Raw genomic sequence first — 144,179 nt, forward strand, 5'->3', positions numbered from 1 at the left:
GCTCCACTTTAGGCTTCAGTTTGGGAATTATGATTATGTTAGAACATTATACTCATCTGTTGGAGTAACAGAGTTTAGAATTTGTCTTTTTACCTGAGTATATCTTTTTTGTATGTATAAATTGTGTGTGTATGTATGTGTGTTAGTGTGTGTTTTTGTGTATGTGTGTGTATGTGTGTGCCATGGCTTGTGAGTGGAGTCAGAAGACAACTTTGTAGAGTTGGTCCTCTCATTTTACCTCTATGGGGGTTCTTAGTATCACACACAGGTCATCAGGTTTGTGTATCAAGTGATTTTACCTGAAAACCATCATGGCAGCCTTAGGATCTGTTTTCAAATGACAGAAAAAAGGCTCAGTCACTTGGGAGGATTTCTCATGACTCTACAAAGACATGGATATTTGTTGTTTTCTGCTGGTTGTTTGATTGTATTTCCAAGTTACCCATGATAAACTACTCTAAAAATTCTTTAAGGAAAGCAAAGATCACCCAGAACGTAGAGTATGAAAGAAATATTTTACTTCAGCCACTGTGCTATTTGCTTCTTGTGCCTACCTGGGTCTTTCTGCAGAACAGTGCCCTGAGGACAGATGATCCTGCACTTGCAAGTCCCCCAGGAGGCAGTCAGACCTGTTGTCGCCCTTCCTGTAGTCTGCAGATGATGCCCAGGTCTGTGACCGTGGATGCAGAGAGGCCATGAAGCCTCAGGAGAAGGGGATAAAACTTTTAATGGATCTGGGATTTAGTGGCCACCCACCTTCACCATATCACAATCAATATTCTCCCCACAGCCTGAAAGCCTAGAGCTCCCAGTGTGGTCTTAGCCTGAGGTCCTTGATCAAGGACAGTCTCTCAGATAAAAGCCCCCTTCACTGCGAGCCATTGCCCCATGTGGGGCTGTCCTGTCACTGGCTGTCTGGCCCCCAGCAGGCATGTGGCTGTGTACTCTCCTTCCTGTTCTCTTTGGCTGTCTCTCTGGGTCTGCCTTTTCTGCACCAAGATCCTGGCTGTTGCCGAGGCAGAGACCTCGCTTTGACCGTCCTGGAGATGTAATAGTGGGGGGCAGCTTCTCCATCTTTTACTTTTCTATTGGTAACTTGTCTGACTTTACTGCCCCACCATCTGGACTTGTGGCTTCAGGGTAAGTGCTGGATGTGGGATAGAAATCTCTGAATCTGAAGGAGCTTTACAAGCTTGTTTGTACCCTTGGATAAGGGTTGATTCTCAGAATCCCAGCTAGATGGCCACCACTTTTCTCTGTGTATACTTTCAGTACCTCTGTTTTTCTCCTTTTATATCACCTCTGTGTGTCTGTCTTTCTTGTTTGTACCAGACTGAAGTATAGGCTGGTCATGTACTCGCTGTAATGTATGTGCTCCACCGGCCAGGGGGCATTTCTTGATTCTTTTGTATATCCTTGGTTCCTAAAGTGGTGTCTAGGTAGGTGTGGTTGTTGAGTGCGTTAATGTGTAAATAATAGATTTTCCATTATTTAACAGCCTCTCTGATTCCTCTGCACTATATTCCTTTTGCTTGTTATTTTTTCTAAGCCTCCTAAGCCTCTAATTCACTAGGTAGTCAAAGATGACCTTGAATTTCTGATCCCCCTGCCTCTACCTTCTGAGTGCTGAGATGATTGGATCATATCACCAACTAAGTTCCTTAGGTGCTGGAAATAAAACTTATGACCTGAGCCATCCACAGTCCCACTTTAGGATATTTTAGTCCCAGCTTTTCCAAGACACTGTTGTATGCAGTAGTGTTCAAAACAAGCATTTGGGATATTATTTGGTTTTTAAATGTTTGTATTTAGCTTTATTGCTTTTTCATTGCTGCAATGACTGAGCATAGGGTGTATGGCTGAACTCCTGCCTCAGGAAGCTGAGGCAGGAGCATTATTAGTTACAGGCAAGACTGTGTTATGTAATGAGACCTGAGTCATAAAGAGTTGGTAAGAGAGGTTTCTAAACTAAGTACCACCATTTTTTGTTTCTTCTTTTCATTTTTATTAAGACATTTTCTATTTACTTTACCTACCAACCACAGATTCCCATCTCTTCCCTCTTCCCATCCAGTAGCCTTCCCTCCCAAGCCACCGCTCCCATTCCCATTTTTTTCCAAATGAAGTTCTCCCATGGGGAGTCTGCAGAGCCTGGCACACTCAGCTGAGGCAGCTCCAAGCCTCTCCCAGCTGCACCAAGACTGTGCAAGGTGTCACACCCTAGGCCCTGGGCTCCAAAAAGCCTGCCCATGCACCAGGGAGCAGATCCTGATACCTCTGCCTATGGTGGTTCCATGGATATTAGCCCACAGTTCATGGGTTTCCAATAGTGTGGCTGGTCATCTCTGAACATTTTTCCATCATGATCTTGACGTCCCCTGCCCACAGAATCCCTCCTCTCTGTATATTATTGGATTCCTGAGCTCAGCCTGGTGCCTGGCCGTGGATCTCTGCATCTGCTTCCATCAGTCACTGGATAAAGTTAGGGTATTCACTAGACCGGTCACCAGAGTAGACCAGACCAGGTACCCTCTCAGTCATTGCTAGTAGTCCAAGGTGGGGTCATCCTTGTGGATTCCTGAGAGCTTCCCCGGCACTCTGCCTCTTCCTATTCCCATGATGTCTTCATTTATCATGATATCTCTTTCCTTGCTCTCCCAATCTGTGCCTGTTCCAGCTCGATCCACCCATTTCCTTATGTTGTCAACCCCCATTCTTTACCCTCCATTATCACCCCCCACTCCCAGTTTGCTCATGTAGATTTCATCTATTTCTCTTTCTCTGGGATGTCTTTCTTAGGGTCCCTCCATGTTAGCTAGCTTCTCTGGAGCTGTGGGATGTAGTTTGGTTATCCTTTGTCTTACATCTAGTATCCACTTATGAGTGAGTATATACTATATTTGTATTTATGAATCTGGGTTACCTCACTCAGGATGATATTTTCTAGTTCCATCCATTTGCCAGCAAATTTCATGATATCATTGTTTTTTACTGCTGAGTAGTACTCCATTGTGTATATGTACCACATTTTCTTTATGCATTCTTCAGTTGAGGGACATCTAGGTTGTTTCTAGGTTATTGCTATTACAAATAATGCTGATATGAACATAGTTGAACATGTGTCCTTGTGGTAAGATTGAGCATTCCTTGGGTATATGCCCAAGAGTGGTATAGCTAGTTCTTGAAGAAGACTTATTCTCAATTTTCTGAGAAACTGCCATACTGATTTCCAAAGTGGCTGTTCAAGTTTTCATTCCCACCAACAACAGAGGGTTATTCCCCTTGCTCCACATCCTCTCCAACATAAGCTGTCTTCAGTGTTTTTGATCTTAGCCATTTTGACAGGTGTATGATGGTATCTCAGAGTTGTTTTGATTTGCATTTCCCTGATGACTAAGGATGCTGAGCAATTCCTTAAATGTCTTTCAGCCATTTGAGATTCTTCTGTTGAGAATTCTCTGTTAAGCTGTGTAGCCCCTTTTTTTTAATTGGAATGTTCAGTATTTTGAAGTCTAGCTTTTTGAGTTCTTCATATATTTTGGAGATCAGCCCTTTGTCAGATGTGGGGTTGGTAAAGATCTTTTCCCATTCTGTAGGCTGTTGTTTTCTCTTATTTACCATGTCCTTTGCTCTACAAATGCTTCTCAGTTTCAGGAGGTCCCATTTGTTAATTGTTTCTCTCAGTGTCTGTGCTACTGTTGTTATAGTTAGGAAGTGGTCTCCTGTGCCTATGCATTCAAGACTACTTCCTATTTTCTCTTCTATCAAGTTCAGTGTAATTGGATTTATGTTGAGGTCTTTGATCCACTTGCATGGCTACAGATACGGATCTGTTTACAATCTTCTGTATATTGACATTCAGTTATGCCAGCACCATTTGTTGAAGATGCTTTCTTTTTCCATGGTACAGTTTTGGCCTCTTTGTCGAAAATCATATATTCATAGGTGTGTACATTAATGTCAGGGTCTTCAGTTCGATTCCATTGTTCTACATCTTGGTATTTATGCCAGCACCAAGCTGTTTTTATTACTATAGCTCTATAGTAGAGCTTGAGGTCAGGGATGGTGATGCCTCCAGAGGTTGCTTTATTATACAGGATTCTTTTAGCTATCCTAGGTTTTTTGTTTTTCCATAGAAAGTTAAGTATTGTTCTTTCCAAGTCTGTGAAGAATTGTGTTGGGATTTTGATGGGGATTGCATTGAATCTGTAGATTGCTTTTGGTAAGATTGCCATTTTTACTATGTTAATCCTACCTATCCATGAGCATGGGAGATATTTCCATTTTCTGATATCTTCTTTGATTTCTTTCTTCAGAGACTTAAAATTCTTATCATACAGGTCTTTTCCTTGCTTAGTTAGAGTTACCCGAAGATATTTTATATGATTTGTGGCTATTACAAAGGGTGATGTTTCATTGGTTTCTTTCTCAGCCCATTTATCATTTGTATATAGGAGGGCTACTGATTTTTTTGAATTAATCTTGTATCCTGGTAACTTACTGAAGGAGTTTATCTGCTGTAGGAGTTCCCTGGTAGAATTTTTGGGGTCACTAATGTATACTATCATATCGTCTGCAAATAGTGAAAGTTTGACTTTTTCCTTTCCAATTTGTATCCCCTTGATCTCCTTTTGTTGTCTTATTGCTCTAGCTAGAACTTCAATTACTGTATTGAGTAAGTATGGGAAGAGTGGACTGCCTTGTCTTGTTCCTGATTTTAGTGGAATTGCTTTGAGTTTCTCTCCATTTAAGTTGGTTGTTGCTGTTGGCTTGCTGTAAATTGCCTTTATTATGTTTAGGTATGTTTCTTTCATTCCTGATCTCTCTAGAACCTTTGCAATGAAGGGGTATTGGATTTTATTGAAGGCTTTTTCAGCATCTAATGAGACGATCATGTGGTTTTTTTTCTTTCAGTTTGTTTATATGTGTATTTCATTGACAGACTTTCGTATGTTGAACCAAATTTGCATCTGTGGGATGAAGCCTACTTGATCATGGTGGATAATTTTTTTCATGTGTTCTTGGTGTCTGTTTGCCAATATTTTATTGAGTAATTTTCTATCCGTGTTCATGAGGTAGATTGGTCTGTAATTCTCTTTCTTTGTTGCATCTTTGTTTGGCTTGTGAAGCAAAATAACTGTAGCCTCATAAAAGGAGTTTGGTAAAGTTCCTTCTGTTTCTATTATGTGGAACAATTTAAAGAACATTGGTATTAACACTTCTTTGAAGATCTGGTTTAATTCTGTGTTGAAACCATCTGGTCCTGGGCATTTTTTCTTTGAGAGTCTTTTAATGACTGTTTCTATTTCCTTAGGGGTTATTGGTCTATTTAAATAGTTTGTATGGTCTTGATTTAACTTTGTTATGTGGTACCTATCTAGAAAAATGTCCATTTTTTTTCAGATTTTTTCAATTTTGTGGAGTACAGGTTTTTGAAGCACCACCTTATGATTCTCTGGATTTCCTCATTGTCTGTTGCTATGTCTCCCTTTTCATTTCTGATTTTGTTAATTTGAATGCTTTCTCTCTGCTTTTTGGTTAGTTTGGATAATGTCTTGTCTATCTTGTTGATTTTCGTAAAGAACCAACTTTCATTGATTCTTTGTATTGTTCTCTTTATTTCTATTTTATTGATTTCAGCCCTTAATTAGATTATTTCCTTCCTTTCTTTCTCCTGTGTGAGTTTGCTTCTTTTTATTCTAGAGCTTTCAGGTGTACTGTTAAGTCACTAGTGTGAGATTTCCCCAACTTCTTTATGTGGACATTTAGTGCTATGAATTTTCCTCTTAGCACTGCTTTCATGGTTTCCCATAACTTTGGGTATGTTGTACATTCATTTTCATTGAATTTTAGGAAATCTTTAATTTCTTTATTTATTTGTCCTTGACACATTGGTGATTCAATTGGTCATTATTCAGTTTCCATGAGATTGTAGGCTTTCTGTAATTTTTGTTGTTTTTGAAATTTAACTTTATTACATGGTGGTCCGATAAGATACAGGAGGTTATTCCAATTTTTTTGTATCTGTTGGGATTTGCTTTGTGACTAAGCATATGGTCAGTTTTAGAGAAGGTTCCATGGGGTGCTGAGAAGAAGGTATATTCTTTCGTGTTTGGGTGAAATATTCTGTAGGTATCTATTAAGTCCATTTGAGTCATAATGTCTGTTAGTTCTCTTATTTCTCTTTAAGTTTCTGCCTGGTAGACCTGTTTATTGGTGAGAGTGGGGTATTGAAGTCTCCCACTATTAGTGTATGAGGTTTGATGGGCAATTTTTGCTTTTGTAATGTTTCTTTTCACATGTGGGTGTCCTTTTATTTGGGGCATAAATATTCAGAATTGAGACTTCATTTTGTCAGATTTTCCCTGTGATAAATATGTAATGTCCTTCCTGATCTCTTTCGATTGATTTTAGTTTGAAATCTATTTTATTAGATATTAGAATAGCTACACCAGCTTGCTTCTTAAATCCATTTGATTGGAAAGTCTTTTCCCAGCCTTTTATTCTGAAGTAGTGTCTGTCTTTGAAGTTGAGGTATGTTTTTTTTTATGCAGCAGAAGGATGGATCTTGTTTTCATATCCATTCTGTTAGCCTGTGTCTTTTTATAGATGAGTTGAGACCATTGATGTTAATGGATATTAATGACCAGTTATTGTGAATTCCTGTTATTCTTTGGTGGTAGTTTTGTGTGTTTCCCTTCTCTGGTATTTGTTGGTGTGCGACTATCTATTGCCTGTGTTTTCATGGGTGTATCTAACTTCCTTATGTTGGATTTTTCTTTCTAGTGCTTTCTTTAGGGCTGGATTTGTGGAAAGATATTGTTTAAATGTGGTTTTATCATGGAATATTTTGTTTACTCAGTCTATGTTGATTGACAGTTTTGCTGGGTATAATAGTTGGCATCCATGGTCTCTTAGTGTCTGTATATTGTCTGTTCAGGACCTTCTGGCTTTTAGATTCGCCGTGGAGAAATCAGGTGTTATTCTTATGGGTCTGCCTTTATATGCATGTTACTTGGCCTTTTTTCCTTTGAAGCTCTTAATATTTTTCTTTATTCTGTATGTTTAGTGGTTTGATTATTATGTGGCGAGGGGACTTTTTTTTGGATCCAGTCTATTTGTTGTTCTGTAAGCTTCGTGTATCTTTATAGGCATTTCCTTCTTTAGGTTGGGAAAGTTTTCTTCTATGATTTTATTGAATATATTTTTCTGTGCCATTGAGTTGGTATTCTTCTCCTTCTTTTATTCCTATTATTCTTAGGTTTGGTCTTTTCATGGTGTCCCAAATTTCCTGGACATTTTGGGTCACAACTTTGTTGGCTTTAGTGTTTTCTTTGACTGATGAATTTATTTCCTCTATTGTACCTTCATGCCAGAGATTCTCTCTTCCATCTCTTACATTCTGTTGGTTATGCTTGCATCTATAGTTCCTGTTCATTTACCCAAATTTTCCACTTCCATCATTTCCTCAGTTTCTTTCTTATTTATTGTCTCGATTTCATTTTTTCAAATCTTGAACTATTTCTCTCACCTGTTCAATTGCTTTCTCTTGGCTTTCTTTAAGGGATTTACTGATTTCTTCCAATTTTTTGTTTGACTTTTCCTCTATTTCTTTAAGGGAATTTTTCATTTCCTCTTTAAACATCTCTATCATCTTCTTAAAGTTCTTTTTAAGGTCAACTTCTTCTGTTTTTTCTGTGTTGGGATGTTCAGGTCTTGCTGATGTAGGTTCTGATAGAGCAATATTGGTTTTTATGTTGTTGACTATATTTTTACACTGGCATGTACCCATCTCTTTCTCCACTTGGTCTAAGCAGTGTCTGTGTCTGAGGAAGCTTCTCTTGGTCTGATTAATACCCTTGGTCCAGTGGGAGCTCTTGGTCTAGTCGGTGCTGATGGATTCTTTGTCTCAGGGAGCAGCTGTTAGTCAGATTGGCGATTGTGGGCTCTGTCTTAGGGAGTAGCTGCAATCTCTTAGTCCAGTCTGGTGCTGGCAGGCTCTATTTACCATCATTTTATAATCAGCTACAAATGCAAAAGATTTTCACTACTGATTTTTCACATTTATTATCATTTATATTACTTTCTTTGAGACAATATCCTACTTTGTGCTCTGACTAGTCTGGAACTCCTTGTGTAGTTCATACTAGCCCTGAAACTCAGGATTACAAGCGTGGGCCAACACAGTGGCCACAATGGCTTATCCTTGAGGTTTTATTGTTTTTTGTTTTTTGAGAGAAGGTCTTACTGTGTAGATGATGCTAGCCTAGAACTCACTATCTTCCTGCCTCCATAAGCTGATTTCTGGAATCACAAATGTGTGCCACTATACCTGGATCCCATGTTGTTTTTTAAGAAAATGCGTAGTAATTGTATGTGTATATTGGGTACAAAGATGTATTTTAATGAACATTTACAATATAGAATATTTCATTAACTCACCAACAGACCCACCACATTGCATACTTATGTTTTGGTGATGTGAACATTTAAAATCCAACCTTGGAATTGGAGACTGGAGAATTTGTAAGTGAAGCTCTTAGGTTCTGGGGAAATTTCTGTGTTGGTGACTTGTCTGCTGTGCAAGCCTGAAGACCTGAGTTTGGATTCCCAGCACCCATGTGAAAGCCCAGCGTGTTGAGCCTCTGTAACCCTGGTTAGGAACAGTGAGACAGGCAGATATCAAAGGTCACTGGCTGGCCAGTCTTACTGAATGGATGAGGTCCAGGCTCAGTGGTATAACCTGTCTCGAAAAATAAGGTGAAGAGGGGCCCTTGAGATGCCTTATGGGGTAAAGTGCTTGGCATGCAAGCTTTACAGATGACCTAAAAGCCCGCTCTGAAACCCACGTAAATGAGAAAGGAGAGAATTGACTCAAAAGGTGTTTCCTGACCTCCATACGTTGTAGCATGTTTTGGTCTGCTGACACATCATATACACACATGAACACAGAATAATGTTTTTTAAAGGTGGAGAAGCAATTGTGAAAGATATCCTGCCATCCCATTAGCCTTTTCCCACTTGGGGATATACCCATGCACACACATACTAACTCTGATACACACACACACACACACACACACACACACACACACACACACACCTACCCACCCATGCTTGAAGACAATGCTAGAAGTCTTCTGTCTTATACATGCATGCATATACATATACAGAAGATGATTGGGGTCATTTTTGGCTAAATAGTGAGTGTGAGTTCAGACTGGGTGGTGTGGAGACTCTGCATCAAAACAATAAACATCTACTCTCAACATTAGCATTTAGAAAAAATACACCATCAGCTGGATGTGGCAGCATTTTCTTTAATCCCAGCACTCAAGATTCAGAGACAGGTGGATCTCAGTGATGTCCAGGCCAGCCAGGGTTATACAGAGTCTTTTTGTCTGAACAGCTCCATATTCGTGTATGCACATATATAACCCCCTCTTCTCCTTTCAACACGTCCATGTGTCTCTACCTGTCAGTTCATGGCCTTTTATTTTTTAATTATTTTGTTGCATAAATATGCAAACAAATATATCAATACATCAATGTGACCTGTTGAGTTAGTTTAGTGTTCCTTGTACATATATGTTTTGAAATTTCATTGCATCTTTCTTTGTTGCTTTCATATGTTTATAATGTGCATTTTGTTTAATTCTCACCCCTAGCCTTTCTTACCTTCCTTTCACACCTGCCCTTCCTTCCTCCTCTATACAGGTCCTTTACCCACATTCATGGCTTTTTGTTTCATTGGCCATTGATCTTTTTTTCTTATTTTTTATTTTTTTCCAGGAAAGATTTCTCTGTGTAGCCCTAGCTATTCAAGAACTCACTTTGTAGACCTGGCTGGTCTTGAACCCACAAAGATTCACCTGCCTCAGGCTTCTCAGTTCTGGGATTAAAGGTGTGTGCTACCACCACCAGGCTGTGACCAGGGCTATCTGTGTGTTTGCAGGTTTGGAACTGTCCTTGGAGTTTGTGGGTTCACCTATTGGGTACATGACTGAAGACAATGAGTGTCTTCTTCACACAATATATTAGTTGACAATAGTTCAGCAGGAAAGAGTAGGGCCACAAGGAATTTTCCAGTGCATGATTGGCTGCTGACAGGCTCACAGGTCTGAAATGTCTGAGTCATGTCCTAATGACAATATTTCACATCTCTTCTCCCTGTATTCTGGGTTTTGGGTTCAGTACTTCTGAAATAGATGTTAGTTACTAAAAATTGTAACCAGCCATACAATGCAATAGATTTTTACTTTGTTTTCATGACACAGAGTTTCTTTATGTACGTTTGGTAGCTGAGTCTGGGTATGTAATCCATGCTAGTCTCTAACTCAGGAAGATCCACCTGCCTCTGTCTCCTGAGTGCTGGGATTAAACAAGTGTCCTACCACGCCAGATTATATAATACATCTTCACTTATCCCTCCTGTCTTCTTAAACTGTCCCCTCTGATTATTGTCTCCACATTCCCTCTGACTCCCCTTTATGCATTCTGACCTGTGCTCCTCTGCACGTCTGTGTGCAAGTATTTGTGGAGATGTAGGTTTTACATGTATCCCTTGAGTCACTGTGTTTATTCTTGTTCCATTTACCCCATCATGAGTGATGAATGTGGGCTTCTCTTTCCCTCAGCGTTTCCAACTGGGGCTACCGGGTGGCCCAGAGTTTCGTCTTTGCCATCGAGGAGATTAATAGGAATGCTCACTTGTTGCCCAATGTGACCCTGGGCTTCTCTATTCGAAACTCTGGGGACACAGTGCATGGAGCCCTCCATGAGACAATGAGCTTTCTCACGAGGCAGCAGGAGCCCATCCCCAACTACACATGCCAGCATGGCTCTCCTCAGGCTGCCTTGGTTGGGGACACGAGGTCATCCCTGTCTGTGTCCATGGCCAGACTTCTGGGACTGTACAAGTTTCCCCAGGTGAGTTGCTGAAAGTCTCCTTCCTTCCTGAATATAGTGCAATCCCTTACTGATGATAGTGAAAATGATGGTGTTGGTCACAGTAGCGAGCAGCTCTACTGTGCAATCCCTTACTGATGATAGTGAAAATGATGGTGATGGTCACAGTAGTGAGCAGCTCTACTGTGCAATCCCTTACTGATGATAGTGAAAATGATGGTGATGGTCACAGTAGTGAGCAGCTCTACTGTGCAATCCCTTACTGATGATAGTGAAAACGATGGTGATGGTCACAGTAGTGAGCAGCTCCACTGTGCAATCCCTTACTGATGATAGTGAAAATGATGGTGATGGTCACAGTAGTGAGCAGCTCTACTGTGCAATCCCTTACTGATGATAGTGAAAATGATGGTGATGGTCACAGTAGTGAGCAGCTCTACTTTGGAGCCAGGTTTTTTGCAAATATTCTCTATGTCCAAAATGGTTCTCCTACAAGTGTACATATGTTGGAGAGAGCTATCCTCCCTCTCATTGATGAGGAAACTTAGACAATCTTTTTAAAAAATATTTTTAACGATTTACTTTTTATTTATTTATTTATTTATATTTTAATTTTATAATTTGATTTAATTTTACATATAAGCCATGGATTCCCCCGTCCTCCCTATTTCCACCCCCACCCTTCCTCCCAGGCTATCCCCCATTCCCATCTCCTCCAGGGCAAGGACTCCCCTGGGGATTCAGCTCAACCTGGTAGATTCAGTCCAGGCAGGTCCAGTTCCATCCTCCCAGGCTGAGCAAAATGTCCCTGCATAGGACCCAGGTTCCAAACAGCCAGCTCATGCACTAAGGACAGGTCCCAATCCCACTGCCTGGGGGCCTCCCAAACAGTTCAAGCTAATCAACTGTCTCATCCAGAGGGCCTGATCCAGTTGGGGGCTCCTCAGCTATTGGTTCATAGTTCATGTGTTTCCACTAGTTTGGCTATTTGTCTCTCCTCTTTCTGGCCGATTGGACTCCTGGAGCTCTAAGAAATGGGCTATAGAGCTAAAGGATTTACTTATTTTTATTTTTTATGTATGTGTGTTTTGGTTTTATGTATACATATGTATTACATGTGTGCCTAGAGCCCATAGAAATCTGAAGAGGGCATTGGATTTCTTATAACACCATTAAAGAACTAACCATTTGATCAGGTCAGAACCCTCAGGATTCGATCACTTCCCACAGCCCATTGGCTGGGAACTATGTCCCCAACATGTGAACCTTCTGGTAACATTGCAGATTCAAAGAATAATAGTCACTTCAGGGGCTGGGCTGTGGCTCTGTTGCTAGAGCACTTGCCTAGCACACACAAGGCCCTGGTTCTAAACTCTAGTGTTCTTGTAGTATAGCAGTCAGAAGGTGGAAACAGGAGGATCCAGTGTGCCATGTTATCCTTAGCTATATAGTGAGATTGAGGCTAGCCTTGGCTAGTTGAGACCCCTTCTAAACATATATGTGTGTGTGTGTGTGTGTATACATATACATGCACATGTATACATACATACACAAATGTATATATATATTCATGCTTTACATTAACATAAGTATTGTATGAAGATTCTGATTTAAATCCATTTGCTTTTCACTATGAAGTCTCTAAATTCGAGTAAATTCCAGTCTCTTTGAATGTCTCACATTTGTTAATTTTTCTTTTTTGTAAGATGGGCTTTCCCCTGTCCCTTGAAACTGAATGGTGTAATCTGCAGAATTGTATCCAAGGTCTTAGCTATCACCACTTTAGTGTATATTCTCACTGAAGTGCTTCTGAACTTGAGGTTTCTGTAAAGTTTGTAATTTTGTGTCTTGAGACACAGAGTCTTATCCTGAAGACCTAGGTGGCTTAGAACTCACTATGTAGACCAGGCTGGCCTTGAAATTGCAGATACATTCTCATGCCTCAGCCTCCCAAATGTTACATTACAGGTGTGTTTCACCATGCCCTGCTGTAAGGCAAGATTATTTTTTTGAAATTATGGCATAATCAATGTATTATGGCATAATCAATGTTTGTGTATGTGTTTCCATGAGTATATGGTTCTCTCTCTCTCTGTCTCTCTTTTTCTCTCTCTACATCTATGTGCATGCATGTGTGTGTGTGTGTGTGTGTGTGTGTGTGTGTGTGTGTGTGTTTGTGTGCAAGTGTATGAAGCTCTGCATAATTGTGGAGGCCATTAGAGGCCATCTGGTGGCCTACTTCATCAGTCTCTACCTATCACTTTGAGGCAGAATCTCTTCCTTAACCTAGGGCTCATATTTCCTTGGCTAAGGTGGAAGCAAGTAAGTTCCATCCAGTGTCCTATGTGCATCCTTCTTGGAGCTGAGGTTACAGCCATGAAAGGGACACCAAACTTGTTATGTGGGTACTGGGATCTGAGCTCCTATCCTTATGATTTTGCAGACAGTGCTTTTAACCACTGAGGCATATCTCCATCCCATCTCATTTAGGGATATTTTAATGATCAGAAACCTCATTTCTTACTCTGAGTATGATGACATACACAACAGAAAGCTTCATTTATGTCATTGGTGGTGTGTGTGTGTGTGTGTGTGTGTGTGTGTGTGTGTGTTGAGACACGAATTCTCCATGTGACCCAGGCAGCCTTGTTCCTTTTTTTGTGATTCCTAAGTGCTGTGAAATATCATGAATGGAGCAGAAACTTGATATATTGAACTTACCTTAAGAACTTCTAGTTTTTGAACTTGTTGGGCTGCCTGATAAGATTTAGTTTAATTTGAATTTCAGGAAATGGAGAGATGTTTCAGAGGTTAAGAGTACTCACTGACTGCTCTTCTAGTGGATCCAAATTCAATTCCCAGCATCCACATGGGGACTCACAGTCATCTGTAGCTCCATTTCCAGCAATGGGACTCCTTCTGTCCTCCAAGGGCACCAGACACACATGTGGTGCACATTCATACATACAATCAAAACATTCATGTATGAAAAAGAGTAAATATTTGAATATCAATGAAACAATGAATTATTTATAGTCAAACACATTATCAATATTTCCATTAAACTATAATTTGTCATTAGTTAAAAATGTGTGTATAATTGGATATGTTTATAAAAATGATCATTGTTTGTAATCAAACTTAACTGGACATCTTCTATTTTATTGGGCAGCCTAGCAGGACCACCTGCATGAGATTGAGTCAGCCTTATCACTGAATATGAACCAACAAGATGCTAGGGCTTCTGTGTTAAGACAATAAAACTTTTACAGATCTTGTAGTGGCAGGAGAAGGGTTTGCACTCACACCCTGAGGCTGAGACCCACATTCTGAGCCCCTCAAACACAGACACAGATTCCCCACTTGTCACATCTCCAAGAACTCTCTCTTTTGAAAACATGGTACCATCTCTTCCTTGACAACGTGTCAAACCAAACTCCTGTTTGTCTGAAAACTGGAAAAATCTCACAATGGTGGTCTGATACGAGCCGATTGTTATTCTTGTAGGTTGGTTCCTACCAGGAACTGACTGTTTCATACCAGGGAGAGTGAGATGGCTGATGGGGTAAAGCTGCTAGCCAAGCATGATGACGTGAGATTCAGCCTCTGTGATCGACATGGTGGAAGAAGAGACCCAGTTCCCACAATTTGTCTTCTGACCTCTATACATGTACTATCCCACCACACACCACACCACACACACAGACACACACACACAGACACACACACACGGACACACACACACAGACACACACACACACACACACACACGAAATTTCAAAAGAAGAATATAACAGTTGGTTGCAAAGCAGAGAGTCAGACCAATCCAAGCCGAGGTGCAAGAATGAAATATTAGGGGGCAGGTGAAGGACAGATGCTGAGAGCAGAGGAGGTAAAGCTATGATTCTGGGCTTCATTGTAGAAGCCACAGGGCTGTGTCAAGGATGATCAGCCAGTGAGGGGCACACAGCTGCTTATAGAACTAGCACAATTCTCAAATCAGGATGCTCAAGTCCTTCCCTGAAAATTATTTATGTTTTAAAATTTAATACACATTCATGTGTATGTATATGTCTGTGTGAATCTATGCTACAGATGCAAGAGGAAGCCAGAAGAGGGTATCAGATTTCCTGGAGCTGAGTTACAGGACAATGTGAGCCCTTTGATGTGGGTGCTAGGAAATGAACTTGGGTATTCTCCAAGAACAATAAGGGCTCTTAACTGCAGAAGCATGTGTCCATCCTCTTCCTTCCCCCATTTAAACCAGACAATCAGCCCATGCTTAAGTCCAGATCTCATCCATTTTGCTATCACCTTGCTCTTCCTTGACAGGTCAGTTACTCATCCTCACTACCCAGCCTCAGTGACAAGATCCAGTTCCCATCTTTCATGCGTACTGTGACTAGTGACCTCACATCCTCCCTTGCAGTGACTCAGCTGATAATTCACTTTCAGTGGTCCTGGGTGATCATTCTGGCCTATGATGATGACTTTGGGCAGCAGGCCAGCTCTCTGGCCACTCAGGAGCTGAGCACAGCTGGTGTGTGCATTGAGGTCATCCTCCATGTTCCTTCCCATGAGTCCCTGGGGAAGATTAAAGAGATTGTCCAGAATATGCAAAAATCTACAGCCAGGGTTGTTCTGGTTTTCCTAAGCAGTTCTAATTTCCAGCTCATCCTGTATGGCTTACTGGATGTCCATGTCTCAGGCCAGGTCTGGGTCAGCAAGAACATTCTTCACATGGTGCTCACCATCACCATTCCAGGCATTTCCCAGGTATTGCACAGCACATTTGGCCTTCGGTATCACAGCAGCAGGGCAACTGGCTTCCCTGAGTTCCTTGCTCACCTGCGGCCCAGCCAGACCCCAGAAGACATGTTCATAAAGAAGTTTTGGGAGTTCACCTTTGATTGTACATGGCCTCACCAGAGCAGCACAATGACAGAGGGTGTCCAGTTGTGCTCAGGGAATGAGAGTCTGAAAAACAAGCAACATCCTTTCCCAGAAGTGAGTAAAATTGATGCTGCTTACACAGCTGTCTACAGCATTGCTCATGCCCTGCAAGACATGATAACCCATGGGCACCAGCATGGGACAGTTACAGACTCTCAGGACTTCCAGCCCTGGCAGGTGAGAGAGGCATGTGTAGAGTGGGTGATTCAGGGATGGTTCAGGAAAAGGACATTGGTTCCAACTAGGGTATAGAGGTGAAGCTGACTATGCTTCAGCAAGGATGCCTCATACTTGCAACTGAGAGGCATCTTAGAAGGAACAGTGGACAAAGATTCCATGCTATGTGTGTAATCTCAGATGAGTCAAGTCCCTGTGGCTTGTCTAACTTAGCAAATACAGGATGCCTAGTAAAAATATTTCACATAACAGTAAATAGATTTTTTAGTGTCAAAAATTTAAGCTTTGGTAAATAGTGGATGACTTTTAGCATAGGCATGCTGCAAAATCAGAATTTCAAACAGATATCTAATGCTATTTATTTATTTTTTATTTTTTGATATAAGGTACATGTATGTGGACCCATGTGTGTGGGCATGGAGACACATGTGGTGGGGAGCACACTCATGTGTACAATATATGGGAAGGCCTAGGATGATGAGGAATCATCTTTCAATCATCTTCTATCTTGCTTTGGGGCAGGGTCTTTCACTCAAACCCAGAACTTGTTGATGTGTCGAGTCTTGCTAGCCACCTTGGTCTGGGCATCTCCTGTCTCCACCTTCTGAGGATGTTAAGTAGAGATTGGCTGCCACATCCACCTGACATTTACGTGCATTCTGGAGATTTGAAGGCTGATCCTCAAGTGTTTATGACTAGTTTTTTAATCATGGAGCCATCTCCTAAGCCCTTATTAATTTTTCTATTTTAGGAATATTGATAATTTCATACATTTATCTATATATTTTAGCCATTTTGCACTGAGTCTTTATCTGTCTTTAAATTTGTCTGAAGTCTGTCTGTCTATCCATCCGTCATCCATCCATCCATCCATCCATATATCTATCAATCTATATATCTGTTTATCTTTTCCAAGGCACTCAGGTTAGCAAAGGTCACGATGTGTAAGAGGACCCCTGGATGATATGTTGCTCACTGATGAGGTAAACAGTGAGAACCGTGGCCAAGGAGGGGGTATGGTTTCATTACCGAAACTCAGATGACCTGAGTTTCCTCTATGTGCCTGGTGAAGATCCATATGGTTGTAAACCAGAAGGAGAGTGATAGTTGTTGGCATTTTGGCTGTGGGTGACAGATTAAAATTTACAGGAAGCCAGGCTTGGAAGACCATGACAGGCATGGGCTTCCAACCCTGGCCTCCTAGCACACAGGATATTGAGGCCAAAATGGACTACAAAGCAAGATCCTGCCACAAAATTAAAATATGTGTGTTTTGAACTGTCTGTGTGTACTCTATGATGAAGATATAAAGTAAGTTGAGTGAGGAGCTGGTGAAGGAAAGTGAAAGGCTAGAAACATTCTCTTGGTATGAAAATATGTGAGTTCCAGACAAGTGGATGAGAAGTCTCACCAAGGGTAGAAGTGATTGCATTGCAGATGGCAGGGACAGCATGTGTCAAGACCCTAAAATGGAGCAAATAGAAGAGCATCATGGGTGGGACTGATGAATATTGGGAGACTGTTGGGAGTGAATGGGTGGTCTAGGTGAGCTGCAGCCAGTCCGTGGAAGTCCTGCTAGGATTTGGAATCTACTGAGTGTGATGGGAAGACTGAGGACAGTAGTGCACAGCCAAATGAGACCCTGGAACAGGAACCACATTGTCATGTTTTGGGGTTTAATTTTAAGGCTGTTGAGGTGGCTCATTGGGTAAAGGCACTTGTCTCCAAGCTTAAGTTGGATTCTGAGTCCCCCATGGCAGCAGGAGAGAACATTCCTGAGAGTTGTTCTCTGGATTACACAATATGAGTGAAACACACACACACACACACACACACACACACACACACACACACACACCCCACTAGGTTTAAAATTTTTCTTGATTAAATATTATGTATTATTATTTTATTAAAGCTAAAACATATTTGTGAGTCCCTGAAAATATGACAGGTCCGTGATCTTCCCCATGCCCAATGGGACCAGTCCATGGTTGAAGTGACTCCATACCATTGCAGAGGTGAATGGTATGTGCTCTTTTGGACAAGACTCCAGATCTGCCCTGGCTGGTGTACAATGTCTCCCTTCTGTTTTCAGCTGCTTCAAGCCCTCAGGAAGGTGCACTTCAAGACTCCTGATGGAAATGAAATTATATTTGATGCTAATGGAGATTTGGTGACAAAATTTGACATTCTCCAAGGGCAGAAGACCCCTGAGGGTGTATTTCACTTGGTCCATGTAGGCATGATAGACCCTCAAGTCTCTTTGGGGAACAAAATGAAGTTCCACTTGATGGAGGATCTTCATGTGAGTTGCCTGAATGCAGAGATGACTCTTGTCCGAGTGTGTTAAAATCACAGGGAAATTCCAAGTCCAGGATTCCTCATCTCCACTTGTACATGAAGTAGATGTAGCCCTAGATTGGACCAGTCAGGGATAACTGGCTATGCTGTTTACCTCATAAGAGATCTTTCTCTGCATGATATTGATTTACAAACAAAAATGAAAATATAAAAGCTGGTATTGGGAGATGGCTCAGTGGTTAAAGTATTTTGTATGCAAGTACAGGAACCAGACTTTGGATCTCCAGAACACTTGTACACGATGAGTGGGCAGTGTGGCCCACCTGTAATTTCCGTCTTGGAAGGTGGAGAAAAGGAGATGCACAAAGCAAACTGGCTAGTAAGACTAGCCATATCAGTGAAGTCTGGGTTTTACTTTGAGCTTCTGCCTTAATGAACATAGTGGAAAAACAGTCGAGGATGATTCCCAACTTTAGCCTTGGGCCTCCACATGTACTTGTCCATTCAAGAACATGAATCCACATGGATGTACAATTGCATATACAAATATTTACACCACATACACATATAAAAATAAGGTTGGGGAGAACATAAAAGACGTACAAAATAGAATGAGTATCTGCAGCTGGTGCTCCTTTGGAAGTATTTTTAGTGTCTGTGTTCAGGACCTGCTCTGAGAAGGGGAAGATAGTGATACATTAATTTAAACATCTTCCCATTGTCCATCTGGGACATGGGCTCAACAGACACTCAGTGTACTTGTTGTGTTAATATTTTTTCACCCACTATGACAAATACCTGAGACACAGTTTGAAGTGAGGAAAAGTTTTAATTGCCTACTGGTTTGAGAGTTTCAAGTTCAGATGTATCCATTGCTTTGCGTGTGTGTGCTTGAGGCAGTATGTCTTGCATGGCAACAGGCTTGTGTGGTGGAAGAGGTTGCTCCTTTCATGGGGCACAGGTAGGGAAGGTGGGGAGCCAGATAGATTAGAGAGGTAAACAAGTTACATCTTACCAGTGCATAGCCCCAGTGTCCCACTAATCCTAACTAGGTCCCATGTTCTATTTCCAATATGTACAATAATTAGTCAAATTATAAATCCACAGAGGATTTATTCCATTGATTATTTCAGAGGCATTGTCTTACTTAGGGTTTCTATTGCTGTGAGGAGACATCATGACCACAGTATCTCTTATAAAACAAAAGCATTTAATGAGGAGGCTTACATTTTTCCAGGTTTACTTGGTCCATTATCATCCTTATGGGACATGGTGGCATGCAGGCAGAACTGGTGCTCGAGAAGGAGCCAAGAGTCCTACATCTTGACCTGTAGGCAACAGGAAGTTAACTGGGTCACTGGGTGTGACTTGAGCACAGATGAGACCTTGAAGTCCATCTCTAGTGTCACACTTCCTCCAACAAGGCCACACCTACTCCAACAATGCCACATCTCCTAATAGTGCCACTTCCAATGAGCTTATAGAGGCCTATTATGTTCAGACCACCAAGTTTCACTCCTTACCCCTCTATGCTTGTAAAATTATCATAATGCAAGTGCATTGAGTCCAATTTCCAAAATTCTCACTGTCTATCATAGTTGAAACAATGTTTAAATGTCCAAAGTTCAAAGTCTCTTTTGAGATTCATGCATTCTCTTAACTATAATCCCCTATAAAATCAAAGTAAAAAAAAAAAACAGATCATACTCTTCCAACATATAATGGCACAAGATGAACATTATTGCTCCAAATGAATAAAAGGGAGCATAGTGTGGAAATAGTGGACCAAAGCAGGACAGATTACCAGGTGGGAAAACTCTAAACTCTGCATATTTATGTCAGTTGTTAATACGTTCCTCAAACTCCAACTCCTTTCATCTATGTTAACTGCAACACACTTCTCTCTTTTGGGCTGGTTCCACTCCCTGTTAGTAGCTCTCCCCAGCATGTGTTCCACGACTCTAGCATTTCCAACATCTTGGGGACTTCAAGGCAATTTAGGCTTCATCTTCAAAGCTTCAAGCAATGACCTCTTTAGGACTCCATTCAGGGACTCTCTGGACACATGCCTTGCCTCAGCAGCTTTCCATAGTCTCAGAGGCAATTTCCATAACACTTTTCTTCTAGCCTAAGAGCCAGAACCATGTAGCCAAACTGCCAAGTTCTGTTGCTTACTGGGACTGGAACATGGCCCTCTCATTCAATTTCATCTTTATCGCTTTCTGTTTTTGATGTTTTCCTTCACTGCCTAAGCTTGGTGTCCTGAACCTGGATCTGTAGACTAGGCTGACTTCAAAGTCAGAGATACACCTGCATCTGCCTTCTGAACTCTGGGACTAAAGGTGTGCACCACACACATGACTTTAAGCTTTTCTTTAATTCCTTTTCACAAGTTGGAAATTGAGTTGAGAGGGATCTTGCCCTGTGGTCACCAATCCCCTTATTCCATTTATTAATCTGTTTATCACCTTGAACACAGGACTTAGCTCTATTCCAGTTCCTGGTGTTCCTTTTGTCCTCAAACTTTACATTTTGTATTTTTCCTTGCTCTGTTTGTTGCTTTTCTTTATAAATCTTTCTTAGAGTTAACACTAACAACCACACGACACAGTCTATATTCGGCTATATTGAAATTTCTTGTGCCAACGGAATTAATCCAAAACTCTTCACTTTAGCCTCAGGCAGACTCTTTGGACAAGAGCAAAAAGCAATCACACTCTTCAACTAATTACCAAAAGAACAATCTCTAGGCCACACATTAGTATTCTTCTCTTCTGAAACTTCTTGAGCAATGCCCACTGTTCATTTAATCACACTTAGCACCTCGGTCTCTATGATCCTACTAGAATGGGCCAGTAAGCACCACTTAAAACTTTCTACTGCTTTTCTAATCGACTTTCCCATGGTCCATATTTATTCAAACAATAACATGATCAGGCCTATCACTTTAATACCCCAGTCCCAGCAATCAATTTCTGTCTTAGGCTTTCTATTGCTGTGAAAAGACATCATGACCATGACATCTCTTATAAAGGAAAAACATTTAATTTGGGTGGCTTATGTTTTCAGAGGTTTAATCCATTACCATCTTGGTGCAGCATGGTGGCTTGCAGGCAGACATGATGCTGGACAAGGAGCTGAAAGTCCTACATCTTGGCCTACAGGCAACAGGAAGTGAACTGGGTCACTGGGCATGGTCTAGCATATAGAATACCCCAAAGCCCACCCCCATAATGACACACTTCCTCCAACAAGGCCACACCTAATCCAAAAAGCCACATCTTCTGATAGTGCCACTCCCTATGAGTTTATGGGGGCCAATTACATTCAAACTACCACAGGCATCAAGATCCAATCATTCTTTAAATACCCACTGCCACATAACCAGTGGTCCAACACAGGAGACTTTGGGAAACATTTGAGGTTCAAGCCCTGACACTTACTATCACAATCAGAAGTAGTGTTGAGATAGTTATGTCTGTGTGTGGAGTCTGGTGCATAGAAATGCTTCAGCTGCCTAATACCAGTGTACATAGAGTTCTCTCCTCTACAACTTGATCTAATGGTGTTCTGGTGGCATCTCCAGTCCATGGTGGCCTTAAGGCTTTCCACATGAGAATGAGATTCCCTTTCTTAGATTTTTCAAGCATGAAGACACATGCTGTGTGTTCCAAAGACTTCTTTGAAGAACCTTTCAATGGCCTTGATCATGGGAGGGTTTTCTGCTGTCTTCTGTTGTGGCAGTGATGTCAGCATGTCACACTTCCATCTTAACAATCCTTGCCTGGAGGTAGAGCTCCGCTAAGAAAAACTGAGTCATCCTTGGCAGGTGTGAGGTAAAGGAGAGGATGATTAAGTGTGGTGTGAAAATGTGTGTGTGTGTGTGTGTGTGTGTGTGTGTGTGTGTGTGTGTGTGTGTGTTTCTGTCTGTATGTGTTGAGGGAGTCAGTACTTAAATTTTTCTTTTATTGAAGCTAGATGACATTTTATTATTAGGGTTTAAGTGAAAAATAGCAGTGCAGTCAAACTGTAAATCTTAACAGCTTCACATGGGAGATGGACAAAAGTAAGAGAGACCATCATGTGTTCTGAGTTAGACTTGGAGTGCATCAAGCAGCCCCAAAGGCTGTGGAGAGCTTCAGAGAAAGAAATTGAAAGCCATGAGCATCAAGGAAATCATGTCCAGGCTGTGGACTTTTGTAATGGCTGCCAATACTTAAAATCCTTTTCAAAGATTTTTTTGCATATATGGAATTTCCCCTGCATCTATTTTTGTGCACTGTTGTGTGTGCCTGGTGTCTGCTCAGGCCATAAGAGGACACTGGATCCTCTAGAACTGGAGTTACAGTGTGAGCTGCTATATGGGGGCTTGTAATCAAACCCTGCTCTTCTGGAACCACTGAGCCTTCTCTCCTGTCCCAATACGTTTAATTGTTGATATAGAATTCCCAGAGGGACTGGAAAGACAACGTATCAAACTGTTTAGCTGTATTTTTGAATCCCTAAGTCAAGTAAGTCAGATGTAGTCATTCCAACACAACATTCAAAGATACCTCTCTAGTCTGGTATCTGATGGGATAGATGTGTTTTTTCTGAAAGGCATTTATCTCATCTAGAGTTATGTGAGGAAACTGTTCTGTTCTGGTTCTCAGGCTGAGGTCAAGCTTCTGTATTCCTGGAGAGTCCTTGGTGAAACTGTGCTCACTGTTTCTAGGTGCCCAGCTCTGTCTGCAGTGAAAGCTGCCTTCCAGGGTTCAGCCAAGTGCCCAGGCTAGGAGCCCCCCACTGCTGTTTTGATTGCAGTCCCTGCCCCGAGGGACAGTTTGCAGACCAAAGAGGTAAGGGCATGTGGAGCTGGATTCTGAGGGTCAAGAGGGCACTGTGAGCCTCCTGTATTTGTCCATTGTCTTTGTTACTGTTCTACTGCTGTGAAGAGACACCATGACCAAGGCAGCTTCTAAAAGAAAAACATTTAACTGGGCCTTATTTAGAGTATCAAAGGTAAGTCCATGACAATCATGGTAGGAAGCATGGCATGAAGCAGGCAGGCATGGCACTTCAGCAGCAGCTGAGATCTTACCTTTTGATCTACAGGTACCAGGCTGGCAGAGAGGTGGAGAGTGTGCCTAGTGTGGGAATTTGAACTTTCAAAGACCACCCTCAATGACACCCTTCATCCAACAATGCTACAACTCCCAATCCATCCCAACAGTCCACCAACTATGAACCAAGCATTCAAATAAATGAGACTGTGGGTTATTTACAGTCAAATCACCACATCCATCCACTGAAATATTGCAGTCTTTGCTTTTCTGTGGACACCAGCCAGAACCCTAGTCTTACAGCTGTTCTTAGTTAAATGCTTTGTTGAGACAGACAAGTGCACTAACCATAACTGGGGTGTAGAATGAATACTCCCCTAGCAAACACTGCACATCCTTGGCCTCCAATCAAGAATCAGCTACTTCCAGAAGCTTCTAGTAGTCACGTAACAGAACCCTGGCTTTTGCTCACACCGATGAATTTCACTTGCTTTTTAAACCTCTTGTAAGTGGAAACGAATGGTAAATATTCTTTTGTGATTTTCTTCCTCCTATATATTAGTGGGGTTCATTCCAGAGGTTGAATGGCAGCAGACCACCACATCCCATACTGTTTGAGCTGCAGAACTTATTCCTTCACCATTCTGAAAGCAGGAAATGCAAAGCAAAGTTATCATCAGGGTTGGTGTGTGTGTGACCTCACTCTTGCCCTGACACAGTTATCCCCTCACTGTGTGCTCTCATTTCATCGTGGTGTGTGTGTGTGTGTGTGTGTGTGTGTGTGTGTGTGTGTGTGTGTGTTGTATCCTCTTTTTTTTTATGTGTGGGTTGATTTTGAGACACTGTCTCACCCACAGCCATGGCTGGCTTGTCACTCCTCATGTTGACCAGTCTGTCCCCAAACTGATAGAAATCTACCTGCCTCTGCCCCTCAAGTACTGAGATTGAAGTCATTCCAGACACGCCTAGCCCCAATTCCCTCTTCTTAACAGGATAGCAGCCTTGTTGGAATTAGGGACTAATTCTAACCTGGGGACACCATTTAAACTTTATTACATCATCTCCAGTTTACTTATGGCAAAGTATGTCCCATTTTGAGGTGCTTAGAGACAGGACTTGAAGAAATGAATTTTGGGGGCACAGCTCAGTGTTAAACCTTTTTAATTTGACCAGTTACTGATACTATTGGAAAGAAATGAACCATTAAAAACTCACAGAGGAGACAGGTTGTACTGGCACATCCCTATAATCTCAGCACTCAGGAGACAGAGACAGGAGGAACTTTGGTGATTTTGGTCTGCCAGTATAGTAAACTCAGTGATGTCCAGGTTCAGTGAGAGATCCTGTCTTAAAACCTAAGGTAAAAAGGGGGCTGAGGAGGTGCCTCAACAGTTAGGAACACCCACATGGTGGCTCACAATCCCATGTACCTCCAGTTTCAGGGGAACTGATGGCAAATTCTGAGTTCTGCAGGCACCAGGCATGCACATGATTTCCATACATAGGTATAGACAAAAGAGTCAACAAGTAAAATAAAATAAGGAATTACAAACAATGAGCTTCAGAGTCTGGTGAAATGGTTCATCAGTTAAAGTATTCACTGTCAACCCTGACAGTGTAAGTTCAGTTCCTGGGACCCACATGGAGGAAGGTGAGCTCCAAATTCCCGACAGTTGTACTGACCTCCACTTGCACACCTTGGCATGTCTGAGCCCATGCAAACATGCACACAAACAATAAACAAATAAGTTAGATTAGAAAAATAAGGAAGGGGAAGTGGTTGAGCAATAACATCTGATAATAATGTCTGATCTTGACAAGTGTGTGCATCCACTTACATACATTTGTGCACACCCAAACCTGCACATACACAAACTCACACAAATTAGTATAGTGGTGCAGGCCTGTAATCATAGCACTTGAGAGGATGTGGAAGAAGGCTTAGGAGTTGAAGGTCATCCTCTGCTACTCAACAAGTTCAAGGCCAGCCTGAGTTACATGAGACACTGTTTGAAGACAGAATCAAGACTCCTTACATAAAACAGATACAAACTGTGCAGGTTTTTCTTTGTGTCTCTGCCTCTAATATCAGCCATTCCAGGCCTGGTCACCAGGAATAATTCATAAATACATGACTTGATGGAAAGGCTGTAAGAGCAGTTAGTGCTTGGGACGCCTTCCTTCAGAGCTGGTGTATTTCATATAGTGTTGCAGAAATGGTGTCTGTCACTTTGCACAGCTTTGGCGCAGGTAGGAGGGCCTTACACCTGCCTCAACAGAATGTGCCAGGCTCTGCTGACTTCCCTTGGGAGACCTTGCCTAGCAGGAGGTGGTCTTAGGTCGTGGGTTGGGGAGGGGGTTGGGGGTAGGAGGAGGGAGGACAGGGGAATCTGTGACTGATATGTAGGATGAATGAAAAATTTCTTAATTAAAAAAATAAATAATAAAAAAACACCTTCAAAAAATGAAAAGAAATGGTGTCTGTGTGTCTCCCATAGACATGAAGAGCTGTCTTCTGTGCCCCAAGGAGCAGTACTCGAGCCACACGAGAGACCGCTGCCTGCCCAGGACAGAGATCTTCCTGGCCTTTGAGGAACCTCTGGGCTTCATGCTGGCTTTGGTGGCACTCTTCCTGGCTGGTCTGGCTGTCCTGGTTCTGGGAGTGTTCCTGAAGCACAGAGACAGCCCTGTGGTCAGGGCGAACAACAGAAGTCTCAGCTACTTACTCCTGCTCTCTCTTTGCCTCTGTGCCCTGTGTGCCTTGCTGTTCCTTGGGCGACCCAGTGTCTTGACATGTCTCCTCCGTCAGACCACCTTTGCTGTGGTGTTCACGGTGGCTGTGTCTTCTGTTCTGGCCAAGACTCTCACAGTGGTCCTGGCCTTCAGGGTCACCAGGCCAGGGGACAGGATCCGGGTATGCCTGAGCCCTGGGGCTTCCACCTCAGTGGTCCTTGTTGCTTCCTTCATGCAGGTTGTTCTTTGTGGGGTCTGGCTGGCCACCTCCCCACCATTTCCAGACAGGGATATGGTCTCAGAGCCCCAGCACATTGTCATCCAGTGCCAGGAGAGTTCTGGCACCATCTTCTTCTGTGTGCTGGGCTACTTGGGTTTCCTGGCAGTGGGTACCTTCTCTGTGGCTTTTCTGGCCAGGGGCCTGCCAGATGTCTTCAATGAGACTAAGTTCCTGACCTTCAGCATGCTGCTCTTCTGCAGTGTCTGGACAGCCTTCCTGCCCCTGTACCACAGTGCCCGGGGCAAGTCCACTGTGGCTGTAGAGATCTTCTCCATCCTGGCCTCCACTGCTGGCCTTCTGGGTGGCATCTTCCTCCCCAAGTGCTACATCATCTTGCTGAAACCAGAGAGGAACACTGCTGCCTGGCTAAGGCAAGGCCACCAGGCACAACAGGATAGGCAGAGTGAGATGCTCCAGAGAAGATGTGTCCCCAGATCCACACCACAAACTTTTATTACCTGTTTCTCGGGGAAGTCACCAGGACCAGCCATGTGATTTTGTCTCACTTTTTTTGTGTGGTTCAAAGGTATTTAAAATATAGATCAAGATTAAAGTGAGATACTTTCAACAAAACACTCTTGACTATTGGGTTGACAGTGGCCACATAGATGGTTATTTTCTATTCTGTCTCTATGTATTGCTAAAATTTATCACAATTAAGACAGTTAGAAAGGACATCTGGCAAGATGGCTCTGTGGGTACAACCTTGGTTTGATTCCCAGGACCCAGATGTTGGATGGAGAAAACTGACACCACTAGTTGTTGTGTGACCTCTGCTCTCCAACTGTAGCACCCCCTATAGGTGTACACAGTAAATATAAATGCAAAATTGTCACAAGGGCGATGAATTGATGACAGTGTCAAGGGTTGCTAAGGATGTGAGGAATTGACAGGCAGACCATTTATCTCTTTTGTTTTGTTTTGTTTTGAGAGAAACAGTACTGGGGATTGAACCTTTCACTGACAGTTCTTTCACAGACCTACTTTGTGATTCAGCAACCCTATTCATATATATATATATATATATATATATGTATATATATATACATATATATCTGAAAAATGAAAACATGTCTTCTAGGACTGTAAATGAATCTTCAGAGATTCATTGTTTTTGTACTAAAAGTTCAAACAATATAAATGTTACAGTTAATGAATATTTGGTATGGTTTACTCATCCCTAGGATATTATTTGGTAATAAGAAATAAACATAAAAAGAAATAGAATACCATTTAATATCTATTTAAACACTGAGAATATTACATTGTGTTAAAGGATCCAGACAATGAATATAATATATTTTAATATTCCTTTTTATTAAATATCCTGAAGAATTAAATCCATAGAAACATATATCTGTCTAGTGGTTTCTTGAGGTTTGTTGAGGGTAAATTGGAGGTGATGAGTATAAAATATGTAGTATTTCTAGGGTCTACGGAAGATCTAAAATTTGTTTGGTGGGGTTCTAGAGGTAGCTCCATGGTTTAGAGCACTCACTCCTCCTCCGGAAGCCTCAGTTTGGTTGCCCGGACTCACTTCAGGCCCTCACAGCCACCTGTAATTCCAGCTCCAGGGGATCCAACACCCTGGTCTCTGTGTGCACCTGCACTCATGTGCACCACATGCTTAATGAAAGAATGACTTGGTAATGGTTGTAAGTCTCCAGAATATGCTAATGACCACTAAATTGTCATCTCCTTTTATTTATTTATTTGGGACAGGCTCTTTCCACATCAACCAGGCTGGCTTCAAACTTGTAGCAATCCTGCTTCAGCGTCCTGAATGTGCTCCCACACCTGGTAGGTCGCATAATGTAAATGGATGAATTGTACACTATGTCAATTTTGTCTCAATAAAGCTCTTATTAAAAAAGAATTATCCATCAATTACAGAGTGTTAACTTCCCATATATTTATTATTTCTAAGAAAAAAAATCAAACGATTGAAAATAGAAGTTAAATAACTATAGGTTGAAATATCAATGAACTGGGGGTATTGCTGTTTTATTTTATTTACTTCTTTTTAATTGTATATATTTATTGATTGACAGGTTGGTGTACATGTGTCTGTCCATGTTTTTGGACACGCAAGTCCCAAAACACTATGTGGAGGTGAGAGGGTAAGTTTCAGAAGTTAGTTCTCTCTTCCAACCAGTGGAGACCTTGAGATTTCATGAATGTCGTCAGTCTGCCTTTACTTGCTAAGGAGCTGAGCCATTGTTTTGGCTCTATTTTTGACTTCAATATGGGGATTATGGTCATTTTAAAAAATTATACTTATCTGTTGAAATAACGTTGTTTGGAATTTATCTTCTTTCTTGAATGTATCTATTGTTTGTATTGTGTGTGTGTGTGTGTGTGTGTGTGTGTGTGTGTGTGTGTGTGTGTGTGATGGCTTCCATGTGGAGTGAGAAGACAACTTTGTAGAGTTGGTCCTCTCCTTCTACCTCTATGTGGGTTCTTGGGACCACACACAAATCATCAAGCTTTTTATCCAGTCAATTTACCTGAAAACCATCTTCTGCATTCTTTGTTTGTCTGATCCTTAGAGGTGGGGCTTGTGTTCTCCCATCCATATATTGTTATTTTGTTCAGTTCTATATTTGTACCCAAGCTCACCTTCCTGTCCACCCAGGGTTCATGTCAGTACCTTGGCCCTTTTATACCTCCTGGTAGGCTTCCCTCAAATAGCCTTCCCTCCTTAGTTCTTCTGCACATGTTGGGAGATTTTCCAGCTAAGGTAGAAGATTTCATTTCATTTGCTCCCTCCACATGCCTCACTCTAGACCAGTCAGCAGTGCTTCTCCTCCTCATGCAGTGACACAGGCAGTGCCCTGTTCTCTCTCAAGTTCCAGAGGACATCAAGATCCACTGCCTTGTCCCCAATTCCAGAAGAATGAGGTTTCACCACACAAGCTTTTCTCTTTGGGGTTCCCTCTTCTAATTAACTACTCAGCCAATTGTTACAGGATCACCATAGAGCTGGGGTCCAAGGACCATTAAGTATATACCCAGGTGGTAAGGAACAGTAACAGTTAAAAGGTATTTACACCCCCAGACCCAAAAGTGTCTGTGCTCTGCAAAAACAGATTTTAGTATAATAATCTATTACTGTTAAATGCGCTCAGTAATTGATCACCTGTGTCTCCTGGATACTAAACTAATAAAGGAAACAGGTGCCTTAAAATAATCTGTCTCCGATAAAGCTTATCTCAGGTAAAAATGAAAAGCATGTTCCAAATCTCTCTCTCTCCTCTCTCTCTCTCTCTCTCTCTCTCTCTCTCTCTCTCTCTCTCTCTCTCTCTCTCTCAATAATCAATGTAAGCAGAGTACTAAAACATTACAATAATATGGTCACCAGCTCAAGATTTTAAATTTCCCATGGCTGCTTAATATGTTAAAATTTTTTTCTGAGCTCCAGAAAATCCACCTGGATAGGTCAGCGAGTTCCAGAACCAGCTTAAATCCATCTGGGCAGGTCGGATCTGCTTCAGATAGTTGCAACCCAAACGTTCCTGGTCTCAGGACTCCCTCTCTCACCCTGGGGACCTCCCAAAAGGAAATAATAATAATAATAATTCTTTTTTTCTGAGCTTTTTCTGTTACACCAGCATCTGTCAGACACAAGCAGCCAGAGTCCCAGGCCAAGAGGGATGATGGACAGGTCAGAGGCAGCAGACAATAGCCCATCATTTCAGGATGCTCATCATCCCAGGATGTCTGTCTATTTCAGAAACCCCCTTCCCTACCCCCCAAGAGTCAACTAACGCCCACCAAGTCAGCTGGAAGCAGTTTTTCAGGAGAAATGACGCCCCTATTACTGTTCATCCGCTTTTTATCTAATAAGCAAAATGTTTAGAATATTAGGATTCTGTTCTCTCCTCCAGCTGCATGACTGAACTCGTGCAGTTCAGTAGCTAAGTAACGGGTCTTAGGTCTTACATCATTTGTGCACTGTGTGATTACATAATGCATGTGGTATGGTCACGCAATCTGTGCATGTGTGGTGTAGCTCCATAAGCCCACATGTGCATGTACAGGGAAATCCTTAAAAAGCCTGTCCCAGACTCCTCCCCCCTCTTCAACTCTCTCCTCCCCGCTACTCTCTCTCTCCTACACATGTCTTTTATAGGCCTGGTCACTCTCTTCTGTTACCTCCCCCAATAAAGCTCTGATACTGGGTTTTGTTGTGCCTCGTGAACAGCACCACATTTAAAACCAACAGGGAGGCTTACTCCTTTTTTGCCTTCCCTTTGAGTGCCAATATTACCCTTACCAGCCCAATATTACACTTCCAAGACCTTCTTTAAATGACCTTCCATCTGATTTGGAACTGTCTCTGAGTTATGCCTTGCTCATAGCTCATTGAGGTCCAGAATTCTAAGTGACCCCCTGAATTCTCTTCTCTATAGCAACTAACTAATTCATTAAACACACACACACAATGTCACCACTTCCCCACCTAAACTTTTCAGTGCTTCCCTCAAACTCACAACAAAGAAGCTGGACTTCTTGGCTATGGATGCAGTTCAGTTGATATAGTGCTTGCCTAGCATGACCAAAGTCTTGGGTTGTATTCTCAACATTGCATAAAACTCATCATGCCTGTAATCTCTGCACTCTTGAGGGGCAGGCAGGAGGGTTAGAAGCTCAGGTTATTTCCTCTTCCTGCCAATCTTGGACACTCTCTAATCTTACAATTTTAAGCCAGTTATCTTATAACTTGCTTTTTAGCTTTCCCATAGTCTTCCCTCTTAACACAGAGAACCATTCTAAGCATCTTTCATTGGTTAGTGTGTTTTCTGGAGCCACCATTGCTTCTCTGTGATTCCTAACTTCATGTTGCTAGTGCACGCCTAAACCACCTTTACTTACATTTCTTCAATGTGGTCTTGCCCTCCATATATGCAGCTTCACATGCCATAAACAGGTCTAACTTGGCAGAGGTTTCTCGGGCTGTTTACTGTTCTATCCTCAATGGCTGCTCAATGAATGCTGACTCAGGGAAACACCACAGAGTAATTTGATGATTTAGACTCCCATAAGGTTTTGCCACCTTGAAAGAGAGTGTTGAGACAATCCTTGATGTTCTTCATAGGCAAGTGGGACTTCATAGGTAGGGGACACTCAGAATTAGGTTCTTCATCTAAAAAATTAGGTATAATAACAATCACCTTCTCAATCTTTTCAAGATTGAAGGAAATGCTTCCTAGAGATCATTCACAGTCACCAACCTCTGACTTCCAAAGTGGCTACCTTGAAATGCAGTCTTACTGAGAGGCAGACTGAGCTTCCTAGCCGCCCAATCTATTCAAGCTGTTAGGTTCCTAGAGGTGGCAAGTGAGAGAACCACCCACCCTTCTCGGCCTAGGAAAGACGCAGAACCTAAAAGTCTGGGTGCTGCAGAAGCCGGACTTTGGATGGGGGCTGCTCGGAAAATGGCTTCGGCTGACTTCCGGTAGAAGCACGAAGCGCGCCTCCTTGAAACTACAACTCCCAGTAGTCCTCGCGTTGCTCCCTGGTTGACTCCGGGGGGTGCGGCCGCCATTGTCCGCTGCCGACATAAGGCCTTCTTCTGGACCGCAGGGGTGCAGATGTCGTTGTCGCCGAGAGACTGGCGGGTCTTCGGAACGGTCACAGAGAAGCGGCGCCTGCGGTCAGGGCTGGCTCACCGCCGGGGTGCGTCGGGAGTCTTCTCTTTTCTCGCCGACTCGGTGCCCCCGTTGCCCTCGACCCTCCGGCTCCGGGGTCTGGGTGCCGGGTTTCTTCAGGCTGGGAAAGGCCGGCCCGGGTGAGCCGAGTAAGCCAGGCCTGGAACGTTGTCTCCGTGCAGGACGGAAGCCAGCCGCCCCGTGCAGCAGCAGCCCCGAGCCCGCTAAGCCGCCCCGCAGGGTCGGGGCCGGTGGCTGCGAGCCAGGTAAGGCGGGCAGCTCGCTGGAGCGACCCGGTTGCGGAGGCCAGGAAACGAGATAGCGGCCAGCAAGCTCTTATTCCTTCGCTTCCAAGCTAAGATGAATGAACGCGTCAAACCTGACTTGGGAACGGCCCGGGTTCTTTTAAACTTGAAGTGACACGGAGGTGTGTGTGGTGTGCGTGTGCGTGTGCGTGCAAGGTTCTTGCAACTTGCTTGCGCTCAGTTTTGGCTCAAATCCTGGGGTATCCGAGAGTCTCTGTGAGCGTGGAACTGGTTACTACCAAGTATCTCTCGGAGAGGTTCCGAGTCTCACACAAAGACCCGGCATCTGTGCATTTGTAGTCTGCCTCTGGACTTTTGTCTCTGACGCGACTCCAGGAGAGAGAGATAGGCATGAGTCTGAAAAGTCTTGCAGGTGGTTTTTGTTGTTGGCTTTAATATTTGCATAACGATCACACTTTATCCTAAAGTGTGGGGTTCAGTGGATTTGTTGTATATACGGTGTGCAGCTGTAACCCCCCGCCCCCATTCCAGAACTTTTAATTACCCTCTCCCCTGCCCCCCAGAACCTCCTGGCACACATTTAGGAATTACTCCGTTTCTCTCTTCCTCCAGCTTTAGGTCATTAATGTATGAGCATTGTATGCAGGTTTTACAGCATTTTTTTTTTTTTTTTGGTTACATCAACAGAAGAGTTCTATCTAAGTGGAATGGCTCTCTTGGTAATGGAGTGATGTACACATTTTCACCCTTAACCAGAATTGGTCAACTCCCCCTCACAATCCCGCCCTATGGAATTCATTTCGCTCCAGTTTTGTTCTTTTTGTTTTTCTTGTGTGTGTCTGTGTTGACTGTGAGGTTGGTGTTGGGTCTCCATCTTGGCTTTTCATACAGGGTCTCTTACTGACCTTTCTGATTCCACTCTATTGACTGGTCAGAAATCCCCAGAGATCCTCCCGTCTCTGCTTTCCCAGTGCTGGTATTACTTGCTCTCCACTCACTGCACCAGGCACATATATTTAACATGTGTAACACAGATCCTCTTGCTTATGGCAAGCTCATCTCTATAACTCTACTCTGTTATGTTTGAAATGTAAATTACATTTGTAAAAAATCATGCTTCTCAGAGGTCTTTTGTTAGCTTTGTGGGTGGGTTCTCTTTGTTCTCATTGGCTCTTGTGTGAGAAAGGACCAATTTTGTCTTTTTTTTCCACTTTGTCTCTAGGTTGGTAATTTCAGTGCTGGGCAGGACCCTGGTTGATTAATCCTCAGGGATGGCAGCCATCAACCCATGGCCCTCCTGGGGTGAGTCCATATCTTGATTTTTCTGTATTTTCCTTACAAGAGATTTCTTGTCACTGTAGGTCAGGGCTGAGAGGGGACTGCTGGCTTTGGGAGATAATAGAAGGTCCAGTTGTCTCAGTACAGAATTAGAACTGATTAGTGGTTAAGGGGACGTTTATTCATAAAAGACAACACAAATATTGTATATTTGAGAGTCTGCTCCTGAAAAGGGCCTCTATAAGATATTCCAGTAATTTATGGGACTCTTTAGATGACTGTCATACAATACATGCAGTCAAAATTTTTTTTTAACTTCTACTGTGTTTTTCACCTTTAGTATTGTATTTCACTTATATAACATTGATCTGTTTTTTTTTTAATTTATATTTTTATTACATATACAGTGTTCTGCCTGCATATATACCTGCATGCCAGAAGAGAGCACCAGAACTCATTATAAATGGTTGTGAGCTCTCATGGTGGTTGATGGAAATTGAACTCAAGACCCATGGAAGAGCAGCCAGTGCTCATAACTGCTGAGCCATCTCTCTAGCCCCATTGATTTTTTTTTAAAACAATGTTAATAGTGCTATGTGATTGTTTTATCTTTAAGATTTCACATAGCTATCTAGGCAGTATCCTATGTACATAAAAAGCTGATAATGTTGCATCTTATCAGATACTTGTTGAGCCATTTAAAGGGTTCTGTTTTTAATTGCCTTGTTAAATCATATTCCATAGGTAGGTCTATTTCCTGTACAAATCCAGGTTGTGTTGGATTTGTCATATGCCCTTGTGTTATGGAATAATCTTTTTTTTACATTGTGAAGCTGTCTTTTCCAAGGCGCCTTCTGATTTGTTTAATGAAAGAGCTGACTGGTGGGTAGCTAGACATAGGTATAAAGCGGACAGCCAGACAGTAGACCCTGGGAGGAAGAAGGGCGGAGTCTCGGGAGTCAGAAGAGATACCATAAGATGCAGAGCATGTAGAATGAGAGGTATGTACATGAGGTAAATGAGCCTTGTAGCAGCGCATAGATTGATAGAAATGGATTAATTTAAGTTATAAGAGCTAGCTAAAAAACGAGCCTAAGCTATTGGCTGAGCATTTATAATTAATAATACGTCTCTGAATGGTTATTTGGGAGCAGCTGCCGAGACACAGAGAAACTCTACCTATACCCTTGGACTCTGTATAGGACTCTGTCATGTTCCTTTTTTCTTTTGTTACCTTTAGTCACTGGGCTTTAGTCACAGTCATAACCTGATCCTTCTCTGCAGGTACCCTCATGGACCAGTCTTGGGGGATGGCAGCTGCTGACTCTGCTATTTCCTGGGGTGAGTCACCAACTTGTACCCTGAACTGTGTTGTCTTCTGTGTTCTTTAGAACAGGAGCTTGTAGTCTATCTCTCACTCTACAGAAGAATAAAGAGGGATCAGAAAACTGTAGGGGTAAAGTGATGATGACATCTCTAGGACAGATAACATGAGAATTAGTGTCTAGACACTTAGGGCTCAGACCCAGAAAGGCTGTGAAAAGTGCTTCTCAGGGATGGTGCCGCATAGCATAGGTCAGTGAGGAGTCATATGTTGTCACCTTCTCTGAGTCCCATTTCCTTCATCTAAGTAGCTTTCTTCCTTACCTGGGATGGTAGGAACAAAGGCAGGGCGTAGCCTTCCTCATTTCCATAGGGTACATGAACTTCTGACAGGAAGAAGTGCCTCTATGACTTCTTTTTTCTTTCCTAGCTCTGTGCCCTCAGGATCCAGCATGGTACATAGAAGGAAGCCCTGAGGACGAGGGAAGAAGGGCGGCTGGACTCCTAGCAGCCCAAGTCCAGGTGAGATGGCACTTCTGCTTTTTCTTGAAAGGTCACTGCATTCCCAAAGGATAAGTGTCCAGGCTTTCCTCAGCCACCTTCGTTGATGTGGTTCTTAATGTACAGCAGCAAGAGCATAGGTCGAGGATGCAGTCAGTTAGCAGTTTGAGGTAGGGGAATCCAGTCAGTTCTCTATGATACAGAGCTTTGCTGTTGCTCTGCCTGTCCACAGAGCTGAGGTACAAACTATGTCATCATTGGTTTGGGAGAGATGAATGATAGCCATTTTGACTGGCAGCCCCTATTCCTTTACCCCCTGTTCTTAACTCATGTACTCAGAACCAGATTCAGGCTGATATTGTGTAGTATACTCCGTGCTTGCTGTGAGAACAAGAACAGATGTGAGCCTTTACCCTGAGGACCTAACAGGCTACTTTCCAAGGTGGTTCACTCAGGTAATGACACTTCACAGCTCCCTTGGGGCTACACATGCTCTGTAGGATACAAGAAGCCCAAGACATGGAGGGAAACCCTAAGCCCTCTTGCAGCTCAGTCCACTGATGTCTTGGGAGATGAGACAGAGTCTGCAGAGAGGTCAGAAGGAGTACAGGATTGTGGAGGCGAAGGTTATCTTGAATACATCAAGAGGTAAAAGGAAGGCATCAGATGGGTGCATCCTGATAAGCAGGGGTCTGGCCTGCCTGTTGCTCCACAGGTGTGCTTGAGAGCCGGGGTGTACTGTATGACTGGTGTCTGCATGCAGACTGATTTTAGGTAGGAGAGGCTAGAAAGAACCCAGGTGGGCTTGCATGCCTGCTGCAGAGCTAGGAGCCTCAGAATTGTTGGCCGCAGGAGGCACTGTGATCCAGAATGTGGCTGGAAAGGTGTATGGAGTGGAGAGGCCATGAGAGGCAGGCTGCTGTCAGAGAGCTGCAAGGGAGTCCAACAGGGGCTTGGGGACTATGAGAGCACCTAGGCAGCTCCTCGGAGAGAGGACAGGAGGACAGTAGTGTTGTGTGTCAATAGTGCCACTGCTTGACCTTCTTGCCTAGGCCCTTCATCAGAAGCAGCCACTTGTCTTTTTTTTTTTTTTTTCTTTTAAAAAATATAATAACTATTGAGACCTCTACATACTAGAAAGTTGTATAGTTCACTGGTTTTTAATATAGTCACAGAATGGTGCTTCCAACCTCTAATTCTGGAGCATGTTTATCACCCCAGGAAGAAATCTTTTATCTATTAGTAGTCACTCTCTTTCTCCCTACTTCCAGTCCTGGCAACCACTAATCAGTTTTCCAACTCTGGACTTGCCTCTTCTGGGTATTTAATTTAAATGGAATCATAACATACGACATTTTGAATCTGTTTCTTTCACTTGGCATATTTTAAGAGTTATTAACTTAAAAAGCCTTTAAAAATTACATTTATTTATTTTTGTATGTGTGTGGGTATACCCATAGAGGTGTGCTTGAGGGTCTGAGGACAACTTTGAAGAGTTGATTGTCTCTTTCCATCACATGGGTCCCAAAGATTGAATTTAGGTTGTCAGGTTGGGTACCAAGTGCCTTTACTCACGGAGCCATCTTACCAACATCTCCCCCTCTTAAAAGATTTATTTATTAATAAAAAAGTTTTTTTATTTATGTGTATGGTTGTATGTCTGTACACTCTGGTCCATTGGTAGAGGAGCCATTGCTCTTAATTACTGAGCTATCTCCTCAGCCTCTTAAAAAATATTTTGAGAGAGAGAGAGAGAGAGAGAGAGTGTGTGTGTGTGTGTGTGTGTGTGTGTGTGTGTGTGTGTGTGTGTGTATACCCAGGTACCAAAGGATGCCAGTAGAGGGTGTTGAGTCCTTTGTAGCTGGAGTTAAAGGCATCTGTGAGTTTTTGTGAGTTGCCTGATATGGATGCTGGGATTGGAACTTCGGTCTTTATGATAGAACAACAAGTGTATTTAAATGCTAAAGTGTGTTTAAATACTAAGCGTCTTGCCAGCCTCCATGCGTGAGTTCATATTTTAGAATGTCCTAGAGTTTCTTTTCATGGTTCAGGCACAGTTATTTTTTCTTGTTTTCAGTTTCTTAAATCTTGATTTATTTTTTAAAACTTAGTCAAATTTGCACTTATTCTGTTTACTCCCTGCTATGAAAGGTAGGAAAAAGTAGTTTGAATATTTAGGTCTTTTACTTGTAAGTTAAAATAATGAAGCAATGAAGCAAGCCAAGGTGAGATCCTAAGATTTAAATATTTGAAAGTAACATCTCTATTTAACTTTATGCCTTCCCTCAAATTAAAAAGAAAATAATAAAACCTCCTACAGTTTCAAAGCTAACAGGTGAGCTGCAGTGAACATGTGCTGTCACCACATGGCAGTACCGCTGTCCCCAAGAAGCAGAAGGGCCTGGATGGAGTGATGCAGGGTGATGGTTATCTGGCATCAGAACTTTGGGGGCCAAGGCTCACTGCTGTCACAATGTGAACACCATTTTCAGATCCTATAACAAAATCACCAGCAGTGAAGATAGGCTAAGATAGATGGGTCCCGAGTAAGTGTCAGGGGAACAGAGTTAGCTAGAATCAAATGCTACGAAGAAGCCTGAATAATCACTCTGCTGTACTCAATGGTTCTTATGTGAGAGTTTCTGAAAATGACTAGTTATTGCTGAGAAAAATAAAACAATTAAAATAACAATACCTTGTAATGTCTGAAGAGTTGTGATTTCTGAGAACATGCTTCTGACCCCCTTCCCAGGTCATTGCTTTGGAATTCTCCCTGTTGGAAACTTGGACTTGAATTTTGATTGTTTTTGTTTTTGAGATCAGGTCTCACTGTGTAGTCCTGGTTAGCCTGGAGCTTGCTATGTAGAACAGACTGACCTTGAACTCAGAGAGATCCCCTGCCTCCCAAGTGCTGGGATTATAGGCATACATACCTATCATTCTGGCCAGCTATGACTTTTTAATTAAGCAAGATCTTGAGGAACGCAGTGGACCTGCTGTCCCCATATGGCTCTTTCCAGGTTAAATAATTACTGAAATAAAGCATTCACCTGGTGAAAATATCAAAAGCTGCCATCTCTCAGCTGAATTCATTCTTGGAAATACATCAGTAAAATTTCATCCAGCATGACCCTAGATCCTGTTCTTTCAAGGAATAGGGGAAATAATATTAGTGAAATATCCCAGTTTGCTTGAAAATTTCCAGCAAATAGGAAGTGCTCTCTGTACTGGTCCACTGAGAATTTCTGCATGACAAATATGCTTGGCAAACACGAGTGGTGTGTACTAATCATTCATGTGTGAAGGTTGACTTTTTTTTTTCTGCAAAGAGCTTGTGTTAAAATGCTAATAATAGCCAGGGATGGTAGTGCATGCCTATAATCACAGCACTTTGGAGGCAGGAGAACTATGAGTTTGAGGCCCTGTCTTAAAAAAAGTGGTTGGGGCTGGAGACCTGGCTCCATTCTTAAGAGCACTTACTGCTCTTCAGAGTACCCGAGTTTGATTCCCAGCCTCAATAATAGGTGGTTCACATCTACATGTGAGCTGGGTGGTGGTGGCGCACGCCTTTAATCCCAGTACTCGGGAGGCAGAGGCAGGCGTATTTCTGTTAGTTCGAGGCCAGCCTGGTCTACAAAGTGAGTTCCAGCAAAGGCACAAAACTATACAGAGAAACCCTATCTCGAAAAACCAAAAAAAAAAAAAAAAAACAAAACCAAAAAAACACATCTACATGTGACTTCAGCTCCAGAGCATCTCTGGATTTGGCTGGCACTGGCACACAGTGGCATATATTCACACAGGCACACATGCATAAATAAAAATAAATATTAGTCCCTAAACAACAACAACAAACAAACACGACTGGCTGGTGAGATGGTTCAGCAGGTAGAGTGCTTGCCATCCAACAATCCTTGGTGGATGGAGAGAGCTGACTCCATAAATGTACCGTGGCATATGTCCCATATCATACACACACAATAATAATAAATTAAAAATGTAAAATAGCCCCAAACAAAATAGAAAGTATTAATATTGAAAGGCCATTTGGGAGGCCTTATGAATGCCACAGGTTCCATGAAGGAGCAAACGAGTTCAGATTATTAGCAGCCTTTCTAGGAAGAAAGCTAAGACCTAGCTTATCAGCCTTAGGCCCATGGTTTAAATGTGTGGTGAGTATGTAAACACCCTAGGAAGTGTTTTAGAATGCCTGGGTAGAGGCACATGTTACATACAAAGTAGTATATGCAAGAATGTTTGTAAGAATTTGAGTTAGACATCTCTGCAAGTCTTTCCACCATATGGAAAATATAAGCTGGGCCTGTGAGCATTACCTGTGTTCAGCAGTCTCACCCTAGTGCCTCAGGTAACACTGAACCCTGCTTCCTCCCTGCTCTTGGTGGTGAGGGCTTCACTGGAAACTGGTACCTACTGCGTAGTATCACTTTCAGCTTCTGTGTTTTTCATTTGCAGTTCTAGACTAAAAATGTTTGTCTGCTTACCTATCCCTGAGGTTGGGCCTCCTGTGGTTTTGTGACCCCCTACATGGTATATTCACCAGGAGGGCTCACTGTCTTTACAGACCTAGTTTGATATTTCTTTTTTAATTCTGGATTTTTTTTTTTTTTTGACAAGCTCTGCAATTACAGAAAAGAGTAATTCAAACACCATCTCTGAACGAACAGCTCTGTAGCCGGGTGTGGTAGCACATGCCACAAATAATGTGACTAGAGAGGCAGAGACAGACAGATCTCTTATGAGTTCAAGGCCAGTCTGGTTTGTATATTGAGCTCCAGGTCAACCAGGGATTTACAGAGAGACCTTGTCTCAAGGAACAAATGAAAAAACAGAACCAGAACAAAAACCCTTCCCCAACAAAACCCAGTAGTTGTTTTACTATATTGGCTTTATTTTCACTCTTTACATAGTCTACAATCTGTCAGAGCAACTGAACATGGATGGATTCCTTGTATACACAGAGTTCATTTTTATATGTAGAAAATATAGGCAATACAACCTATAATCCTACAAGTAGCTTTGAAAGATTTTTTTTTACATCTTATTTTATGTGTGTGGGTGTTCTATCTGCATGCTTGTCTGTGTACCATGTGCATACAATGCCTGTGGAGGCCAGAAGAGGGCAGTGGATCCCCTAAGATGAGTGACAGCTGGTTGTGAGCTGCCATGTGGATGCTGGGGATTGAAACCAGGTCCTATGTAACAGCAACCAGTGCTATTAACCCCTGAGCCTTCCCTTCAGCCCTACATGTAGTTTTGAAAAAGCCTACTTGGATAAATTTTGAGGTCTGTTCTCATTGGTAGACATAAACAGGTCAGGTTTTTTTTTTTTTTTTTTTTCTGTACTGTCAGGTAATACCCTTCAGCAAATTGCAGCCTAATTGTTTTAGGGATGGGCTTCTAAGCCCCCCACATCTGTCATCCTTGCCATTTTAGCCAAAACTACCAATGTTTCTGTTATTTCACTTTGTGTACACATGTGACTGCTTGCTTATGTGTGACCCTAGAAGTAGAATTTTACTGGGTCTTGGGATTTAGGGTCTATTTTTCTGATGCTGGTGTCTGCCACCATGATGGTCCCCAAATGCTGAAGCCACTACTCAACTCCATTCTGGAAGAGAAATATCCATTTTCTTGAATCTTTGGTAACACTTAACGTCAAATCTCTCTCTCTCTCTCTCTCTTTTTGATTATTGTGAGGCCAAAAAGGTGCATTACATTACTTTAGTTTGGATGTATTTGATTGTTAGTGAGGCTGGTATTTTTGACTTCAAATTTTTTTTTTTTTTTTTTTTTGAGCTGAAGATCGAACCCAGGGCCTTGCGCTTGCTAGGCAAGTGCTCTACCACTGAGCTAACCCCCCAACCCCCGAGGCTGGTATTTTTTAGCAGGTATTTTCTTCCCTTTAACCTCATCCTCCCTAACTCATAGATTTCTAGCAACCACCCTTTTCACATGCATCTGGGTCTTGAATATATACATATATATGATAATATACGTTACCTTCTATTTGTCTTGGTATCTTACCAGTTAAAATGATTACTGATGTTTTGTCAAATGTATGTCTTTGTTTATGGCTGATGGCTTTTCCATCTTTTAAGATACTCCGTATTCTTTTTAAAAGTAGTTCTAATCAACTGTCTCACTTATCCAGAGGGCCTGATCCAGTTCCATGGGGGCTTCTTAGCTATTGGTTCACAGTTCATGTGTTTCCACTAGTTTGGCTATTTGTCCCTGTGCTTTTTCCAATCATGGTCTCAATATTTCTTGCTCATATAATCTGTCCTCTCTCTTGCCGATTGGACTCCTGGAGCTCCACCTGGGGTTTGGCCGTGGATCTCTGCATCTGCTTCCATCAGTCACTGGATGAGAGTTCTATCATGACAGTTAGGGTGTTTGGGCCATCTGATCACCAGAGTAGATCAGCTTGGGCTTTCTCTCGACCATTGCCAGTAGTCTATTGTGGAGGTATCTTTGTGGATTTCTGGGGACCTCTCTAGCACTCTGCTTCTTCCTATTCCCATGGGGTCTTCAATTATCATGGAATCTCTTTCCTTGTTCTCTTACTCTGTTCCTGATCCAGCTGGGACCTCCCGCTTCCCTAAGCTCTCTTTCCCCTGACCCTTGCCCTCCATTACCCCCCTTCACCTCCAGTTTGCTCATGTAGCTCTCATCCATTTCTTGTCATTGGGTGATCCCTGTATCTTTCTTTGGGTCCTCTTTACTAGGTAACCTCCCTGGAGTTGTCAGTTGCAGTCTGGTTATCCTTTGCTTTACATCTATTATCCACTTAATGAGTGAGTACATACCATGTTTGTCTTTCTGAGTCTGGGTTACCTCACTCAGGGTGATTTTGTTTCTGGTTCTATCCATTTGCCTGCAAACCTCATGATGTCATTGTTTTTCTCTGCTGAGTAGTACTCCATTGTGTATATGTACCACATTTTATTTATCCATTCTTTAGTTGAAGGGCATCTAGGTTGTTTCCAGGTTCTGGCTATTACAAATAATGCTGCTATAAACATAGTTGAGCATGTGTCCTTGTGGTATGATTGAGCATTCCTTGGGTATATGCCCAAGAGTGGTATAGCTGGGTGTTGGAGGAGATTGATTCCCAATTTTCTAAGAAAGCGCCATATTGATTTCCAAAGTGGCTGTACAAGTTTGTATTCCCACTAACAGTGTAGGAGTGTTCCCCTTGTTCCACATCCTCTCCAACATAAGCTGTCATCAGTGTTTTTGATCTTAGCCATTCTGATAGGTGTAAGATGGTATCTCAGAGTCGTTTTGATTTGCATTTCCCTGAAGATTAAGGATGTTGAGCAATTCCTTAAATGTCTTTCAGCCATTTGAGCTTCTTCTGTTGAGAATTCTCTGTTTAGCTCTATAGCCCATTTTTAAATTGGACTGTTGGGCATTTGATGTCTAATTTCTTGAGTTCTTTATATATTTTGGATATCAGCCCTCTGTCAGATGTGGGGTTGGTGAAGATCTTTTCCTATTCTGTAGGCTGTCGTTTTGTCTTGTTGACCATGTCCTTTGCCCTACGTGAGACAGTTGATTAGCTTGAACTATTTAGGAGGCCCCGAGGCAGTGGGATTGGGACCTGTCCTTAGTGCATGAACTGGTTTTTTGGAACCTAGGGCCTATGCTGAGACATTTTGCTTAGCCTTGGTATAGGGAGGAGGGGACTGGACCTGCCTCAACTAAATCTACCAGGCTGAACTGAATCCCCAGGGGAGACCTTGCCTTCGGGGAGGTGGAAATGGGGGGTGGATTGGGGGGGGGAGGCTTGGGGGTGGGAGGACAGGGGAATCCATGGCTGATATGCAAAATTAATTATAAAATAAAATTTAAAAGTAGTTCTAGCACCAGGTGGTGGTGGAACACGTCTTTAATCCCAGCACTCAGGAGGCAGAGCCAGGCGGATCTCTGAGTTTGAGGCTAGCCTGGTCTACAGAGTGAGATCCAGGAGAGACACCAAAATGACACAGAGAAACCCTGTCTTGAAAAACAAAAACAAAACAAAACAAAACAAAAAGTAGTTCTATCCTTTATATTCTTTCTGGAGTCTTCTGCTGGATATTGGGTTTCCTAGATAAACTGCTGTCTGATTTTCTTCCTATGGGTCATATTCTTTGTAGAGTTGGGAGCCCAGGAATCTCTTTCCACCACCACAGAACTCTTTGTATCCACTCATTTCTGTCCTGTCTCTTTTTCACAGTCTTTGAATCCTTTTTTTTCTAAAAAAGTCTGTCCTGAAGCTTCCTGTTCTGTTTTGTATTATAACCGCTCCAGTCTGAGAGCCTGAGAAGAGGCCTTACAGTTATTTGAAAGCTGGCTCAATCTGTTGTCTGGATTTCTGTCCCCTTGTCCACCCTGTTGTCTCTACCTGTATGGCAGATGTTCCTACCTTCTATCTATTGTCACCAAGAAAGGTCTGTGGGACTTCTTGAGAGTCTTGCTGGGCTACTGCCCCATAGTTTTGCCTCCTGATTGCTGCTTCCTGCTTTCCTGCCAGTTTCACTGGTTCCATGGGCCTGTGGGCTAGAATCAGTTACTTAGTTCTGCCTTCAGTTTCCTTAGTGCAAAGTGACAGGCTTTCCCACCTTCTTTGCCAGACTGAAGATGTTTCCGCTCATTAGTCAGTCTGACAACCTCCCACACTCTTAAGCCTAGGGGGCCTGTGGAAATTTTGCTCAGGTGTCTAAGTGCATTGCTGCTGGTAGCACTACTCACGGGGTAGAGTGGCTGGTCAAGCTGTCCTGAGCATAATAAGCCTTTGCTCCATCTGTTCCCAGACTGATTTCTCCTGTCTTTGCTTGTAGCCAGTTTACTTTGGTTCCGCGGAATCTCTCCCACCTGCGTCCTGTAGCTGCTTGGTCCCACACACAGGCTTATAGTATTTTTAAACTATGGCCATGGCAGGCTTCTTGCTAGCTAGCTCTTATATCTTAAATTAACCCCCTTTCTATAAATCTATACTTTGCCATGTGGATTGTAGCTTACTGGTATCTTTACATCTTGCTTCTCTTGTTGGCAGCTAAGCAGCATCTCCTTGCCTCTCCTTTTTCTTCCTATCTGTTTTGATTTCACGCCTGCCTCTAAGCTGCCTTGCCATAGGCTGAACAGCTTTATTTATCAACCAGTCAGAGCAACACATATTCACACCATACAGAAAGACATCCACAGCACTTCCCTCTTTTCTTTTTAATCAAAAAGGAAGGTATTAACTTTAACATAGTAAAATTACATATAATATAACACTTATCAAGCAAGAATTACAGTTACAATATTTAGTCTATTTGTATTTGACAAAATTAAAGAAAATATTCTATCATCTGTCTTATATTTGTGGGTCCAAGGTTTCATATCTAACTTATCTCTTATCATAACCAAGGAAAACAATAATTGAAACTTTATTCTTCAACTACATCAAAGACCTCAGAAGGATATAGTATTACTTAAATAAACAGGAAGAACATTGTAAGAAACTTCCAAAAATCTAGAATGACAGAGACAGCTGTCTGTCTGGATAGTCATTCAAAGTTTCTCTGCAATGTTGGGGCATCCATATTCAGCCTACAGGCCTAGAGTCTCTCAGTCACTTTTTCTGTGTCCTGTAGACTCTATGGCAGTCTCCTCTGTGAAGCAGGAACCTGAAGGACCATTTTGCCTTGCAAAGTTCAGTGGTCACCTTCCTATGGGTCCTGCATGTTCAGTTGATACAACATTTTGTCAAGCAGTCCAGGCAAGAACAGTTTCTTGTCCAAATGATTATTTTTGCCAAGAAGAAGATAAATTCCATATGTAGTGTCTTTGATGCCCATCTTTCTCTTGGAAGTAAATTGGTGCGGCCAGGAGCAGATGTGTCTCATTGTCCAGAAAGTCTTAAGTGGGCTGCCATTTTGTTCTGTTGATGGTGTTCTTTGTCTTACAGAAGCTTTTCAGTTTGGTGGAGTCCCAGATATTAATTGTTGATCTTACTGCCTGTGCCACCAGTGTTCTGTACAGGAAGAAGTCTCCTGTGCCAATTCATTCAAGGCTATTCCCCACTTTCTTTTCTATCAGGTTCAGTGTATCTGGACTTATGTTGAAGTCTTTGATCCACTTGTACTTGAATTTTGTGCAGGGTGATAGATATGGATCTATTTGCATTCTTTTACATGCCATCCAGTTAGACCAGCATCATTTGTTGAAGAGGCTTTCTTTCTTCTGTTGTATATTTCTGGCTTATTTGTCAATGATCAGATGTCCATAGGTGTGTGGTTTACATCTGGGTCTTTGGTTCAATTCTATTGATTAGTGTATCTTTTTATGTCAATACCATGTGTTTCTTATTACTATAGCTCTGTAGTAGAACTTGAAATTAGGGATGGTGATACCTCTGGAAGTACAGCAAGTGCTGTTAATCACTCAGCCCTTTCTTCAGCCCTCTAATTAAAACAAACAAATGAACAAAAAACAACAAAAGATCTTTAAGTAGAAAAATAGAACATAAACTGAGGATTACCTTTCTGTTGTTGCTGCAGCAGGTTAATATACGCTTAGGTGCTTAGAACAATTTTATTCCCTTGTTTTGAACTCAGAAGTCTACAACGGGCCTACATAGTTGGAAGTACTACCATAAATAAGCCTGTAACCTTGGCACTAGGGGAGGTGGAGGCAAGAAGATCAAGAATTGAAGACCAGCATCAGTTACCTACTGAGTTCAAGGATTGAGTTTGAGGCTAGCCTGAGCTACATAAGATCCTGTTTGAAAAAGACTAAAAACAAACTCTGCAAACCAAACAAGACATCACCACCACCAAGTGTCCGGGATGCAGGGCTGTGATCTTTATGGAGGCTCCAGGAGAGATTTTTTCCCCCTGCATTCTTTGACTTGAACCCTTCCTTTCTTGGACAGTAAAGGCAGTACTGGGAATTTAGCCTAGAGCTTTGTGCGTGTTAGGCAAGCACTCCATCACCAAGTAGCATCTTTACCCTTCTCCTTTCTTAAAACCAATCTTTCCCACTTCTGCTTCCATCATTACATTTTGCTTCCTACCTCTTCCTTCTTCACATGTATGACCTTCTGATTACAATGGATCCACCCAGACAGTACAGGTTACTCTTGTCTCAGCATCTTTACCTTAGTTACATATGTAAGTCTGTCTGTTGTTAGGGTAACAGATTTTGAGGGCTAGGATGTGGACATCCTTCTGCTTTTTTTTTTTTTTTCATCCTTCTCCTATTCTGCCTTCCTTATACACTCATGTTCATCACCTTCAGCAACATCTGGCTTTCAGTTTCTGCCTTCAACTTGTTCTAACATAGCCTTTTTGTTAAGCTGTAACATTTAAAAAGCAAATCTCAGAATTGTGTGATATACCTGTATTTCTAGGTATTTGTTTTAGGATATAATTAACAGTACCTTTATCTCACAACACACCTAGCAAATGTTACCTAATGCTCAGTTTACATTCTATTTTTTTTTCTCACTGGTCTCCACCTTACCATAGTTTTATAGTTGGTAAAATCAGGGTCAAAACAAGGCACTCATGTTGCTTATAGTTTTTATCTGAAGAAACTGGATTTCCCTGGCTTCTTATTTTGCCTGATTTTGCTTTCATGACGTCAGTTAAGTGTCATCTCATCTCTTCAGTCCCAGGTAGAGGCCTAAGTAGATTCATTTGGCATTTTTAAGAAGAATACTTCTTGAGTGCTATTTAGTCCCCCGTGTGTGTGTGTGTGTGTGTGTGTGTGTGTGTGTGTGTAAAGAGCTTTTGGGAATTGATTCTTTGCCTCCACCCCATGGGTCATAGGAACAAGCTTGTAGACTTAGTGGTAAAAACCTTTACTTGCTGAGTCATTTCACCAACATTGTGTTTGTTTGTTATTGGTTTTTAAATAAAAATTACTTCATTGTAATGACCTCACAAAAACATCACACAATATTTAAATAAGCACTCACCCAGTCCCAAACTCTCTGTATTCTAATGAATAGTTAGAATAGCTATCCTGAAGCAGTAGAGCTTTGCTAAGGGTAAAAGGTGCCTTATTTTTGAGATAGGTTCTCTCACTGTCTGGGGCTTGCTGATAGGTTAGGCTAGCTGGCCAATTAGCTCCAGGGATCTGTCTATCTCTGAATCCCCAGTGCTAGGTGTTGTCACACTGATATCCTTGTTACACATCTCTCAGTTTTCCATCATGTGTGACTCGGTGGTTATTGATAGCTGTCACCAATGGCCACTGTTTTATTAACAGGGTTTGTGAAATCCTCTAATGATTTAATTTGTTTATGTCTAATTATTAGAAATTCTTCTGTTCACTTTTGAACATATTTAAAGGGGTAGGAGGTGAATTCGTGGGAACCTACAGGGTTGACAGTTGCTAGGGTGTGGGTGTTGACTTTGTTAATTATGTTGAAGCTATTTTGGAAGACACTCCTCCACCCTGCTGGAGACCAGCTTTGGTGGGTTCAGGTCCCAAAGAGAAGATGTGGAGTCAGCAAGGGTTGGGGGTGAGGGTGGATATAGACACAATCTGGGGGTGAATTGGGATGACTGCCCAAGTGTTTATTGAAAAAAGGTTATACTCCTTTTATACTCAGTAGTTTAGCCATAGGCAAGACTGAAAGCAGACTCAATGATTCATGGATAGAAAGTGGCCATTAACTTCATTACAGCATTTTTCCTGAGACAAAAGCAATAAGTTCAGCAAGTATCTAAATGCCTGTTATTCCCAAAGGTTCAGTAACTCCACTAGGACCCCTCTTACATCAGTGGAAGGGCCGCAAGTTTTTCCTGCCAGAGATAAGAAGAATGACTGCTTTTAGCAAGCAGGAACTTTTCTCAAGCCACCGAGGGAATGGAGGCCTTTATCCAAATGCGTGACCTTGGAAAAAGGACTTCTGGGGACCGGCCACTCAACTACAATTTAAGAGCAATTTTCATCCCTCAAGGGATATGATGGAGCGTGAACACTGCGTTGTTCCCTAGTTGCCTTCCATGTGTCTTAGTGTTATTCTATGGGCCTATTCTCCCCATACACTCCCCAAAGGGAAGGCCCTGATGTCTTACTCTTTTCCCATTATAATGTACCATTCTGATTTTTCTATGCTTACTAACTTCTGATGAAAAAACAAAAGGTTTCTTTATTCAAGCCAAGCCCAGGCAGGGACTTTGTCCAACACCCCAAGCCCTTACAGTGAGTGAAGGAGGAAGCTCTGAGCACTCATTACAAGGAGTTTATACAGGAAAAGTTTACATGCAGTGGGGTGCATATCTCAGGATTGGATGAGGGGCTTAGGGGTGAGGTAGTTCTTTGAAGTTACTGGCTGAACTGTAAGTGTGAAATTACTAATCGCTGACAGGATGCAGGGTATCTATAGAGACATAAATTTTTACTCCGCATGTCCTGTTTTGCTGAGTCCAGGATATAGACATTTAAGTTTATTGTTCCAGTCCTGTTTTCACATGAGTCCAATCTCTCTGATCAGCTGGGTTTGTTACTCCCCATGTCCTGTTTTGCTGAGTCCAGGATATAGACATTTAGGTTTATTGTTCCAGCCCTATTTTCACATGAGTTTAATCTCCAGTCAGCTCTAAATTACTGGTTAGCTTTTAGATTCATTTATAGATCAGCAGATACCTTCAGATGGGGGCTGACTCTCAAGAGGGCTACTGATTTTACCTTTCAGGGTCAGGTGTGTCCAGTTAGTAAATCTCCAATTTTCCCGTTCCTGGTCTAATCAGGGGGCACAGTTGGGATATCTGGGTACAGAGTCATCACACTCTGTGGTTTCATGGTGGTGGGGAATTTTTTTCCAAATAATTATTTTCTTTAAGGAGACTGCCATTGTATACTTTTTTATCCTTCAAAGCCCACACAAAATTTCCCAAAGGAAAAGGCATAAGGGAACTCTCATAACACATAATGAGAATCATTAAAACTGAAAGTTAAAAGATGCTAGAGAGTTGTGGTCTGCAATGCCGAAATGCTGGAATTTTGTCACACAGCAATGCTCACCATGTGGTCCACACCAGCACTCCACAGGGCTTAGGTTGTATGAGACAGGCAAGGCTGGAAGCCCTAGGGTGGTAAGCATGGCCTCTCAGCTTGTCCCCGTTATGACTATGTTAAAGTTCATTGTGCTTAGATTTTTACACTTCTCTGTCAATTTGTAGAAACAACAGGATCTTTGAAGGAAACAGATCTGGAAAGATCAGCAGCAAGAAAAGTAGAGAAATTAACGTCACCAAGGTTGGGGAGGGTTTCTGAGAAGGAGGTATGGTACGTTCAGTACTTTTAGGTGCTTCCTGTTGGAAAGGTGGAGGCAGAAATCCACATTCAGGCTTATCAGTCTCAGAGTAGCAGGGATCTTGGTGAGAGCTTGCTGAAAAGAAGATTTGTCAGTGTATGTTCACCATCCTTAGATTGTCAGTATAGATCAGCAGCAGTCATGGGCTACAGTAAGACTGAATGTGTCAGGGTGTCTGCAGGAGTTGAGTTTTGAGGTTATAAGGAAGTCTGCACCAGAATCAGACGAGAGTTGGGTTTTGAGGGATAAGGCCATCTTTGCAACAGAATCAAGTTTTTGTGTTAAGACAGTCATCTTATGAAGGTAGAATAAATGCACTTCTGTTGGTTGGAGTAAAAAAAAAAAAGTCAATATATTGAAGAATAGGCAGCAAGGGCTAGCTTAGATTAGAGGTTTATAAGATTAGGGTCAGGGTTTTTTTTTTTTTTTTTGTTTTTTGAGACAGGGCTTTTCTGTGTAGTTTTGGTGCCTGTCCTGGATCTTGCTCTGTAGAACTCACAGAGATCCCCCTGCCTCTGCTTTCTGAGTGTTGGGATTAAAGTGAGTCATCACATCTTAGAATCTTGATAACATCTAGTAAGTCCTTTATATCTTGTCTCTTCTCCTCAAAGGCTGTCAGCCTCATTCCGTCCCTAGAAAATTTGGAAAGGTTTGCCCTAGGCTGAGAAGGATCATATATGCTCTTTTAGGAACCAGTGACTTTCAAGGATGTGGCTGTGGCCTTCACCCAAGAAGAATGGGGGCAGCTAGACATTGTTCAGAGGACTCTGTACCGTGATGTGATGCTGGAGACCTATGGACACCTACTCTCTGTGGGTAAGTCAGAAACTACTCAAATAAATACAGCTATTTCCTCTGCAATGTCTTCAGCTATAATGTGAAAGTAGTATGTTGTGTCTCTAAAGGGCTGATCTTGAACTTTAAGATTCAGAGATAAAATTCCTAATACTTATGAAATACAAAGGGAGAAGGATATGCATATTCCACTTAAGTGAGCAGTCACAGAGGAAGAGGGAAGGGGAGATTTCTTTGGCAACTCCAAAGCTTTGTCACCAAAATTACATGTCTTTCCTCCATCTGTAGGGAATCAGATTGCTAAGCCTGAAGTCATCTCCCTGTTGGAACAAGGAGAAGAGCCATGGTCAGTAGAGCAAGCATATCCTCAAAGTACTTGTCCAGGTGAGGTGAAGCCTGGGCATTGAATGAGGAACTTTTCTTGAAGTTTTGCTTTTTGATAAATGGGCTAAGGGTAGAGGAGTTCTCTTCTAATACTTCCAGAATCTCCTCTAGGGAGCTTTCTTTCTACTTCTTTTTTTTCCTTCTTCCTCTTCCTTCTCCTTCCTTTTTCCTTTTCCTTTCTATCTTCTCTTCCTTCTACTTTCCTTCTCTTCCCTCCCCTCCCCTTCTCTTCTGTCCCCTCCCCTTCTCTCCCCTCCTCTCCTTTCCCTTCCGTCCCCTCCCCTCCCCTCCCCTCCCCTCTCCTTTCCTCCCCTCCCTTGATTGAGAGTAGAGCCTCTCTCATAAGGTTGCAGTTCTGTGCTGAATTTCCCTCCCTTTCTGTCTGCTTTGTGCTTGGTGTTCATATTTGCTATACTTTCTCTAAGATAAGTTTTCATTTATTTACCTACTTAAAAATTTGCTTTTTCAGTTTCCAAATTGTAGTCTATGGCTTCAAACACTTAGAAAAACAACAAATAAACAAAAATAATTTTTGAATATTAGCCAGTGTATTCATATGATTAAAAAAGTCAAAGCTACATTAAAATGTATAAGTTGAAATTTTATGTATACTACTGTTCTTTACCTACATTAACTATTATTTCCCAATACAGATAATCTTTTACTCTTTTTTTCCTCTTTTACCAAGTTTTTGTTGTTGTTATTGTCTTAGTGGTTATGCTGAGGATTACAATTAACATCTCTATAATAATCTTACCTGGATTAATGCTACTTTAATCTTGTTAATATTAAAAAAATTCTGCTTTTGTATAGCTTGGCTTCTTACATATTTATGCATTTTATGTTATCAGCACACATTTGTAATTAATGATGTTTTTTTATTTTCAATTGTTAGAATTCTTAAAATTTTTAATTGTATTTATTTGTGTGGGGGTGGGGTGGGGTGGGAGTAGGTGAGTACCCATGTGGAGGTCAGAAGATGATTTGCTGAATCAGTGTTTTCCTTCTGTCATACGAATGTTTCAGGTTGTCAGGTTTGGTAGCAGGTATCACTGAGTATCACTGAGCCATCTTTCTAGTGCTGTTTTATCTTTAAAATCAGATAAAGAGATGTTATAAAGAAAAAATGTAATTTTGCTGGGTGTGGTGTCACACGCCTTTAATTCCGAGCACTTGGGAGGCAGAGGCAGGTGGATGTCTGTGAGTTTGAGGGAACCTGCTCTACATAGTGAGTTTCAGGATAGCCAGGACTACATAGGGGGGACCTCTGTCTCCATAAAACAGGAAAAAAGGAAAAAAAAATGTGATTTTGCTGTTGTGTTACTATGTAATTTCATTATTAGTGTTCTTTAAGGTATTTCTGATTTTTTTTCCATGTCAGACTAAGGAGCTTCTTTTAGCATTTCTTTTTTTAAAATTATTTTTATTTTTAATTTTGTGCATGTGTGTTTGCATGTATGCACAAGTGAGTCCAGGTGCCCAGAGTTATAGGTGGTTTATCTGACTTGGGTGCTAGAAACTGAACTTGGGTCATCTGCAAGAGCAGTATATTTTCTAAACTGATGAACCATCCCTTCCGCTCCTGTTAGCATTTCTTTCCTGCTTGCTTAAAAATATTTTCATTTTTTACGGGTATGTGTGTGTGCCTCATATATATGCATTGCAAAACTCCATAGAGGTCAGAAGAAGGTATTTCATTCCCTGGAACTGTAGTTATAGATGGTTGTGAGCTAGGAATTGAACCTGGGTCTTCTGCAAGAGTAAGTGCTCTCACCTGTGAACCACCAGCTTCTGTTAGCATTTCTTGTGGGGCAGGTTTGTTAGCAACAAATTCCAAGGTTTTATCTGGGAATCATTTGATAATTTTAATGGGTATAAAGTTCATGGTTGACTGAATTTCTCATTTTAGCTTCCATAGTTTCTAAAGAGTAATAAGTTGTAATATTATTGAAGATTGCCTGTATGAAGAGTTTCTTGTCTTTTGTTGCCTCCTGTGGATTCTTTTTTTGGATTTTGACAGTTTAATTAATTATGTATATTCATGTGACCTAAGTTGTCATGCTATTTTTAATTAATTAATTTATTTTACATCCAGTCACAGTTTTCTCTCTCTCCTCTCCTCTAAGTCCCTCCCTCCTCTATCTCCCCCCCCCCCCCATCTACTCCTTTGTTTCTGTTCAGGAAAGGGTAGGTCTGCCATGACTATCAAGAAAACATGGTATATCAAGTTGCAGTAAGACTAAGCACCTCCCCATGTATTAAGGCTGGGCAAGGTGGTCCAGTATGAGAAGCAGGGTCCCAAAAGCCAGTAAAAGAGTCCAACACAGAGTGCCTAAATCAGTTCCACACAGGCTCTGTGGTTGTCAGTTCAGTCTCTGTGAGCCCCTGTGAGCCCAGGTTAGTTGATTCTGTGAGTTTTCTTGTGGTGTCCTTGATCCCTCTGGCTCCTACAATCCTTTCTTCCCCTCTTCTGCAGGATTTCCTGAGCTCTGCCTAATGTTGGTCTGTGGGTCTGCATCTCTTTCCATAAGTTGCTGGATGAAGCCTGTCTAATGACAGTTGGAATAAGCACCAATCCATGTGTATAGCAGAACAATGTTAGGCATCATTATATTGACATTTTTCCCCCTCCAGTCATGCTTGGTTCTACCCAATTCTCTTGGTCATCTAGTCTGTGGATCCTGGTGCTCCAAGCAGTGTCAGGGGTGGGTTTACTCTCTGGGCATCATTTTTAGGCTAGACTGATCATTAGTTGGCCACTCTTTCAATCTTTATACCACCCTTACCCCTGCACATTCGATAGTCAGGACAGACTGTAGATTGAAGGTTTTATAGCTGGGTTGGTTTCCCACTCCCTCCTCCTGATGTCTTGCCTGGTCATAGAAGATGGCCAGTGGGCTATGTATGTGTTATTGCTAGGAGCCTTAGTTGTAGTCATCCTTGTAGATTCCTGTGAGATTCCCTTGTACCAGGTTTTTACTTGACCCTGAAATGCACCCCCTCTTTCAGTACTCTTCCCTCCTTCCCAACCTGATTGCTCATGTTTCCATCCTCACCTGTCCATAGTCCACTCAAAATCTCTTCTGTTTCCCCTTCCCAGGGAGATCCAGGCACCTCCCCTCCCACAAGCCCTCCTTGTTATCTAGTCTCTGAGTCTGTGGATTGTAGCATAGTTATCCTTTATTTTACAGCTATATCCACTTATGAGTGAGTACATACCATGCTTGTCTTTCTAGGTTTGGGTTACTTCATTCAGGATGATTTATTTTTGAGTTCCATCCATTTTCCCTTCAAATTTCCTGGTGTCCTTGTTTTTAACATCTGAATAGTACGCCATTGTGTAATTGTACCACATGTTCTTTATTCATTCCTCAGTTGAAGGACATCTAGGTTATCCAGCTATTACAATAAAGCTACTATGAACATAGTTGAGCAAATGTCCTTGTGGTATGATTGAGCATCCTTTGGGTATATACCCAAGAGTGGTATAGCTGGATCTTGTGATAGATTGATCCCGTTTTTTTAAAAACTGCCACAATGATTTCCAAAGTGGCTGTATAAGTTTGCATTCCAACCAGCAATGGAGGAGTGTTCCCCTTACTCCACATCCTTTACAGCGTGAGCTGTCATTGTGTTTTTGATCTTAGCCATTCTGACAGGTGTAAGATGGAATTTCAGAGTCATTTTGATCTGCATTTCCCTGATAGCCAAGGATGTTGAACATCTCCTTAAGTGTTTGTCAACCATTTGAGATTCTTCTGTTGAGAATTCCCTATTTAGATCTGTACCCTATTTTTTAATTGGATTATTTGGTTTGTTGATGTCTAGTTTGTTGAGTTCTTTATGTATTTTTGGAAATTAGCCCTCTGTCAAATGTGGAGTTGGTGAAGATATTTTCCCATTCTGTAAACTGCTGCTTTGTCCTATTGATGGTGTTCTTCGCCTTACAGAAACTCCAGTTTCATGAGGTTCCATTGATTAAATGTTGATCTTAGTGTCTGCACTATTGGTGTCCTGTTCAGGAAGTTGTCTCTGAGATGGCTCAGCCATTAAAGGCTAGGCTCACAACCAAAAAAATTGTCACTATTAAAGCCTCTATGAGCATGTTGTTACTCAGTTTTTCCTTTCTATTATTCTGGATATTATATTGTTGGTTGCACTGGTATGTTCTACCTCAGTTTTCTGCCAGAATTGTTAGGATATGTGTTTCCCCTATTTGGCAAATTAAAGACAAGAACCCCAGCCAGATAAGACAATGGTTTTTCTGGGTTGCTGACTTCTAGAACTGTAAGATAATAAATCTGTGTTATGTATCTCACTAAGTATGTGATAACTTATTATAATAGTAGTACAAAATTAATACAGATTCTCTTCATTATTGGATTGATAACCCAGCCATGATGACACATTGCTGATCTCATGTGTCACACACACACACACACACACACACACACACACACACACACACAATTTGGCAGGCATTTTGCTGGATTCAGAAACTGACATTCAGTCATCACAAAAGTCTGCTTAGGATTAGTGGTAGAGCTAGCATTTAAATACAGATGTTCAAACTTCAACTCACTGTGTTGTTTTTCTAGTCCATTTCTTTTGTCACTGCTCTAAAAATGATTCTCTAGTGGTCACAGGAATTACTTCTCTAGGGGAATCTTTAAACTGTGATAAGATTTCCCTTTGAGCTGCTAAGTCTTATGTGTTTAAATCTTGACTGGACTTTGGAGCAACAATTATTGTCATAGTAGTTTATTATAAATAACATCCTGGCTTGAAATTGTTTGTTGATACTTTACTTTCTCATAACCTTCTACCAATACCAAGATGGGAAGCAGGAAGACATTATAATACAGAAGTAAATTATAACTATTTAATGTTTTAAATATTACTTGCCAAAGACCTCCTGCATGCTTATTTATTAAGCCCTTCCTTCCTTCCTTCCTTCCTTCCTTCCTTCCTTCCTTCCTTCCTTCCTTCCTTCCATGTTCTTTTGTCAGGGGTATCCAGGGCTGCCATTGATTCACTAGGATGGCTTATAGGATTTGAAACTCACTACTTTTAGGGTTATGGTTTATTACAGTAAAAGAATAGAAAGCAATATGATAGAGTCCAGAGGAAGCCAAATATAAGTTCCTGCTGATATTTTCACAATGGAGTTATATATTTCTAGCAGGAAATTGTGATGATCTGTAAAATTGTCTACTAGGAACCATGTCTATTAGGACATGGTTGAGCTTAAGCCAGTGTTCTTACTGGAGGTTAATCATGTAGGCAGTAGTACTATATGACTGAGATTCCCCAGACTTCAGATCCCTAGAGAGAAATCACATCTTCACTAGAAATCACATTAGTTACAAGCTACCTAGAGAAATTGGTAAAGTTTATTTCAAGGCCCTGAGCATGAAAAGGTATAATAACATTTACAATATTCATATTATCAATTCTCAGGAGATGGCTAAGGCTGAGCCAGGAAGCAAGCCAGTTTGGTAATGTGCATGGCTTGAGTAGCTCAGCCCTTCATAGTTAATTTTTTCCTGTAAATGTTCCTTTTCATGTAAAAGTACTCAGTGATTTTAGTAGTGTTATTATATACTTTGTTTTGTAGTTATCAATTTTTTACTTTTGACTGTTCTCTTATGAAATTTTCTGGCTTACATGTCTGTACTTGAAAATGAAATATACTCTAGCCTTTTCTATAGTATGAATAATGAATTTCACCAGTGAATCTTGAGGCCTTTATGCACTCACAGCTCCCCTGCTTCTGTTTCAGAGTGGATGAAAAATGTTGAAAGCAAAGCACTGGTTCCAGCACAGAGTGTTTTCGAGGAAGAACAATCCAATGGAATGACATTACAAAGATATATATGGGATGACCCTTGGCTCTCCAGGCTAGGAGTTTTGGGATGCAAAGACCAACTAGAAATGTATCACATGAACCAGAGTACAGGTATGAGGCAAATGGTCTTCATGCAAAAACAAGTACTTTCTCAACCAGGTTCTGAATTCTGTGATCTTGGCACAGAGTACAGCCAAAGCTTAAACTTGGTTCCATCTCAGAGAGTTCCTCAATTAGAACATTTCTATAAACCTGATGCACATCTTGAAAGTTGGAGATGTAATTCAGCCATAATGTATGCAGATAAAGTTACCTGTGTAAATAATGATTATGACAAAGCCTTCTGCCAGTCTCTTCAGCCTGTTTACCCTGTCGGAATGCAAACTGGAGATCATCTGTTCAAATGTACTGATGCTGTGAAGTCTTTCAATCATATTATACATTTTGGCGATCATAAAGCAGTACATACAGGAGAAAAACTCTATGAATATAAGGAATGCCATCAAATCTTTAACCAGAGCCCATCAGTTACTGAACACCCAAGACTTCAAATTGGAGGAAACCAGTATGACTATAAAGAATATGAGAATATCTTTTACTTCTCATCTTTTATGGAACATCAAAAAATTGGTAGTGTAGAAAAAGCATATAAATACAATGAATGGGAGAAAGTCTTTGGGTATGACTCATTACTTGCCCAACATACAAGTACTTATACTGCAGAGAAGCCCTATGAATATAGCAAATGTGGAACATCTTTTATTTGGAGCTCTTACCTTATTCAGCATAAGAAAACTCATACTGGAGAGAAACCCTATGAATGTGAGAAATGTGGAAAAGTTTTTAGGAATCGCTCAGCCCTTACTAAACATGAACGGACTCACACTGGAATAAAACCCTATGAATGTAAGAAATGTGGGAAAGCCTTCAGTTGGAATTCTCATCTTATTGTACACACAAGAATCCATACAGGAGAAAAACCTTATGTTTGTAATGAATGTGGGAAATCTTTCAACTGGAACTCCCATCTTATTGGACATCAGAGAACTCATACTGGAGAGAAACCTTTTGAGTGTACTGAATGTGGGAAGTCTTTTAGCTGGAGTTCCCATCTTATTGCCCATATGCGAATGCATACTGGAGAGAAACCCTTTAAATGTGATGAATGTGAAAAAGCTTTTAGGGATTATTCAGCCCTTAGTAAACATGAAAGAACTCACTCTGGAGCAAAACCATATAAATGTACTGAGTGTGGAAAGTCCTTCAGTTGGAGTTCCCATCTTATTGCTCACCAGAGAACTCACACAGGAGAGAAACCTTATAACTGTCAAGAATGTGGCAAAGCTTTCAGAGAACGCTCAGCCCTTACTAAACATGAAATTATTCATTCTGGAATTAAGCCCTATGAATGTAATAAATGTGGGAAATCTTGTAGCCAGATGGCTCATCTTGTTAGGCATCAAAGGACTCATACTGGAGAAAAACCCTATGAATGCAATAAATGTGGAAAATCCTTTAGTCAGAGCTGTCACCTTGTTGCCCACCGGAGAATTCACACTGGTGAGAAACCCTATAAATGTAATCAGTGTGAAAGGTCCTTTAATTGTAGCTCTCACCTCATTGCACACCGGAGAACTCATACTGGAGAGAAACCATACAGGTGTAATGAATGTGGGAAGGCATTTAATGAGAGTTCTTCCCTTATTGTACACTTGAGAAACCATACTGGAGAGAAACCCTACAAATGTAATCACTGTGAAAAAGCTTTCTGTAAGAATTCGTCTCTGATTATCCATCAGAGAATGCATAGTGGAGAGAAACGCTTTATATGCAATCAGTGTGGAAGAGCCTTTAGTGGGCATTCAGCCTTACTTCAGCATCAGAGAAATCATAGTGAAGAGAAATTGTAACTGAATTAGTCAGAGACATTTCTTTTACTGTGTTTGACAACATTCAATAAAAACATACAACATTGGGAGGGAAAAAAAAAGCCTATAAGTATTACCAATAAGGAAAAATTTCACTAAGAATTCAGTAAGACTGTCTGTATTATTATACAACAGGAAATCTCTTCCTGGAAGAAACCTTATGAGTGACATGAGTGAAAAGACTAGGGAAAACCTTTTGGCAGTTATGTAGCCCCTATGCAGTGTCAGGGAATTATAGATAAAAGCTCTTAAGCTTCTTACGTGGTCCGCAAGGAATCCATATTTGAGGAACATGATTGGGGGATTGAGGCATCCTAACAAGAGTTCTTATTTGTAGATCAGTGTGCAGTATTAAGGGCAAAGTCTTATGCCAAGAATAGTGTTTTGACTGGAAAGATACTGCCTAGAATGTTAGATGGAAAGCTTTACATTAACATTTTGTGCATAATTATAGAAACAGGGAGGGTCTAGGTACTCTTTAAGGGATAGATGTGGAATAGTAAATCTGAATCTAAGAAAAAACTAGTGCAGTATTGAGTGGAATATTTACTGTTGATCAAGGTTAACCTCTTTAGAAAAGATTAGTAAAGGAGATCACTAATGATAGAAGATAGAAAGGCTGTTGCCTAGAAGTATGAGACTGAGTTTTGAAACAGAAAGTATATAGCTAGTAATCTAGTGTGTCAGTGTCCATTGGCACTTATCAATGAATTGTTGGGCAGTTAGTTTATAATTCTTTTAGGCAGTCACTATAAATTATAATTGTGGACACTGGCAATGTATGTAACAGAATGAACAACCATAAGAAGGACACAATTGTATATAAACATCTATTGTAACATCTAAAAAAGTGTGTTTGGAGAAAGACCTCTTAGATTATGGAGAAATTAATCCAGTTAATTTGTTTTTTATTTATTTAGTTTAGTTTTTGTTTTTGTTTTACAAATACATAAGCACTTAAAATGTGCTAGGCTTCATTTTAAATGTTTTTTAAAAAGATTAACTTGTTCAATTCCCTTAATTCTATAAAGTAGGCATTGTTGCTATCCCAGTTTTACAAATGGAGAAGTAGAAGCAGAGATATTGAGCAACTTACCCAAGGGACACATCTAGTAAGGAGTACAGTTGAGATTGTTTGACTCTAGAGTTTGTGTTTTTAACCACTGTGTTTTCTCACTCACTTTTGTTCAGTGTTTTTATAAAGATTTAATAATAAAATTCAAGGAAATCTTAAGTATAAAAAGTGAAGTTTCCTGGTTCCTGTGTCCTGAGGGATTTTCGCTAACATGTGAACCCAGATTTCTTTGAAATACGAACAACTCTGAGAAGGACATGGGACACCACTGGATCCTGGGTTCCATAGAATTCCATGGCTCACAGCTTTGAGGGTTACAGACAACAGGGCATTGTGAACTTGAGTAACTGTAAGGACTGTCCCATGTGGGTTCAGAAATTCTCCTGATAAAGCAGAAGCAAGGCTATTTGTTCTTTGACATGTTGGAAATTAGCGCCCATTAGGACACCAGTTTTCAAGGTACCCTCTGAGTTCATTGTTAGCCTTTTCCTTATCTTCTCTACATGAAAAGATTGCTTGATAGGAGGGAGGATTCGGGAAGAGAGTTCTGCCTGAGTCCATCACCGGTAGTGAGGAAGTTCCTTTAAAGGAGAAAAGGAGCAAACGGAATTCAAAGACTCAGGCAAGGATCATTTCTGGATATGCTTCAAAGGTATTGGGTAGAAATTTGCAGCACATAAGATTCATCTAGCCCTCAAGAGTCCAGGACTTCCTAGTGGTGAGAAGTAGTGTTAAAATTCTGTGTTCACTTCTGACTCTTACAGCTTCAAGCAACTTGGGATGTAACATTTAGTGCCCTCCTTTGCAGGATTTAATAGTCTCTTAATAAATATTATAGGAAAAAGCAACTGATGGCTTTTATTGTGATTTTTGCAATGACTCTTGGAGAAAATAGTAATATGGCCTATGTAAGAGAGTGAAAAAAATGTATTTAGAATCATACTGTCAAAATGATATTAATCTTGCATTTTAATATCCCAAAGAAGCCCCATTTCTCAGATTTCTAGATTCCCAAGGAGTTCCATATATTGTATGCAATAGTCCATAAGCACTCTGGCATCTTATTTTATAACCTTATTAGCAAGCAGTATTATCTCATAAAAGTATTTTTAAATGGGCCTTCCATGGTGAGTCTATACTAGGAGTCGAAAGAAAGTTCTAGGGCTAAGAGTGTAGTACAGGATGGAGGGCTTGCTTAGCTTTTGCAGGTGCAAGGTCTAGGTTTTAATCTTCAGTACTTCCTTCAAAGTTCCAGACTACTGTCCCATTTCCTGGAAGAATTCTCTATCACTTCTTACGTATGCTTACATGACACTGGAGAGTCAGGACTATTGGTGGTAGTTTGTCTAGCACTCCTAGGATCCCTTTTATTATCTTTTTTTTTAAATTTTTAATTTATTTATTTATTATGTATACAGCATGTATGACTGCAGGCCAGAAGAGGGCACCAGATGGTTGTGAGCCATCATGTGGTTGCTGGGAATTGAACTCAGGACCTCTGGAAGAGCAGTCAGTGCTCTTAACCACTGAGCCATCTCTCCAGCCCCCCTTTTATTATCTTGATGCCAGATTATTTATATATGGTTCAGATCATTGTCCTTCTGACTTGTCTCCCATTACTCCCCAACTCAAGCCTGCCCAGTCCACTTCCATTCAGTTATGTGAATTGCTGCTTCAATTTCCTACCTACAGGTCTCAGCTGTGCCCATTGTGTCCTGTCCAAGGTGACTGCTTTTTTCCTCTTCTTACTTTCCCTCATGTAGACTGCTCTCTGTCCCTTCCCTCTAAAACACAGGTTTGACTCGTTTCTAGCTATAGTCTCACACTTTGGGCTTATCATCTGCACATCTTAATGTGTTCTTTTCTGCCTCTGCATCTACATTACTTTGTATCACACTTATTTCTGATTCTAACACATTTTGATAAATCTATGTTCTGATCTTGAAATTCTAGTGGCTGCTACTGACATTTAAGCCCTCCATCTCCCACAGTGCCTTCATTGTCGTTCTGGGAACCCTCTACCTTGTGCTGAAATATCCCTTACTGTTCTCATTGACTGTTGTGTTAGCGTCCCATTGATGTGACAAAATACCCAAGGAAAAGGCAGGCAGGTTTATGTTGGCTGATGGTTTCAGTCTGTGGTCACTTGAGACTCAGGGTGTCATTTGATAAAAACATTTGACTCCTATTGGATGCTATGCTGTAGAGGTGGTAAAAGTGAGGTGAGCCTAAGGGGAGGAATGAGAAAGGTAGGGACAGAGAAGTGAGATGAAGGGCTTGGAAGCAAAAGAGAATGAGGAACAAGTGGACACGGAAGGTCGAGTTGTGTGGGGACTTGACCATCCTTGAACACAGTTCACCTGGAGTGATTCCTTCACAGGTTTCTTCCTCCCAGCACCACCTTTGCCCCCTTCCCCACTGGACTCTATTGGTCCCTACTTTCCCACCACAGTCACTCCAGCTAGACTCAAGTATTTTAGCAATAACACTTCACAAGGTGGTTTTTCATCAGTGTTGGTACAGATAAGATTTTTCCTCTCATCTGGTCAGCTGAGCCAGAGCACCTACTAGGTGCATATGTTGTGAGAAATGGAACATGGTCATCATTAAATATCATCCTTGCCATGGAAAACTTGGTAAAGGAAATACTAAATGTGAAAAGGTGAGTGATGCCACCAAGCTTGATGACTTGAGTTCAGTATCTGGGACTGGTATGGTGGAAGAAGAATTGACTCACACAGGTTGTCCTCTGACCTTCAAATATATGCAGACATACCAACTCAAAAATTAAAGGTAAGTAATGAGTTCTCTGAAGGAAATACAGTGAATAGTGTATATTAAAGATACAGCACCAGGGACAGGAGAGAAGCGTTCACATGGAGAAAGATGTGATTCTATAGGATGACTGACTAGGCAAGAAAGGAGTTGGCAGAGCTGGTGAAGTGGAAACTGGTAGCAACTGGTGGCCTTGCACATATGACACAAAAGGCTGGCATCATTCATGGGGGCAGAATATTAGTAAGGAGTGTTTCATGTCATTGGGATCAAGAATCATGTGAAAGCAATGATAGTAAATTTGAGGTGAGGTTGAGCCCTGAACAGGTTTGACTTGTCCTCAAAACAAAGGGGCCCTGCAGAGAACACTTAAACCTGAATATATAAAGATGTGTCCCTCATCACTCCATGATGAATGCCCCACAACATTTGATGAGATGACTGGAAATATCTTCAAGCTGGTGAAACACAGTAAATCGACTATGGAAAGCAATGACTAAAAGTTGGATCATAGCAAAGAACCAGAGCAATAAAAGTCAGAAGAAGGTGCCAGATCGCCTGGTAGGCAGGATCTGGAGTCATGGATGATTGTGAGCTACTATGTAGGTGCTGGGGACAAAACTCAGGTCCTCTGGAAGAGCAGAAAATGTTCTTAATTTCTAAGCAACCACTCTAGTCCCAACTGATTCATTAGGAATGTCCTTCAGAGTTTCCAGGCATGGTGTCTGTCTCATAATCCTACTCTTGCAGAAGGTTATCTCAAATAGAAAATTCTGCCTTGGGAAAGAACATCTTTCTGGAAATGAGGAAATATCCAGGTGAACTAAAGGGGATCTCTACTGAAATAAATTGAGATGATTCTTCAGGAAGAAGGAAGACAGAAACATGCAAATGCAGGAGACAGCGAAGAGAAAATATGTACTCTTTCACTCTGAGTGATCAAACATTCGGTTGCGCTACCCTTCCCCCTCTCATTTGGGCCCCAGCTCTAAGGTTATTTGGCAATCCTCTCTGATTTTCCAGCCAATTCACTTTCATCTCATTGCCATGCTTAAAAATTGTTTCATAGTACAAGCTGCCATGTAACATGCCTTTTATTTTTGGTTCTTTATTGTTGGCTCTCTTTCCCTATTAATAGCATACAAGGTTGTGAACTCCTATGAGAGTTGAGACTTTCTTAGCCCTGTGCTCTGTTGGCCAGCATAACAGCTATTATGCTGTGTGGGTGTTTGGTGGCATACCATAGCATAAGTAGATTGTTTGGTTTGCTTTTGTAATTCTAGGGATCAAACCCAGAGCCTTTAGGGTGGCAAATGTTCTACCACCTAGCTACACTCCCAGTTTGCACTGAATTCTTGACTAGGTTTTGTGCAACCTGACCTCATTAGATTAAAACCCATGATTTCGTCCAGTCTGCTCCTGTTGCCTATGGGGAGGAGAAAGTAGGGTTGAATGTGAAGTGGGGCCACAGGAAGAGGACGTTGCAATTTTAGACAGATGTTCAAATGGTGGAAGGATTAAGTAGTCACTTCAGAGGAGAAGAGGCAAATTACCTTGGCCTTGCAGACAGAAGTAGGAGTGAAACATGGGCAGTATATGTGGGGTTTCCTCAGTTGCATGGTCTTCAGTCTGTGAGGGCTGGAGAACCTTGGCTTCTGAAGATACTCTTTTACCCTGGCAACCACCCTGCCTTGTGACATCACACAGAGAAAAACTTTATGCAGGTAGAGTAGACAGCAGTCATTAGGGAGCATCTGCTCTCAGGTGCACCCTCCTTGGAGGAGATTGGAGGAAGGTTTGTGCCACAAAGAGGAAGGGTCTGTGCAGGAGAATTGGGTGCCTGTGTAGATATATCCAAATTATAAAACAAGCCAAAACCATCAGTTCTGTTTTTCTGAGCTGTGAAGGATTGCACTGTTTAACTCACTAACCCTGTGAACTAGGTACTATTTTTTTTCTAGGATTTACACATGAGCAAACTGAAGCTGAGGGGATTTAAGTGAATTGATGAAACTCAAAAATTTAGCTTTAGAGTGCATTGGGGTATCTATAGCTGGGAGGTCATAGGCCTTAGTGAGGAACTTATTATAATTCTTTTACTGAATGGGCATGTCAAAATCTCTTCTTATATCCATATTTTTCTATCTATGTATTAGTGTACTCTCAGCTTTTATCAAAGAAGCTTATGCAGGCAAGGGTTAATGCAGAGACTCATAACTGGTCAAAGTACTGAGAATAAGTAATGGTGGAATGTTTAGTCCTAAATGGAATATCTATATCACTTCCTCCAAGGCTCAAGAAGCATCATAGAAAACAAATGGAAAGAATCTAAAAGTTTGAGGATGGGGAAGTATGTTTTGAAAGGATATCTTCTGGACATAACATGGTCATTGTACTCATGAATTCACAGTGTCTATGATTACCCATACAGGACCCACACAGGATTGGGCCTGAGGGCATTTCATCATTGACTGGGGGAGAGACTCATGAGGTTCTACTCCTTCCTGAAGAGCTAGAGGCAGTGAGTGGCTGCTTTGTATATGTGTAGAGTTGTGTTGGTTGGTTTTTGTCAACTTGACAAAAACTTAGATATATTTGGGAAGAGAGAATCTTAACTGAGAAAATATGTAAGATTGGCCTGTAGGCAAGTCTGCAGCATTTCTTTTGATTAATGATTGATGTGGGAGGGCCCAGCTCACTACTGATGGTGTTAGTCATGGACAGGTGGTCCTGGATAGTATAAGAAAGCAGGCTGAACAACTCATGAGGAACAAAGTTAGTAAGTAACATTCCTGTATGGTTTCTGGTCCAATTTCTGCCTCCAGGTTCCTGTCTTGAGGTCCTGCCCTGTCTTCCCTGTCAGTCCTTATTGATGATGACATTGTATACTTAGGGCACAGGACTTGAATGATTCAAGCTGTATAACCCAAAAGCTCCTTTCCTGAGGTCTAGCTTCCAATAGTTCCAGAAAGGATTATGCAAGCTACCAAGGGAGGGAAACAATTAATAGTCCTTAATAGCTGTGATACCTATGAACCACAACAATGGTCAGCATGGCAAGATATCCATAAAGGTGCAATAGTGGCCCTCACATGTTGGTAGTAACAAACAGATGTCTAATCGGACTTAAAGCTGATTAGACACTCAACAGGAAGGAAAACATGTCTGGTACTAGAATTCTAGCCAACTACCTAGGACTAGTGAGGTCATGCATCTTAGATGTACTACTGCCATTTTGCTAGGTCAGCATAATTCCTAACTACATTCTAAATATTGGCCTTATACCCATAGATGATTGTAGTTATCACCTCAAATCAAGGAAGATTTTCTTTACAGCCAATAAAGACAATTACAGAAAACTACAACTGGACACACTGCAGAGATCAATGAATGGTGAGGATTCTAGTTCCTGTAGATACATCTACACCACAGTCCCTGCATCTATGGCTCAGGAAAAATCACAGAAGAGGAGCAGAGAATTTGTAACAGGCAAGATATCAAGAAGCCTGCTGTGAGATCATCTCTCCTAGAAATGATAAAAAACATAAACAAGACCTGAACAATGGCATTATCAGTAGACACACTGACAAGGAAGAGAGAAAATCTCACAGGATCCTGTCTCTAGACAAAGAGCTATCTATAGGCAGCTAATGACTGCTGAGAGAAGGAGAATTAGCCAGGGATGAGCCCCTTAATTGTTTTATCTGATTCATCTAGCATAGCTCCAGGGACAGATCTGATTGGGATCAGTGAGGGAGTGAAGAAAAGACAGACAGATACAGGGACATGCAGGAAAGCTGGCATTGGGTGCCCTCTGCTCTTTGCTGGAGAAACCTCAGCACCCTGGAAGCTAAGTGTGCTTATTATTTGGAGTTGAAATGAGAGGTAGTGTTACTGCATACAGCTGAACAAGGAGGAGGCAGGACTATCATATATGGTTATGGAGGCAGGGTTTGTGTTATATGGATGGATCAAAGGGACAGATTTTTCTGATCTTGGTAGGTGCAGTCTCTGGAGGAGAGCAGTCTTCAGGCCATAAACACTTGGGTGAAGACATTTGGTGGACATTTTTCTGCATACACAGTCAACATCCACACTTGGACCAGAGGAAGGCTTTGCCATGTCCTTGAGCCTCACCTTCCTGGGCAGGGGTTGTGTGTGTGTGTGTGAGGGGTCTTGCCATTCCTCAATAGGTTTGAGGCTCTGAGGTCCTTGAAATGGGCATGCCTATGTCAAGAGCATATATTCATTCACTCAGGTCTTCACTAATTTAGGGCTTTCTTCTCTCCCTACAGTTATCTAATACAATGTGGTCAGCCCCATTGTATGATCATAAACACAATAAAACAGACTGAACAAGTTGTACTTGTATATTTGTCTCTCTCTTTCTATTGTCATCTATCTATCTATCTATCTATCTATCTATCTATCTATCTATCTATCTATCTAATCTATTATTTGTCATATCTATCTATCTATCTATCTATCTATCTATCTATCTATCTATCTATCATCTGTCATATCTATCTGTCTGTCTGTCTATCTATGTGTATAACATGTATGTACATATATATGTAACAGTAATACGTTACATGTAACAAGAAAACAGGGTATCAGTTTGAGGGTGGGGTGTAGCTGGAGAATTTTTCTCCAGCTCCTGCCACCAAGTCCCGCCAGTCCCAGAGCCCACTTATAAAATAAACACACAAACTCTTACATTATTTAAACTGCTTGGCCATTAGCTCAGGCCTGTCATTGTTTAGCTCTTACTCTTATATTTAGCCCATTTCTATTAATCTTTACTTTGCCACATGGCTCATGGCTTACTGGTACCTTACATCTTCCTTGTCCTGGCGGCGGCTCCAGGCAGTCTCTCCTTTCCCTTCCTGTTCCCTCAATTCTCTTCTCTGTTAGTCCCGCCTATACTTCCTGTCTGGCTATTGGCCAATCAGAGTTTATTTACATATAGCGATATCCACAGCAGTGGGGGGACATGGGAGGAGCTGGAGGGAAGAAAGGGAAGGGGGAAGTGATATAATTATATTTTAATTTAAAAATGTATTAAGAAGTTTAAAAAAGAGGGTTGGCAGAATTATGATCAAAGTATTTTATATATTTGTGTATTTACATAGTATATAGTTCTGTAAGTATAAGAATTTGTGAAAGAATGAATAAAAAGAATAAGGTTTAGAATCCAGACATTTTTTTTTCAAAAAGTGAGCCTCTACTACAATACAGTCTACTGCTTTCTAGCAGCCTTCTGGGTTTTATTGTTGTGATTTATTTTTGAGACAAGGTTTCATGCAGCCCAGGCTGGCCTTGAAGTTTCTAACTTGTTATATAGCTAAGGATGACCTCAAACTGCTGAGCCTTCCACCTGTACCCCCTAAGTGCTGGGATTATACATGTGTGGCATGGCAGCTAGCATCTGTCACTTTCTTATGATTTATCACACTGAATCAAGACTCTTGACCACCTCCTCCCTAATCTGCAATCTCCCTGAAGGCAGGAGCCTGGTCTCTTTCCTGTCTGCCTTACCATAGGACACCTGGCTCATGTAGTCAGTCTCCTTGGCTGCTCTGGTTCCAGGAAGGAATTTCAGGGCCATGTGTTAAGCTGACCTCATACCGGGAGCTCTAAATCAGAACCCAAACATTCCATGGGAGGCAGAGTGTCTCACTGCTCCAGTCGCTGGGCTGTTAGATAAGTATTTCTTTCTCATGTATGAAAAAGAACTGATAATTTTAGAATAATGAAGAAGGTTCGGAGCTCTTCTCTGTTTTTATTTTGGTGTTTATTGGAATGCCTACTTCATGTCTGCTTGCCTTATGTAGATGATCTTTACCCTTTTGGGAAAAGAGCAGGCCCACCAGGTAGCTTCAGCAATGACCTTCCTCATTTCAGGGGCACTAAAGACTTGTTTCTAGGAAATAAAAGGGAGTTAATTACATTTCACTGCTACAAGTTTTCTTTTCAAGGGAGTGTACAGTTACAAGCACCAAAAGCGCTGACGGAAAAACCCGGAGGCCCCAATTCAATAGCTCCAGAAAACGCAATAACTCTAACACCTACAAGTAAGTCATTGCCTTACTTATTGAGGTGAGGATAAGAACTGGATGGTTGTGTGTGTGTGTGTGTGTGTGTGTGTGTATGTGTGTGTGTGTTTGTATTTGTGTGTGCATGTGCATATGTGGGGTTTGTGTGTGTGTGGTGTGGTGTGTGTATGTGGTGTATTGTATGTGTATGGTATGTGTGGTGTATGTGTGTGTGCATGCATGTGTGGCATGTGTTGTGTATATATGTGATGTGTGGGTGTGGTATATATACATATGTGGTATATATGTGTGTTGTAGTATGAATATGTCTTGAGTATTTGCTAGTAGTGAAGTCCAGAGAAGAGTTAGACAAACATTTGAAAGGAAATCAAATACTCTGTGCCTCAGTGTGCTTTGTGTTTCTCATTAAGGGCTACTGTTTTCTTCCATTGCCTTTCACTTTAATCAGTGTGCAGAGCAACCTTGAGTCTATCTCAATTCTATGAATGACTTCAGTTGTAATTTGCTGTAAATGTTTCAGTGGCTTATCGAGCTCAAGGGTCCAGACACAGAAGCTTTGCAAAGATCCTGCATTATTTATAATACCCTACACTTTCTGGGCTCATTTTTAAAAATAGGTATTCACTATATAGCCCGGGCTGGCCTGCAGTTCAGAACCCTGTTTTGTCAGCCTCTCAAATGCTAGAATTATAGACATGTGCCATTTGTCCACTAGGCTGTGGTTTTTAATTTAAGAAGAAAAATCATGGCCCTGGGTTTGGTCCTCAGCTCTGGAAAAGAAAAGAACAAAAACCATTTATCTTTTAAATTTAAATTTGTATTTCTTTTCTAAAAGTTTCATACATGTATCAATGTTTCTTAATTATACCCACCCCCTCTCTGTTGCTCCTCCTCTGTACAGTACCCTTATTACATCTCACCCCAAAGCTTTGTGTCTTCCATTTATAATTTAAATTAATTTTTTCCAACTTCAGAGTCCAGTTAGTGCTCATGTGGTGCAGGGTCATTTTCCAAGGCATTGGGAACCTAACATGGGCAACAATCATAAAGACAAGTGACTGTCCACCTCCTAACGAATGTCAACTTCCAATAAAATCCTCAGTTGGGGTGGGGCCTTGGAAGCCCTTCTTCCTCCATGCTGGAAGTTTTAATTGACTTGATTGTGTACAGATAATCACAGCTGCTGTTCATGAGTGCAAGAGCCATGTTATGTCCAGAGGATAACATTTCACAACATGCTTCCCATCTTCTGGTTTTCTTGCCTCCTTCTTCCCCAGTGTTCTCTAAGCTTTAAGGTGTGTGTATATGTGTGTGTGTGTTTGTGTGTGTGTGTGTGTGTGTGTGTGTGTGTGTGTGTGTGTGTGTGTATGTGTATAGTTAATAACAGATATATCATTGTTGTTGTTGGTTTTACTCTTTTACTCTTTTGGAGGCCCACCACCCAGCTCCAAATAAATACACACATAGACCATAGACTTATTATTACTTATAAATGCCCAATCTTAGCTTGGTTTGTTTCTTGCCAGATTTTCTTAACTTTAACCCATCTGCCTTTGCCTATGGGCTTTTACTTTTCTCTATTTTTGTATACCTTTCTTTCTTACTCCATTGCTGGTTGTGTAGCTGGGTGGCTGGTCCCTGATGCCCTCATCTCCTTATTCTCTTGCTCTCTCTTTCTCTCCTCCCAGATTTCTCCTTGCCTGCCAACCCTGCCTATCCTTTCTCCTGCCTTGCTATTGGCCATTCAGTTCTTTATTAGACCATCAGGAGTTTTACAGTAACACAGCTTCACAGAGTTAAACTGTGAAGTTAAACTGCAAATACAACATAAACAAAAATAACACACATTAAAATAATATTCTACAACATACCATCTATAGCTGAGCACCTACAGTCATATATTTCTATCAGTTTGAACAGTAATGCATCTGTGCATTAACCACTGCTTACTGTAACAAGAAGCTTATTTGACTCAGGTTGTGGGAAGCACAAATATATGGGTATAAGCATACGGGCGTAACTAGAGAGATAGATCAGTGGTTAAGAGAGCTGGCTGCTCTTCAGAGGACCCAGGTTTGATTCCCAGCACCCACATGATGGCTCATAACTGTCTGTAACATCAATTCCAGGGGACCTCTTCTGAATTCCTTGGGCACCAGGCATGCATGGGGTATACCTACATCTTTGTCACTGTCATATCAGTGGGCAGATCTTGCCTGGAAGATCAGTATTGTAGCATGTAGGGTCCAGTGCTGGGTGTCCTTCCAACCCCATCAGTGTACATAGCACCTTCCAACACTTTGAAAGCCAGTCAGCAGGAAAAGAGTTTCCTGTTCAGTTCAAAGTTATAATAAGAAATCATTTGGCCAGACTTTGTGGTTCACATTTTTTTTTTTTTTTTGGTTTTTCGAGACAGGGTTTCTCTGTGTAGCTTTGCGCCTTTCCTGGAACTCACTTGGTAGCCCAGGCTGGCCTCGAACTCACAGAGATCCGCCTGGCTCTGCCTCCCGAGTGCTGGGATTAAAGGCGTGCGCCACCACCGCCCGGCTATGGTTCACATTTTAAGACCCAGCGCTCAGAAGACAGGGGCGGATAGATGATTCTCTTAAGTTCCAGACCCTCTAGGGATACTTAGTGGCACTCTTTCTAAAAAAAAAAAAAAAAAAAAAAAAATACCAACAACAACGACTACAAAAAAAGATAAGAAATTATTTATCTTAAAACAGTGGAACTAAGCCTGATGATCTTTGAAGTCTTGTATGTCTCCCCATAAGAGAAGAATGGAATCTCACTTCTATACAAGGGAGAGGCTATGCCAATGATACAGTCACATCTCATCTGCATCCAAGGAAAGGCTGTTAATGATGGCTTCACTGGCCTTTGCTCCCTTTGTGTCTTTGTGATAAAGCACAACAGCTTTCAACTCTGTCTTTTCATGTCCTTATCCTGGAAGGGAGTTTCTCAGGTCACATGACTGTAAAATCTCACAGTCACAAAATAAAGCAGGAGATATAAATAGGATACCATGATTTTGGCAAACTTATATGCCTGCAAGATACTGGGATAGATTTATTAACATTTATATTTTTTACTCTCTGGAAACCCTGTGTTGACATCCTTGTCTATTTACCAAATTATTTCCCCATTTCCCTAAATCTGTCTTAAATCAATCTCTTCTCTTGGGTCCCCTTCAATGGCCTTCTAGGTGCATCAACTCTGAAGTCCTCAGAATCCCAGACAAGTAAAGGTGAGTGAGGGAACTGGGAGTAGAGGTGGGATCCATGACCTTGCCCAGGCTGGTACGATGTGGAGCTCTGGAGGGTACTGGTATGTATGATCACCAGTGTAGACAGTACCTAGGTGCAAAGTAGATAAAAGCCACTCCCTTTGAAGAGTCGATTTGCGATGCTGCCACTTGATACTCACTAGGGATTAGCAGAGAGGCGGCTGAGTAAGAGCTCCAGCTCCCTTTGGGTGGCATAGAATATGCAACCATCCCTCACAGTCCTGTTGCTGATTTTCCAGGGCTTCTTTGCTCTTGGCTTTTCTGCTTTCTCAAGACCGCTTGCCACAGAGTTCTCTTTAGATGAAAGGCCACCTTTCTGCCTTGCTGTTTTTCCCACCTTAGAAGTTCCTTCTGGGTCTTTTCATATCTGTTAAATAAATGCCTGCCAGGAGTTGATTCCTCACTCAGCATTCTTGATTTGTATTTTTAATTTTTATTTTTTGATAATTTCATACATGAGTACTGTATTTATATAATTTTCATCCCCCATCCTCTCCAATTCCTCCCATCCCCTCATCACTCCCTATAAAATTCACTTCTTTTAAAATTATTATTGTTATCACACACACACACACACACACACACACACACACACACACACACACATGCATCCTACTGAGTTCATTGTGCTGTTGGCATGCACATTTCTCTAAGGCTGACCACTTGAGATTGGATAACCAATATAGGTACTAGTCCCTGCAAAATTCAGATTCTGCCTATCTCCACAGCCATTGATGGTCTGCAGCTCTTCATCTATGGGCTGGGATTTGTGAAATGTCTCCATTCCAGGTTGGTATGTCAACTGGCATTGTCATTATGCAAGTCTTGTTTAGGCAACCATAGTGTTGAGTCTTTGTAGAAGCATCTTCTCTGTCATGTCTAGAAGACACTATCTCCCAGGAGCATCCTGGTTCTTTGACTCTTACTAGTTTTTCTACCCCATCTTCTGAGATATTCTCTTTGTCTTGTGTATAGTTGTTGCATTGTATATGTACCAGTTCAGATTGAACACCCCTAGTCCCTTAACCTTTGTATTTTGACCAGTTTGGATCTCTACAATAGTCTTCTCACTCCCTATTTGTAGCAAACTTCACATAAAAATTCCCAAAACTCAGCATCTCAAGCTCTTTCCTCTTGTTTCTCAACTCTGCTTTAGTCATTGCCTCTCCCCAAGACTATGAATGCCTCCTTTGCCCAGGTCTCTTAGGCCTTCCCTCATGCCCAGGATAGTGGGAAGTTTTCAGCTCTTATTATAATTAAACTATCAAGAGCCCATGTTCTTTTTTCTGCAGTGTTTCATTGTGAACAGTTGAAGGTGTACAGGAAGTCTGGCAGGACTATAGAGTGGACCCCATGCACCACACATCCCATATGTGTAGTTAGTGCTTTACATTCCTATTGTTTTCTTAGGCATGGTTGACTCCTTCCACTGAGGTCTGACATCAGGGCATTGTTCAATTGTTAGGAAAACTCTCCTTTCAGTGGAGCAACAGGAGGAGAGAAAAGACCAAGTGTGACACAAAAGGTAGTCACCTCAAGTGGTCAGGCTTCACAGGTGGCTGTCCAATAAACTTGCTTTCCCAATTGCTTTTGTTTAAAAATGTATTTTTTTAAATTTTTATTTTGCAATACAATTAAGTTCTACATACAGGCACAGATTCCCTTGTTCTCCCCCCCTCCCGCCCCCCTCACCTTCCCCCCAGCCCGCCCCCCATTCCAATCTCCTCCAGGGCAAAGCCTTCCCCACAGACTGAGATCAACCTGGTGGACTCAGTCCAGGTAGGTCCAGTCCCCTCCTCCCAGGCCGAGCCAAGGGACCCTGCATAGGCCCCAGGTTTCAAACAGCCGACTAAAAATATTTTTGTATAAAATAATATTTTGTACAAAATGATTCTTTTTATTTTTAAATTTCAGGAACATCACAGAATAGTGATACACCTGAGCCGACAGAGATCTCTCATGAGTTCATGCCACGTTCTGCAGTCCCCAGGTTCAACTCTTGGAATGAAGGTATCTGGGATTACGCCATGAATTGCCTTGTAGTTTCTTCTTATTATAGCATCTTACACCTTGAGACCATTAGGGCAATATCTTGATCATAAGCCAAGGTGACACATGGTAGGTGCCTGGTGACAAGAGTTACTATCAAGGGTTAGAATATCTATGGGCAAGGAGGAGTCAGTTTATCTACAGATTACAGGTTGCTATGTATGGGTTGGTAAATCTATAGGTGATAGGTGTTGTTATAGTGACCAGTACATCCATAGTGTAAGAATGAGGGCTCCAGTAGGAGGTGACCACAAGAAGAAAGTCTGGGGTTTGGGGAAGTAAAATTGGAAAAAATTAAAATTATTGCATTATTAATGAATTAAAATGTGTCTCTGTGTCTCTGTGTGTATGGTGCCTGTGGATAGATGGACATGAGAGGACATCTTTCATGACTTGATTCTCTCCTTCCACTCTGTAGGGGGATCAAACTTAAGTTGTTAGGTTTGGTGGCAGGTACTTTTTTACCTACTGAGCCATCACTCCAGCCTCAAAATTGTTTCTGTACATATGGGCTCTGCAGTCTCACATTAACATTTTCTTTTAGACAGGATCTCACTATGTAGCCTGAGCTGGCTTTGAACTTACAAAGATCCCCTTGTCTCTCCCTGCTTAGTGCTGAGATTAAAGGCATGTCCTAGAATGCCTGGCAGTATTTTTTCTCCTTTAAAAATTGATGCTCATTCAAAGAATAAGAATATGAAGAATAAGAATAAGAAGAGGAAGAGAAAGGAGGAGGAGGAGGAGGAGGAGGAGGAGGAGGAGGAGGAGGAGGAGGAGGAGAATGCCCATTCTTTGGGTCCCTTCTCTCTATTCTTCAGTTATTTTTCAGGATTCCAAGACTGAAATACTAGCTAGGGCTAGGTAGCGGGACAGACCCTCAAATGAGGTCAGCAATGTTGCAGGGCATCTCCTCAATGGAGGTGTTGTAGAAAGTATCAGTGTCTTGAAGAGTTCTCTTGTCTTCTTTTATTATGTATATTACTTTTCTGTTGCTGTGATACAATACCATGATCCAAATCAATGTATAGGAGGAAAAGTTTGGCTTAAGGCTCCAAAGGAGAGTCTGCAATGGCAGGGGATACATGACAGTTAACATCCAGGACAGGAGAGAGAGAGAGAGAGAGTGAGAGAGAGAGAGAGAGAGAGAGAGAGAGAGAGAGAGAGAGAGAGACAAAGAGAGACAGAGACAGAGACAGAGAGACAGAGATGGACACACAGAGACAGAGAGACAGAGACAGAGAGAGACAGAGACAGACAGAGAGACAGAGAGACAGAGAGACAGAGAAAGAGACAGAGAGAGAGACAGAGAGAGAGAGAAAGAGAGGGGTCTTTGACTGCAAATGTGATACAGAGGTAGCCTCAGAATTTGTTAAAAATTAATTTTTAACTAAAAATTACACAATATATTTTGATCATATTCTTCCTCCCAACTACTCCTAGATTCTCCCCATCTCTGTACCCACCCAACGTCACAATCTCTTTCTCTAAAAATATTCCAAGCCCCCAAAACTAAAACTGAAAATCAAAACTATCAACAACAACAAAACAAAACCACATAAGACAAAAAGTACCTAAACAAAAAGCACATTAAAAAGAACCCCATGGAGTAAGTCTTGTTTTGGCCAGCTTCTCCTGGGCATGGGGCCTGCCTTGGAGTGTGGTTGATATACGAAGTGACACTTCATAGGAGAGAGCTGATTTTCCTCTCCCAGGAAGTATCAATCACAAATAATTTCCTGGATAAGGATGGGACTTTGTGTCCACTTCCTATTCTCATTTCCTGAGATTTTTATCTGGTTTAAACTTTGGTAGGTCTTGTGCATGCTGTTATAGTCATATGTGTATCAACTCTATTGTGTCTGGAAAAGCTTGTTTCTGTGGATCATCCACCACTTTTGCCTTTTACAATCTTCCTGCCTCCTCTTCTGCATAATCATTAGTATCACTTAGCTAAAATAACTACAATACTACTTATAACAGTGACGTACTTGCAAGATATGCTGGTGTAATAGTGGCACAAATATTATGGGAGTAACCAACTACCCTTTGATTGGATTTAAGTTCCACTCAATGAGATGGAGCCATACTTGACACTGCTTATGTGGCCAAGGACCAGATACTTAATAGGTCATGAGTCCTAGTGGAAAACTTGCTACTATTATTTTGCTAACAGAACAGCAATAAAATGACATACTACTATACCCATCGATCAGAGTATCACTTAACTCTTATCAGAGAGGTTTCTTGTGATAGATTGGAATTAACATGGGGACCCACAACTGGACAACATACAGAGACTGAGAGACTTGGGAGTACTCAGCCCTAAATGGGAGATCTCTAACTTCAGTATTTTTCAAAATTAGGGATGTCATTTGTAAAAGTATTGCCAAATTTAGTGTTTGTTTCCTTTTATTTTGTAACAAACTTCTTTTCTTTCCATTTTTTAGTAATAATTCCACGTAGACCTGGTCTTGTTCATGTAATTTCAGTTTCAAGTATAGCCTTTGCTGTTGCCCTGATATGTGGACTCATAATCTCCTATATGATACAGTAAGTATATGCCTCCCCCATTCTTAACTAATAAGGCAGGAAATACACAAGGAAATTATTTAGTGTCAGAGGATGGTGATGATGATGATGACATTTCTTCTAATTACTAAATTATTATGATCATACTACATTTCCAGACCAGTGTATTCCAAAGTGTGGATTGTTGGTTATGCTAGCAAAGGAGGAAGAAGAGAAGGAAGAGGAGAAAGGAGAGGATGAGGAGGAGGAGCAGGAGAAAGAGGAAGAGGAGAAGGAGAAGAAAAGTAGGCCAGATTAAAATTTAGTGGAATTGAAATAGCAGAACCTCCCCAGTGTTGGGGTTACAAGTGTGTACCAACACACCTGGCTTTTTATGCAGGTCCTTGAGATTTAACTGAGGTCCTCAGGCTAGGGTGACAATCACTTTGCTGACTGACTGGTTTTTAGAATTTAGATATTGAGGTGAAACTCTTATCTTTTAAAAATACTTAAAATGTTTTTATTTCTTCATTGGGAATTTCACACAACATACTTTAATCACATTGGTTGGAGCTTTTTCAAAGTGATGTGGTCAATTTGAAACTATTAAGCCAAAGTGGCATCATGCTATTTAGACCACATTCTGGTTCAGTCTAGAATTCTATTACATCTTACAGAAACAGCCAAAGAAAGTACAAACTTCCTTTAAAGTTGCTGGCCACCTGACTATAGCAAATGAAGACATTTATAAGAAAGAAACTTATTTTTGAGAAGGATTTTTTTGACACAGAGTCTCACAATTTAGCCCATGATAGCCTACAATTTATTGTTATTCTGTCAAGCCTGTGCCTTGAGCTGGGAATATAGATATGTACCACGATGCTGAGCACAGATTGTTTCCAGATATTTGACTTATTGTGGATTTTTTGTATTCATATCAATATTTGAAAACTTTGAATTAAAGTAGTTATCTTCATTCCTGTATGTTTTTGAATCCTCAAAAATTTATATCTGGGACCAATGCTTCACTCTTTCTGAATCAACATCTTTAATACATTTAGTGAACTATTTTGTGAGAATGTTTTTTTTTGCCATCTCACAACCTGTATCTAGGATGCTACCCCTGCTTTTTCTCTATCACTGCTCTTTAGAATACAATTAAGCTAATCATCAAAGTATTTTTTATTACCCAGGTCACGTAGAGCTAGGTGGATCAATATATTGGGAGAAAGTAAAACACTGTCATCCATTTCCACACCAAACAGAATCAGCTATCCACAGATCCACATACAGAGCTGAACTGACAGTGGCCAGAGGGAGACGCTACTTCAACTGCAAACTTTAAGGGAACGTTTAAAAATTCACTAATCAGCATTGTCTTAGGGCTTCTATTGCTGTGAAGAGACACTGTGACCATGGCAACCCTTATAAAGTAAAGTGTTTAATTGGGGTTGGCTTACAATTCAGAGGTTTAGTCCATTATTGTCATGGTGGGAGGCATGGCAGCAAATAGGCAGACATGGTGCTGGGGAGGTAGCTGAGTGTTCAAAATCTGGATACTGCTGGCAGCAGGAAGAGAGAGTGACACTGGGCCTGGCTTGAGCACTTGAAACCTCAGAGTTCACCCCTAGTGACACACTTCCTCCAATAAGGCCACACCTACTCCAATAAGTCCACATCTCCTAATAGTGCCACTCCTTATGGGGGTCTTTTTCATTCAAACCACCATATTCCACTCCCTGTTCCCCATAGGCTTGTGGCCATATCATAATGCAAAACTACATTCAGTTTAACTTCAAAAGTCCCCAAAGTCTATCAAAGTCTCAACATTGTTTAAAAGTTCAAGATTCAAAGTTTCTTTACAGGAGATTACAGTCAAGAGATCAAAATCAAATCAAAAAGCAGATCATGTACCTCCCACATACAGTGGCACGCATATACATTACTGTTCCAAAAGGGAGTAAAGGGAGTTTAGTGAGGAAATACTGGACCAAAACAAGACTGACAACTAGCTGGGCAAACTCCAAACTCTGCATCTCTGTGCTCTTCAGATCTCCAACTCCATTCAGCTTTGTTGACTACAACACACTTATCACTCTTTGGCTGCTTCCACTCCCTTTTAGCAACTTTCCTTGGGAGGTGTCCATGGCTGTGGCATTTCCAAAATTTTGGGGTCTCCAAGGCAATCCAGGCTTCTTCACAGCTTCACACAATGGCCTCTCTAGCATCCATGCAGGGACATCCCTGACACATGCCTAGGCTCAGTGGCTTTCCTTAGCCATGGAGGGTGATTCCATAACCGCTTTCTTCTATCTTTGACTCTTTAAGGAAAAACCACATGGCTGAAGCTGCCAAGTTCTGCTGCTTGCTAGGGCTGTAATCTGGCCCTCTCATTCAATTACATCTTTACCAGCTTTCATTTTTGATGGTTTCCTTCACTGCCTAAGCTTGGCTGTTCTGGAACTTTCTCTGTAGACTAGACTGGCCTTGAACTCAGAGATATGTTTGCTTTTGTCTCCTGAATGATGGGATTAAAGGCTTGTACTGCCACACTTGTATTTAGACTGTAAGTTCCTTTTCAGAAGTTGAAAGCTTAGCTAGGTGGGGTTTCACCCTGAGGTCACCACTTTCTGAATTCCATTTAGCATCAGGGTTTTCTTTAAATTCTTTTCTGGTGCCCCCTTTTCTTTTCAAACTGTGTATTTTGTGTTTTTGTCTTGCTTAGCTTGCTCCTTTTTATTATCGATCTGCATAGTGTTGGCCACTAGTAACCAAGCAACAGAGTTAATGTCAGGTTGTTTTGAAATGTCCTCTGCCAAAGCTGTTGATCCATAATTCTTCGACTTAGCCTCAGGCAGATTTTTCTTTTTGGACAAGGGCAGAAAGCAGCCATATTCTTTGGCAAAATGTCACAAGAACTGTCTCTAGGCCACATATTCATATTCTTCTCCTCTGGAAACATTTGAATTGACCCTCACAGTTCAAATCACCCTTAGCACCGCTGTCTTCCATGCTCTTACTATGTACATGGTCTGGCCTATCACAGCAATGCCTCAGTCCCTGATACCAACTTCTGTCTTAGTTAGGGTTCTATTGCTCGAAGCTCAAAGCCTCCCCACCCTACACTCTGTATACTTCCTCTAACAAGGCCATACCTCCTAATAGTGCCACTTCCTATCAGCCTATGGAGACCATTTTTTATTTAAACCACCACAAGAGTGAATGATATTTTAATGTAGTGTTATAAAATATCAATACTAAAATAGCCCCAGTTTACAAAATAACAACATCTTTCTGTATGTGAGCGAGTGTGTTGCTGTGTGTGGCTGGAGGCCAAGGTGTACTTTTGGTGCTATTCCTCAGGGGCAATCCATCTTGTTATTTGAGATCTTCTGGGATCTAGAATTTACCAATTAGTTTAGATGGGTGGCCAATGAGCTGTAGTAATATGCCTGTCTCTGCCTGCTCAGTGTTGGGTTACTAGTGTGTACCGTCACATCTGACTTTTTATGTGGGTACTGGGGATTGAACTCAGGTCCTCAGCCTTGTGTGACAAGCTCTTCGCTGGCCAACCTGTCTGCTTAGCTCCAATTAAGTACAGGATCTATACTGGGCTAAGCCAGGGTTTTAGAGGCTCTGGAAAAGGAACTATCAGTAATATCCTACATTTATTTAAAATCTTGACATTTTGTTCCTTGTGGCTTTCTCAGCATTAATTTTGTTTTATATCATATTGCATTGATAGTAGTTTCTGTTGTAAATTCCTTGAATTTTGTAGCTAGTCTAAGTATGTCACTCACATCCAGCCCTGCTTTAGTTATGAGGTTTGGGACTGTCAGAGTATTTGTTGACATGAATCAACTAGGCCAGATAAGAAATTTGAAGTCTCACATAAATGTATTTTTCTGCCTCTGTTCTCCATCTACCAACATGTATTAGCAATTCCTCTTGAGTCACAAAATTCTATGATCTTGGCTGTAGTGACAACTGAGGGTTAAGAGCACTCTAGGTTCTTGCAGAGGACTGGGGTTTAGTTTCCAGCATCCTGGTTGGGTGGTCCACAACTGCTTGTAACTTCAGATCCAGGGAATCTGATGTTCTACTCCCTGGTCTTCACAGGCACCTGACACCACCTCCCCTCCCCATTATAAACACACATATAAATAAACCTTTTTTTTTTTTTTTTTTTGGTTTTTCGAGACAGGGTTTCTCTGTGTAGCTTTGCGCCTTTCCTGGAACTCACTTGGTAGCCCAGGCTGGCCTCGAACTCACAGAGATCCGCCTGGCTCTGCCTCCCGAATAAAACTTTAAAACCTTCAATATAAAGCAGGATGATTCACTGTGAAAAAAAATCTGCCCTAACATTCATCTCTGTCCTTCTTCAGTCGGCTGGTAAAAGCTGAGGAAAAACAGCAGCTTGCAACGTTGTATGAAAATGTCGAGATTCCACTTTTAGATGAAAAGGAGGTCTCTGAAGGTGATGGCCAGGCTGAGACTGCTGAACCACATCCAGAGAATGAGGAACTGGGGAAGTTCATTGGTTCAGGTGCTTTGTCCTGTCAGATCAAGGATGGGAATGAATGGTGGCTTAGTTTTTCAAAAGAAAATATAACTGGGATCAAATGGAGTCTGAGTTAAGGAAGATGGATGTTCATGATGTAGAAATGAACCATTCTCATCACACCCCAGGGATCAATGGGTAGCTGCCTAGTTGCTTGATCCTCAATGTGGGCCAGTTCCAAAAATCTATGACAGTGTTTAGGAAAAAAAAAAAAAACAACCTTTGTTTTGAATGAAACTTTCCCTTGAACAGATTGGTGCATTATTCCTGTATCTAGAACATCTACAAGCAGACATTCCATTTGCCTCAGGCTGGTGTAGAAATGGGTTCCTGGTCCATACAACAAAAATCATTTCTCCCAGTGGAAGGACCCTATCTGAGACACAGGCATATTATAGATGCCTACATGTCATTGTGAGGAGAAGATGCCATAAATACTTCATATGCTTGATTTTGTAAAAGCTTTCAGGTTCAACATGTAAAGCTCAGTGTCTGGTCCCAATGCAGCAACATCCTCCACTTCATTCTTAAACAATTCTAGATGTGCCCAACCCAAAAGAGACAGAGACTAAGAGCAGAAGTGATGATTGTTGCCTACTGAGGCTGACCACCTTTGTAAGCCATGGAAAATATTTTCCAATGTCTTTTTATTACATTGGGTTATTGGGTACTTTAAAGGGTTGAACATAGAATGTAATAATTTTAAAATTCAAATTTCAGCTGAGGGTTGGTGGCTCACACCTGGATTCAGAGCACTTGGGAAGTGGTAGCAGGATGGTGAATTCAAAGCCAGCAAGAGCTTGTTTCAAAAAACCAAACCAAACCAAAAACCAAAGTAAAATCTTAAAAATTTTACTATCCTTCTTAGATCAGTAACATTTATTATTCTCTGATAATGGCTTTATTTTTTCTATGATTACCCCCTCACTGCTTTGTCTTCATATCTATCCTCCCATTACTCCAACCTTGATAGTATCGTTTCTATATTTCAGTTATTAGAACAAAAAGAAGGGAACACATTTTGAAGAAGAAAATGAAGGGAGAGAAAAATCTACCGACAGAGAATACATTGGAGAGTTCAAATTATGCTGACCAAGTGGAGAGTCATGACAACGTGGGGAGTCATGACAGCATGGAGAAAGATGAAGAAGAGGAGAATCTATGAAAACAGAGGAAAGGTGTAGCATGTGCTGGACAGTGTGGAGACCAGACGGCATGGATCACAGATGACTAAGAACATGAACAGGACTTAATTCCAGAGAACCTTGTTTCTTAGCTGTGATAGTCCATGAATAATTATAACTTAAGTAGAATATAGAAAACAACCCGAGTTCGGTAATGATGAAGACAAATTGTCAAGGATTTTCTTCTTTGGCTTCAGACCAGAAATAAAGCTTATTCCTTTATTTGAGGGAGCCTTCTTGACTGTGATAGCAAAATATTTTTATTAAGAAAACTTTTCTAAGGGATGTTTCTATCAGATCCAGCCATTTATCTCAATGTTACACATGAAGACACTGAGGATATCTTAATAAATATTGCACTAGATTAAGACATGGCAACCTCAGTTGGTTCTCAGCTCTAATGAAGGAACCGAGGAGCTACATATCCAGCAAACATATGCAGTAGGCTGTGAGTAGCCAAGAGCTGTGGGAAGACAGAAGAGGCAAGTCTCATATAGGTCCAATCTTTTGACCTTTCAACACAATATTGTCATGTACAAATTTCATGCTGGAGAATCAAGCAACAAAACAAAATATCACCAAAAAACCCCTCAGTGTTTAAGTACAATTATTAGTGCATTGTACATTTTAGTTAGTACATTGTAAGTACATTGCTAAGTAAACCCAACAGTTTTGTGTTGGTTCCCATTCATTGCCATTCTGAGTGCAATTGCTTTGGAAAACAGTCTAGTCAGTCACTCCTATAAACACTGAGTTACTACACGAGCCAGAATATCTACTCCTACGTATATATGTCCATACAAAAATTCATACATGTTTAAAACAGCATTATACAGCCAGGCATGAGAGCATATGCCTGTAGTCCCAGGACTTGGGAGGTGGTCACAGTAAGACTGGGCTATACAGTAAATGTTAGCACATTAACGGATAAATAGATGAACAGACTCCAACTTATCCATATGATGGAATATATCTCAGTAATTAAGGGGGTGAGGTACTGAAGTATACTCCACATATGTGTGTTCATAGTGAAAACATGGTACTGAGTGTAAGAAACCAGACACCTATCATGTGATTTTGTTACATAAAACACCCATAAACGGCAAAGCCTATAGTTACAAAGAGTAGATTTGGGGTTCTAGGGAACTGCAGATGAAGGTAATATAGGCTTTATGGTTGTAAGTTCCTGTCAATCAGTGTGGAGATTTGAAGACTTTTAGAAGTTTTCAATGGTTTCTCACAGCCCCCAATTCTGTAGGCAGTCTTTTTACTGTGGCGATTGTTTCCTTTGCTACATACAAATACAGTCCTTGAAGGGCAGCTGTTCTGTTGTCAAATTTTCTTGGGCCCAGAATATGTCAGTAGAAGACAATATCCTGCTGACAGTCGTTCCAATAGAACAAGCTGTAGACCCTATTCTTCCTGTTTTTGTATTCCATGGCTCTATTGCTTAAATAAAGCAAAAGTTTCTAGGCAACTCCATCCTGAATCAGAACCCAGATCCCTGATTCTGTAAACCGTTTCATGTCCTCAGTTCTTTTTTTTTTTTTTTTTTTTTTTGGTTTTTCGAGACAGGGTTTCTCTGTGTAGCTTTGCGCCTTTCCTGGGACTCACTTGGTAGCCCAGGCTGGCCTCGAACTCACAGAGATCCGCCTGGCTCTGCCTCCCGAGTGCTGGGATTAAAGGCGTGCGCCACCACCGCCCGGCTCATGTCCTCAGTTCTTCTGTTTATCAGTCACACATTTTCCTGTGGGCTATCTTCTCCCACAAAATGTATCAGGCACATTACTAGCATTTCCTTTCATGTGGTTGGCATGGAACAGAGGTGGAGGAGACCAAATATTTTTTTTGGGGGGGGCAGAATGTTTCTGCACATCATGACAGTTTGGTTCTCTCAAGGGGTATTCTTCATTATTCTTCATAGGAGGTCCTCCTTGTGTGAAATGTAGCTTAGTTTCAAGAGAAATTTTGTACTTGGCTGAGAACCAGCATCATGGGCTGGAACTACACATTGATGGAATATTTGGGTAACAATTATAGTTCACTACATATCTTCATCAACACCAAATGCAGCAGATTTGAGAAAAGAACTTCAGAAGCAAGGTGGACAAGGACTCTTTGCTGAACAGGTGCAGATTCCAAGTGTCTGAGAAGTCATCTAGCAGAGAGGCTGGGAAGGACTTCCTCCTCAGCTCAGAACTTTTCTGACAACAAGTTACTCATACAGGGAAGAAGTCCAATAACACATGTGAGAGAGCACTGGCCTTTTCCACTGTGAAAGAGTCATTACATCTTGGGAGAGTATGTAAACATTCAGCTGCTGACATGTCATCAGCAGGGAAAGATGCTTGTAGCAGGAACCTTAACAGGTCTTATTAATAAAAACAAACCTGAAGCCAGGTATTGGGTGAGCGCTGGAAGATCAGAGAAGCAGAACAAGCCACAGCTATCTCACCTCGCCAATTCCTAAGCTGATTTGGTTTCCCCAGACTGGAAGCTTCTCAGTCTTCATCCAGAATGAATCTCAGCTGAACTGCTACTCAAAAGCCTAAAAGCTTAACGAGGCCAAAAGCTTCTAGTTTCTGGTCTTCACGCCTTATATACCTTTCTGCTTTCTGCCATCACTCCCTGGGATTAAAGGCTCACTTTCTGGCATTAAAAGTGTGAGTCACCATGCTTGGCTGTATCCTTGAACACACAGAGATCCAGGTAGATCTCTGCCTCTGGAATGCTAGGATTAAAGGTGTGTGCTACCACTGCTTATCCTCTATGTTTAATATTGTGGCTGTTCTGTTCTCTGACCCCAGATAAGTTTATTAGCATGCACAATATTTCGGGGAACACAATACCACCACAGATGTTACAGTACAAGCTGTAGCCTCAGTGGTTATCCAAGAATTCATACTTCAGAAAAGCTATATGAATGTAGAAAATGCATCAAATCCTCCAAGCAAAGGCCTAGCCTCATTACCCACAACAAAGTTCACATGGGAGTAAGACCCCATCAATGTGATTACTTAGTAGGAAGTATGACATCTTTAGAGAGAGAATTCACATGGATCTTAAGAGTGTAGTGAATGTGGGAAATCCTTTGTCTAAAGCTGCTACTTTTATTTTCTATTATTTTTTATTTATTCTTCTCTCATATAGTTTATTCCACTGCAGATTTCCCCTCCTTCCTCTCCTCCCAGACCCTCCCCAACTTACTCTCTCCCCTAGATCCACTCCTCCCCCATTTCCCATCAGAAAAGAGCAGGCTTCTCAGCAATATTAACCAAACATGGCATAACAAATTACAATAAGATTAGGCACATACTCACATATCAAGGCTGGACAAGGCAATCCAGTATGAGGAAAAGGGTCCCCAAAGCAGGCAAAAGAGTCAGAGATACCCCCACTCCCACCATTAGGAGTCCAATAAAACCACCAAACTAATAGCCATAACATATTTGGAAAGGACCTAGGTCAGACCCATACAGGCTCCCTGATTGTCACTTCAGTCTCTGTGAGCCTCTTTGAGCCCTGGTTAGCTGATTCTGTGGGTCATGTTATTGTGGTGTCCTTGATCCCTCAGCCCCCTATAATCCTTCCTCCCCTTCTTCCATAGGATTTCCCATGCTTAGACCAATGTTTGGCAAAGTGGTTACTCACTAAACACCAGATAGTTCATACTAGAAAATGACCTTATGAGTGTAACAAATGTGGGAAATTCTTCACCTAGAAGTCCCACCTCTTCTAACACCAGAGAATTCATAATGGTGTAAGATCTCATGAGTGTGATAAATGTGGGAAATTATTTAACAACAAATCCATTCTCATCATAAATGAAAGGGTTCACACTGGAGATAGGCCTTATGAGTACACTGAATGTGGGAAGTCCTTTATCAAGTGCTTTACTCTTGCTAGTCACTGGAGGAGTTGCATGGGAGACAGGCTTTGTGAATGCAGTGAATGTAAGATATCCTTTAGCTACCACTCTAATTTATTAAACATGAAAGAGTTCACACTGTAAGGTACAAGAAGCATACAGAACACTATATAGACTGGGTGAGAAAAGAAATTCTCCATGGTACATAATCAAAACATTAAATGTACAAAGCAAAAAAATAACACTAAAAACCTGCAAGAGAAAAGGACCAAGTAACATATGAAGGCAGACCTATTAGAATTATACCTGGCTTCTCAATGGAGACTCTAAAAGCCATAAGGGTCTGGGCAGATGTTCTACAGACTGTGAGAGACCACAAATGCTAGTCCAGACTACTATGCCTGGCAAAACTTTCAATCACAATGGATAAAGAAAATAAGACATTGCATGATAAAACCAATTTAAGCATTATCTATCTATAAACTTAGTCCTAAGAATGTCCTGGAATGAAAACTCCATCATTAAGAGGTTAACTACATCCAAGAAAATACAAGGAATAAATAATACCAGACCAGCAAATCAAAAGACAGGAATTACACAATACCCACACCCCATGCCACTACCACCATCACCACCACCATCACAATGACAAAATAAGAGGAATCTACAAAAAAAATGCTTATTGATATTTTTCAGTGCCAATAGTCTGAATTCCCTAATAAAATGACATAAACTAACCCAAATGGATGAAAAACAGGGTCCATCCTTCTGCTTCTTCCAGAAACACACCTTAACATTAAGGATAGACATAACCTCAGAGTAAAAGGATGGAAAAAGATTTTCCAAGAAAATGGATCTAAGAAATGGCTGGTGTAGTCATTTTGATATCCGACAAAATAGACTTCAAACCAAAACTAATCAGAAGAGATAGGGAAGGACACTATATACTCATCAAAGGAAAAATCCACCAAGAGGACATTGTAATTATTTTGTTTGTTTGTTTTGCCTTTGGTTTTCTAGACAGGGTTTCTCTGTGTAACAGCTCTGGCTGTCCTGGAAGTCACTTAGTAGACCAGGCTGGCCTCAAATTCACAGAGATCTGCCTGCCTTTGCTTCCCAAATATTGGAATTAAAGGCATGTGCCACCACTGCCCGGCTGACATTGCAATTTTTAACATCAATGTCACAAACACAAGGATCCCCAAGTTCAAAAAAGAAACATTACTATAGCTGAAATCACACATTGACCCTCACACACTGATAGGGGGAGACTTCAACACCCCACTTTCACCAATATATATAGGTTACCCAGATAAATACTAAACAGACAAATGCTGGAGCTAACTGGCTATAAACCAAATGGACTTAACAGATATTTACAGAACATTTCACACTCAGACAAAAGAATATATCTTCTTCTCTGCACCTCATGAAATGTTCTCTGAAACTGGCTACGTACTCAGACATAGAGCAATGAGACATAAGGCTAAGGATACAAGAAAACTGAAATAACATCCTGCATCCCATCTGACAACCACAGATTAAAGCAGGATATCAACAACAATAGAAACAACAGAAAGCTTTTGAACTCATGGAATTGAACAACTTTCTACTGAATGAGGAATGAGTCAATGAAGAAATTAAGAAAGAAATTAAAGACCTTCTAGAATTGAATGAAAATCAATATAAAACATACCCAAACATATGGAACAAAATGAAAGTGAGTCTAAGAGGCAAAAATCATAGCATTAAGTACCTACATAATAAAAAATCAGAGCGATCTCATACTAGTAACTTAACAGACCACCTAAAAGCTCTAGAACAAAAAGAAGAAACCACACCCAAAAGGAGTAGAAGCAAGATATAATCAAACTCAGGGCTGAAATCAATAAAATAGAAACAAAGGAATACAAAGTATCAATAAAACAGTTGGTTCTTTGAGAAAATCAATAAGATTGACATACCTTTATCCAAATTAATTTAAAGGTGGAGAGAGAACATCCAAGTTAACAAAATCAGAAATGAAGATAGGGGTGTAACAAGAGACACCAAGGAAATCTAGAGAATAATAAGAACATACTTTAAAAACATATATTCCACTAAATTAGAAAATCTAAAAGAAATGGGTAATTTTCTTGATGCATACTACTTACTAAAGTTAAATCAAGATGAGATAAGCAATTTAAATAGACCTACAATGCCTAATGAAATAGAAGTAGTCATTAAAATTCTTCCAACAAAGAAAATCCCAGAGGCAGATGGTTTTATTGCAGAATTCTACCAAACTTTCAAAGAGTTAATGCCAGTTCCCTTCAAATTATTTCACAAAATAGTAACAGAAGGAACATTGTTCTATTCATTTACTGAGGCCACAGTTACCTTGATACTCAAACCACATCAAGACCCAACAAAGAAAGAGAATTACAGACCAATTTCCCTTATGCACAAAGATGCCAAAATTCTTAATAAAACATTTGCAAACCAAATGCAAGAACACATCCAAAAGATCATCCACTGTTACCAAGTAGACTTCATCTCAGAGATGCAGAAATTGTTCAACATATGTAAATCGATAAATATAATCCACTATATAAACAAAATGAAAAAGAAAAATTACACTATTGTTTCATTAGATGCAGAAAAGGTCTTTGACAAAATCCAACACATCTCCATGATAAAAGTCTGGGAGAGATTAGGGATACAAGGGACATGCATCAACATAGTAAAGCAGTTTATAGTAAGCCTATAGTCAAAATTAATTTAAATGGAGAGAAACTCAAAGAAGTTTTATTAAAATCAGGAACAAGACAAGGATGTCCACTTTCTCTGTACCTATTCTATATAGTAATTGAAATCTTAGCTAGAACAATAGGCAACTGAAGTTGATCAAAGGGATATAAATTGTAAAGAAAGAAGTCACAGTGTCTTCATTTATAGATGATATGATAGTATACATAAGTGACCCTAAAATATTCCAGTGGGAAACCCCTACAGCTGATAACCGCTTTCAGCAAAGTAGCTAGATACAGAGTTATCGCACAAAAATCAGTAGGCCTCCTGTATACAAATGACAAATGCTGAGAAAGAAATGAGGGAAACAAAGTCTTTTACAATAGCCACAAACAATATAAAATACCTTGGGAGTAACCCTAAACAAGCAAGTGAAAGACTTGTATGACAAAAAAATGTTCTTCAAGTCTTGGAAGAAAGAAATTGAAGAAGGTATCAGAAAGTGGAAAGATCTCCTATGTTCGTGGGTTGACAGGATTAACACAGTAAAAATGGCCATCCTACCAAAACCAATCTATAGATTCAATGTAATCCTTATAAAAATTCCAACACAATTCTTTTTTTTAAAGATTTACTTATTTATTATGTATACAGCGAGTGTTCAGCCTGAAGGCCAGAAGAGGGCACCAGATCTCATTGTAGATGGTTGTGAGCCACCATGTGGTTGCTGGGAATTGAACTCAGGACCTCTGGAAGAACAGCCAAGTGCTCTTAACCTCTGAGCCATCTCTCCAGCCCCCAACACAATTCTTTATGTATCTTTAAAGGACAATTTTCAGCTTCATATGGAAACACAAAAACTCAGGTTAGCTATGATAATCCTGAACAATAAAAGTACATCAGGAAGTATCACTATTCCTAATTTCAAGTTGCAATACAAAGCTATAGTAATAAAAAACAACATGGGATTAGCACAAAAACAGACATATAGATCTAAACAGAATTCTCCAAAGAGGAAATTCAAATGGCTGAGAAGCACTTAAAGAAATGTTCAACATCCTTAGCCATCAGGGAAATGTAAATCAAAACTACTTTGAAACTTCCTTTTATACCTGTCAGAATGGCTATGTTCAACAAAACAAATGACAGCTCATCCTGGAGAGGATGTGGAGCAAGGGCAATACTCATGCATTGCTGGTGGGAACTCAGACTTGTATAGCCATTATGGAAATCAGTGTGGCAGTTCCTCAGGAAGATGGTTATCAATGTACTCCAAAATCCAGTTATACCACTCTTGGGAATATAATAAAAGGATGATTCATCTTACTACAGAGACACTGGCTCAACTATGTTCATTGCTGCTCTAATAATAATAGTCAGAAATTGGAAACAATCTAGATGTACCTTAACAAAAGAACGGGTAAAGAAAATGTGATTCATTTATATAATGGAGTTACTTTGTTAAAAAATGACATCATGAATTTCACATGGAATTAGAAAAAAATCATCCTGAGTGAGGTATCCAAGATGCAGAAAGATAAATATGGTACGTGTTTGTTTATATGTGGATATTAGCTGTTAAGTCGGTGATAACCAAGCTACAGCTGGTAACATCACAGAGGCTTTGTAGAGTAATAGACTAGTGGGTAAAGATAGGAAGGGAAATAGAACATGTACTTATGGATGGTTGGGGGTAGTGGAATAGAGGACACCCCCCACACAACTCATTGAACATGGAGAAGCTGAACTGGTGCTTACACAGTGCCCTCACCCCTACTTTCCAGCATCTTTGATACAGGAAAGTACTGTATATGCTATCAAAAGAGAAGCACACCAACCCAGCACAAACCCTTTGAGCTACAATGGTGTCCTGCCTAAAAGATACAGTAAGGCAACTATGGCACAAAGCTGTGGGAGTAACCAATCAACATCTAATTTGCCTTAAGGCCCACTCCATGAGATGGAATCAGTACACAGCATTGCTTGGATGCTCCAGAACCAGAAGCTATATAGCCTAGGAACCTAGGGTAAAACCAAATACTACTTTTCTAAAAAAAAGTAACAATAAAAAGACTCCTCATGATATTCTGCTATACTCATCAAGCAATGCCTTGGTCAGCCATCATCAGAGAAGCTTCCTTCTGCAGCAGATAGAAACAAATACAGAGATCCACAGCCAGATATTATATGAAGAGTGAGAGACCTTAGATCATTCAGCCCTAAATGTGATGTCTCCATTAAATTCTTCTGTTCAGGGACCAGAGAACCATGCAGAATAGGAGATGAGAAGAGTGTATGAACCAGAGGGGATGGAGAACACAAAGAAAACAATGTTCTCTAAATCAACATGATGAAGATTCATTTGAACTCATATACTGAGGCAGCATGCATAGGTTGCATAGATCTGCACCAGCTCTTCTGGGTGTATTTTATGGTTTCCAGTTTAGTGTTTTTTTTAATAGGATTCCCAAGTGTGTGAACAGTGCGTCTCTAATTCCTGTGCCTTCTCTTAGGCTCTTTGTCTTCTGTTTGTCTTGTCCAAGCCCAATGCAATAGTTTTTGGTTTTCCATATTGTTACATTTTATTTTGCTATATATTATTTTTATTATTTTCCCTTAGTAGCCTGTGTGTTTTCTAATGAGAGAGTGAGAGTGAGAAACTTTGGAATACTCATCACTAAATGTGATGTCTCCATTAAATTCTTCTGTTCAGGTCTAGAGAATCATGCAGAAGAGGAGGTGGAAAGAGTGCAAGACCCAGAGAATCTGGGATGGATCTGGAAGAAAGGGGAAGGGTGAAGAACTTATAGGAGTAGTGAGAGGGAAAATCATAATGAGGATATAGTGTGTAAGAAAAAAACATGTTCGATAAAAGGAAAAAATGAGGATAAATATCACAAGGTGACCACATATAAGCTGGATTTTATTCCAGTTTCAAGCATACATGGAGCTGAACCAGATTCTCTCACATGAGATTTTGTTCTCTATCTGAGACTCATGTTCTTAGGGTTCTCAGATACTTTCCTTTGTGTCATTCTCTCTAGACAAACCTTGAAGCTAATAACTAACTCACTCAGTAGACAACTGTTTTCCAGAGATACTCTCCAGTACTTGTTGTCTATGCTGCTACTGTTCTTACTGGTGAAACTATCACTTTTCAGCAGGGACAACAGATCATGGGACCCAGACTCTTCTCAGTGTTCATGTAGTGTGTTGGAATTCTGACATTGGAGCACCATGCTGGCAGTGGTGTCAATTTAGTAAGTAAATGCTACTCACAGAGAAACATCACCATTTTAGAAGAAAGGATTTCCCTCAGTAACACTGAACATCATTTCACACGTTTGTGGACTAGATTGTTGGTTTGTCACAAGTGTAGTGTCAACCCCTTGAGAAAGTCCTACAAGCTCTAAGAGACCACAGATGCCAGTCCAGATTACTATACCCAGAAAAACTATCAATCACTATAACAGAGACAGAAAAACATTTTATGATTAAAAAAAACCTAAGTATTTCTTCCACCATTCTAGTTCTACAGGAGGCACTAGAAAGAAAACTTCAATCTGAAGAGAAGGTTAACTATAGCCAAGAGGACACAAGGACTAAATCCAAGAAGTTAATCAAAAGAGGGGAAGAAATCTCATACCTCAATAGCAAAAACATGAATGAATAAACATTGTGCATTTATAACTCCCAATATTAATAGTCTCAACTCTCCTCCCAAAGACATGATTAAAATTTTGGGTTAGAAAGCATGCTTCATCTTTCTGCTGCATCCAAGAAACACATTACTCCATCAAGGATAGACATCATCTTAGTTTAAAAGGCTGGAAAAAGTTATTCCAAGAACATGGAATCAAGAAGCAAGCAGGTATAGCTATTTTAATATCTGGCAAAGTAGACTTTAAACCAAAACTAATCGGAACAGATAAGGAAAGACACTACATACTTATTAAAGAAAAAAAATCCACCAAAAGGATATAAGGAATCTGAACACTTATACACCAAACACAAAGGCATCTGGTTCATAAAAGAAACATGACTACAGCTTATATCATGTGTTGACTCGTTCACAATGACAGTGAATGACTTTACTATCCTGCTGTTGCTCTGTCTGAGGATTTGAGTTTAGCCTCTAGCACCTACACTAGGCAGCTCACAGTTCCTGGAACTCCATCTGGTGCTTCAATGTTCTCTTCTGGCCAGAAACATTTGCTGCTCAAAGAGGCTCCCCATTACCGCCCATTTTATACTGCAGTCTTCCTACACGTCCTCCTCGCCCCTCTAACTTGACGCTTTCTTTTCATGTAAAGCACTTACTGTCCTACAACACTTTGAATATCTTGTTTATCATTTGTCATTTTCCATCTTTCTTGACTGTGCTATCCACAAAAGAGGAGGCAGAATCTTTGCCAGCTTTTAAATCTTTATTTATTTATGTAGTTGCTTGTTTATTTGCCGTGTGTGTACATATGCCACAGCTCATGTGTGGAAACCAAAGTGCAACTTGTGTGAGTCTGTTCTTGCCTTTGACTCAGCAGGTCCCAGGGAGTAAACCAAGGTTCTCAGTCTTGGAGGCAGGTTGCTTTATCTGGTGAGCCATCTCCCTGGTGCCAGTCTTTTTCTTGCCGCATCTTGTGAACCCAAAGCGACAATGAGACACACATTAAGTGTCTAATCACGCCTGTGGAAGCTGTAGATGAAAGTTGCTCCAAATTCACTTCTGACAGTCAGACCATCACTTCTTGTCTTTTTGGTTAAGATCAATTGTCATACCCAGCAGCTCACTCTTACCCACTGGTTCTCATCGTCCCTCTTCTAGGTATTCATGGTGTAGATTTCACAGGACTGAAAAATAATCACATAAGAAGTAAAACTCTCAAGTCGGTAAGATACACAGCCCAACTTACTCTCACTTCCTAACCTCAGTGCCCTCATCTCCCTTGTCATTTTCTCCTGGTGTATTTCAGCCATCTCAGCTGGTGTTTTCCTCCATAATCCCCCTGCCCTGCCCGGATCCATCACTAATTACTCTAATCCCTTTCAGGGATTTGAACACGGTGCAGATGTTTTTCTGAGATGATTCCTAATCTCCATGCAGACTCTGTCACTGCACTAAAGGGTGAAATGATAATCACCTCCCAGCAGGATGACCTCACTGTGTGCCAAGCCTTTATCTCAGGGATGAAATGCCCTCCTGTGCACACACCCTGTGTGTGACTGAGGTGGCTACTGCCCCAGCGAACATACTTGGTAAGTTGTCTCCTTCTTTTCTGATAGATTTTTCCTCTCGAAATGTCTCAAGAAATATGATGTAGAACCACAAAACTTTTGAGACACGTTCTAGGAATGTTGTCCAGAACTGACCAGGAACCCGTGAGCTCATATGATTCACCTATTTTAGCCTACATGCGTGCATGGCTAGCTAGGATAACTAAAACTTATGTGGCAGCGTGCTGTCTTCAGTTGGATCTGTGAACATGCCTCTCAGTGTTTTCTGTAAGACCCACACAACAATACACTCTCTTTTTCTTTAGCTGCAGGATGAATCGTATTATGTCATTAATTTCTTTTTATGGACCCTTTCACAAACGTGACAAAAATGTCATTAAAAATTGACTAAGGCATTTCCAGGATTCTGGGGCAGGAAGAATTACAGTCCTTAGATACATCACCTGTGACTCTAACATGTCACCAAAGTGGCAGTGCCTTGATAGCCCTCCATCCCCTGTACCTATCTCCTGCCCAGTGAGATTCCAAGGCTGTCACCCAATCCAGTGTCCAGGCAGTGGAAACAGAGTCTGCTCTGGACCAGCAGACTTGAGAAGGAGCATTTTCCTTCCTTATTCTAGAAGTAAGATGTGTCCAGCTTATTTCTTGCTTGTGTGTCCACAGGGAACATTTAAACACAGAAAAGGAGGAAGCTGTTTGTGTTTCCAGGAATGACTTCAATTGTTAACTGGTAGCTAAGATCTGGCATCTTAGCAGGTCTGGGATTGAGAGAGTGTCTTGTTTAGGTGTGTTATTCTAGTGCCTGGACTTCATTCCTCAGGATAGCATGACAAGATTTTTGTGCACACACTTGAGTGTTCTTTTCCTTCTCATCCTGCACTTTTACTCCATTGTCGGTAACACTGGAAATAATGTTGTTTTACTTATGGGGAATAGGTTTTCTTTGCAATACCAGGAATTGATCCTGGAGTCTTGTGCATGCTGGATAAGCCTTTTATCATTGAGCAACATGCTTAGCCCTTTAAGAAATTCTGTTACAAGCATGTTTTATTGTTTAGCATTTCCTACTTTATCTCCTCTGTCCTTTATCCAGATTGTAGTATTTTCCAAAACCTAGTGACTGTTATATAAGGTATTAGTATAATAGCAGCAATTTTTGAACACATGAAAATTTCTTACAAAGATACTGATTTTGAAATTTTTGGATTTATTGATTTTACTTCATGTGTATGAGTGTTTTGCCTGTATGTATGTCTGTGTACTGTGTACCGTTCTGAATTTTCATGGATGTCAGAAGAGGTCACTGGAGCCTCTGGAACTAAGCTCTGGACTGTTGTGACCCACTGTTTGGGTTCAGGAGCTGAGGATGTGACCTCTGCAGGGACAACAGTGTTCTTAAATGCTGACCTATCTCCTCTGTCTCTAGTTATAGTTCTTTTCCTTTAACTTATTTTTGCTATTATCATTTAATTAAAATATTTTGCCCTTCCCTTTCCTCCCTCCCAACCATCCTATGTCCCCTCATTACTCTCCTTCAAATTAAATGGCCTCTTTCAGTGTTGTTTTGATGAAGGTGAATTTGGGAAAAACACTATATTTTAGGTGAAGTTTCTATCATCTTCTTTTTTGGTGGGGCATGCTTGTTGCTTTGATTGTTCATTTATTTTGAGACAGAGACTCACTGTATAACCTTGAAGAGCCAGAAGATGCTGTATAGCCCAGGCTAGTCTCTATCTCAGAGATTCACTGCCTTTGCCTCCTCAGTGGTGATATTAATGGTGCTCTCGATCATGCCTGGCTGGTTATTTTTTAAGGTTAACCTTTATATTTATGAGTTATATTTCACACAAATTTTAGTATTACATATGTTTAAGAAAAATCTACTACTTGCATATTAATATACTTATTTCTTCGACTTTTTGTTTGTGTTCATTTGTGTGCATCTGTGTGTGGTTTGGTGCAGTGCCTATGAAATCCAGAAGAGTGCACTGGATCCCTGACAGCTTGAGTTACAGGATGTTGTGGACTGCCTAAAGTGAGTCCTGGGAACTGAACCCAGATCCTCTGGCTGAGCATGACGTGCTCTTAACCACTGAGCAATCAGTCCAGTCCCACTTTCATATTTTAAATTTATTTGTGTTCATGTGTGTATGTATGCATGTTTTGAATGTGGAGGTCAGAAGAAAACTTGCAGGAATTTGTTCTCTTTTTCCACTCTATGGAGCCCATAGAATAAACTTCAGGCTTGGCAGTAAGAACTTTGCCTGCTGATCCATCTCACTATTCCCACCAAATATACTTCTAATCTAAACAAGAAGTATTTGTTGTGGCTGTGGTGACACACAAGGCTGTGGTGACTGGGCTTTGTGCTGTCTTCTTTGAATTGTTTACAGGCTCACACATGAGATAATTTTACTTAAAATTATTCATTTCTTTTATTTGTGTGACGCATGTTTACCTGCATGAGTTTCTGTGCACCACGTACATTCAGGAGCTCATGGAGGTCAAGGACATTGCATTCCCTGGAACTGGAGTTGCAGGTAGTTGTGAGACACCATGTTGATACTGGAAATCAAACACAGATTCTCTGCAAGAGTAGTCACTTCTCTGAAACTTCTGTCCCCTGTAAGAACTAATTTTAGAGACTATAGTTTATTCTGATCTTTTAAAGATACATAAATAGAGGTGCATACTAGCAGTCTATGCTTTCTTGGTTTTGTAAATAGTGATATTTCCTCAAAGGGAAGCAGCAAACAAGATCTCCTCACCAGGCAATGCCAGTTCATTCAGTCTTTCAGTGACCAAGGTGGAGAGCTTCCAGTTTTTGTGGTGGCTATAAATAATGCTGTAAGAAGACCTTGTGCATTTATAAATGATGTTTCTTTTTTCTTTCTGAGACAAGATTTCTCTGTGTAGTTTTGGAGCCTATCCTGGAACTTGCTCTGTGGACCAGGCTGGCTTCGAACTCACAGAGATCCACCTGCCTCTGTCCCTGAGTGCTGAGATTAAAGGCATGCAGCACCACCACCTAGCTTAAATGGTATGTTCTTAATTCACATTTAAAATGTATTTTGTGAGAAAAGTCATTTCTAGTTGTTTTTAAGCAGCATTTAGTTATTTTTCTGTTGCTGTGATAAAAATATCATGACAATGCAATTTAGAGGAGAAAAATGTTTATTTTGTCTTGTAGGTCCAGAGAAGCTGAGTCTGTAGCAAGTCTTTCTCTGTCCCACTTGCCGACTCCCAAATAACCACATGAAGACTTCTAATTTATTATGAATGCTCAGCCAATAACTTAGGCTTGTTTTTACTTAGCTCTTATAACTTAAATTAACCCATTTCTATTAATTTACTTGCTGCAACAGCACATGGCTTCTTACCTCATCTCCTACATGCCGTGTTTCCTCCACATCCAGCTGTCAACTCTGCCTTCTTCTTCCCAGCATTCCCTCTGCCCTGAAAATCCTGCCTAGATATTGGCTGTTTAGCTTTTCATTAAACCAATCACAATGACATATCTTCACACAGTGTAAAGAAATATTTCACAACATTTCCTCCTTTCTGTCTAAATAAAAAAGAAAGGATTTTTAACTCTCACATAATAAAACTATAAACAATAAAAACAATTATCAGGTAAGAACTACATTTACAATGTGCAATCCATTTGTCTTTGCCGTATTTGGAGAAAATACTCCATTATTTATTCTATCTTGATGAGTCCAAAGCTCTACACCTAGTTTACCTTTTATCATACCTAAGAAAAACTGCAAGTATAACTACCTAGTCTTCAACTCCATTAAGACTGCAGAAGGATATAATATTACCTGAGTAAACAGGAAGTACAGTGCAAACCCCTTCCAAACCTATAGAAATGACATATACCTGGCTGACTGGACAAGGTTCCTCTGCACTGTTGGGACATCCATTTTAGGCCTACAGGCCTAGAATATCTGGCATACTCTTCTATGAAGCAAGAGTTTTGAAGGATTGCCCACCTAGTCTTGGCAAAGTTCAGCAATTGCTTTCCTGTGTGTCCTGCAGAAAGTCTGGCAGACTTTTCTATGAAGTAGGAATTTTGAAGGACTGTTCCATCTTATCTTGGTAAAGCTTGACAGTCTTTTGCTTTTATGTCCTGCTTGTTTAGTTTGTATAGCATAATATCAGCAGTCAAGGCAAGAGCAGTTTCTTTGACCAGTGGCCAACCTTGCCACAATGAAAGCAAATTCCATATGGAGTTTCTTTGATACCCACCATCTTTTTATGAAGTATATTGGTGCTGTCAGGGCAGACATGACTCTCTGTCAGGAAAAGCCTTATGTTATTAAACATCTAAAATTCCATATTCTGTAGGTCTTTGTAGTGTTTGAAGACCATTTATCTATCTAAATAAATCTGTTTAGCCTTGAAAACATACCTACTAGGACTAGAGGTTTGATTATTATAGATGACTAACTGCTAACCTGCATTTTTTAATTATACTTTACATATTTAAATGAGCCACATAAGCACAATAACCCAAATAGGAGTAGAAATAGACATTTAGTATAGCAAAAAATTACCTTAAATTTGTATCAATATACCAAAATCCATACCAATGTAAAATATTTGAGATTAATAGTTGTCTTTTATCCTATATCAAAATTTTATATGCCCCCTAAACACTCACAAACATCCATAACTCACCAAATAACCAAACAATGTACCCCATCTCTTGAGAATATGGGTGTTGTATTCTCCATACTGCTTCCTGTTGTCTGGGAATGCTGGAATCTTTCAGGGACTCTGAAAGTTTTAGGACAATGGTCATGTCTTGGCTAGAATATTCTATGGGGCTAGACCATCTCAGCCAGTAGCCTTGAAGCTGTTCTGCATGTAGAACTCTGAAGAATCTGTGACAGAGGTACTTTGAGAGCCTGTATCACCAGGGCTACCCATTTTCACTGGTGTCTGGTTCTCTTGAAGCAAAAACAAATAAACTTTTAAAGGTAACAGACATACCTGCATTAGTACAAGTATATACAGTGTGTTATACACAAGCCAACCAAAGGTGATTTTTTTTTTGTTTTATGTTTGAGCAGATAAAATATTCATCACCTATCTTATAGTTTTTTTAGGTTTATTTCTTTGTGTGTATAGCCAGGACTTTCAAGGGATCTTCCCTGACCAAATTTGATCCTCTTTAACCTTGAATGTATCCACAGCCTTTCATTTTCTGTGGAAACAAAAGCATAACCTCTTTTTCAACCCAACATATTTTTTGACTTTCATTTTGAAGCTAAGACATTTTAAAAATATGTAGGTTGCCCTAATTCAGCAGTTTCTATAATCCAATATCTGCCAGCAGTTATTATTTGTTCATTAGCAATCAAAAAAATTCAAAGACAACACAATAACATACTGCCTAGTTATTCAAACTCCCTGTATATTTCCCATCTCTACATGACTTATTCTTTTTATTACTTTATTCTTTCTTTAAAGACTTTATTTTAACTATTCATTTACTTATTTATTTTTATGACTGTCAATATACTCTTTTTCTTATTTTTTTAAGACTGCACATAATGTTAAACATGCTGAAACCTGTTTAGAGTTTTTTTTTTTTTCGGTTTTTTGAGACAGTGTTTCTCTGTGTAGCTTTGCGCCTTTCCTGGAACTCACTTGGTAGTCCAGGCTGGCCTCGAACTCACAGAGATCCGCCTGGCTCTGCCTCCCGAGTGCTGAGATTAAAGGCGTGTGCCACCACTGCCCGGCGAGGTTTTTTTTTTTTTTTTTTTTACCTGAACCTGCTTTGCTGCATATCTGTAACCTTTTCTGTTTTCATGAGAAAAATCTTAACCTGCCACGTAGTTTAGTTCATGGTGAGCTGGCAGCTCAAGCCAGCAGAGTATGGCTGGGAGATATGTGTCTGTACTGTGGCCCACCTGAGAGAACGCAGTATAAGGAAGCCCTATATGTCTCCATTTTTGGGTGTTTGGAATCTTTTTATTTTAAGGTTTCTCTGGTATTATATAGAAATGCAGGCCTGGAACTTGGGCATCATTTGCAGCAAGTCTTTCTCTGTCCCACCTGCCAGCTCCCAAATAACCACACAGAGACTTCTTATTAATTGTGAAATTTCAGCCAACAGCTTAGACGTGCTTCTAACTATCTCTTATAACTTAAATTAACCTATTTCTATTAATTCACTTCCTGCCACATAACTCATGGCTTGTTACCTCACCTCCTTCATGTCATGCTTCCTCCATGTTCAGCTGGTGACTATGCCTTCTTCTCCCAAACGTTCTCTCTGCCCTAAAAATACTGCCTAGTTATTTGGCCATTTAGCTTTTTGTTAAACCAATCACAGTGACAGATCCTCACACAGTGCGGAGTAATATTCCAGAACGTAAGTCTGTCATGGGGTGGAGAGTAGAGTCAGAGTAACAGTCAGGGAAAGCATGAAGGGAGGAGAAGGAAAAATGGTTGATTACATGTTCATATACACAGGAAGAAGAGAGAGAACAGCAAGAGGTGCCAGTCTATCCACAGTCAAAGTTGACTCTCTCCCTCCCAGTGATGGACTTCATCCAGTAAGTCTCCACCTCCCAAAGGTTCCATAAGCTTCCCAAACAGCTCCACTAATTGGGAGAAACTGTAAAAATACCATAATCTATGGAGGACATTTTTCATTCAAACAACCACAAGTAGCAGTACATCTTCAAATTTCTCTGATTCAAATAAAGGAAACTCCCAGTCCCTCCTAGAAATGGATGCATTAGTTTCCATTAACTTAAACTGGGGAATGATGTTCCTCATTCAGACCACTGCTGGAATCCTTGCCAATTCCTTCCTCTTTCATCAGTATAACTTCCCATTGTTCACTGCACAAGTGGTGAGACCCACTAACTTGATTGTCAATCAGCTGGTCATATCGAACACTCTGGTTCTTTTCTCCAAAGGGATCCCTCAGACAGTGGCCACTTTTGGGTTGATATCTTTCCTGGGGGAGGCTGGGTGCAAAATTACCCTCTATTTTCACAGAGTAGCCAGAGGGGCCTCCCTTAGTACCACCTCCCTCCTCAGTGGCTTTCAGGCCATTAAGCTTCACCCCAATACTTCTGGGTGGCTGAACCTCCGAATTAGATCCTCAAAATGTATTAGTACCTGCTGTTTTCTTTGCTGAACTCTGCACCTCCTACTCAACTTCCATGTTACTATGATTGCAGGTGGTCCAAAGAATAGCAAAAACTTGAGTGCTAAAGGAATACACAGATACTGCTCCTCAACCTTTCCTGATAGACTGACTTTCTTACTAGCGGGAGTGATTCTATCCTTAAGTGATATTATGTGTCTGGTCCTCATGGCCTGGGCCAGTGGTTCCATGGTCCTTGTCCTGCATAAACACAAGCATCAAGTCCAGCACATCCACAGCCACAGCCTCTCCCAAAGGCCTTCCCATGAGGACAGAGCCACACGAACCATCCTGATCCTGGTGACCATGTTTCTCTCCTTTTACTCTTTGGCTTCCATCCTATCACTTTGGATAACCCAGACTGTGAACCCAAGCCATTGGCTGCTGAACACCTCTGTGCTGTTATCATTGAGCTTCCCCACACTCAGCCCCATTGTGTTCAGTTTCAGTAATATGTGTGTCCCTCATTTCTGCTCTCTCTTTTGGACAAAGAAAACAAACAGTCCAACTGTGGTCTCTGGGGTTTGAGTTCCCTCCAGGACATGTCAACTTTAGTGTAATTACTTTCTCTTGATATTTGTAGGTATACATGCTTGTTATTATGCTTGTTTCTCTGTAAAAACTTTGAGATTTGATATTATTAAAAATGATAATTATTGTTTCATTCTTCTTGTTAGATTATGGTGTAAACCTAAACAAATGACTATTCTGTTTTTTTTTAAATCCCATGCAATTACCATACAAATCTCTGATGTTCACACCCTGAAGACTAAGGTCATTGGATTTTGAGGTCAAGTACATCCTCTGCTACTTAGTCAGTTAGATCTCAGCCTAGGCTACATGAAACACTGTATTTAAAAACCTTACCATTTGCTGGACAGAGGTGGCACATACCTTTAATCCCAACACTTGGGAGGCAGAGACAGGCAGATCTCTGTGAGTTCGAGGCCAGCCAGGTCTACTGAGTGAGTTCCAAGACAGCCAAGGTTACACAGAGAAACCCTGTCTCAAAAAACTTGATGCAGGGGGGAGTGGCTTGGTCCTGCCCCAATATGGTATGCCAGCCTGTGTTGACTACCCAAGGGAGGACTTTCCCCCTATGAGGAGTAAATGGGGGGATGGGATGAAGAGAAGTTGGGGGGATGGGAGAAGGGGAGGGAGAGGGAACAGTAGTTGGTAGGTAAAATGAAAAAAAAATTAAAAAAAATATATATAACATGAAATGTAGTACTTAGCCAATTTTGTTCAAACTAAGTTGCCTTTAAGTACATTCTTTTTTACCGTGGAGTCATCACAGTCCTCCAGCCTTTGAACTCCTGATACTCCTGTTTCTTTCTCTGGAGAGCTGGAATTATTGTGTACATTCCATCACAACAAGGAATAACTGAATTGAACAGTAAAGGTTTTTTTTTGTTGTTGTTTGTTTGTTTGTTTTGGTTTTTTGAGACAGGGTTTCACTGTGTAGCCTTGGCTACATACAGTAGGGAATGGTCTCTAAAAAGCCCATTCATATACCCAGTAAAGGTGCTAGTCTCATTGCAAGGGGCGCAACAAACAGATCAAGCCACACAGCTGTCATCCTGAGTTTGGGGAGGGACAGAGAGGGCGAGCAATAAAAGAGATATTTTGACAGAGTGAGCCAGTATGGGCTTAGGGAGAAACCTGATGCTAGGATAATCCCCAGGAACCCACAAGTGTGTCCCCAGATAAGACTGCTAGCAATAGTGGAGAGGGTGCCTGAACTAGTCTTCTCCTGTACTCAGATTGGTGACTACCCTAATTGTCATCACAGAACCTATATCCAGTGACTGATAGAAACAGATGCAGAGACCCACAGCCAAGCACTGAAGAGTTGAAGTTGAAGAGAGGGAGGAGAGATTATAGGAGCAAGGGGGGTCAAGATCATGATTGGGAAAACCACAGAGACAGCTGACCTGAGCTGGTGGGAACTCATGGACTCTGGTCTGACAGCTGGGGAGCTGGCATGGGACTGAGCATTATGTATATTTTACCACAGTAAAAAGGCTACCAGTTAATAGCAATTACTTGAAAATTGAATGGAATCATCTGTTGGAGAGGGACTAAGCTCCTAATCACAGCATTATCATGAAGAGCTTGGAAACACCTTTCAATGTAAACGAAATCATTGTCACAACTCTATTACTGCAGAGACTGCTGCTGATTTTGGTCACTCAACTTACTGTTCAAAACAGTTTATTCTAGGTCTTAGATCAAGAAGGACACTGGAGAAGAGACAGAAGTCTCATTCTTTCCTTTGGCTTCAACATTCCTCAAAGGTCAGAACTCCTTCAATGAAGATGTTAGCACAGCCTGTGGTGATGCAAACTTGCCATTCTCCATGTCTCTTTATTCTGCCACCAATTTTCTCTCATGCTTGGGTCTTCTATTTTGTTCATTGATCATTGATCTGCTTTTGTGACAATACCATGATGTTTTTTGTTTTCTTTTCAAAATAGCTCTGTAAGATAGACATCTTTATGCAGAGATCCACAGCCAAGCACCAGGCTGAGTTCCAGGAGTCCAGTTGAAGAGAGAGAAGAGGGATTTTATGAGCAAGGGGCATCAAGATCATGGTGGGGAAACCTACAGAGATAACCAAACCAAACTAGTGGGACCAATGGCTGTGGAGCCTCCATGGGACTGGACTAGGCCCTCTGCACAGGCGAGACAGTTGTTTAGCTTGACCTGCTTAAGCAGCCCCTGGCAGTGGGATCAGGATCCATCCCTGGTACATAAGCAGGCTTTTTGGAACCCAGGACCTATGGTGGGACACCTTGAACAGCCTTGGTGCAGGAGGAGGAGCTTGGACCTGCCTCAACTGAGTGTACCAGGCTCTGCTGACTCCTCATGGGAGTCCTTGCTTTGAAGAAGGTGGGAATGGGGAGTGGATTGGGAGGAAGGCTGGGGGTGGTGCAGGGGGAGGGAGGAGAGGGGCATCTGTGGTTGGTATGTAAAACGAACAGAAATTTCTTAATAATAAAAAAAGAAAGAAAAAACGATTTACGTCTTTAATGGTAATCCCTTTAGCATCATTCTTTTTGCTCAAGATTACCTTGGTAACTCATGAACTTTTGTGGTTCCATATGAATTCTGGATTTTTTCCTGTTTCTGTGAATACTGTGGTGATTTTTATTAGGATTACATTGAGCCTGTAACTTTATTTTGGTAGTAGGGTCATTTTTACAATATTTTTCTACCTATTCATGACCACCGAAGGTTTTCTAATCTTCCAATGTCTTTCTATATCTTATTCTTTAGAAATTTGAAATGTGACTTTTAGAGGTCTTTCACCTCCTTGGTTAGGATTATTCTCAGAATAACAGAAGCAAAGCAGCACAGAAGCCATGTTCAGCAGGATGGATCAGTCAAAAGACAGATAGGACAACCCATCAATAATTCTTGAAGATGGGTCTCAATACATATCCCTAGGAATACTGTCAAGGGAACACAGACGCAGCTTCATTTGATAATCGTTAACAGCCTCAGGAATTCCCCTAAGGTATCTGTACTCAGGCCAAACTGAGTGTTTGGGCTGTAGGGATGAAAGGAATTTTAGGACTGGTTTGTGTGATAAGGACACTTTTTGTTTGTTCGTTTGCTTGTTCTTGAGACAGGGTTTCTCAGTATAACAGCTCTTACTGTCCTGGAACTTGCTTTGTAGACCAGGCTGGCCTCATATTCACAGAGATCCACCTGCCTCTGCCTCCTGAGTGCTGAGATTAAAGGTGTGTGCCACCACTGTCTGGCCAATAAAAAGACACTTTTTAATATATGAATATATGCATGAGAGTTAAAACAAAAAATGCTACTCAAAATGATATGATAGAAAGATGTAAGGAAACAAAGTGAGAGAATGAAAAGAGTATGGAATCATTTTAGTATTTATCTTTAGGTTTGATTAAACTCTATAAAAAATTTTAACTTTTTTTTTAAAAGATTTATTTATTATGTATACAGTGTTCTGACTACATGCCAGAAGAGGGCGCCAGATCTCATTACAGATGGTTGGGAGCCACCATGTGGTTGCTGGGAATTGAACTCAGGACCTCTGGAAGAACAGCCAGTGCTCTTAACCACTGAGCCATCTCTCCAGCCCAATTTTAACTTTTTTATGTTACTATTTAATACTCACATTTCTTATTTGATGTACTCTTTGTTATGAATAAGTTACTTCATCAAGTGTTTTGAAGATCCTTTTACGTTTTATTAAAGTAGGCTATCTATTTGATTGTTAAGAATTATTGCCTAGGACTTTGTTAAATATTTGAAAGGTTGCCACACCCTGATATGTGGCTACTCCACTGATGCAGTAAATCAGATCATGCTGAATTAAAGTACAGGTTTTAATGGGAAGAGCATTCTTGGGCGGTCACAGCGGAAGAGAAGAAACCATGAGGGGAAACCACAAGGCTGCTCCTGAGGAGGGGGCTTTAAATATCCTCCAGAGGAGGAGCTGCTGCTTGGTGGGCTTTCTTTGGGCAGGGTCTGGAGAGGGCAACTCCAGGGGAGATCCCCAACAGTATTCAAGATAAACCTATTTGAAGGTAATAAATGTTTCCATTTCCCCAAATACTTGTGAAGTTACTAGTTAAAACACATAATGATGCCTAAAATACCAAACATTTTCTCCCTTTTGGAAATCTTGGTGTGTGTGTGTGTGTGTGTATGTGTGTGTGTGTGTGTGTGTGTGTGTGTGTGTTAGCTAGGAAATATGGGTTTTTGTATCTTTTTTTCATACAATACATTTTGATCATGTTTTTTTCTTCCCATAATTCCTCCCATATCCTCCAAACCTTACACAACTTTTCTCTGTGTGTTTATTAAAATACAAAAAACAAAACAATAACAAATAAGAAACACACACACACACACAAAATTCCACAAAAACGGAAATCAAAATAAACAACCAAATATACCAATAAGACAAGAGATGCCCAAACAAAACAAAATAATTTAAAAAAATTTATAAAAATACTGGTGATTTTATTTTTTGTTGACCAACAACTCCTGGATGTGAAGCCTGCCCTGAAGTGTGGTTAATATATACAGTGAGACTCTGTGGTGGTTTGAAGGAGAGTGGCCACCACAGCCTCATAGGTTTGAATACTTGGTCAGCAGGGAGTGACATTATGTGAAAGGATTAGGAAGTGTGGGCTTGTTGGAGGAAGCACATCACTGGAGGTGGGCTTTGAGGTTTCAAAAGTCCAAACCCAGAGGCTCTCTCTTCTTGCTGCCTGCAGATCCAGATGTAGAACTCTCAGTTACTTCTCCAGCACCACATCTGCCTGCATGCTGCCATACTTCCCACCAAGATGATAATTAACTAAAACTCTGAAACTGTAAGTAAGCCCCAATTAAATGCTTTCTTTTATAAGAGTTACTGTGGTCGTGGTGTCTCATCTCAGCAACTGAACTCTGACTAAGACAGACTCCATGAGAGGAAACTAATTTTTCTTTTGCCAGAAGTAGCATAGACAGCTACTTGTTTAGGGATGGGAGCCCATGTCCACTTGCTCCTCTCAGTGTTATAACTTCATTTGGTTCAGAACTGTGCAAGGTAGTTCTCTGTGAATAAGTTCATATGTGCTTCAGTTCTATTGTGTCTGGAAGACACTGTTTCTTAGGAGTCATTTATCCCCTCTAAGTCTTACAATCTTTTTTTCTCCTCTTTTACATAGATCCATGAAACTTGAGCCAGTTATGGGTCTCTATGTTAGTTCCTATGTACTGAAAGAAGCTTCGCTGATGAGGACTGAGTAATGCACTGATCTATGGGTATAGCAGTATGTCATTAGGAATCATTTTACTGCTGTGCTCCTTTAGCTGAAGAATAGTACTAGATCATTCATTGAAGAAGGCAGAATTGCAAGCTGGATGCAGAGGAAGCATGGCATGTAGCAGATGAGGTAAGAAGGTATGAGCTATTGCAGCAAGTAAATTAATAGAAAGTGGTTAATTTAAGTTATAAGAGCAAATTAGAAACAAGCCTAAGCTATCAGTTGAGCATTGATAATTAATAAGAATTCTCTATTTGGTTATTTGGGAGCTGGCAGGAGGAAGAGACTCAGCTACAGATTCAGCTACTCTGGACCTAAAGACAAAATAAACAGTTTTCTCTTCTAAATTGCATTGTCATGATATTTTATCAAGGAACTGAAAAGTAACTAATATGCTGCCTTAAGACAACTAGAGCTTAAAGTCAGAGATGGTGATGCCTCCAGAGGTGGCTTTATTGTACAGGATTGTTTTATCTATCCTGGGTTTTATTTGTTTTTTTTTTCCATGTGAAGTTGAGTATTATTCTTTCCAGGTCTGTGAAGAATTGTGTTGGGATTTTGATGGGGATTGCATTGAATCTGTAGATTGCTTTTGGTAAGATGGCCATTTTTACTATGTTAGTCTTATCTATCCATGAGCATGGGAGATCTTTCCATTTTCTGATATCTTCTTCGATTTCTTTCTTCAGATACTTAAAGTTCTTGTCATACAGGTCTTTCATTTGCTTTGTTAGATTTACCCCAAGGTATTTTATATTACTTGTGGCTATTATAAAGGGTGATGTTTCTCTGATTTCTTTCTCAGCCTGTTTATCATTATTATATAGGAGAGCTACTGATTTTTTTGGGATTAATCTTATATCTTGCCACATTACTAAAGGTATTTATCAGCTATAGGAATTCCCTGGTAGAATTTTTGGGGTTGCTTATGTACACTATCATATTGTCTGCAAATAGTGAAAGTTTGAATTCTTCCTTTCCAATTTCTATCCCCTTGATCTTCTTTTGTTGTCTTATTGCTCTGGCTAGGAATTTGAGTACTGTATTTAATAGATACAGGGAGAGTGGACAGCCTTGTCTTGTTCCTGATTTTAGTGGAATCGCTTTGAGTTTCTCTCCATTTAATTTGATGTTGGCTGTCGGCTTGCTATAAATTGCCTTTATTTTGTCTAAGTATGTTCCTTGTATTTCTGATCTCTTGAAGACCTTTATCATGAAGGGGTGTTGGATTTTGTTGAAGGCTTTTCCAGCATCTAGTGATATGGTCATGTGTTTTTTTTCTTTCAGTTTATTTATATGGTGTACTATGTTGACAGACTTTTATTATGTTGAACAATCCTTGCATCTCTGCGATGAAGCCTACTTAGTCATGGTGGATAATTTTTTCATATGTACTTGGAGTCTGTTTGCCAATATTTTATTGAGTATTTTTGCATCAGTGTTCATGAGGGAGATTGGTCTGTAATTCTTTTTTTTTTGTTGCATCTTTGAGTATCAGAGTAGACGTAACCTCATAAAAACAGTTTGGTTATGTGCCTTCCTTTTCTATTGTGTGGAACAATTTGAAGAGTATTGGTATTAGCTCTTCTTTGAAATTCTGGTAGAATTCTGCACTGAAACCATCTGGTCTTGGCCTTCTTTTTGTTTGGGAAACTTTTAATTACTGTTTCTATTTCCTTAGGGGTTATAGGTCTGTTTAAATTGTTTATAGGATCTTAAGTTAATTTTGGTATGTGGTAGCTATACAGAAAACTGTCCATTTCTTTTAGATTTTCCAATTTCGTGGAGTACAGGTTTTTTGACCTGATGATTCTCTGGATTTTCTTGTTGTCTGTTGTTATGTCTCCCTTTTCATTTCTGATGATGTTAATTTGGATGTCCTCTCTCTGCCTTTTGGTTAGTTTGGATAAGGGCTTGTCTATCTTGTTTATTTTCTCAAAGAACCAACTCTTTGTTTCATTAATTCTTTGTATTGTTCTCTTTGTTTCTATTTTATTGATTTCAGCCCTCAATTTGATTATTTCTTGGCATCTATTTGTCCTGGGTGAGTTTGCTTCTTTTTGTTCTAGAGCTTTTAGGTGTGGTGTTAAGTTGCTAGTGTGAGATTTCTCCATCTTCTTTTGTGGGCATTTAGTGCTATAAATTTTCCTCTTAGCACTGTTTTCATAGTGCACCATAAGTTTGGGTATGTAGTACATTCATTTTCAATGAATTCTAGAAAGCCTTTAATTTCTTTATTTATTCCTTGACCCATTCATGATTCAGTTGAGCATTATTCAGTTTCCATGAGACTGTAGGCTTTCTGTAATTTTTGTTGTTGTTGAAATCTAACTTTAAGCCATGGTGGTTTGAAAAAGTACAGGAGGTTATTCCCATTTTTTTTTTTGTATGTTGAGATTTGCTTTGTGACCAAGCACATGGTTGATTTTAGAGAAGTTTCCATGGGGTGCTCAGAAAGAAGGTATATTATTCCAAGTTAGAGTGGAATGTTCAGATATCTATTAAGTCCATTTCAGTCATAATTTCTTTTAGATTCCTTCCTTCTCTGTTAAGTTTATGTCTGGCAGATCTATCCATTGGTGAGAGTGGGGTGTTGAATTCTCCCAATATTAATGTGTGGGGTTTGATGTGTGATTTACACTTTAGTAATGTTTCTTTTACAAATGTGGGTGCCCTTGTATTTGGTCATAAATGTTCAGAATTGAGACTTTATCTTGGAGGATTTTTCATGTGATGAATATGTAATATTCTTCCTGCTATCTTTTTATTGATTTTAGTTTGAAGTCTATTTTGTTAGATACTAGGATAGCTACACCAGCTTACTTCTTGAGTCCATTTGATTGGAAAGTCTTTTCCCAGCCTTTTACTCTGAGGTAGTGTCTATCTTTGAAGTCGAGGTTTGTTTCTTGTATGCAGCAGAAGGATGGACCCCAATTTCATATCCATTCTGTTAGCCTGTGTCTTTTTATAGGTGAATTGAGTCCATTGATATTAAGGGATATTAATGACCAGTGATCCTTAATTCCTGTTATCTTTTGGTGGTAGTGTTGTGTGTTTCCCTTCTTTTGTATTTGTTGGTGTGTGATTATCTATTGGCAGTGTTTTTATGGGTGTATTTGACTTCCTTGGGTTGGAAATTTCCTTCTAGTGGTCTGTAGGGCTTGGTTTGTGGCTAGGTATTGTTTAAATCTGCTTTTGTCTTGGAATGCCTTGTTCATTCCATCTTTGGTGATTGAAAATTTTGCTGGGTATAGTAGTCTTGGCTGGCATCCATGGTCTCTTAGTGTCTGCATTACATTTGTCCAGGACCTTTTGGATTTCAGAGTCTCCATTGAGAAGCTGGGTGATATTCTGATGGGTCTGCCTTTATAAGTCACTTGGCTTTTTTCCTTTGATGCTCTTAATGTTCTACCTTTATTCTGTATGTTTAATGGTTTAATTATTATGTGGCAAGGGGACTTTTTGGGAGATCTAGTCTATTTGATGTTCTATAAGCTTCTTGTATCTTCATAGGTATTTCCTTCTTTAAGTTGGGAAACTTTTCTTCCATTATCTTTTGAATATATTTTCTATGCCTTTGCATTGGTATTCTTCTTCTATCCCTATTATTCTTAGGGTTGGCCTTTTCATGGTGTCCCAGATTTCCTGGATGTTTTGTTTTATGACATTTTTGATTTTTTGTTTTTTCAACTGATGAATCTATTTCCTCTACTATATCTTTTATGCTGGAGATTCTTTTTCCCATCTCTTGTATTCTGTTGGTTATGCTTTCATCTGGGTTTCCTGTTTATTTACTAATATTTTCTATTTCTAGCATTCCCTTTGGTTTGTGTCTTCTGCATTGCTTCTATTTAAATTTTCAGGTCTTGAACTGTTTTCTTCACATGTTTGATTTTTTTTCATGTTTTTCTTGGCTTTCTTTAAAGGATTTATTGATTTCTTTCAATTTTTGTTTGTCTTTTCCTCAAATTCTTTAAGGGAATTTTTAATTTCCTCTTTAAAGGCCTCTATCATCTTCATAAAGGTATTTTTAAATCACTTCCTTTTGCGTCTTCTACGTTGTGATGTTCAGGTCTTGCTGTTGTAGAACTGCTGTGGATATTGCTCTGTATAAATAAAATGCTGATTGGCCAGTAGCCAGGCAGGAAGTATAGGCAGGACAAGCAGAGAAGAGAATTCTGGGAATAGGAAGGCTGAGGCAGAGAGACATTGCCAGCCACCGCCATGAGTACCAACATGTAAGATACTGGTAAGCCACGAGCCATGTGGCAAAGTATAGATGAATAGAAATGCGTTAATTTAAGATATAAGAACTAGATGACAAGAAGCCTGCTGCGGCCATACAGTTTGTAAGCCATCTTTCCAGCCCGTCTTTGGGATTCTTAAGTGCAGAAAAACATTTGATTGTAAAAGCTGTTGAGTTAAACCAATATGTATATTTTAAAGGTAGCTTAACTTCAAAATTTGGATGTAAGGATACGTTGCTTTGGAAAGGAGGCTCTGATTTTGTTTCCACAGAAAGCCAGAGGCTATGGATTTGTTCCCGAGTAAGATACATCAGGTTTGACCAGCCAAGACTCCCTGAAAGGTCTCCGATGACACCATGGCCCAGATGATCCAACATCCAGAATGGTTTCAAGGCAACTGGCTCAGATGATACACCCTCATGGACTACTCCATAATCCTAAAATTTTCTTTGTGTATCCATAAGATACAGTGCCCCCCCCCCCCCCAGCAGCAAGTAGTAAGAGAAGCTACGCCAAAATTAATATAAGTCTCTGTGTGTTTACTTGGTTGGGTCTGAGCAGTTGTGGGACTGGCGGGTTAGAGAGATTTGTCCTGAATGTGGGCCAGCCAGGAAAACTCTAGTTACATAGAGCCACTTCGTTCTGGTGGTTCCATATTGCTCTTTATGTTGTTGTATGTATTTTTTGCATTGGCATCTACACATCTCTTTTTCTAATAGGTGCAAGAGGTGCCTGTGTCTGTGCCTGGTCTTGGTCCAATCTGTGCTTGCTGTTTCTGTGTCGGGGGCCACTCTGGGTCCAATCTTAGCTCTTGGTCTGATTGGAGGTGGTAGGTTCTGTGTCACAGGGAGCTGCTCTTGGTCCAATTGGAGCTGGCAGATTCTGTGTCTCAGGAAGCCACTTTTGGTCCAATTGAGAGCTCTTGGTCCAATGACAGCTGGAAGATTCTATGTCTCAGGAGGCTTCTCTTGGACCAATGAGAGCTGGACCAGAAGTCTCAGGAGCCACTGGGACCTCAGGGGGATGTGTAGGTTTGGGGTAGGGCATTAGTCTTGTAGATTGCAGAGTCTGATGGGGAATTTCGGTGGGGGAGCCTGCCCACAGGAGTCTTCCCTGCTGACTGGCAACTTGGGTAGCAATGGGTAGAGGTTCCTGGGGACTAGTTGTGTCCCCGACCAAATATTCTTGCATGCATGATCTTTCAGGGGTGTGACCTGATCATCAGGGACTAAGGGCTTAGAGAAAACTGTGCCTCTTCTTATCTCAACAACTAACAATTGCCAATAGCTCCATAGCTAGGGTCAAATTTAGTGCCCACCTTCATTTTGTATAATGGGATTTGTTCTGGCTTGGACCTGCACAGATCTTGTGCATGCTGTCACAACCACTGTTAGTTCACATGTGCAGCTTCCCTGCTGTGCTCAGAAGACACTTTCCATATCCACCACCTCTAGTTCTTAAGTTTTCCCAGGCTCTTTTCTGCAATGATTCCTGAGTCTTTTGTGGAGGGGATGTGATAGAGAAATGTTTAGGGATAAGCATTATTATATAGTCTCTTATTCTCTGCACCTGGACAGTTATTGGTCTCTGAGGTAATCATCATCTGTTGCAAGTAGAAGCTTATCTGATGAGGATTGAGAGATGCACTATTCTATGGACATAGCAAGGGTTTGGAGTTAAATACTCTGTTCATTTAATGGAGGTAAAGTAATAGATTTTCTGTTAGGGCATATGGCCTGTCTTGGTATTGGTTTCTTGGCCCAATAATGGTGCTAGGAATGGATTTCAGCCTTTGGAGCAGGAATGAAATCCAATCAGAAAGTAGTTGGTTATTCCTATGATGTTTCATCACTATTACATCAGTGAGCATGTCTAGGTCAGTCATTGTTATTCTGCACAGTGTCATAGCTGGGTACAATTAATGATTACTTCTCTGTAGGTTTGAACGCAGCCACACAGCCTTCTGCCCCCTCTTCTCACCTACAGATGTTCTTTCTCTGCTTCTGATCCTGCCTCTAGAGCTGTGCTGTGTCTCCTAGACACCTTCCCATCTGGATAAAATTATACAAGCTCAGAATGTAGTTTTAGTTGTAAAATATTTGCTAAACTAGATAAAGAAAGATTTGAAGTAAGGGTGTGGAGGAGAGAATGTGTGTGTGTGTGTGTGTGTGTGTGTGTGAGAGAGAGAGAGAGAGAGAGAGAGAGAGAGAGAGAGAGAGAGAGAGAGGTGGTGAGGGGGAGAAAAGAGTATGTGTGTGTGTGTGTGTGTGAGGGGTGGAGGGAAGAAGAGGGAAAGGGATCTCAGGGAGAGAGAGAGAGAGAGAGAGAGAGAGAGAGAGAGAGAGAGAGAGAGGATCATGAGAAGGGAGGTCTTCTTGTTGGTGGGAAATAAAGAGGATGCCATGGGGGAAAAGCAAAATTGGGGACTAACAGTGGGAAGAAAGGGGCCAAGCTGAGAGTGAGGGACACTGGAGGGCAGGAACAGGAAGAAAACAAAACAAAATAATACATATGTAAGAAGCCAGCTATTTTGCATGCTCACCCAAAACATACTTACTTTTTTTTGTGAGACATCCATACAATGGGTAAAAATTTTTCATTAAAACATTTGAAAGAAATAGGTATCAAAGAATGGCTTGTTCACAGTGTTGGAGAACTCAAAACAGTCCTACAACACTGAGATGGACTGACAATAACATACGCCAATAAAGTAAAATAAGTGTGAAATTGTATAGCTCCACTACCAATGTGTCAAAAGCAGAGAATACACACACAAAATGATTACTTTTCTTCTCCGTTAGTGTAAATAGAACTCCCCTGCACTGTGAAAGTTAGCCAGTGGGAATGAAGCTTCCAGATCAATACAGCCTGATTTCTCTGTCACGTTCTGGAGGCCAGCCACGAGCAATGGTGATTCTAAGTTCTATTTTTTTTGAACTAGTACAACTTTTGATTATTAGTTCTCAAAGATTATGTTGTTGTCAGTGGTGGTTGTGGGTTTTTTTAAAAAATGTTTTAGTTGCTTGGGTCTTACATGGTAGCCCAGGCTAGCCTTAAACTTACCATTGTGTCCAGCCTGGCCTCAGATTCACAGCAATTCTTCTCTCTTAGCTTGAGAGAGTGGTCGAATTATTGTTTTACAAGACTATGATAGATAGTTCTCAAATTTCCACTAAATTCTTCTCTAAATGATACCTTATATAGATTTCTACTATCTGTGAAATCATGAAACCTATTAATCTCAGTAACTCATCCCATTCTTTCATATAATCCAACTATTCAGACACAAATACATGGTTCAGTTTTCCTCAGAAACATATAAATTATTGAAAAGGAGAAGTGGAAAAAGGAAAAAGTAATTCAATAGTCTTAAATATGATTAGATGAGAACTGCATAAATCTTTCTTTTTTATATTGGGTAAAATTGTTTGTTACTATTGATTTCAATGAGAATGGTACTTATTTAAATTCTTATTTCCTTTATTTCAGAGGATGAGAAATAGATTTTTGTCTTCTCAAGGTTATGTACCTATTTCTCATGTATATACTGCTGTTGTAAGACCAGTCTTTAGCAGCTCAGGAATTGGAGGGGAGCCACAGAGTCAGCGGACTAATCACTCAATTAACTTTTCTATCTGAGGGAGTTAAACTTAATTCTCAGGGCATGAAGAGTGGGGAAAAACTTAATTCTCTGAGCCAGTGAAAAAGGGAAACACACACACACACACACACACACACACACACACACACACACACACACACGCACCTTTAGGGTTTCTCTATCATCTTTACTTTTCTTTTATGTTATATATTCCAGTAAAATCTTTCAAGCAATAAGCAAATTACAATGTGATTACAGTCTAATTTTCAAGTGAATAATTGTAATGAATAGAGATGAAAAGCAACATGTTTCTCATTTTCCTTACATGATTAAACATTTTATGTATTACATATGAAAAGCCAATTATCTCCAAGAACCCACATACATTCACGTCCAAGCAACTTGTTATAGACTGACAAAGTGAAAGCAAGCAAGGTGTTTTCTCAGTCAGTTCTTTTATTGGCAGGCTGAATTTTGTGGTTACAAAAAAAGGATAGATAATTTTATTACTTATCTCAAAAAGTAATCATATAAAAAATCTTAAAGGATCACAAATCTAAACTTTTATATATAAAAATCAGTCATTTGGACTTTAAGTCCTCAGGGTGCATACCTATTCATCAACATTTTTTTTTTTATTAAATCATATCAGGAAGCTGAGGGCAGAAATGGGTTCAAAGAATTAATCATCACCTTTGATCACTTACCCATCCTGGTAATGACAGCCAGGCTGTCATTGTTTTTGTTCCCTAATCTCAACGAATCCCTTGCTCTGCTATTAAAAGTGTGTCTTTCTAAACTTCGAATTGTTTCCTAAGATGTTTTGTCCCAAAGCCATTAACAAAAACATCTTAACCTAACCTTGAGTCATTATTTAAAGCTTTGTTTTAGCTATTATGCACATCGACACCTGTGAACACATCTCCCAATACTAAGATTTAAAGAACTTGAGCTAGCCTAACCTCTGGGACTCAATTGTTTTTCTTAATCATTAACATAAGCCACAGTCTATATGGCTTCTCAAGAAAAACACATTAATCCTAGCTGTGTGACACTGCCCTGTTCCTATTTTCTACCTTCTTCAGCCCCTACTCTACTAGGGACAGGGGCAACACAGTATCCTACCTTTATCTGTATTAATTTCCCCACTAAACTAACCTCTATCACAATCCCTTTCTGCATCTGTTAAAACCCTTACTCGTCAAAATTCTATTTAAACTAACACTATTAGTGTATAAAATCATTACTTCATTTAAACAGTACAGCTTAAGAGGAAATCATCTTCATAATAATCCACAGGTTAAAATGCCCAGTAGAATGGGATATTTCCATGAGATAATCACTCTACATTAAAGGCAGTGGGGAATCCCAGAGCTTAAGTCCTTGGGGCCTTGCCTAGTCAAGATTCACCCATCAGAGCTTTACTTCCTGGTGGGCCAAACACCCAAAGCTCACTTGCCGCCTGCTGCTCCTCTGACATGGTCACTGGCAATATGCAATGTTGATATCCTAAGCATGTCTTATCACCTAAGTTAGAAAAATGATTACCTCATGCCACATAATATTGAAAGCCCTGGAGGATCAGCCTGAGTTGAGAGCCTCCCACAAATTGTATTATTTACCATTATCTGCCACCAGGCATTGTAACACTCATGGCACAGCAATGTGAAGAGAAAAAAATATCTCCAGAACTTTACTCCATTTATGATGTAGCCTCTATGATGGTCCATATGATTTTTCTCACTATAATTCAGGATGCTATTCAATTACTTGTCTTAGTTAATTTTCTCTTTATTCTGACAAAAAAATGATAAAAACAACTTAAGGTGGGAGGGGATTATTTCAGCTTGCAGTTTGAGTACACAGTCCATCATGGGAAGGAATCATGGTATCAGGAGGTTGACGCAACTGATCACATGGTATCTGTAGACAGATAGCAAAGAGAGATGCATGCCAGTTCTCAACTTGCTTTCCCTAGTTTATTCAGCCCAGGAATCTAACCAGAGGATTGATGGCTGTGCAGAATTAGATTGGGTCCTCTACCTCCGTTAACCCAGCTTTAAACTCCCTCAAAGATGTATCCAGATGTTTGTTTCCTGGGACTCTAGATCCTGTCAAGTGGACTATCAGCATTAACTATCACATTACCTAATACTTTCTGGTCCACGATGAGGCTAAGAATTGCATGAAGAATAAAAGAACATATGAATATATTAATGAACAAGAATCAACAGAATTTGAGACACAGATAAAAATATATTTTCTCGCCGGGCGGTGGTGGCGCACGCCTTTAATCCCAGCACTCGGGAGGCAGAGCCAGGCGGATCTCTGTGAGTTCGAGGCCAGCCTGGGCTACCAAGTGAGTTAGTTCCAGGAAAGGCACAAAGCTACACAGAGAAACCCTGTCTCGAAAAACCAATATATATATATATTTTCTCATGGCAGGGAAAATCGAGTGTGGAGATGAAGTTGGCAAACACTGACGAGTAGAATGAGACAGCATGGAGACATGTTGTAAAAATGTAGAGGTTAATCTCCATAGCCTTGGGTTGTTACAGGCTCCATAGGGAATACTAGGGTACAAGCAACTGAATAGGAGCTGACAATGGCGCACAACAGGATTGGGATGCGTAGGGAAGTCTCTGGCTTCCATCAGAAGTCAAGGAAACAATGGGCATAGCAAATAGGCATCACTTGACTCTTCTTCCCATAGAGGAACCTGGAAGTGGCGCCACAAACCCACATCATAAGATCAGATGCAGAACATCAGTGAAGCCAAAACATGAACAAATACAGTGTAGCTGGTCACACAAATATGTTATTCTCGATGTGCCAGAAATCTTGGATTATTCTTTGCCTTTCTGGTCTCTCATTCAGTTGAAGCAGTGGGACAAGAGACCAGCCTGTGCCTGCAGAGAAATTCATACCTCAACAGCTGATTGGATATCTTGAAGCAAAGATACTCTTCAAAACATGACGATTCCTAATTTCATAGATTTTTGGAGTGAAAACAGAGAGAAATCTTAATGTCATGGAACTGTTTAGCCAGTATTACTTAGCTGTAACAACTGTCAATGCTTAATTTACAGAGTCACTGACTTGTTTAATAACACCTGGTCATGTATGAGGCTAAATTCAATAAAGGATGAGAGAATATTTGATTTTATTATAACACACAAATCACCATGTTAAATTACCTTCTCCTACAGCAGGGAAAATGATTCTTGGGAGCTGATTTGTCATTACGGATGAGGATAAAAGGGCAAAATGTGGGAAAGCATGTGTCTAGGAATGTAAATATGTTGATCATCCACAGCCTTGGATTGTCAAATGCCACAGTATAGATAACTAATATGAAGGACATTGAGTAGGAGAGGACAAAGGTACAGACAAGGGTCAAGATGGTTTTTGTGGCTCTGTCTTCAGGTGAGACTCTGAGGGTGTGTTGTGCACTGTGGATGTGCTTTAACTGACTCTTGTGCCTACAGAGGATGCTTACCATGAAGACACTGGCCCAGATCATGAGACATAAATACAGACCATCAGTGAAACAAAGCAATGACAGGTTTAGTAAAGTTACAGTATTGTCAAAAACAAATGCTAGGCAGTACCCTAACTTGATTTTCTTAGTAACGTTATTGTTATTATGAGGACCAATTACACCTATAGTTGTTCTGCTGTTTAGAAGAGGATGTATAAGCCAGCTGAGTGAGCAGGACAGAACCATGTACTTTGAGACTGAGTCTTTAAGTTTCATCCACCTGGAGTTGCTGGGGCTGATTGTGATTGCTTGGAAGCAACTCAAGAGGCAGGTGCAGTGCAGGGAAATGGCCCGGGCCACTCGATTACTGTAGAGAGTGAGTTTACATAAAAGGTCACCAAGGAGATATCGCAAGCCCAGGTGTACCATTATGTGAGGAATTACTCTTGAGATAATGACCAAGGAATTGGCTAAAGTCAGATGCCTTAAAATCTGGTCTTTGGGCATCAGACTTTTTCCCGTGAATACAGACATGATATAAGGAAGAAGAACTGACCAATTGCCAAGAATTCCAACAGCTGTTTGCGAAAAGAACAAAATCCCCATTGGCAAGTTCTCAGGAACCATGTTCTTTTCACCTGAAACAGACAAATTTAACCTCATCAGTACACTCAGGAAGAAAACATTTAAATGTATATTAATTTTTAGTATCTCAAGTTGTATCACTATCTCACCATCGTTTCACTTGTTGTTTCCTCCACTGATAAATTTCTAGGATTTTTTTTACATTGTTGTATATTTATAGTGAGATCAGTCACACTTTTGATGAATAGATAAGAAACTGTAATGATAGAGACCCTTAAGTAGCCTCAGGTTTCCAAACTTCTCACCATAAATAAAAATGTATCATATATATATATATATATATATATATATATATATATATATATATATGATGGTTCATTATTGTTGTCTTTGTATGTCTTATTCTTGAAGATGATTCTTTGAAGAAATACCTGCGTATCTATCACGATATCAATGAGATTACACCAGCCTGGATACTGATCAATAGATTAATGGATACTGAAAATGTGGTGCATCAATCCTGGAGAGGTGGCTCATCAGCTAAGAGCATTTGCTCCTTGCTGGTGGCCATGTCAGAGGAACAGCAGATGGCAATTGACTTCAGGGGATCAATCCATCAGAAAACAAAACCCGGATGGGTGAGTCTCGGATAGGCAAGGCCTCAAGAGCCTCGACACCAGAATGTTTCCTGCTACTGCTGTGTCTTTACATGTCTGTCACTGCCATTTTTGTCTTGTATCTGGCATGGTGTGAATGGGTGTTGGGGGATCCCCACTGCCCTTAATACGGTATGATCACTTCTTGGAAATATTCCATTCTACTGGGCATTTTTGCCTGTAGATTATTATGAAGATGATTTCCTCCTAAGTTGTACTGCATAACTGAAGCTATGATTTTATGCAATAATAGTGTTAGTTTAAATAGGATTTTGATGATTGAGCGTTTTTAATAAATATAGTAAGGCATTATGATAGAAGTTTGTTAAGTGGAAAAATTAACATAGGTAAAGGTAGAATAAAGTGTTGCCCCTGCCTCTGATAAAGCAATGGTTGCAGAGGATATAAACTAAAACAAGGAAGTGTCGCACAGCTGAAACACATGAGTTTCTCTTGAGGAGTCATGTGGACTGTGGCTTAGGTTAATGATTAAGAAAAACAATTGAGTCCCAGTAACACAGCTACTTAAATTCTGTTAATCTCAATGATGGGAGATGTGTTCACAGGTTTCAGAGTGCATCGTAGCCGAAACAAAGTCTTGAAATGACTTCAGGTTAGGTTAAGACGTTTTGATAATAGCTTTGAAGTGAAAAACCCAAGAAGGCAATCTAAAGTTTTAGAAAGGCCCACAGCTGAGTTACAGATTCATTAAGGCTAGAGATAAAAAAACAAAGCAGCCCAATTATTATTAGGTGATGTACTTTTCTTGCTAGGATGAGTTATTGATCAAAGGTGATGATTAATTCCTTTTGCCTATTTCTACCCTTAGTTTCCTGATATAAAAAAACTGTTGATTAGTGGGTATGCACCCTGAGGATTTAAAATAGAACTGACTGATTCTTTTTCATATATAAAAGTTTAGATTTGTGATTCTTCTATCATTTCTTATAAGATTACCTTTTGAGAAAAGTAATAAAATAATTGGTATTTGTAACCAAAATAACTTTCTTTGTAACCACAAAATATAGCCTGCCAGTAAAAGAACTGGCTGAAAAAATGCCTTGCTTGCTTATACTCTGTTAATCTATAACAAGTTGCTTGGACATGAATGTATGTGGGTTCTTGGGAAACTTGTTTTTCACCTGTAATATGTAAAATATTTAACCATGCAAGGAATATGGAAAACATGCTGTTTTTTACATTTATTAACTATAATCATTTACTTCAAAAATAGAATGTAATCACATTATAATTTTTATAGTGCCTGAGAGATTTTGTTAGGGTGTGTATATAAGCTGTAGAGGAAAAATAAAGACAGAATACAGAAGAAAGAAACCTTCAAGACAGTATGTGCGTGTGTTTTCCCTTACCCCCTCAGATAAAAGTCTTAGTATGCTGACTCTGTGGATCCCCTTTATGTCTGGCACTGTTGGAGACTGGTCCTCATGGCATCTGTAGCTGCTCTTGTAGAGGACCAGGTTTAGTTCCCAGCAACCATATGATGCCTACAGCTGCCTGAAACTCCAATTCTAGGGGATCTGATGCCCTCTTCTGATCTCTGAGGGCATAAGTCATGCACATGATACACAGACACACATAAATAAAATGAATAATCTATAAAAAGGAAAATGTAGTAACTGTATAGAGTAGAATGTTATTCACTTGTAGATAGAAATGATATTATGAAATTTGTAAAGAAATTATTGGACTTGGAATTTATTATATTATACAATGTAACCCAGATTCAGGAAGACAAATACTGCATGATCTCTCTCATTTTCAGGTCTTAGCTTTTAATATCTATTAGTGTATGTGTGTATACACACACACACACACACATATTTGTGAAAATGTGGATATAGGGCTTGAAATTAAAAAGATAATCTCAGGGGAGGAAAAATAGGTCTTGAAGACACGATGGTGGGCCAATAGAACACACATGTATAGTCAAGGCAGAAGTGCAGAGAGGGAGAGGAGAACCATCAAAAACCTATTACAATTTTTAAAACATAGCAAGAGCGCACTGGTTAGTACATGAAGGAGCCTTGCTCCGCTGCATCAGGGGAGCGCTACCGTGATAATGATTATGTGGAAATGATACAGGCTTATGGCAGTTAGTGGTAAATGACTGAGACTCACAGGGATCAACTAGTTTTCTTCCTGTTGGTGAAAAACCACAAAGGTCATACTCATGTTTTGTTGTTGTTGTGTGTGTGAATTATGAAGCTCTCTTAGTAATGGCAGCTTTTGATAGGAGATTTTTCTTTTGAGAGTGGCTGAAACCCTGTATTATGACAACAATAATAGAGTTGGGGAATTCCAAACATACTCCAGTATCCTTTTCAAAAGTGGGGGACACAACTGTTTATCCACAGTTACTATTGGTGTGTCTCACACATGACAAGTGAACACATATATCTGTGCAAGCCTAGATGGGAATTTTTACTGGAAAAAGAAATCAATAAGACCAAGTATCTGTCTTATCTCAAATGACCTAATCCATCAAGATACAGTGCCATATTCCAACACGTTGTGGGTTGTCATTTGTGAGAGTGGAAAAAAAATTGAATAATAAAAATGCTTACTTTCATTGGTTTTTAAAAATTAGTCCTTTATGTTCATATTTCATTAATATAAAAGGGGTGAAAAAGATGTTTGCTTCCTACAGGTCTCTGATGTTTTTCCAGCAGACACACAATATGAAGTTTATAAGTAAGTTGGGGCCACCCATCTAGAAAACATAAACCATATTCCACACAGTGTCATCAGTTGCCAAGTGTCTGTCTGAATGCAGTGCCTCCCAGAGGCAGAGATATTACAATGACCTGCTGGTGTACATTATAATGGCAGTGTCTCCACAATGTGAAGATACAACATGAAATGTTAGCCAGACAGATCTAACCGTCAGTTAAAGAGATAGAGTCAGAAATTGTACTACAAAGGTTAGGGCTTGAAACTGTATCAATGCTTGTACAACTCTGTCTTTGAGGAGCTAGCTGAAAAATTATAACCCAGAAAGAGGGGAATAAGAGGGAGGAGGGAGAGGGCTAAAGTGGGACTGTGAGAGTCAGTCTCTATCAAGTTAATGTCTTTGAAAGGCCAATCCAAGACCATCTCCCTAATCAACCAAGGAACATCCCTGACCTGAGCCAGCAGAGGTTGTTCCTTGACAGAATCCTGAGGAGGAAAAGTCCAGGGGATCAGGCATAAAGAAGACAGAACGGGTGGGCTTAGGAGGTCTTGTGCAGGCTATTTCTTATGCCAAGCAAACTTATTAAGAAGTACAGCATCTTGTATGCTAATTTCAGGGGAGAAACGGGATAAAATTAGAAGAAAGCTAATCAAGCAGAGGGTATCACAGAATACCTCAAAAGCACCACATATCAAGCACACCATGGCCCTAGACTGATTACTCCAGTTTTTTTTCCAGGGGTATAAACCAAGTTCCCAGGAACCACAATCTTAACTCTTTAAGGCCCTGGTCCCAGCTCCAGATTGGCCTTGCCAAGTTTGCTCCTCTGCATAGAACTAGGTTTCTTTTGTTCTTTCATCAGGGCTTCTGAGAGGTCTTGAACCAGCCTATCTTTCAATATATCTCCCCACCATGATGCCTTGAATACATGCACACGAAGATGATTCCAGTATAGGAAGATGTTTCTCATGGTCCTGGTGTAAGAAGACACTCCTCGTGGTTCTTCCTCTATCTTTCTTCTACTCATAGAAGTTTATACCAAGTCACACACCTGCTTAATAGAGCTTCTGGGGTAAAGAGCTGTTATGAGGTAGGAAGAGAGCAATCAAATACATTGTGTAGAATGAGAGCTTAGTACAGCGCACTAGCCTGAAATTAGACAGGGAGAAGGGGATAAGACAAAACATATTGGTTCACAGGGTAAAAACCATCAGGCTATTGAGCAATGTGGGAAAATCTAATAAGGTGATAGACACTGTATTCAAACCAGACAGCTCCAACGAGTCAGATTTTGTGATAAATACCATATTTGGGTTCAGTCATTTTACCAGGCTGTAATAATAAGAAATTAAATCAAAAGAACGGGAAACAGAATATGTAAACAGAAAACGGAGAATCTGGAAACAAAACAGTTCATCAGTAGACATGTGGCTCAGTACAAAATTTCTTCAACAATATGGAGGAAATGTGATAAAAGACCCATTCCAGAAGTTGAATGTCAGTAGGCTACTTGGCATACTTCCAAGGAGAACTCTCCATAAATTTATTTTGCCAAGCCAGAAAAGTGTCTTTCAGCCTGGGCATCAAGGGAGTTTGAGAAGCTGTGTCTGCAATCGTAGAGGATTCACATACAGAGGGAAGCGCTCAGAAGCACCAGTTCCCAGAATGCCCTGCTGCCCTGCTCCCCTGCAGTGTTCTTTGCTTGTGCCTGGCCCTGTCCAGCCCGTGATGCTCTTTTTGGGGTTCCTGGAAGTGACAAGACTCTCCGTCACCTTTTCACTTGAACCCTGGGCTCATGTCCTGAAAGTCTCAGACCACACCAGGAATAGTCAAATCTACACTAGTCAGCAGTTGGCTTTCCCTTCGGTTTTCAATCAGGACTCGTCTTCACAGTTCTCACGATGAGGTGCTGAGGACAGCAGTAACTGTGTTTTCTCTGCCATCCCCTAAACTGATACAGAAGGGTATTTATTGTCTCAAACTTTTGAAAAAGTAACTGAAAGAATTCTCTGTTGCTATGTTATTTTACACAGGAATTCCGATTTAGTCTGCAAGGAGAAGAAACAACCAATCACACTGTATGTGAGACTGCCTGCCTGCCTGCCTCCCGTCTATCTAGATGTTTTTGTTTGCATGAATATTTATATTATATATAGATATGAACGGTGTTGATGCATCACAAGATAGGAAGGGACCCTTTGGAGTTTGTAGGAGGCATCAGTTTGCACAGAGTGGGAAAGGCAGGAGACAGTCCATCCCTTGCCAGCAAGAATAGCTCCCATTTCATGTAAAAACCTTTTCAGGATCTTACTTCAATACTTAGCAACAGTGACTTTCCCTTATTCCCTTCTACCTACAGATTCTCCAGTCACCTGTGACTTTGTATAAAGAGAAAATGTACTTACCGTGTGCTCTGTGAAACACAGAAGTTGTTGTAGTGAGTGTTGTACTGGGCGATTGAGTCTGTTTTGTTGAGATGAGACTCTGGTCCCTCACTTATAGGTTTATAATTCCCTGGTCTTTTCCCTCACAGGACCTGTGATTTAACTCTAGATCCATAACAGCATCTACATGGGGAATTAAGAATACCTTTTCAACAGCCATGCTCCACTTACCTGTAAATGAAAAAAGTCCAGATTAAGACAGCAAATCCACAGGAGTAATTATAAAGAGTTGGGAAAAACTTTTCTATGAGTCCTTAGAGTACATTGGGTGTCACCAGGAGAGCCACACAAGTCCCGTGCTTGGGGTTGGGGGAGGCACAAGGCCGTTATATGGTTCTGTCTGGATTTAGACAGACCTGACAGCTTTTCTTCAACACCTAATATCTTGGGAGAGTTCAGAAGTTAGTAACTAGCATTAAGAAGTATTAAAATTGGAGATTCCACAGATCTTTTGTATCTCACTCTCTTAAAGTATTTTTTAATTGAAAAGAGATTCTTTTCTCATACAATATATGTTAATTATAGCTCCTCTCTCTCTACCCCTCCAAGTTTCCCCACCCCCAGATCAACTCTCTTTCTGTCTCTCATTAAAAAAACAAACAGGTTTTTAAGAGATAAAAACAAAACATAATAAGATAAAATGAAAACCATCCTATCGAAGTTGGACAGCCAAACCACTAGTTAACTAAAAGAGATCCAAAAGAAGGTACAAGAATCAGAGACCCACTCATTTACATATTTAGGAGTCCTGTAAAATACTGTGCTAATAGTTAAAATATATACACAGAGGACCTGGTGTGGACCCATGCAGACTCTGTGCTTGTTGCTTCGGTCTCTGTGAGCTCACATGCTTCATACTTAGTTGATTCAGAGGGCCTTGTTCTCCTGGTGTCCTCCATCCTCTCTGGAACTTACAATGTTTCTGTCTCCTCTTCCACAGGATTCCTTGAGCTCTGAGTCAGGGGGGATTTGATGGAGACCTCCAATTTAGACTCTCTCTCAACATATGAGTCTCTCCATCTTTTTCCATTTGCTGCTGAAGGAAGTTTCCTTGACGATGACTGGATAAGGCACTGATCTGTGAATATAACAGAATATTATGAGAAATAATTTTGTTAATATTTTTATACCCATAGTTTTTGGTTTTACCTTAGGACTCTGGGCTATCTAGTCTTTGGTTCTTGGATTCCCAAGCAGGGCTGGGTATGGGTTCCTTCTCATGGAGTGGGCCTTAAGTCAAATCAGACATTGATTGGCTACTCCAACAAGGTCTGTGCCTGTGTTGTCCTAGCATATTTTGCAGGCAGGACAGGTTGTAGGTCAAAGGTTTTGTGGCTTGGTTGGTATCCATGTTTCTGTTTTAGTATCCTACAGAGTACCTTCCCACCCAAACAGACTAGAATATAGGGATGAAAGCTCCATGTAGGCACTAGAGTGTCTCTCCATGTTCAATGAGTTGTGTGAGTGTTGTCCTTGGCAATGAGGCCCCACTGTAAGTTTTTGAAGAGCAAGAACTCTTTGTATTAATAACAGCTTGGGTTGTTTGGGGATTTCCACAGGACCCCCCTTGGCCAACAACCCACCTGAATTTTACCCAGTTCTGCCACTGGAAGCCTCCTCTGGCTACAAGAGAGGGCCCGTTGAGACTCCATGTCACCCATTACTTGGAGTCCTTATTAGGGTCATCTTCGTACATTCTAGAATGTTTCCACTGCACTAGGTTTCCATATCACCCCCCAATTCTAGATGTCTCTCTCTACGCTCTTTCCTTCTACTCCATCTTGCCCCCAGACTGGTACCCCCTCACTTCTGTTTCACCATCTCCCAGTCTGTGTGAAAAATCTATTCTATTGCCTATTGCCCCTTGGAGAGAGATCCGTATGTCCCCCCTTAGACCTCTCCTCTTTACCTAACCTCTCTGGGTCTACAGATTGTAGCTTGGTTATAATGTACTTAATAGCTAATATCCACTTGTAAGTGAATATATGTTATATTTGTATTTGTCTTTCTGGGTCTGGGTTACCTTACTCAGGATGATTTTTTTTCTATTTCCATCCATTTGCCTGCAAATATCACAATGTCCCTGTTCTTTTCTTCACTGCTGAGTAATATGCTATTGTATAGATGTACCACATTTTCTTTATCTATACTTCAGTTGAGGGATATCTAGGTTGTTTTTAGTTTCTGGCTATTATGAATAAAGTCTCAATGAATATAGTTGAGCAAACATTCTTGTTCTGGATAGAGTGTCCTTGGGTATGTACCCAGGAGTGGTATAGCTGGGTCTTGAGGTAAATCAGTTTTCATGTTTCTGAGGAACTGCCATATTGAATTCCATAGTGGCTGTACAAGTTTTTACTCTCACCAGCAATGGAGAGGTGTTCCCTTTACTCCACATCTTCTTCAGCATGAGCTGTCACTTGTGTTACTGATCTTAGCCATTTTGACAGGTAATAGGATAAAATCTCAAAGTAGTTTTGATTTGCATTTTCCTTATAGCTAAGGATGTTGAACATTTCTTTAAGTGTTTCTTAGCCATTTGAGTTTCTTTTATTGAGAATTCTCTGTTCAGATCTGTACCCCATATTTTAATTGGATTATTTGTATTTTAGTATCTAGTTTCTTGTGTTCTTTATACATATACATATACATATACATATACACACATACTATATCTATATCTATCTATCTATCTATCTATCTATCTATCTATCTATCTATCTATCTATCTATCTATCTATCTGTCTATCTAATGATATTGGCCTTCTATCATATGTGAAGATGTGGAGTTGGTAAACAAAACAAAACAAAACAAAACAAAACAAAACAAAACAAAACAAAACAAAACAAAACAAAAACCTTTTCCCATTCTGCAGGCTGCTGCTTTGTCCGAATGATGGTGTCCTTCTCAGTTTCATGAGGTCCCATTTATTAATTGTTGATTTTAGTGCCTTGCTAACAGTGTTGTGTTCAGAAAGTCTTCTCCAGCATCAATGTGCTCTAGGCTATTCCCCACTTTCTCTTCTATCATGTTCAATGTGTCCTGTTTTATGTTAAGGTCTTTGATCCACTTGGAGTTGATGTTTGTGCTGGGTGATAGGTCTGGGTCTGTTTTCATTCTTCTACATCCTGACATCCAGTTTGACCAGCATGATGTGTTGAAGATGCTGTCTTTTTTTTTTTTTTTTTGGTCTTTCGAGACAGGGTTTCTCTGTGTAGCTTTGCGCCTTTTCCTAGAACTCACTTGGTAGCCCAGGCTGGCCTCGAACTCACAGAGATCCGCCTGGCTCTGCCTCCCGAGTGCTGGGATTAAAGGCGTGTGCCACCACCGCCCGGCTGCTGTCTTTTTTCCAGTGTGTGTTTCTGACTTCTTTATAAAAAATCAGGTGTTCATAGTGTGTGGACTTATGCCTGGCTCTCCAATTTCATTGCATTAGTAAATGTGTCTCTTTTATGCTAATATTATGATTTTTTTATAGCTACGGTTTTGTATTATTGAAATTAGGAATAATAGGAGTTCCAGCAGATCTTATATTGTTCAGGATTGTTTTAGCTACCTTGGGTTTTTTTTTTTTTGTTTTCCACACGAAGTTGAGAATTGTCCTTTTCAAGGTCTGCAAAGACTTCTCTTGGTGGAGGCTATATGGGTCTGAGCTAGGTCCTCTGCATATATTTTATGGTTTTGTAGTTTAGTGTTCTTGTGGGACTTCTAACAGTGGGAATGGGAGTATCTTTGGCTCTTTGGACTGCTCTTGGGACCTTTTCCTCCTACTTGGGTACCTCATCCAGCCTGCATATGAGGGTTTGTACCTAGTCTTACTGTAACATGTCATGCCATGTTCGGTTGATATCCCTTGGAGGCCTGCTCTTTTCTGAAGGGAAATGGAGGAGGAGTGGATCTTGGGAAAGAAGGGAAGCATGTGTGCAGTAACTGGGAGGAGTGGAGGGAAGGGAAACTGTCTTTGGGATGTAATGTATGAGAGATTATAATAATAATAATAAAGAGACTTGTGTTGGAATTTTGATGAGGATTACATCGAATGTGTAGATTGCTTTTGGTAGGATGGCCATTTTTACTGTGTTAATCCTACTGATCCATGAGTGTGGGGGATTTTTCCATCTTCTGATATCTTCTTCAATTTCTTTCTTCAAAGAATTAAGTTTTTATCATAAAAGTCTTTCACTTTCTTGGTTAGAGTTACCCCAAGATATTTTATATTATTTGAGGCTATTGTGAAAGATCCTGTTTCCCTGATTTCTTTCTCAATCCATTTGTCATTTGAATATAAGTGGGCTACTGATTTTTGTGAATTAATTTTGTATCCAGCTACTTTGTTGAAAATGTTGATTATCTGTAGAAGTTCCCTGGTGGAATTTTTAGGGTCACTTATATATATTATCATATCATCTGCAAGTAAGGATACTTTGACTTCTTCCTTCCCAAATTATGTCTCCTTGATCTCCTTCAGTGATCTTATTGCTCTAGTTAAGACTTCAAATACTGTATTGAATAATTTGGAGGGAGCAGAAAGCTTTGTATTGTTCCTAATTTTAGAGGAACTGCTTTGAGTTTCTCTCCATTTAGGTTGATGTTGGCTGTGGGCTTGTTGTAAACTGCTTTTGTTATATTTAGGTATGTTCTTTGTATCCCTAATCTGTCCAGAACTTTTACTATGAATGCGTGTTAGGATTTTGTCAATGGTCTTTTCTGCATTTAGTGAGATGATCATGTGATGTTTTCTTTTAGTTTGTTTATATGGTGGATTACATTTATTCATATTTATATATTGAACCATCCTGAATCTCTGAGATGAAGCCTACTTGATCATTGTGGATGATCTTTTGAATGTGTTCTTGAATTTGGTTTGTAAGAATTTCATTGAATATGTTTTTTTTTGTTTTTGTTTTTGTTTTTCGAGACAGGGTTTCTCTGTGTAGCTTTGCGCCTCTCCTGGAACTCACTTGGTAGCCCAGGCTGGCCTCGAACTCACAGAGATCCGCCTGGCTCTGCCTCCCGAGTGCTGGGATTAAAGGCGTGCGCCACCACCGCCCGGCTTCATTGAATATGTTTGCATCTATGTTTATATGGGAAATTGTTCTGTAATTATCTTTATCTGTTGGGTCTTTATGTGGTTTGAATACCAGAGTAACTGTGGCCTCATAGGTCGAATTGGACAATGCTTCTACTATTTCTATTTTGTAGAATAATTTTTTTTTGAGACAGGGTTTCTCTGTGTAGCTTTGCGCCTCTCCTGGAACTCACTTGGTAGCCCAGGCTGGCCTCGAACTCACAGAGATCTGCCTGGCTCTGCCTCCCGAGTGCTGGGATTAAAGGCGTGCACCACCACCGCCCGGCTATTTTGTAGAATAATTTGACAAATGTTGATGTTTAATTGTTCAAGGAGTTTGTAAGTTTTTTGTTGTTTCTGTGCTGTTGATATCCAACTTTAACCCATGGTTTTCTGATAGGATTTAGGGAGTTATTTAAATTTTCTTGTATCTGCTAAGATTTGCTTTGTGACTGAGTAAGTGGTCTATTTTGGAGTAAGTTCCATGAGGTGCAGAGAGGGATATATATATATATTTGTGTTTAGATGAAATGTTCTGCAAATATCTATTAGGTCTATTTAGAGCCATTCTGCTAGTCTGTGTCTATTTTTTTTCAATTGGGAATTGATTCTGTTGATACTGAAGAATATCAATAACCAATGACTGTTGATTATTTTCATTTTATTGTTGCTGCTGGTGTATGTGTGTTTGTGTTTGAGTGTGTATGTGTGTGTGCCTTCCTTCTTTTGATTTTGTTGGCGTGAAATTTTTTTATTCCCTGTGTTTTCTTGGTTTCAGTTAACTTCTTTCAGTTGTAGTTTTCCTTCTAGCACATTCTGTAGGGCTGGATTTACAGATAAATATTGCTTAAATTTTCCTTTATTGTGAAATATCTAATTTCTTCCATCTATGGTGATTAAATTTTTTTATTAAGAAAAATTTTTTATTAATTTTACATACCGAAGATCCCCCTCTTCTCTCCTCCTGCTCCTCTAGCCTCCCCCTCCCAAACCACCTCCCATTCCCTCCTACAAGAAGGTAAGGCCTTCCATGGGAAGGTACATTTAGTAGAGGCAGGTCCAAACCCCTCCCCCTGCCTCAAGACTATGTGAGGTGTCCCATCATAGAAATGGGCTCCAAAAGGCCTGCTCATGTACTAGGGATAGATTCTCATCCTACTGCCAGGGGGCCCCTTAAGCAGATCATGCTACACAACTGTCTTGCTATGCAGAGGGCCTAGTCCAGTCCCATGCAGGCTTCAAAGCCGTTGATATAAATTTCATGCGTTCCCACTAGTTTGGTTTGGTTGTCTCTGTAGGTTTCCCCATCATGATATGGAACAGAGATGGAGTGGGAGAGCAATGAAAGGGATATCATGATAAAGGGAGACATCAAGGGAGAAACCTGGTGCTAGGGAAGTTCCCAGGAACCCACAAGGATGACCCTAGCTTAGACTACTAGCAATAGTGGAGAGGGTACCTGAACTGGCTTACCCTGATAATTAGATCAGGGAATACCCTGTCATCATGGAGTCTTTCTCCAGTAACTAATGGAAGCAGATGCATAGATCCACAGCCAAACACCAGGCCGAGCTCCAGGAGTCCAGTCGAAGTGAGAGAAGAAGGATTCTATGAGCAAGGGGCATCAAGATTGTGACTAAAAGTTTTGCTTTGTATAATAGCTTTAGGCTGGCATCAGTGGTCTCTTAGAGTCTGAAGCACATCTGTACAGGCCCTTCTTGCTTTTAGAGTCTCTATTGAGAAGTCAGGTATAATTATAAAAGTTCTGCTTTTATGTTGGTCTTTTTCCCCTGCAGCTTTTAATATTCTTTCTTTGTTCTATATGTTTAATATTTTGATTATTATGTGGCAAGGGGACTTTGTTTTCTGGCCAATCTATTTGGCTTTCTGTATGCTTCTTGTACCTTTATAGGCATCTTTAGGTTAGGAAAATTTCTGCTGTGATTTTGTTGAAAATGTTTTCTGTGCCTTTGACCTGGGTTTCTTCACCTTCACCTATTCCTATTATTCTTAGATTTGGTCTTTTCATAGTGTCTCAGATTTTCTGGATGTTTTATGACAAGAGTTTTTTAGGTTTGACATTTTATTTAACTGATGTATCCATTTCTTCTATTATGTCTTCAAGGCCTAAGATTCTCTCTTCCATCTCTTGCATTGTGTTGGTGAAGCTCACCTCTGAACTTCCTGTTCTAATTTCTAAATATTCAATTTCCAGATTTCCCTCAGTTTCAGTTTTCTTTTTATTCTATTTTCATTTTCAGGTCTTGAACAGTTTTATTCATTTCCTTCCACTGTTTGTTTGTGTTTTCCTGGTTTTCTATAAGGGATTCATTCATTTCATCTTCAAGGACCTCTATCATCTTCATACAGGCTGTTTTAAGGTCTTTTTCTTGTGCTTTAGCTATGTTGGAATATTTAAGTGCTGTTAAGGTAGGGTTGCTGGGTTCTAGTGGGTACATACTGTCCTGATTGTTTTGATTGTGTTTTTATGATAGTATCTATGAATCTGGCTCTGGGGTTAGAAATTACAATTTTAGATGCTGATATCTGGTTTTGTCTTTGTTGGGTGAGCATTTTGTTCCTTGGTTTCTGTTTCTTCTCTAGTTCTTAGGAGATCATGGTGGCTGTGTGTTGCCTGGAAGGAAAATTTCTGCGGACCTGATAGGTGTGCCAACCTGGGGTTCCAGATAAAATGTATTTCTGTGTAGTAGGAGCTGACACTTAGGAATGGGGATAGGCTAGGGGTCTGAAGGTGTTTAGAAGATCGAGGAGAGCAGAGTGTTCCATCAGGGCCTGCTTATTTAGTCTTCTTGGAATTGGGGTAAAAGAGAGTGAAGAGAGTTCATCCTAGAAGTTCTGCAATAGAGCTTCTGGGATGACAATTGGGGATTGGATCTGGAGAAACGGAAGGGGAAGGCAAGATCTGTGGTCAGTCTACCCTACCTGCTTTTCTGGCAGAAATGGCCTATGTGTTAACAGGAAGTGTCTGTTGGAGTTGGGGGCTGGGATGAAGCAAAGATTGGGAGTAGGGAGGTTATGAGGGGAAGGTCTGTGGGATCTACAGGAGATACAGATGGGTGGGAGAAGAAGGCTGAAGCAGGTGTTCTGCTGTAAAGAATGGGATGAGACTCGGAATTGGATTTGGAGAAGAGGAGGAGGTGGTAACTGTGTTCAGTTAGCTTGCCTATTTCCCTGGCTTGGGCAGCTGGTGTGTTCTCAGGGAATGCTTGCTCCTATTGGAGGCTGGGATAATAGGATGGGATGGGGGAAGGAAGGTCCAAGAAGATTTCTGTGGTCCATTGCAGATGGGGTCAGAGAGGAAAGGGAGACCCCAGCAGGTATTCTGCTATAGAGCTGGGGATGAGACTGGGGGATTAATCTGGAGGAGCAGAAGAAAAGGTGAAGATTTTCAGTTTACCTGCTTCCTTGGTAGGAGTGACCTATGTTCTAGCAAGGAGAGCCTGTTAGGAGTTGGGGGCTGGAATAAAGCAACAAGGGGAGGGTGGGGTGCTAGGAGGGGAGTGTCTGTGGGATCTAGGAGAGATCAGGGTTGAGGATGCTTATACAGGTGTTCTGCTGCAAGCTGGGGATGAGACTGGAGGACTGGATCTGAGACACAGAGGGAAAGGGAAAGATTTGTAATCAGCCTCCATGGTTCCTTGAAAGAAATCCCATGTTCATTTTTTTTGACATTCTAACAAGAAGTGTGAAGCAATAATTGTCATTTTTATTGAATACCGAGTCCCAAAGATTTTACAGATTAACAAGCAGAACAACAAGCATGTAATCCTACGAATATTGGGGAAAAGTAAGTTTATTAAAGTTTGCATGTCCTAGAGGGAATTCAAACCCCAGAGACCACAGTTGGACTGTTTGTTTTCTTTGTCCAAAAGATAGAGCAGAAATGAGGGACACACATATTACTGAAATTGATCACAATGGGGCTGAGTGTGGGGAAGCTCAGTGATAACAGTACAGAGGTGTTCAGCAGCCAATGGCTTGGGTTCACAGTCTGGGTTATCCAAAATGATAAGATGGAAGCCAAAGAGTAAAAGGAGAGAAACATGGTCACCAGGATCAGGATGGTTCGTGTGGCTCTGTCCTCATGGGAAGGCCTTTGGGAGAGGCTGTGGCTATGGATGTGCTGGACTTGATGCTTGTGTTTGTGCAGGACAAGGACCATGGAACCACTGGCCCAGGCCATGAGGACCAGACACATAATATCACTTAGGGATAAAATCACTACTTTTAGTAAGAAAGTTAATCTCACAGGCATGGCTGAGGAACAGTATCTATGCATTCCTTTAGCACTCAGGTTTTTGCTATTCTTTGGGCCAGTAATTGTAGAAACAGGGATATTGAGCATAAGCTGTGGGATCCAGCAAAGGAAACAGCAGGTACCAATACATTTTGAAGATCTAATTCTGAGGTTCAGCCACCCAGAAGTATTGGGGTGAAGCTTAATGGCCTGAAAGCCACTGAGGAGGGAGGTGGTGCTGAGGGAGATCCCTCTGGCTACTCTGTGCAAATAGAGGATAAGTTTGCACCCAGCCTCCCCCAGGAAAGATGTCAATCCAAAAGTGGCCACCGTCTGAGGGATCCCTTTGGAGAAAAGAACCAGAGTGTTCGATATGATCAGCTGATTGACAATCAAGTTAGTGGGTCTCACCATTTGTGCAGTGAACAATGGGAAGTTATACCGATGAAAGAGGAAGGAATTGGCAAGGATTCCAGCAGTGGTCTGAATGAGGAACATCATTCCCCAGTTTAAGTTAATGGAAACTAATGCATCCATTGCCAGGAGAGGTTGCGAGTTTGTTATATTTTAATCTGAGAAATTCGCAGATGGATTGTTATTTGAATTTGTCTGAATGAGATATGTCCTCTATAGACATAATATTTGAACAATTCCTCCCCAGTTAGTGGCACTGTTTATGACTTTTATGAATCCTTTAGGAGATGAAGCCTGATTGGAAGACGACCATCAATGGAGGGAGTGAAGGAGCCTTGAGTGTGGATGGCCTGGGCCCTCTTACTGCTGTTTTTCTTGTTTGTGTTTAGTCTTCCAGTTTCCTGCTCCTCCCTCCCTACTGTCCCTCACTGTTTTGGTTCCTTCCCCCTCAAAATATACTATCTGTCTGGAACCACAGGGCAATATAAACTCCTTTCTTCTCTAAATTGCTATCTGTTCTAATATTTTATCATAGCAACAGGCAAAGCAACTTAGCTTACTCCTATCACAAATAGAAATGTCTTTTCTATCAAAACCAATTTTTGTTGTGAATATGAACATCAAACAGATCTTTAGTCAGCACACAGTGACTTGGAACAATATTGTGGTGACGCACAGGAAGCTCTCCACTCTGGTCACTGGAAGTATTCAGTGTCAGGCACTGCCCTGACAGTTCTGTGCAGCTGTGGGCTGCTGAAGAAGTCCTGTCAACTGCTCCCCTTGGAGGAAACCACAGTATTTACAAAACAGAGGAATTATAGATTGCACAGACGTGTCTCTCTTCTTTTATCTTTAAAAAGTGAACGTGAAGCAGAAAATCACAAATACCTTTGTGAGAGACAGTAAGGAATGCAGAGAAGACAGCATGGAGCCAGGCTGCCACAAGGTATCTTACTTCTTGTTGGCATTCAAAAGTATGCGGCTCAGTGGGTAAAGTTGATGCCAAGCCTGATGATCTGAGTTTGATCCGTGGGACCTATGTAGCAAAACAAAACATTACAAGTTGTCCCCTTCCCTCCAAATGAACAACATGGCATATGTACACACAACCATGTCTATTAAAAATGTAAAATGAGGCTTGGTGTTTAAGAATACTTCATACTTTTCCAGAGGACCCTAGTTTAGTTTCCAGCACACACCTTGTTAAGTTCACAAGTCCCTTCAATTCCAGCTACAAGGGTTTGTCTGTCCTTATGGACTCCATAGGCACTGCACTCAGGTGTACAAATGTGTGCATGCACATGCACACACACACACACATAAGAAGAGAAGAAATACATCAAAGTGCATTTTCCTTAAACATATATAATGCCAAAACTTGTGTCAAGAATAAATCATAAACTTAAAATTAACCTAAAAAATAAAGAACCAGCCAGATACCAATCCTGGTGTGTGGGAGGCAGAGGAAGGCAGATCTCTGAGTCTGAAGCTAGCCTGGTCTACATAGGGAGTTCCAGGCCAGCTAGGGCTTCATTATGGGACCCTGTCTCAAGAAAATACATCAAATAAATAAGCAAGCCTAATCTTATAGAAGAATTCAGCATTAATCTAGTAATGAGGTGTTATTTATATTGAGTTTAAGCAGAATTATTTTAGCATAATTCCCTAGCATTCAATAATTGAATAAAATAAAAGTAAAATTTTAGGTGATAATATTGTAAATTTATTGTAAATGTATTTCACAAGTACATGTTATATATTCTGGATGTATCATATACATATAGCTTTTAAATAACTTCCTTTTTACCTTTTAGATTTTGAGACCAGGTCCTACTTTATAGCCTAGGCTGACCCCAAGGCCTGAGTAATCTTTGTCTCTACCTCCAGAATGGTGGGATTACAGGTGTGGGCCACCACACTCAGCTTAATTACCCATCTTACCAAAAGCAATCAGAACTTCTGAAAAATAAAAAAGTTGACTGTACATCTAAGTTAGGAGGTAGAGTAATACATGCAGAACCTCTGCACAGGAAACCAAATGTGGCACAAAATTCTCTACATGTGTGCATATGGAAAATCAGCACAGAGGAATCCCAATAGCAGTAGATGAGATATTTATGTATTAAATAATAATTGAAGTCTATTAAAAGAAATTAATGTATATGAACTACAGCTTTTGATACTACTAAGGCAAACACCTAGGGCTGAGATATAGCTCAGCAATTGAGCACTTGCTTAGAATGCACAAGGCCCTCGGTTCAATCTTATTTATCACACAAAAAACCCTCCAATAAGCACTGAATGACAAAAACAAAGTTAAGAAACTGACATTGAAGGAGTGATAAAGAACAAATAATGGGTAAATTATGGTTCATTTTGTACAGTAAATTCTTCTTTTGTGTTAACGTATGAGACAAAATTAAAGAATTTAGTTAGGGCTGTTCTGTTTAGTTGGCATTATTTAAGGTAGAACCAGATCAATCCATGAAATTCAATATACAATATGTATATAATATAATATGATGTTAAATATATGATGTTATTAAAATAGAAAGTTTGGCCAAGTGGGGTGGAATCTACCTTTACTTCTAGCATTCCTGAGGCAGAGGCAGCAGATATCCATGGCTCAAAGCTGGCCTGATCTTCACAGGGAATTTCAGGCTGGTCAGGGCTACATTGTGAGAACCTGTCTCAAACCTAACAATTCTCACCCAAATGAATGATAGGAAAAAAAATCTCTTAAAAAATAGTGGTTTTCCAAAAAATTAAAGTTAGGATCCTTCAAAACAAGAATTATCTTTCTTTTGGTAACAGAATTTCACTTGTTTAAAAATTAATGCTATTACATTATAATCAGTTATATAACTAACACTAACTTTTGGAAAATATGAAAATGTAGATAAAGTACAGGTGGGTTAAGAGAAGGAAATGCTAAAAACTGAAATGTTTCCAATAGGTACACAAACTTTCTGAGACAGGTTCTATCCAGGCACTGTCACTCTGGTCACAGGTGATGTATCTAAGGACTTTCCTGCCCCAGAATCCTGGAAATTAGTCTTAGTCAATTTTTAATGACATTCTAATTATATTTGTGAAGGATGCATTTACCTTCATCACAAGGGTCCTAGGAAGTTTCCATAGAAATGGAATCAGTGGTGTCATAAGGTTCATCTTGCTCCCCAGAGCCAGTAAGAAAGGAGCAAGGATGTATGGTTGTGTGGCTGTTACAGAAAATGCCCACAGGTGAATTCTCAGATCTATGGCAGCATGCTACCACAAGTTTTGAAATCTCCTGGCCAGCCTGGCACACTTGTAGGCTGAACAAAGTCGATCATTTCAAACCCACAGTTCCTGGCTAGCTCTGAGCAATTTTGTTACAGCCCATCTCAGAAAGTTTACATATTCATACTATATTTTTAAAGATTTACAGAGAAATCAAACTATCAGAAAAAAAGGAGACAACTTACCAAGTGTGTTCGCTGGGGCAGTAGCTACCTCAGTCACACACAGGGTGTGTGCACAGGAGGGCATTTCATGCCTGAGATAAAGGCTTGGCACACAGTGAGGTCATCCTGCTGGGAGGTGATTATCATTTCACCCTTCAGTGCAGTGACAGAGTCTGCATGGAGATTAGAAATCATCTCAGAAAAACACCTGCACCGTGTTCAAATCCCTGAAAGGGATTAGAGTAATTAGTGATGGATCCGGGCAGGGCAGGGGGATTACGGAGGAAAACACCAGCTGAGATGGCTGAAATACACCAGGAGAAAATGACAAGGGAGATGAGGGCGCTGAGGTTAGGAAGTGAGAGTAAGTTGGGCTGTGTATCTTACCGATTTGAGGGCTTCACTTCATGTGTGGTTATTTTTACATCCTGAGAAATTTACACCATGGACACCTACAAGGGAGACAATGAGGACTGGGGAGGAGCAAGTTGCTGGGTATGACATTTGGCCTTAGCCAAAAGGAATGGTGGTCTGACTGTCAGAAGTGAGTTTGGAGGAGCAGTCATGCACAGATTCTCATGTGTGTTGCATGTTATTTTTGGTATGTGGGATTCATTGAGAAAAGACTAAGGCCAGAGAGATGGCTTAGCCTGTGGAGACATTGCTGCCCAGCGTTACAGTCTGAACTTGATCCCTGGAACTCACACAGCAGAAGGAAAAAACTGACTCCCCAAGTTGTTTTTTGACCAGTACATGTGTGTGTGTGTGTGTGTGTGTGTGTGTGTGTGTGTGTGTGTGTGTGTGTACTTCTCACATGCATGTAAGAAAGTGCCTTCACAAGCATGCCTGGTGCCTGCCTGCAAAGTCTAGTCGAGTGCATTGATTCCCTGAACTGGAGTTACAAGTGTTTGTTGGTGCTGGAAACTTGTTGGTTCTCTGCAAGAGTAGCAAGTGATCTTAACCACTGAGCCATTTCTCTGGCCTCTGAATCTGTCTTCTTTCTTTTTTAATTTTTTTAAAATTCGTTTTACATACCAACCACAGATCCCCCTCTCATCCCTCCACCCACTCTCCCAACCCCCAGAATCTGTCTTCTTTAAGACAGTCAGTTACTTACATGATAATTTGGCAGTTTCGGAACTTGTAGTTTTGTATTTATTGGGTGGAATAATCTAGGTCTAAAAGTAAACACTGGGCAATAATTTAGTAATGATAACCCCACCTACCTGACATAGTTTCTTCTGAAAAGAGAAGTTCGGAAAAAGTTGTGCTATGTAATGCAGAAATTTCCAAGGTTGGAGATATCAGGAAAGTCTCTCATTTTCCTGTGGGTGTTTCCTAAGATTTTTATGGCTCATAAGAATATTCTGGGGGCAGGCCAAAAGGAGAACAGTGTGGGGGATGGGGTAAAAAATATTCTGTACAAATAGTGTATTTTTGGAGCATGCATGCTCATTCTGTCTCTGCTCCTGACTATGGATGTGATGAGCTGTTTCAGGTTCATGTTTTAAATTGCTCCCAATGTTTGACCATAAACTGGAATTAGTGACAAGATCTCCATTTAAGGGACTAAGCATGTGGCTGGAACTTTGGACAGGAACTTTGACATTGGCTGGTTGAGGAAGATGGGATGGAATGTCTGTATTGTTACGCCTTCAGATGACTGGCGAAGCATCACTCACAATGTTTATGAGCACACCTCTGTCTGTGTAATACAGACTAAGCCAACAGGCGTTAGGTCTTATAGACGCTGCCACTGCACTCCCGATGCCCTGGAAGCTGGGAGTTCTGAAATATTGAACCAAACTCTCAGAGGACTAAAGTCCCAGGTTCCTTTAAAAAAAAAATCTGTGAAAAAAGTGTTTGCTTGCATGTATGTATGTGTACCATGTATGTGCAGGTGCCCAAGGAGACCAGAAAAGGTGTTAGATCCTCTTGAACCGCAGTAACAGATGGTTGTAAATTGCCATTTGGATGCTGGAAACTAAACCCAGTCCTCTGCCTTTAACTGTTGAATTAGCTCTCCAGGCCCCAAAGACAAATATTTTAACAATTATTACATTTTTTTAAACTAAGAATTAAACTGTGTAAGCATAACCTTATGAGTCATTTCATCAGGAATATATACCAGGCCACATCTGACAATGAATTCCAATTTATTTTTTGATTTTATTTTTATGGATGTGGGTACTTTGTATGTCTGTGAATCATTTTTTGTAAGCCTGGTGCCTGCAGAGGTCAGAAGAGGGAGTTGGAACATCTGGAGCTGGAGTTACAGAAAGTTGTGAGCCATCATATAGGAACTTGGAATTGAGTCTGGTTACTCTGCAAGAGCAGCCAGTGTTCTTAACTGATGAGCCCCAAATCCCAATTTCTTTGGGGTAAATGTGAGCACATGTACAGTAAGTATATAAATTCTTAAGGCAACTGTTTCTTTGGATGTTGGGCTAGGAATATTAAATGCAAAAATCGGTATGGACCTATGCGTTGGATACAATCACTAGAAAATAGGCAAGAAAGCCTCTGTCTGAGGAAACAAGAGGCAAAGATGTTCCCTCAGCTTCTGCTCTAGGGTAATCTAAACATCCTTCTTTATCTTCCATGTCATGTACCCAATTGACATTTTTTTTGTCTTGTCATTACTAAACATACAGAGAGTTACAAATTTTGTCACTAATGCTTTCAACTGAAAGCATTTAAACAGCAATAAGAAAACATTCATTATAGCCTAGTCAAGAGTTTGTACACACACACACACACACACACACACACACACACACACACTTATGGATTTCCTTCCAGAGCACTTGTGAGGAGTACTTATAGGTGCATGGTTGCACTATAAGTATCGGAATCACCGTAAATTCTCACTCCATGTGGGGTATGTATACCAAAGTGTATACTGCGTCTAAATTACTCTATGGAATATGTCCGTTTGAATTTGTTTCCTTTGTAGCCTCTTGATGCCCAATGGGCTTCATGGTTTCTGAAATAAGTTACCAGTCATAGAGATGATCAGCCATACAACAGATCCCAGAAGTCCGGGGACAGATTTATTTAAGTATCTCTCCCTCTTCTGGAAGCTGTAGTCACCAACTCCCTGCAGCATGCCTGTTTTCTTTTAAACTAAGTCCACAGGGGTCAAGGTAGGGGGTGGGGTACCTTGCTGGGGAGCTGTGGAAACTACATTTCCCGGGATGCAATACGCACGCGAGATGTTGGGGGCTGGGTTGAACCAATGAAAATTTGGCATTTATTATTTTTATTATTATTTTTATTTTTGGGTGTGAGTGTGTGTGTGTCTCCGGGCGCGCGCGTGTGGTTTGTGCCTGGAGCTGGACTTCCGGCGTGTTCTTCCTCTTGGCGGTCGTTTTGGCGTTTCTGGGGTTTGTTTACCTAGCTGGAAGCTCGGGGCGAGGTGAGCGGTCCGGGCTGGCGGAGCGCAGCGAGCTACACTGCGGTACAGAGGCCCAGCGGAGGCCCAGCGACTCTTCCCACATGAGCCGCGCAGGGCTGAAGGAACAGACCTCGGCGACCCGGTCCCTGCTCCCGCTGCAGAGTCCAATGGCTGTGGCCACATACCGGGACCCGAGGCAGGTAAGTGCTGCGTCCTGCGGGTCTCACCCGAGTGCTAGAGCCCGAAGAGAGGCTCCATCATGACCCTGGGGTTCATAGCTGGTGTCCCGGGGAGAAGATGCTGTGGGTTGGGGCGCGTAGCCCCCATTCCTAACATCTGTGTGCTGGGGTTGTGACTATTGCAATGTGCAAAGGCCTGGAAGGGGCGGCTGGGCAGAGAAGATACGGAGTCCCGGTGTCCAAGTGCCTGCAGAAACAGTTGTGAGGCCTCGTGGCACCTGTGGAATTTGATTTTAATTCTTAGGACCCTGGAGCCAGTGAGAATTGTGAACAGTGACCATGTCTGGAAATAGAATTGTAAATTTTCCAAAAGTTACTCAGAGGAAGAACGAACAGGAAGAGACATGATAGGAGAGAGTCGAGTGCTTGTCACAGCTGAGATTCAGCACTGTGGACCGCAGCATAGACAATCTTCAGTCATACCAGCCCATCTAGCCCCAGGGTGGGCAGGGCCACTCAGTGACTGGAGCCTGTGAGATGAAACCTTCATGTGGTCGCCTTTTATCTATCTATCTGTCTGTCTGTCTGTCTATCTATCTACCTACCTACCTATCTATATCTATCTATCTATTTTTTATTTTTTATTTTAAGGTTCCCTTGACTTCAAAACCAGTTATGGGGCCAGGCCTGGTAAGTGGAACCTGCCATAACCCCCATCCTACCTATACAGATTTTGGTTTGCCATGTCCTTGGTCTGTTCTGTCTGTGCTCCCTAGTATAGCTCTTGGGCCTTGCAGACTTGAACAGGTTAGGTACACAACCCAGAGTTTTGTATGTAGGCTGAGGGTTGTATGAAATTGTTGGCAAGCATGAACGGAGGTGTAGAAGGTTGCTTCTCCCACATGTGCCAGTATATGCCTAAGCCTGAAGGGGAGATTGAATTAGTTCAGGATGTGCAGGCTTCCTTTCTCCTTGGAATAGGGGTCAGTGGGGTGCAGGAGTCAGACCCAGAATCTCTCTCTGAAAAACCGGAATGTATACTTTGTATGTGAATATGGCGACGAGAGATTTGAATGTGGAGGAAGCTGGCAAGCCAACCCAATCTCCTCAGGCTCCTTGTGGCCACTGCACAGGAAACCAGCCGTGGAGATAGTACTGTGTTGACACTCATTCTGGGGAAACCTGAACAAATGTCTCTACATCCCAGATAGGGAACCCAAGGAAGGATACCACCAAAGTCCAACTTGGTGAAAGATTTATGGGGGTTACTTACAGGTGTAGAAATGACTCAAAGGTAAGTTGTGTTAACAAAAGCCCACCCAGCATGGGTTGATGACCCATGAAAGCTGGAACCCTGGAGCACACAGTACAGCTTGCAGGTGGCATGACAGGTTGTAGTGTCCATTCCAGGCTTCACAGCTGGTCTGGTGTCTTCAGCAGTTTTTACTGTTTGTATAAACTTGGGCTGAAAGGGGCAAGCATGTCACTATGCAGCACAAGCTGGCTTTGAATCTGTGGCAGTCTTCCTGCCCCAGCCTCTCAAGTGCTGGAGTTATAGGCATTAGTCATCATACTTGGCTTCTACTAGTGATGGTTGGTGGGTGAGGTTGAACCAAGGAATAGCACACGGTAGGATACCATTGTTACCGGGTTGGGGCTGCTGTGTAGTGGGGTCTGTGAGAGGTTTGGAGGGTATGTTGGTTCCTGTTTGAATTTCCTAAGGACTCTCTGGATCCCACGTGCTGAGGACCCAGTGGGTCGGCCAAGGAGCTGCACTCAGTGTGTACCTGTCGTTGTATGTCAGCAAGGATAGAGAGATATGTGGAACAGAGTCCTGTGCATGTGGGATGGAAATGTCAACTGATGACCTCAGAGCCCTCACGTTGAGGACATAGGAATGAAGGTTGCAAATCCTTGTGTAGTTGTATGTAGGATGAAGGATGTGGAGGACTTCAGGCCAATTCTATGGAAGTAAAGCATGCAGCTCCATGTCACGGCTGGAGTTAGGCGATGCTTATTGTCCTTCTACCTGTTGGTGCTGTGCATGGGTGGTCAGTGATCATTGAGACTGAGAGAGGCTGGGAGTAAGTGGTACTCAGGTCTGATATTTCCTCATGGCAAGATAGGATTGGATGGGAGATATACATTACCTTGGAGGCTTCACAAGGAAATGGATCATAATGTTTTTCCTATCATGCAGGGCTGTGTGATCTTTAAGGCTGTAGCTGTGGGAATATAGTCATACAAGAAAAATATGATTCAAAGTGCTGGGTATGAGTCTGGGGAGGTGGCTCAGTGGGTAAAGTACTTGCTTTTAATGTAGGACGACCTGAGTTCAGATTTCCAGCACCCATATAAAGTGTGCATGCGGGGTGGGGGTGGGGAGGCACGGGGACTGAGGGTGGGGAACAGAAACAGGGAGATCTCTGGAGTTCACTGCCTAGCCAGTCTGGTTGAACTGGTGAGTTCCAGGTTCAGTGAGAAGGCTTGTCTCAAAAGATAAGGTAGAGAGTAATTGAATTGAACATGACACCCAACATTGACCTCTTGCCTCCACGAATGAATGTATACTTGTGTACAGAGTGCTGTGTGCAGAGGTAGTGTGAACTGATTGCCCAGGAGCAGTAAGAAGTCATAGGATAAAGAGGGAGCCCATGTTCCTTGGGTCTAAGGACTTTTAGGGTCCTCAGGGATATTGTCTGACAAGTCAAAATTCAAGTTAGCTTATT

General features: G+C 40.8%; 5 protein-coding genes across 5 annotated transcripts in view; 4 read left to right on the plus strand and 1 right to left on the minus strand.

Moving 5' to 3' along the window:
• Positions 1-931: 931 nt before the first annotated feature.
• Positions 932-32,404, plus strand: LOC131904227 (vomeronasal type-2 receptor 26-like). Its single transcript, XM_059255286.1, has 7 exons — positions 932-1,140; positions 10,638-10,929; positions 15,241-16,038; positions 18,134-18,343; positions 23,054-23,177; positions 25,880-26,885; positions 31,981-32,404. Exons 1-7 carry the CDS (start codon positions 932-934, stop codon positions 32,402-32,404), a joined length of 3,063 nt encoding a protein of 1,020 aa, XP_059111269.1.
• Positions 32,405-33,536: 1,132 nt separating this feature from the next.
• Positions 33,537-60,611, plus strand: Znf606 (zinc finger protein 606). Its single transcript, XM_059245316.1, has 6 exons — positions 33,537-33,613; positions 34,874-34,930; positions 35,343-35,434; positions 50,423-50,549; positions 50,817-50,912; positions 56,695-60,611. The coding sequence occupies exons 1-6, from the start codon at positions 33,583-33,585 to the stop codon at positions 58,668-58,670; spliced, it is 2,379 nt and encodes a 792-aa protein (XP_059101299.1). The 5' UTR covers positions 33,537-33,582; the 3' UTR covers positions 58,671-60,611.
• Positions 60,612-64,281: 3,670 nt separating this feature from the next.
• C1H19orf18 (chromosome 1 C19orf18 homolog) lies at positions 64,282-82,404 on the plus strand. Its single transcript, XM_059245349.1, has 7 exons — positions 64,282-64,333; positions 68,517-68,612; positions 71,800-71,841; positions 73,795-73,890; positions 76,377-76,479; positions 80,823-80,983; positions 81,991-82,404. Exons 4-7 carry the CDS (start codon positions 73,848-73,850, stop codon positions 82,161-82,163), a joined length of 480 nt encoding a protein of 159 aa, XP_059101332.1. The 5' UTR covers positions 64,282-64,333; positions 68,517-68,612; positions 71,800-71,841; positions 73,795-73,847; the 3' UTR covers positions 82,164-82,404.
• Positions 82,405-118,022: 35,618 nt separating this feature from the next.
• Positions 118,023-118,973, minus strand: LOC131894955 (vomeronasal type-1 receptor 2-like). The gene has a single exon (XM_059245324.1). It carries the CDS (start codon positions 118,971-118,973, stop codon positions 118,023-118,025), a length of 951 nt encoding a protein of 316 aa, XP_059101307.1.
• Positions 118,974-138,174: 19,201 nt separating this feature from the next.
• LOC131904235 (zinc finger protein 551-like) overlaps positions 138,175-144,179 on the plus strand; it is a 10,484-nt gene continuing 4,479 nt past the window's right edge. Inside the window, exons 1-2 of the mRNA XM_059255298.1 lie at positions 138,175-138,238; positions 141,275-141,471. Coding sequence (XP_059111281.1) covers positions 138,175-138,238; positions 141,275-141,471 — 261 coding nt within the window. The remainder of the gene's footprint in view (positions 138,239-141,274; positions 141,472-144,179) is intronic.

Source organism: Peromyscus eremicus, chromosome 1 (assembly GCF_949786415.1).
Source record: "Peromyscus eremicus chromosome 1, PerEre_H2_v1, whole genome shotgun sequence".
NCBI classification, from domain to species: Eukaryota; Metazoa; Chordata; class Mammalia; order Rodentia; family Cricetidae; genus Peromyscus; species Peromyscus eremicus.

What these genes read in the sequence shown, in the direction of transcription:
- C1H19orf18 (XM_059245349.1), top strand. Translation starts at nt 73,848, where the DNA reads ATGCCACGTTCTGCAGTCCCCAGGTTCAACTCTTGGAATGAAG. An exon ending in GTTCAACTCTTGGAATGAAG is followed by an intron (nt 73,891 to 76,376) that starts GTATCTGGGATT and finishes TCCATTTTTTAG; the next exon opens with TAATAATTCCACGTAGACCT. An exon ending in ATAATCTCCTATATGATACA is followed by an intron (nt 76,480 to 80,822) that starts GTAAGTATATGC and finishes GTCCTTCTTCAG; the next exon opens with TCGGCTGGTAAAAGCTGAGG.
- LOC131894955 (XM_059245324.1), bottom strand. Translation starts at nt 118,973, where the DNA reads ATGAGGTTAAATTTGTCTGTTTCAGGTGAAAAGAACATGGTTCCTGAG.
- LOC131904227 (XM_059255286.1), top strand. Translation starts at nt 932, where the DNA reads ATGTGGCTGTGTACTCTCCTTCCTGTTCTCTTTGGCTGTCTCTCTGGG. An exon ending in GACTGTACAAGTTTCCCCAG is followed by an intron (nt 10,930 to 15,240) that starts GTGAGTTGCTGA and finishes CTTCCTTGACAG; the next exon opens with GTCAGTTACTCATCCTCACT. An exon ending in AGGACTTCCAGCCCTGGCAG is followed by an intron (nt 16,039 to 18,133) that starts GTGAGAGAGGCA and finishes TTCTGTTTTCAG; the next exon opens with CTGCTTCAAGCCCTCAGGAA.
- Znf606 (XM_059245316.1), top strand. Translation starts at nt 33,583, where the DNA reads ATGGCAGCCATCAACCCATGGCCCTCCTGGG. An exon ending in CAACCCATGGCCCTCCTGGG is followed by an intron (nt 33,614 to 34,873) that starts GTGAGTCCATAT and finishes CCTTCTCTGCAG; the next exon opens with GTACCCTCATGGACCAGTCT. An exon ending in TCCTAGCAGCCCAAGTCCAG is followed by an intron (nt 35,435 to 50,422) that starts GTGAGATGGCAC and finishes ATGCTCTTTTAG; the next exon opens with GAACCAGTGACTTTCAAGGA.